At 42.4% G+C, this 144,179-nt stretch overlaps 1 protein-coding gene across 5 annotated transcripts; it reads right to left on the bottom strand.

The window, feature by feature from the left end:
• Nucleotides 1-5,429: 5,429 nt before the first annotated feature.
• On the bottom strand, nucleotides 5,430-111,275 carry SFSWAP (splicing factor SWAP). 5 transcript variants are annotated; one of them, XM_054997074.1, is made up of 19 exons: nucleotides 110,910-111,275; nucleotides 102,843-103,012; nucleotides 102,141-102,275; nucleotides 99,982-100,070; nucleotides 96,841-97,063; nucleotides 94,847-94,965; nucleotides 93,879-94,014; nucleotides 77,178-77,421; nucleotides 74,319-74,450; nucleotides 73,847-73,940; nucleotides 60,082-60,250; nucleotides 54,846-55,079; nucleotides 49,134-49,324; nucleotides 30,729-31,000; nucleotides 26,581-26,736; nucleotides 24,788-24,907; nucleotides 12,992-13,159; nucleotides 11,152-11,224; nucleotides 5,430-5,812 (listed from the first exon to the last, which is right to left on the bottom strand). In XM_054997074.1, the coding sequence occupies exons 1-19, from the start codon at nucleotides 111,203-111,205 to the stop codon at nucleotides 5,747-5,749; spliced, it is 3,087 nt and encodes a 1,028-aa protein (XP_054853049.1). In that variant the 5' UTR covers nucleotides 111,206-111,275; the 3' UTR covers nucleotides 5,430-5,746. The 5 variants fall into 5 exon arrangements, with proteins under 5 accessions (XP_054853049.1, XP_054853048.1, XP_054853052.1 ...); XM_054997073.1 differs by having other exon boundaries at nucleotides 60,082-60,253; XM_054997077.1 differs by lacking the exon at nucleotides 110,910-111,275 and adding an exon at nucleotides 103,369-107,897 and having other exon boundaries at nucleotides 60,082-60,253; nucleotides 102,890-103,012.
• Between the last annotated feature and the right edge of the window lie 32,904 nt (nucleotides 111,276-144,179).

Here is a 144,179-nt window from a genome sequence, read left to right on the forward strand (position 1 = left end):
CTTTTTAGGCTTATACAAGACATTCTGCTGTTGGGATAGATCAAGATGGTTAGCTGTGGTTAGTCAGATGAAGAAGTGAGCTGTGACTCACCAAAGCTCACACCCTACCACAAATGTTGTTAGTCTTATAGGTGCTACTGGACTCTTGCTCTTTTCCACTGCTGTTGGGAATGATGCCGTAGGACTTGTTCTACAGGGTGGTGGATGACGTTATCAGTAAACGCCTGGGTTTTATGCAGATGTTTTAATGGTTTCATGCTATGTTGACCTTTACAGAATTATTGTAAGTCACTGAGATCTCTGCTCCAGCACAGTGGCTAAGAAAATGAGTTGTGATATTGGAGGCCGCTTGTTCAAATGGAAGAAAATCACTAGTACCATCAGCTGGCCCACCTTATAGGGTTGTTGCAGATACACTCGTTTATCAGAGCCTGCCCACTGGGTTTCATTTATCATGCATCTGGTTTGAGCAGCCAGTGGCACAGAATATTTTTGCAATATTGATACCAGGAATGCAAATTCCTTCTTTGGAAGACTGAAGAAACATTACCTTCTAGAAGTGATGCTTGTCCTCTTTAAGCACAGAATATGGCCATTTATACGTTGCCATTGGCTTTTATTAACCTCATCTTTGTTGCTGTTGATGATTCTTTTATAGCATTTTTATGACCTTTTAATGGTATGTGCTATTTTTATGCCATTTTGGTTCTATTTTTAGAGTGTGGCAAATAGCAGGCAAAATTAAATGACTTGGGTCTGCTTCCCAGTTCACCATCAGAGAGAAAAAAGGCAGGGTAGTGAAAAAAAATTATTATAGATGTGTTGAGTAGACATGGGCACGATCCAAATAAAAATTCTGATTAAGCCGTTCGTGGATCTGGGCTGCCGCCGAACGCAAACGCCAAAATCGGGTTGTTGTTTTTTTGAAATCGTAATTCAGATCAGGCCCATCTCTAGTGTTGAGAACCTTAAATTCAGAAGGGAGTTTCTAGCCAGCATTTAATCCCAGATGAATCCAAACCATACAGCCATTTTAGTTCTCATTTGGTTCAGTGTGTATTCATTGTCAATGGTTTGCCTCATTTTTGTGAAGGTCAATGATTTTTTTAAGGTCATTTATATGTACGTTTTAAAATTATGCATCATTTATATGCAAGTGAGGCAAAAATAAGCTTGAAAAATATGTTAATTGGGAGGGTAAAAAAAAACACTTCAGCACAAGGAAAAAGCAACTGGCCCAGAAATAAAAGACTCATCAGTTTACATCTTACAAAGGAGAAAACACCAAAATAGGGCTATCCTAATCTAGTGGTTGTTAAGCAACAGGGTTGGAAACCTTAGGTAGGTCATGGAGCCTACTGAATTATGAGCCCCTCTAGAACTTCGATTGTTTTCAGCTGCCTTTTGGAAGGCTAAGCTGCAAGAGAGCAAAAGTCTCTCCTACCCCTTTTGCCTAGATGTTGAGAAGCAAGATTTAGACTCAAGGTGTTATGACGACCCTCTTTTTCAGTTAGATGTTTCCTTTAACCCTCGTCTTACATCCACTGGGTAGATTGCTGCCACCAGGAAATATATTCCAAAATAATTTAAATTTCTCCTTTAAATTTCTCCGTGCCCAAGCGTCAGGTTCCTTCGTAGGTCTATGTGGCCCTGAGGATAAGAATGGGATATATAGGAATGACAGATATCCTGGGATTAAAAACCCCCCAAAATAAACTTATCTTTACAAGAAGTGTATTGGTTTCACTCTAGTGCTTAAGCTTGATGGTTTTAAAGATAGTTCTCAGTGCTTAAATTTTCCTCACATAGGTTCAGTCACACAGATCTTCATAAACTTTCCCTCTCAGGTGCGCACACAGTTTGTCTGCTTCAGATAAATTAATCTCTCACTCAAATACACATAGACTTCCCCAGGCGCGCACACAATTTGCTTGTCAAAACCAGAAAGCAAGATGTTCTCTCACAGACATACACAGTTCAGGCTTCCACCCAGGTTGCCTATTTGAACTAGAATGAGACTCCCCTCAGGCTTCCACACAGGTTGCCTATTTGAACTAGAATGAGAATCCCCTCAGGCTTCCACACAGGTTGCCTATTTGAACTAGAATGAGAATCCTCTTCAGGCTTCCACACAGGTTACTTATTTGAACTAGAATGAGACTCCCCTCAGGCTTCCACACAGGTTGCCTATTTGAACTAGAATGAGAATCCGCTCAGGCTTCCACACAGGTGCCTATTTGAACTAGAATGAGAATCCCCTCAGGCTTCCACACAGGTTGCCTATTTGAACTAGAATGAGAATCCTCTTCAGGCTTCCACACAGGTTACTTATTTGAACTAGAATGAGAATCCCCTCAGGCTTCCACATAGGTTGCCTATTTGAACTAGAATGAGAATCCTCTCAGGCTTCCACACAGGTTGCCTATTTGAACTAGAATGAGAATCCGCTCAGGCTTCCACACAGGTTGCCTATTTGAACTAGAATGAGAATCCCCTCAGGCTTCCACATAGGTTGCCTATTTGAACTAGAATGAGAATCCTCTCAGGCTTCCACACAGGTTGCCTATTTGAACTAGAATGAGAATCCGCTCAGGCTTCCACACAGGTTGCCTATTTGAACTAGAATGAGAATCCCCTCAGGCTTCCACACAGGTTGCCTATTTGAACTAGAATGAAAATCCCCTCAGGCTTCCACACAGGTTGCCTGCTCTGCCCAGACTGAATCTTTTCTCTCCACTCAGTAACTAAAAACAAGTCACTCCACCCACACTCTCAGTCATCAACCAATCATCTCACTCACCTTCCCCTTTCACCCCCTTTTCATCTGTACCACACCAAGCATTTAAACACACACACACACACACACACACACACACAATCATTACACACAAGGTCACTCAGCAACTGAGATGATTCCTCTACAGGCCTAATCTTGCTACAGGGTACACCTCCTGCTGCTGGGGTGGCATTTCCTGACGTGAATCTCTCACTCTACTGCCTAGGGTCTGATTGTTATTCTGATTCCCTTTGATCTTTCACATGATGCTGACATCACAGTTCCGTGTTTGTAGTTGCAACTCTTTGGATTCCACTTAGTGTCTGGAAAGGTTGGAGAGCACTATTTGAATCAAGTCTTTAGCCATTCCAAATAATCTCTAAACCTAAACTGGCTCTCCTAAACCTGGAGAGCCAGTTTGGTGTAGTGGTTAAGAGCATGGGACTCTAATCTGGAGAACTGGGTTTGATTCCCGACTTCTCCACTTGAAGCCAGCTGGGTGGCCTTGGGTCAGTCACAGCTCTCTGGAGCTCTCAGTCCCATCCACCTCACAGGGCGTTTTGTTGTTGTGGGGATATTATTAACATACTTTGTAAACCGCTCTGAGTGGGCGTTAAGTTGTCCTGAAGGGCGATATATAAATCGAATGTTATTATTTTTTAATCTGATGAATATATATAGTTGGGAATCCTTGGAGCAATAGCCAGTTCTTAAGTGTAGAGATACAAAAGGTTGTCTGCTCTGAGGATTAATGGTCCCTTAGTGGGGTGGGATAATGGGGAGTGTAATTCCTTTTGATAATCAGACTAATTGGGAAAACACCAATTGTTCTATCAGATGAAAAAAACAGTAGGATAAATACTTGACCTTTTAATTAGGTTTTCCAAGGATCGTCCTTTTGATAAATCATCTTCAGTCTGAAGAACTGGTCAGCTGACTTATTCTGTGGTAAGCAACCAAAGGGTTACATCACATCGTGTTATTTGTATGGCCAGATTATTCAACTTTAAACTGCAGCAAGAGGCCATTGATCAACATTTTATCTTTCAGGTTTTGGCTGTTTCAAAAGAATTTTTCAGTTCCATTTTGAACAATGTCTGAAGTTACTTCAAGTGAATTTCAGCCTGTATGATAGATGAATTTGTAATTACAGGACATAGACAAGATTTAGCAATATAATTACTATTTGCCACTAGTCATTTATAAAAGGTACGATAGCATCTTTGCTATCTTTCAAGGCTGGTTTTTTATCTGAAGCATTGAAAAAGTTAAATGAGGACAGTCTGGGATCTCTGGAGAACAGTAACAATTCTGCATTTTGGTAAATGATACCGAGAACACATGCTGCCCGTGGGTGCTGCCCTTGAAAGCAATTCACAAGCTGCCTCTAGTGGAGAATGTGGCTGCCAGTCTTGTGTGGGGTTGAGTGGCATTCTCATGTTCTGCACCAATCCTGCCAGTTGTCAGTTTGCTTCCGAGTCCAATCGCTAAAGGCCTTCAAAACCTAGGAACTATATACCGGTAGAATGGGAACATGAATTATCTATGCTCTGTCTACTACGTATATACCCTGCCATTCTTTCCAAAGATCTCAGGACAAGGAACGGGTTCTCCCATTCTGTTCTAACAACCGTGTGAAGTAGGTTAGGCCGAGAGAAGGACCAGCCCAAATTCATCCAGCGAGCTTCACAGCAGTATGGGGATTTGAACCCAGGTCTTTGAGATCCTAGCCCAACTCTCTAACCACTATCTTATTTCTGCCCATGCGCCAGCAAAGTTCTGGCTAGCACATCTGGATGGTTCCAGTATTCTGATAAGTAAAATGAGCGTTGGCAAGGATTGGGTCTTTCTTGGCAGCTCCATCCTTCAGAATTACTTTCCCATCCTTCAGAATTACTCCAGAATTACTTTCAGAATTACTTTCCCGAGGTGGCCCACAAACCCTCTCCCACATTTTGTCTTGCCAAAAGTGATGCAATAGGTTCCTCTTCTGTTGGACCTTGGTTTACTTTGTGGCTTTTTAAAAATTGAGGTGTACTGTGGTGCTTTTAGTTTCAAGTGGTAGCCATTTTGATATGCAGCGGAAGAGCAAGGTTCAGTTCCAGTAGCACCTTAAAGACAAACTGGATTTCCAGGGCAGGAGCTTGAAGAGCCAATGCTCCCTTCATCAGATATCAGTATCTGAAGAATGGAGCTTTGACTCTCGAGAGCTCATAACCCTGGAAATCTAGTTGGTCTTCAAGGTGCTAAAGGACCCAAATCTTGCTCATCTGTGGTGTATTTTTTATGGTGTTCTTATCGGACCATTGAAAACTGCTTTGAACTTGGGAAAAGCTGTATGTTTTTTTAAAAAAATAAAGTGAATAAATAAGAATGCATCAAAGGAAAAGAAAATCAAAATTAAAAGCAAGTGAAGTGGTATGCTCTGACACACTGCTGGGTTTATATTAGCGCTTGAGTCCATTTGCAGAGAAAGGTGGGACGAAAATGTTTTAAATAAATACAATGAAAGGCTGCTCATAGGTGGGCCACTGAAAGCCTCCCCCCCCCCATTGTGCTTCAAAACAGCAACGGGTGTCCCAAGCCAAAAGCTCCAAAGAAGACCATTTTAAACAGTAAAAAAGCGAGGGGAAAAAACTGCCTCTCAAAAGCATTTAGCTAGTAAAAAGGGTTCCTCTGCATTTTTATTGAATTACATTCACAGAAACATTGTATTTACAAATATACAGACCCCGTTCATTGCAAAATGTTACTGAAGAACCGGTCCAAATGTTAATTTACAACACCGCCCCCTCTCAAAGTCTGATTATCAACGAGATGTTCCACATGGAAAATTCATCCAAGGGGACCCCTCTTCTGTACATAGCGAAGATTTTTTAGCTCCTTGTAAATCCATCGTCAGAGTAAAGGGAAGTTGAGAGCCATCTGAACAAAGCTTCTGGCTGAAGACCGTCTTCTGGAGGCTTGGTCTCAGGAGGCACTGGTTGGGATGTTTTTGGAAGCGGCAAGCATGGCCCTCACTTTGGCCATGAGATCCTGCAATTGACACAGGGAAAGAGTGAGAACTGGTTGAACTCCCTCTAATGACGATCTATCTAGATACAAACTGCTTACACGATACGCACCAGAGCTAGCACAACCACCCACCCACAGCAGCAAGGAGCATCGAGTGCCTGTATCCCTTTGGCAAATACCGTCAGACGTGGAATGAATGTGTGTTTTGACTGCGATGGCTTCTTTTGGTTGTTCTGGAGGCTCCCCCACTCCCACATGGGTTTTGTAAGTTTTGTCCTGTTGCCATCTAAGAGATTCACCCAGTGAAATAGCGGATTTGAATCCGAATCTTCCCTGGGCTTTGTCAGATACACTGAGTGCCATGCAACACTGACTCTAGTTTATCGGTGGACTTTGTTATTAGTCAGCTGGGCTGGAGTCCGATGGAGGGGGTGATATGTACATCTCCAAAACAAATACACAGTGCAAGACATGCATTGGTATGTAGAAGACTCTCGCCCTGTTTTCGTGTTTACTGGGCAGTGAAATAATCTTCAGCAAGTAACTAAAAAGTTATGACAGATGCTGCATGTGGCGGTGTGTGTATGCAGTTGCTCCACTAGAATGATCTGTGCCCCCACCCCTTTTTGAAGGGGGAGAAGATTATATACATGGCATGTCTGTGCCATTCACCCGCCACACAAAGCTTGCTGTCTCCTAGCCCATATTGGCATGGGGGGCTTTGTCTTGGAGAAAGGAGTTAGACTAGATGTTCTTTCAGCCACTAATAAGCCTTATAATGGGGCCAATGTGTATCACATGCATAATTATCAGTGTATCAGATATTCCAGTTTTCTGATCTCCAAATCTTAATTTGGAGATACAGAACATGCTACAACTCCCCTTCCCCACGTTGGTCTAGCCACTTGACTTGCATTCAGGGAATTGTGATTTAACATCAGATTTTGATGTGCAACAGCAAATCCTAGTCTGGAGGCAAATGCTGGTTAGTGCTAATTATTTATTATTTAGATAATGTATTTATTATTTAGATAATGTATATGACGCCTCTTCAGGGACTGCTGAAGGTGGCTCACAAATAAAGAGACAAAACACGACACCAGAATTATCAATAATAAAGCAAGCCATAAAAACAAACTAGGGACGTAAAACAACATTCATCAACCTAAAATGATATTTATAAAAAGACTTCTCAGGTTAGAAGCAGACAATGAAAATTAAATCCTGCCTTCAAGTCATAGCTGGCTTATGGTGACCCCTGGTGGGGTTTTCATGGCAAGAGACAAACAGAGGGGGTTTGCCACTGCCTGCCTCTGCAACCCTGGTCTTCGTTGGCGGTCTCCCATCCAATTACTAACCAAGGCTGACCCTGCTTAGCTTCTGAGATCTGATGAGATCGGGCTCACCTGGGCTGTCCAAGTCAGAAGCAGACTATAAACACAGCAAAAAGAGACAGAACCCTCCCATTAAAAAAACCTGCAAGTGGGCGGGGGAAGGAAACGAGCCCCCACAGACCCATTTCCTACTCTCCCAATCATGATTTGGGTTTGGGAAACTGAGCGTTCGAACTGAGCCACGTTCATTAACACAAAGACAAAATGCAAGAGGCAGGAGTCGGGTAAATCCTGCAGACTCTGACTACCCCTGCAAATCCTGAGGCAGACGAGCAAAAAGTAAAAGCTCCACTGTGACATGCCCTGGCTCCACGAAAAACATTTTTAAACCGACTTGAATTACTTAACAAAAAAGGACAAAAGGCACTAAGCTGAAATCCCACTTGCATCTCTGCCTACCCTTATCGCAGAGCCAAATACCATCTTTTACATAGGAGCCCAATGGCTTTCAATATAGCCCCGTGCTCACTGTGGGCTTGTGCAGTCTGAATTCATTACTCACGATTATGATTTTATTATTTCGAGAGAGCAGCAGCTGGCTTCACTTCAACGCAGGAAAAAAGGAGCTGTGGGATAAAGAGAAGCTGGTTCTCTCCCCCTTTAAAAAGAAATGTGAGATCTTCAGGCCAATCTGCTTTTGAGAGATTACCTAGAGATATTGATAAGAATACGCGAGTTTTCTTGCTGCCAACTCAGACAAAATTCCATTTAGCAAGATTCTGGTTCTTGGGAGTGGCCAGCCAGGTGCCTTTGGACAGGACACAGGCAGAATCTGGAGGGGGCGGCCTCCCACTGTTTAGACCTTATACCTGTTATTCAGAGATACTCTGCTTCTGCACATGGAGGTTCTATTTAGTTGTCCCAGTTAGCAGATGCTACCCTAATCCTTTTTCAAAAGGTGTCTTAATGAGCAGTCTCCACCTCTCCCTGTATTAAGTTCTTGTGAATTATATGTTGAACAAAGAAGCACCCCTTTTATTAATCCTGAACTTACTGCCAGAAAACAATGGCTTAGGATGAGGCACAGTGACTTATGTTTGAAAGGAATGGGAGTGTGTGTGATGTAGCTCGGATTGGCCACTGCCCACTTGCCTTTACATGTTGGAGCAATGCGCAGACTGCCCTCAACACTGGCAAAACACATGATGGATATATGAAGTGGCCTACTACCGGGTCAAATCATTAGCCAAGAAGCTCAAAGCTTCCGAGTACAGCTCTTTGCATGATGGCGTCTTTCCCAGCCCCGCCCCCCAAGAGTCTGGAGATGCCAGGGACTGAACCTGGGGCCTTTTGCATGCAAAGCATGCAAGATACAGCTTTTTAAAGGCAGTGGGATAACTGGGCTCCTTTCTCCCATGCCTGAAAGTGAGTACGGGGCATGAGGAGCCGATTGGGACCACCTCAGCCCCACTAGCTGTATCCCACTCTCCGAGAGTCCGTGCAGGCGTTTTACTCAGGGCCATTCCTCCTTATGCTGCACCTTTAGGGTCAGGTCACCTCTCAGTTCTTTTTGTTATTAACTCCACAAAGCTCCACTGAGGGAATTTTATCTAGTCACTAGCAAACCATGAAGACTAGAAGCCAGTTCGGCATAATGGTTAAGAGCGTGGGACTCTAATCTGGAGAACCGGGTTTGATTCCCCACTCCTCCGCTTGAAGCTAGCTGGGGGATCCTTGGGTCAGTCACAGCTCTCTCAGACCCACCCACCTCACAGGGTGTTTTGTTGTTGTGGGGATAATAATGACATATTTTATAAACTGCTCTGAGAGGGTGTTAAATCATCCTGAAGGGCGGTATATAAACTGAATGTTGTTATTATTATTTAGAAGAAAAGCAGCCAGTTGAATAATTTCATTGGGGGGGGGAGGACCCAAAGGGCCAACCTCCAAAACATGGGTTGAATCCTGACAGCTTTTCTGTTTAAGCTTCCTTGATTTTCCTTCTTACTACAGCTTCCATCCCACAAGGTTTTTATTCACTTTAGTCTCACTTTTTGGTAGTCAAAAGGGACCATTTCCTGCTTTTTTAGCAGGGCAGAAGCTGCTAGACCCAACCCACCAATGCCTCAGATGGAACATCAGAGAAATTCAGATCTTTGTTTAGAAACCATCCAGTTGAATCAGAATTAAAATGTGCAGGAAGCAAGACAAGGAGATGCACGGTTGAAAAGCGTGAAACTGAACAGTGCTATCACAGAATTTTAGATTTTTTTTAACTGCGCTGCATGAAAGAAATTGAAAACAGACAGGCTTGTAAGTGCACTCTGCTTAGCGTGCCAAAGGTTAGACAGAAACTGTTGAAGCCGTTGCACTGCAATTGTGACCTGCAACTCTTAACAGACATTTCTATTGTGGCCACTGAAGTTAACAAAATAAACAAACCTGATTTTATTCCCCCTCCCCAACTGTGTAGTAATTCTTTTTGCTGTTAGAATGAACAGTACATTATAATTATCTTTAAAATGCTTGTCAGCTTCTGTTAGATAAGATTCTGGTGCCAAAATCCTTGTGGCACTGTTCGCAAGGAGGACCAGTGCCTGGCTCCCACGACATTAAGAGGTCTCTAATTAGCCCTGGGTGGAAGGGGACAGATGAGAGCCCCATCCAACCAACTGCCCTTTCAGAGCCACCGATGGAATTCCCACTGAAGCAAAGCAATACCCGGCTGTTCTGTGCTTCTTGCACATCTGGCTGGGGAAAGTGCCACATGGTTTGAGAATAATGCTTTGGGGCTGAAGGGGTAAGGCTCTGAGCTTATGTACACCCTGCTTTTCTCACCAATGAGGACCCAAAGCAAGTTACAACAGTGTTCTCCCCCTCCTCCATTTTATTCTCACAACAGCAACCCTAGACGGTAGGTTAGGCAGACAGAGAAAGTGACTGGCCCAAGATCAACCAGCAAGCTTCTGTGGAAGAGTGGAGATTTGAACCTGGGTCTCCTAAATGTTTTCATTTTGAAACTCTTTTTAAAATCAAAACGCATGAATGATAGGGTGTGTGTGAGAAAGGAGACCTTGAATAGTGCAAGGACATCCAGGCAGGTACAACCCAGTCTGGGATGCCTGACAGCAAGAGCTGGGCTTGTTGCTGTATGCAGCCCTAAGTGCAGTACTTAAAACTGAATGAAAAAGAGTCCAGTAGCACCTTTAAGACTAACCAATTTTAGCATAAGCTTTCGAGAATCACGTTCTCTTCGTCAGATGCATGGAGGGCAGAAGGAAACTGGCCAAATATAGAGGAGGAGACGGGGGGGGGGAGGGGGGAAGGAGGAGAGGGGGGATGTAAACAACTCCTTTGATATGGAGATGCAGACAGCTCCTTTTGGTGTGGGGATCAGTTTGCTTGTGTAAAGGTTCAAAGGAGTTTGCCGTGTTAGCCTGTAGTAGCAAAATCAAAAAGAGTTCAGCAGCACTCAAATTGGTTAGTCTTAAAGGTGCTACTGGACTCTTTTTGATTTTGCTACTACAGACTAACACGGCAAACTCCTCTGGATCTAAAACTGAATGGAAGTGAACAATTTGTATGGGAGAGAAAATGGGTGTATCTGAGGATGCCATAGTTTGTTTAGTTTCGTTTAACCACAGCTTTGTATTGTGTCTGAAATGAGCCTGAATTTCATGGTAAAGGGGAACAGAAGTCAATGAAGTAACTCGGAAGATGCCATGCGGTCTGAGGGAGAAGAGAACTGCAGGGCTTCTTTACTTCTTGCGGCCCTGGAAAGACTTCTGGCAGCAAGGAAGTCTGCCTGACCTCCAGGAAGAAACCACAGCACTGATGCAGGCAAACAAAAAAGCTCTTCTCTCGTAAACGGGACAGATTTAACTCTGGAAGGGCAATGATTACAGACCATCTGCAGGGCCTCTTAGAGCCATACCAACACTGAAGTTGCAAGTAAAACACAGTATGATCACAAAACAGTTCATTCCTTCCTCATGAGGCCTGCGGTAACAACACTTTAAACTGTACCTGAGTTATTTTACTCTGTACTGATGACACAATTGCTGAAGAGATCTGGCCATCTTTTTCCAATGATACTCCCCTATAAATTCAAAAAGGAGACACACATCAGCATTCCATTACCAGTATTTAAATATGTACAGAATTAGCAGAGAGCGGTAGCTAGAGAACAAACAGTGAACCACGCGGCCTCCGGTCCAAATCTCACCCCTGCCTTAAAAAAGTAACTTGCAGTGCTTCACTCCGACACAGGGCGAATAAGCTGGTCTAAGTTTGTTGTAAGGATTACCGTGCAGTAGTTCGAGCACTTTGAAAAAGCAATTACACAAAATACTGAAAGTAAAAGGAATGATTTTAAAGCATCTAGATGGGAAGGACACCATTCAGAGCTGGGCTGAGCGAATCGTCCACTGCCAGTATGTTCTCACCAGCGGATATTTTCTTTATCCTTCCACTGTTATCTTCATCTGCCTTTCTGCTGGGAGCATGGGGGTAGCACACACAATTCTACTCCCTTCTTTTATTCTTGCAACAATGGTTAAGGCTGAAAACTAATGACCAGTCCAAGACTACTGTAGGCCTTTCCCGCTCAAAGTCCAACCCTATCCACTACACTCTGTTGGCGTGGTCAAGTTTACAGCGGGATGCATCAAAAGCTACGATTAAGGTTTGTATTTGAGCGGTGGCAGTTTTGTGTTAAAATTACTGCTGAAAGATCCATAGGACTACCATTCATCCTGTAGGATGCTTGAGAGAGAATAGCTCACTGGAGTGTATTTTTTCAGTGCCGTCTCATTCAAAGCAGCTACTGCTAAATTGCCATAGCTGTAGTTAATAGCACAGAAGCAAAGCCTTTGACTGCTGAAATTAATTCAGGTGGAAGCCATGACTGTTTGGAAAGAATGGGTGCAGAGACAAACAGAAAAAGAAAGGGCTGACAGATGACCATTTGCTATATTTAAGGTAACAGCATCTCGGTAAGCCCGGCATACATAAACGGCAGACAGGAATACTTTCCTGGCTTTGGTCCAGTTCTATCACTTCACAGCTCTCCCTTCTGATCTACTGCATATGGAAATCTGGCCCACATTGTAGTGCCATGCAACAAACTGCTATTTATACACACACCCCAATTTCTGATTATTAGACTGAGAAGTCTGGTAAAGTTCTCCTTGCCACTCTGGTGCAATGATACAAATGACCAGGGGAGGAGAAGTGGGGGAAATCCCATCACTTTGCCAACAGTAGTTGAGTAAGATCTGGGCTTAGGGGTATTTAGCCTGGGCATGGCCAGAAGCGTGAGCCACAGGGCAATCAGAAAGAGCTTTTGGCCCTTAGTCTGTAACATGCAACCCGCTGGATCAGAACCAGTCTTCTCTGCGTTCATTTTCTTTGTTAAAATTGCACTGTTTATCGTTGGTTGTTAAATTGTTTAAACGTATTTCAGTTATTTTTCTAGAGGAGTTAGCCGTGTTAGTCTGTAGTAGCAAAATCAAAAAGAGTCCAGTAGCACCTTTAAGACTAACCAATTTTATTTTATTGTAGCATAAGCTTTCGAGAATCAAGTTCTCTTCATCTGTAAGCCACTTGGGGTCCCTCGGGGTTGAAATACAGCATAAATACACCCAAATAAACAAATTAACGATGCCGTTCCAGTAATAAAACAGGTACACGTCCCTCTTCAGAGAGAGTAAGGCATTTAAGCATCTGTTCTGCTGGCAGGCCCAGAAGGCTTCCTTGCATATAACCTCCCATTTGGCATTATCTGCAACACAGCCTTCATCTTCAACCGAGCCAATGGCTTGCAGACAGACAAAAGCCAATAGACAACCTTAAAAGAGCCCATTACCTGGACCGTTCCTGGCTGGATCCTCTGCTCTCCACAGGAGAGACGCTGGCTGAATGAGCGGCATTCTTAAGTGCAGACTGCTTGCCCGGAGAGATGGAAGGAGAATGAGATCTTGCTTTGGACTTGGTGTGGGAGTGAGACCTCCTTTTCTTCTTTTCATGAGGACTTCTGAGAACAGAAAAACAAAAGGGCTTTACTTCATCTAAAAGCTACATGGCCAGCTGCAGGAGGGAAAGAAAGGAAGCTGTTAAAAAGAAGTCTTTGCAGTTCTGATGAAAAGCAACACCTCTGCTGCATCAATAGCGCAGAAGTCCGATTCTCTCTAAAACCCCCCAAATTTACCAACTGCCAGAGAAGACAGATTGTAGGAGCTCACCTTGAAAAGCTGCTGATTCTGGTTTACCTTTTTCTTACCTTCTGATGTTCCAAAAGAAATAGGAAGAGATCAAATGATAGATAACAAAGCTTAGGGCAGGTGATGGCTCCAAGCACGCTCAACACTTATCTGTAAAATGGCCCCTTAAAGCCAAATACGAACTCAATCTACCACACCATGAGAAACGTCAACAGTAACGAGGAGGAACAAATACCAGGGCCAAATGACACTTTAAACAGGAATTACTTGATTGGACTTCTCATCCTTTTCTTCTTCAAAACAGGTATTGTGGGGGGAGGGGGGGAGCCCTTTGCTTTGTGTACATGGGCCAAAGCATAATCCCTAACACTACCGGCCTAAATTAAATCTGGCCTCCAGCAACTGCTTTGAAGCTTTCAAAAAAAGTCTGGAAATCAAATTATGGGTCTTCTACATAATGTGTAGTTTGGCCCTAAGACACCAATACCAATTTCCTTTAGCTGCAGCACTGAGCACGAGATTATTCTGAATAGGTAACATGCCTGGCAGACAGAACTGTCAATTGCTATAGTAAGAGGAAGACATTTTATGGGAACATAAAATCCTTTTTATTGTAGATATAACAAGGGAACAACACAAATATTCTGTGATCTATCACTGTTGCTATCCCTGTAGCTTGCAGCTTCCCTAATAATGCTTCTTTCCAAGGAATGACCCGTTCTTGTGGGACCACATGCTCTTGCTCTGCTGTCCCACTTGCATCAATGGCTGTGCAAAGCAAAGCTGCAGAGATTTATGGATCTCCTCTCCACTAAAAGAAAGGGGCCCAAGCGGATATACAATAAAAATAACAGTAAAGATGCATATATTTTGAACTAGGCTTCAAAAACTTTCTTCATAGTAGCTGCCTTCCATGACTGCCATTAGTTAATTTATAATGCTTATTTATTGTGAACGATGGATATCTATTAATGTATATATTGACTTATAGCACTTGAATACTTTGCACTTTAATAATTTATAAATTTATATACAGTCTCCTCACATTAGTATTGTTGCATTAGTTTCTTTCTTGTGTAGTTTCCCAGGTGTGGTGTTCCATTCTTTTTTCCATTGGTTAATTGAGGGCTTAAGAAAACCCGAAGGACTGTGCATGATAGGCATAGACATGGCTGTCCTCCTATCTATTTTTTATATAGAATACAACTCTCTTCTACAGAGGTCACTGAGGTGTCTCAGTTTCACTGTTGCCCTCCATAGATCACTTGCATTCCTTATTAGTTGCACATAAAATTGGGGATAGCCCTTTGACCCTGCGAGGGGAGTCATACAAATCTAAATGCTAACTTTGGTTCTGATTTGGCCTCCACAGCCAAACCAGTGAATTTGTTTTTATTTGGATTAATATACTGCTTTTAAAATTTAGATTAATATATATTGCTTTTACACAGCAATAAAACATATGTGCACTCTCCCACAGTTCCAAGGGATAGTTACTTGAAAAACTTAATTAAGAGTTTGAAACTGCCAAGCTTATCAGATACTGCTTTGGCAAAGGCCATCCTATTATTAAGTTTATGAAGCAACAGAAATGGGAAAAAAACCCTTTCGAAAAATAAAGCACTGGAAAATTTCCACCCTTCATCTCTGCTGCTAAGAGTTCAGGAACAGGGCCCTACATCCATTCCCTTGGCCCTAACAGCCAGCTCTCCGATCAGTTGTACTTTAACTGGAATTTAAAGTTCCAATGTCCCACTTTTCCTTTTGCAAAGATGGGGCATCCATCCAGCGCTTAATATAAAACTATCGCTGAGTGCCATCCGAAGCACTGCGGATCACTATGCGACTAACTTGACCACTGGGCATGTGATCAAAATCCTGCCGTGCCAGCTCCTTATGCAGCCGGCGGGTCACGGACAGCTACCGTCACAAGCAGGAGTTAGCGTACTGACTTAAGAAGTCGTACTTATGGAGGGGTAGGGGGCAGGAAGAAGAGAAGGCTTTATCTTGAACATGGTCAGCAACTGTAGAGCCTTCTGGTGGCTTTCCAACAGTGACCAGTTTAACTGAATCAGAACTGCAACGATTTAGGCCACTGTGTGCTGGAATGCAGGCGGGGAGTCTGCCTCAAGCTTCTCTAAGAGTCCGGAGTATAAACAAGCCGACCGGGGAGCGAGCAGGGAGCTTAGTCCAGGGAGCCGAATTCAAAGGTCAGAGCCAAGAGAGCAGTCAGAGCAGAGCTGGGTCGCAGTAGAACCGGGCAGGTCTGTGCGCAGGTGCGTCTGCAATGAGGGGAAGGGCGTCCCGGCTTAAGAGCAATCACCTCCAGGGCAGTGCTGCATCCTGTTAAGCCTCAAGGTCACTACGCCGCCGTTTGAGTGCCTGAAGCCTTGCACTTCTTCTCCTTTCCTGTACAGCAAGACGCTGCCGCACCCTACACTGCCTTTCAGGTTCAGGGGAGCTGGGTGGGGATGTTGCCCTGGTCTCAGCTGCTGGTGCAGGTAAGGGAACAGCCTCTGTCTCTGAGTCTGCCCTGGATTCCTCAGCCTGCTCTGGCAAGGGATCCTGCTGGTCCTCCATGTGGCTGACTCTGGAGGGGCTTGGCATACTCTCTCCCCGTCATCCTCCCTGAGGTCTTCATCCTCTGAGGACTCAGAGCCCACGACACACTGTGAGCAATCTGACAAATCACTTGGCAACCTCCAAGCCCCTTTAGATGAGGGCTACCAAATCAGCCTTAGCAGTAACTCAACATGGTCACGTCTCTCTTTTGCCTGCTGTTCTGTGCCTTCTGCTTAAGGCAGAAAATAACCTTAAATACTGACCTCCGCTGCAACAGCCAACGTGTCTTGCTCTAACCTTTAAAAGCTACACATATGGCACATCTGAGTAGCTGAGCATAAAAATTGAGCCATATGCTGAAGTATATTTGTGGCTGACACAGAAGTTGTGCCCCTGTTAAACCCCCAGAAAATTCATACCTAATGGTGGGAGTGAGATTTATGCAAGTTTTTTTCTTCGACGGCTCTACTAACTGGTCACTTTTTCCTCCACTAAGCTGATAGTAGAGGACAGAGGAACTTCTAAGGGGAAAACTATTACGTTACATGGCAAATGACTCTCCATCCATTTTGGAAGAAACTTTACACGTTTTATAAAACTATAAGCTACACACAAATATCTCCATCCTGTAAAAAAGGCCGAAAAGAAAATGCTGTCAGAAGTAAAAAAAAAAAAAAAAGGCAGTCATGTATTCATGAACCAAGAAGCAAAATGTACCAGGGAAGCCAGATGGCTACTGGAAAGTAACAACTGGCCATCAGATCCAGTTGTGAACTCTGAGATCAGAGGACGGTATTCAGACTATGCAAAGACAGGTGCCAGAGGCCTGGCTAGCCCAAGCAGAGTAGTCAAAGTCCAGTCCAGAGTCAGAGCATGAGTCCAAAAACCAAAGTCTGAGAGCCAAGTCAGGGGGTCCGTAGGTCAGTACTGTTAAAGTCAGGTCCAGATGCGGGCAGAGACAGGGCACGGTCCAAAGGCTACAGGAGCAAGGCAAGGTTCAAGGGAGTGGTCGCAGCAGTAGCAGGAATTCAACTCGTTGCTTCCATGCCTAGCCATTCCTCTAGACTGGCTTTTATAGCCAGGTGTGGTTTGCGGCCAGCTGCTTGGGCTCTATCCTGGTGCTACTCATCGTCACTATCCACAAGCAGCTGGCATCGTCCCAGGAGGCGGGCACTGCGCCTTCTCTCCTGCAGCTCCACTCTCTGCCTTCGTCTGTGGTGTTCTTTGGGTGTGGGAGAACCTGGTGTGTGTGTGTGGGGGGGGGGGCATCCCCTGTGGTGTAGGGGCTGAAGCGTGCTGGTGGCTCTGCCTCAGCTGCTGGCTGTGGACTCTGATCAGCCAGCAGCTGTTCTTCCTGATCACTGGCATCGGCTGAGTCAGGGCTGGTTACATGAAACTCCTCTCCTCCTGAGGAGTCCTCACGTTCACTGAGCCCAGACTGGCCCATGACACGAAGCATCAAAAGCTGGATATAGACAATTGACTTGACAATCATAATCAAACTTATCTTTGCCCCTAATTTAAAATGTAAATACTCTACACCACAGGAGTCTTCATTGTACTATGTGATAGTGAATGTCAACTGAGGTCGCCAACATAATTTAGGTTCTATATTGCAATATGGTAAGATACTATCAAAAGAAGTCTATTTTGGGAATGGTGAACTGTGTGATGCCTAGGACATTAAAAAGAAAGGTTCAGAATATTTGTAGCAGTGCAAGTCCCACAGAGTGAGATATATAGATGGAAATAGCTAAATTGATTTAATAAAAGGTTATTGAAATTATTTTAACAGCCTGAGTATGTCATTTCAAAGGTTATTTTTATCACCTGGTTCAATGAAAAAGTTCCATTTTCAAATGTTTGAAGCCATAGTACCCTCTTTTTAAAACTATGTTTTCTATAACAATATGGATTAAAAACTAGTTAAATGACAGATTCAGGAGGGCAGCTGTGAGATCTGGGTCCAATAGCACCTTAAAGACCAACCAGATTTTGAGGTATGAGCTTTCGAGAGTCAAAGTTCCCTTTTCAGATATGAGGAGTGGAAAAAGGAAGGAGTCTTTATAATCCAGGTAAAGGGTGGGAGAAGTATTGTAAATCTGAGCGTCAGAAAGCTAGCTAAATCGGATGAGTGGGCAACTATATGGCAAATCAAGTTCAATGAAGCTAAATTTAAGGTGATGCACACTGGAACAAAAAAACCTATATTTACATATATGCTGATGTAGTCTGAACTGGTGCAAAAGAGAGAGAGAGAGAGAGAGAGAGAGAGAGAGAGAGAGAGAGAGATCTCTCTCTCTCTCTCTCTCTCTCTCTCTCTCTCTCTCTCTCTCTCTCTCTCTCTCTGGCTTGTACTGGACTGGTCAAAGGAAAATGTGGCAGAGGTGGAAAAGGCACGCCCCACACAGGGGATTATTAGGAAAAGGAATGAACACAAAGTGGCCAATATATATCTATAGTGCAACCTCATTTGGAACACTGTGTACAGTTCTGGTTGTGACATCTCAAAAAAGATATTGCAGAGCTGGAAGAAAATGCAAAAGAGGACAACCAAGATACTGGAGCTTTTGGAGCATCTTTCCTACAAGGAAAGGCTAAAAAGTCTGTGGCTTTTCAGTTTAGAAAAATATACAACTAAGGAGATAATGGCAGAGATGTAAAGTTTCCAGAAATGTTGAGGCTACTGGAGCGGGGCGGGGCGAGTCATTAAATTTGGGCATTCACACCTCTAGGTAAGGCTCTCATAAAATTATGCATGCGATAGTGAACAGACAGAGTGTTTCTTTCCTCTCCCACAATGCTAGAACTCAGGGCACCCAACGAAGCTGATGAGCAACAGACTCAGTATGAACAAAAGCACTTCTTTACTCAGTAAGTAATTAAACTGTGGACAAAAGACCGTAAGCAGAGCCTGCTGGATCCGACCAGCGGTCAATCTAGTCCAGCGTACTCTTTCAAACAGTGGCCAACCAGTTGTCCTGGAGGGCCAAACACAGAGGACACAGAGACCGAGGGGACTCCCTTGCTGCTGCCTCCCAGCACTGGAATTCAGAGGTTTGCGGTCCTTCTAGATGGAGGCTCCCTTCAGTCACCATGGCTAGTAGCTGTTGATGTCTGCCCCCATTTTAAAGCTATCTATGCTTGTCGCCATCACTGCCTCCACTTCACTGCTGTGGATTCCAATGAGAGAGACACAAGCATAGCAGATAAATTTATGAGGGGCAGGTCTATCAACAGCTACCAAGCAGGATGTCTGAAGGAAGCCTCTATATTCAGAGGCAGTAAACCTCTGAATACTGGCACTGGGAGAGCTACAAGTTCTCAGTCTTTATTCCCTGCTGGCCCTCCAGACCCTCCCCTCCCCGTGTGAAACAGGATACAGGACCAGATGGACCACTGGTGTGAGCTAGCAAGGCTCTTCTTATGTGCTTATTATTTAAGGAAGTGAACCAGGTTCCAGAGAAACCAATATGCCTACTCAAAACACAGCTGATTTGTGCCCTCAAAACAAAATATCAGAAAATAGCTTTCAAGAATCACATTCAGCATATGGAGACAGAAAGCCACAGGGGCATCACAATAAACAAGAGCGCTATGAATACAAGCTAGTCTTATGTAAGAAAATAAGCCCACAACTCACAGACAAATGTTGAGATGGAAGATTAACTACTTCTACGATGAATTCAATTTCAATAGTATAAGCTTACTGCAAATGCTTTCTACTATACATAGTAAAGTTGTTCTTTGTGTGTGCGCGTGCGCATGCAGATTACGATGACAAACGTGAGTGCTAGCAAGAACATTTTTGTGCTCAATAGGAGAGGGAAGCCAGTCCTGGGCTTATGAATATTCGACTTTCCTCTCTCAACATAGAAAGTAAAGCACAAAGCAGTCTGGACTGATGCGGTCTCCTTGACACTGTCCCCTGATCCCTACTGGATTCAAAGAGTACAGGATCTGTGGCTGACAGGATATCCTGAGAACTGATTGACATATGCTGCACCAACTCAAACATAAAACCTTGTGAATCCACATGGTGAAAAATACCAGACATAGCCACTGGTGGAATGAAGATATGAAGAATTGAATTTTAAGATCTGATACACAGTTGTGAGAGGCTACAGCTTGGATTCAAAATGTTTTCCACTACACCAGTGAGAGGTATGGCGGTGATGGTGTTTGCCAACCTCTCCACTGTGTCTGGTTCACTTACCCTTAGGGTTAGCATTTCTGATCGCAGGGCAGACTGTGTGGGAGGAGACAGAATCAAGAAGTTCATTTCCACAAGTACAGGGTACAATTCAAGCTTGTATTAGGCAGTGAATGAGTGTAAAGAAACTGCTAATTCGTTTGACAAGTTGTCAGTAACAGATCTGAAAGTCTACAAAATCCAACAAAGACTGCATTCACTGATGGCTAATTGGCAGCTGGTCGGTAAAGCCATTTTCACCGATTCTCCAGAAGCCAAATTACAAAATCATCATGTAGGAACAGCTGAGATTCATTGAATATATGAAAAAAATTAACTAAATGAACAGCATCATGGACAGCCAGCATAGTGTAGTGGTTAGAGTTTGAACTTGGTTATGGAAGCTCACTGGGGAAGCTCACATGCACTCAGCCTGTCCTACCTCACAGGGCTGTTGTGAGGCAAAAATGGAGAAGGATAGTAAGCCACTTTGGTTCCCCACTGGGAGAAAAATGGGGTATAAACAAAGTAAACAAACAAAAGTCATGTAATGTTTTAATGCTGGCAATGGTATCAAGCTCTTCAACACTGAAAACCAGTATTTTTAAGAACTCTTATAAACAAGAACAAACGGGCTTCTACCAACAGTAAAAGGCTTTCACCCAGCAGAAATACTGTCTTTAAAAGAATCTAAAACTCCAGTAGAAAGGCTCTCCGAAACCTTAACGGCCACCAAATCCCAGCTTCTTCACTGAACCAGAACCAAAGCCAACTACAGCCATGTGCTTAAAATGCATATCCTCCACTGAATGGCATAAAATGCCAGTAAGAATCTCTACTCCATGTGGACTCAAGACTCATGCAAAACATGTACCTCAGTCCTTTGCTTCAGCTTATATGGGGAAAGTAAGCCAGTAACTTCAGCAGTTGAAGGCCTCCATAGACGGAGACAGCCACCTGCAAAGCTGATAATGTGGCACTCACCAAGTCTCACATTTAAGGCTATTAAACACCCTGAAGCATGCTTTCCACTGATCACACGTGTTGGAATGTGCTGTTCAACTGTTCTGAATTATTCCAGGAACCGCAGTTCCCCACCAGCTCCATAGCGTGTACTAGCTTGCCTCCATATTTGTCTCTCATGGACAACAAAGAAGACTAAAGGGTAGAACTATTTTTACTTTCAAAGATCACAGAGCACATCAAGCAGTCAGAATACAGCATAGTTAGCAAAACTATAAAAAAGAAAAGAACGGTTAAGCTGTTGGATTGCTAGCAGCAGATGTCAACAATGGAAATAAAAATTAACAGTTTGGAAAGTAGCAGTGTGCAACTTTGGGAAAACTCTTCCTTTCTGTCCCCCCGCCCCCCCCCCACACCGAAAGAGGTTCACTTTAAAATATGCCCACCTATTCCTACAGATCCATTTCACAAGCTGTTGAACTGGGTAACAAGTTTGTAAGCATGAGACAAATATGAACAAAATCACCTCCTCCCCATTTTAAATTAAGCATGTTAATTAGGTTTTTTTTCCTTCTGTTAAACTCGGCAGACCCTTCCGCCCACTGAGAGGCTGCTGTGATTTCATTTCTACAGTACATTTATTTCCTGCTATACAGAAGGAGATGTCATTCCTAAACAAAAGGCACAGTTGCCAATCTAAGAGGATGCGTTTGAGGAGAAGAAAAAACCATTTTCTATTTACATAATGGCCCTAACTGCCCCAAACCATGCCTGCTTTTTTTTGGTGGGAGATTTCGAAGCTAATTTGGTATCATTCCACAGAATATACACAATAGTAACGTTTGAGGGGGCATTTTTAAATAGGGATTAGAACTGTAACAGAAAGGAACCGCTCAGGAGGGCAAATCGATAATGGAACAGGAATGTAATCCACTGCAAAAAGTAGTGCATGCATTAATGGCTTTTACTGCATTTTACCTTCTTTATTGTTTACAGTATACCTTGCCCTAGATAGTCTGTCGTTCACACTGTTCTCTAATTCTGTAATCCTAGTCCTGTTGTATTGTCCACCGGTTGTTTTATGCTGTTTGTTTTATATCCTGTAATTGGCCTTGAGTCTCGGAAAGAAAGGCGGACTACAGACAAAGTAAATAAAATATAAAATAACATTTCCTGCAGTGGGTTTCTGTGAAAAAAGCGACTCGCGAGATGTGCACAGTGCATTTTACGCACACATGCAAATGCCTCTGTAGCATCACAGTGACCAACTGCAAAAGGCGTATGAGAAAAAGCTGATTTCCTAAGCGAGAAAATAGGTTTTCCTTTGTTTTTAAAGACAAGCAAACATTTCCTGCTCAAACAGAAAATTTTCAAGCAGGGAGCTCCTCAGAAACTTAACTAGGGACTGAAAAATCAATTGAGATGAACACACTTGTCTCAAACACAGCTTGAACAATATTTACCAATACCAATCTTCCTTTGCAGTGTACCAACACAGGAAACAATGGAGGGCATTCAAATGTGTTTGGGTCCATAAGGCGATAAGTATTCGGGTCTGGTAGCACCTTAAAGACCAACAAGATTTCCAGGGTATGAGCTTTCGAGAGAGTCAGGGCTCCCTTCGTCAGATACAAGAAGTGGAAAAAGGAAGGGATCCTTATAATCCAGGTAAGAGGATTTCTGCATTCTGCACCAGGATGGGTCCTATGTCACTGGGGAATCTCAGGTGACTGCATACGCAGCTGCATTCAGTTTGTAATGGGAGCCAGAAGGAGAGGGTATGCAGGACTACAGGGACTCACAGCATGCTTTAAAGGACTGGGAGTGAGGGTGGGTGACAAATGGCAATATGACTCCAGGGATAATATTTGCTGGGAAAGCTCTTGCTGCCTTCTGCTCTCCTTCATCAGGAGACCGATCTGGTAATTTGAGATTAGCTGGTCTCCAGTTCAGCAACTTGCTGTACAAAATACCTCCCTCCTGAAGGTTCAAACCTCACACCTGATGTCATATGCACACCTCTGCAAGAGTAGGATCCATACCCCATTAAGTGTGCTCCTTGGCCTTGTTTAGGGCTTTTAATTCTTACATGTACTTAATTTAAACTGATCTCTGCAGCTGGTTTTTAGAGAGCTTTTTTTTTTTTTGCATTAATCTATGATAGGTGCCGTTTCCCACATATCAGCGGATACCTGAATCATCTCCTGATGATTCTTGGATTGTTGCCAATGTGGTAAGCTGTTGTGACACGTGTCTCTTTTCAAGGCATTAAGTGTCAGGGTCTGTTTGTATGTTGCCTGACAGGAAGCAACCTGACTAACGCCATGTTTAATTCTTTAGTTGTTTAGTCTTCTTTTCCCTCTAGGCCCCACCTGTGAGAAGCCGTTTCCATGGGAGAAGACACTGTCTTATCTTTTCTGCAAGCCGAGTCAACCTTGAATGGTGTTCCCACAGAGAACTCTCCTGCTATGCGAACTCGGGGGGGGGGGGGAGGCTGGGCTCTGAGAGTGTGAAATGTAACAACTTCTGTTCTGTATCTCATTCCTAACAATGCCTTGTTCAGCTAGGATCTCAAATCCTGGAATATGGACGTCTGGGCCTGAATGCTGTCTTTCAAACTAAAACCTTTTGAAATCAAGAAACCTTGTCTTCTTGCAGAAGGGAGTGAGGCAGACTCTCGTGTCTGGAATGCCACAGCCTGACATTAAGCTATTATGGGTGCTGTTTCGTATGCACAGGGAGGTGCTTTACTGACATTTTAGTCTATGTTTTGCACAGAACGTTCTATGTAAACTGCTTCGAGCCTACTTTTTTTAAAATTAGGAAAGCGACATAGAAGTAATTTTTAACAAATAAATAATACACCCAGAGCCATGCATCCAAAGTGTAGCAAAATGCCCACTTTAACGAAATCGAAGTACCTTGATCATAGTACAATAATTACTCTATCACCTCCTTTAATCAGAGAACGCAACTCAAACCTTCCGGAAGGGCTGGAAGAAAAACTAGGCAGTTGCGTAACTTGTTTCAGTCAAGCTGATGTAGAAGTTCCCAGTAGATTGCACCCAGTGTCTTTTAACAATGTAAATATTTAAATGTAATTCTCTATGAAGAATAACGTTTTTGGAATTGCACAGGGGGAGCTGCATTGGTATGCTACAGGAAAACAAAAGCAAGCCTTATGGCATAAAGGCTAATGAGCTTTATTAAGCTGCAATAAATCTGTTAGTCTTCAAAGTTCCGTAAGATTCCCCCTAACATTCAGGCGCATTCAAGAGGAGCATAGGAGATACAACACTATGGAGGTAATTGCAATTTATGTCTGATACACAGGAAAAAGGACTCCAGAAGCCCAGACTGGTGCTTATCCCACCTGCCTGGAATTTTCTTGAGATGAACTACAGAACTTACTGCCTGGATCCCACTAAACTAAATGGAATGCAAGCTCGGTTCGGCCTCTATGCAGAAATCTGGGGAATGCCCCAAGTCTGCTGACTACACAGAGGTCATGTGGAAGCACAGATTGTACTTCCACTTGGGCTTCTACCCAATTTGTACAACCGTAATATGTTGCTAAGGGTCTAAACTTGGCCTTAGTGTAACATTGCAACCCCCCCACTCCCCAGTAAAGATGCTGTATTTTCTAAATTTCCATATTTGGCTCTAAACAAAGCCAAATGAACCTCTCAAAATACAGAAGCATTTCTAACACATCACCCCATACCTGGAGCGTCTTCTGCTCATTCCTGGACTGTTGCTAACACGGTAAGCTGTTGGGACACCCTTTTCTTCTCTACGCCGCTCAGGAGTGTGGGCCCTTCTCCGAGGAGATCTTGAGCGCGATCTGAATTAAGAGAAGGGGAAAAGTTTTAGTATTCTTGAGCTTGGAACCAATTGGCATTTTTTTTTCAGTACATGATTTCAGAAGGTGCTTGTGGTCTCCAAGCCTCATTTAAATGTGTGTCCCAATACATCACAAACACTTTTTCTCCCTTAACAAGACACAGGGATTTTTTTTTTGAGATGTTGTCAGCTTCCTGAGGGTTTCTGCTTTTCATCATAGACACACATACACATACACTCAAGTTCCCGATTCTCTTGATTCCAAAGCAACGTGCATTAGATTCTTATGATTATCTCATGCATTGAATGCAGGTTTAGAAGACAATCTACATGCTGAGCAAACTGGCAAGTTCACATGCATACAAATCTTTTTGGCATTGAAGCTAGGGAGTTGAAATCCTGAAGATCTGTTCGGTATTCCCTGTCTAAAGAGCATCAAGCCTCTAGAGAAAGGGGAAGGTTTCTTGAATCCAGGCTGCTGATGGTGGAACTCATCTTTCAAAGAGGCTCAATTTGGTAAGACAGATAGCACAACAAAAAACTGATATTTATAGATAGGAGGAAGCAGAGAAGAGGAGAAGGAAAGGGAATAATCTGAGCTGAACTGCTGGAAAACTTTGGTTCCATCAGGGAGCTGACAACACCCCAAAGTCTGTGCACCAGGCTGGAGGAAGTGAGGATTTAGCTTGCCCTTTTCACATGACCAGAATTCTTCAGCCCTATAGAGAGAGTGCAAGTGAAAACTGTGCCCAGTTAAAGATCAGAGATAATCAGAAGGGCTGCAAGGGTTGGAACAACATCATGTGCTCTTCAGCATGGAACATATTCACTGGGGTAGGGGTGGGGGCAGAGAGAAGAGAATCTGGAAGGGGGAGAGGATTACGAATGAGTCTATCAGAAAAACTAGCTCCGTCTGTCTAATAACCTGTTCATTTTGGTTGCACTTTCAATTTTAGCCGTTGTTAGGTTCGCTGCTACCAGATGGTTTATATCCTACTTTCCATGCTTGTGACAGAGGCCATTTCTCACATTCCTTTAAAAAGACAAATCTGGAGCTGTGATGCTGTCGACACTTCAGAGCTTGAGGTAAACACACTCTGATTACAGACGGAAGCCTCCTAGCTCTGGAACCACGCTCCTCTTTTTTTTTTACCTTGTTCTCTTTAAGAACAAAGGGATTTGAACTACGTAAGAACGGATCAGACCAGGGGTTCACATAGCCCAGTACTGTGTGGCACACAATGGCCTACCAGTTACTCTGGAGGGCCAACAATAGGGCACAGAGGCAGTTTTGATCCTACAGTTTGGTATTATGTTATGGTGGCCCTTTAGAGATGAGTGCAACTCCATAGCACAATGCAGCATCCTTCAAGAGATGTAAGAAGTGGCCCCCTCCCCCCACCCAGGACAGCAGTCTGAAAGCAGTGGTTTTTTTGCAGACCACTGTGCGTATACCATGCCCCCCCCCCAAACTGAACTTGGAAAAAAAATGAGCTATTTTGAAATGGAGGGGAGGGGGGAACGCTCTCATATACAAAAATGCTGAAACACACTGCACTGCAGAGAAAATTGCAGCTTCCCTTAGAAATCTGATCTTTCCCAGAAGGATGGGGGAAAAAAATAACAGTAATAAAAAAATAAACAGTTGATAGAAGTTGGAGGTCAGTCAGACACCTTGCTGCTTTACCAGGATCTCCCTCAAATGAGCTCCGGCAGTCATATCTTTGCGTTGTCGAAGCTGCCTGAGAACTCTCGCGCTCTGCTGCGGCTCCCATTGATGGGCTGCTCAGCCACGGCTCCATGCTCAATGTCCCTGTGGATTCTGGGAGTCTGTGATATGGAGGCACACACTTCACATTCAGAACAAAATGGGCTTACTTGGGGGAGGTTAACCAGGATTCCGAGACAGGTCAGTTCCCTTAACCACAGCTCTTAATGGAGGCATGCTTAAAACCGTTTCCACTTAAAAGAGCCCAGACCGTCAGGAAGAGAACCAGCATCAGTGTGAAATATTTATGAGTATTATGCATATATTTTTATAGAGCAGCTTCAGCTGTGTTATCTTTTTCTGCCATCTTCAAAGGGGAAGGGCTGTTGCCATTAGTTTTCCAATGATAAAAGGCTTACTTTTTCTTAACACAATAAAGCTTGCGGGTTTTATTACAGCAGCCTATCGCATGAGATATTCATAGGGCCTCTGACTCCATTAAGTGAAGTTAATACCAACCATCTTGCTCAAACAGGCTCTGTTAAAAGTCCCATTATACTGAAAGACTTGGTGCGTTATGCTACATCTTTAGCAGCTGAATCTGCACAAGGAGATGTCGCTTCTGGGGAAAAGAAAAGATTCTGAAGCATGGGCAAACACCCGTTTTTGCCAACCAAACATGAGGAAACCATTTCGAGCCCATCTTCACTGATAATTTGGAATGGAGTCACTGGTGCACTAAGTTTACCTATGCCAATCAGCAAATCTTAAGAAGCTAATCCTTTAATGATGCCTCTCTCTGCTAATTACTACACACAGTTTGTTAGCTGGGTAAACAGAGTAGGTGGCTTAGCAAGTAATCTATTACTGAAGTGCATACAGAAAAGCGATTAATGTGAATGAAGTTTCCAGCTAAACTGAAAAGCAAACCCGCAGCCTGCAATTCTCTTCTGTCCCTTCCCATACTGATTATGGAGTGGCCCAATTCATAAAAATCCATATAATACTTCTCTCAAGGTGGCCTTAATGTAATGGGACTTTCTGAACAGGTGGCCTGAAGATTTCAGTTGCAAGATCTTGCAGCAAAATCATTAAATCGCTCACTGTGTAATGACTTATTTTAGGAACTGCATCCTTGATTCTCTTCAACTTGCACCACTCCTCCGCCCAACAATTCACTCCAGAGAAAATAAAGAGAACGCACACACCCCAATTACCATGGTCCTTATTTGCATCTACCGATACTCAACTGTGAAATTTGAAACTTCTCAACTAGAACATCACACATTAAACCCTCCACTTCTGACACTTCATGTCTACTAAATCACTGCGCAGTGGAGAGTTCTCTTTACGTCATGTTTATCATTGGGCTTTGCAGCCTATTGGGGGATATATAAGAATCAGGTGCTGAATGTAGAACAAGAGAGGCCTGGTTTTTCTCCCCCTCCCAAACATGCATATTTACGCAACTCCTCTAAATGGGGCACAAGAGAAGAAAGAAGGGATGAATCTAGGAAGATGGTAAAGGAAATGGGCAGGAGACAGCAGGTTCTTTTTGGTCATGGATATAATGATCAGACTGTGAAATGCATTATGTATCTATACTTTCAAATTTTAACATGCACAGGCCAGGCTATGATAAAGCAGATCTGCAAATCAGATGCTATTTCACGAAGTGAACATCGCTGTAGGAAGATGGCAAAAGGCTCCCATTTTTCAGAATTCCTTCTACAGGGCCCAGATACTTTGTGACTGTTGGGATTTTTGGAATTTCAGATAAAGCCTGTTCAAAGGGCATAAAGCTAACAGGTCTGAGGCACTGTACTCGGCTAAAAGCTCTCCAAAGCTATCCATGTGAATAGGCACAATTAAAAGAAAATGACCCCATTGGGATAAACTCAGGGCCCACACATTAGCAAAGCCCTATTGAGATTAGCAGGAATACACCAGATTTTGCCAGGTAATGGAATTCATAAGAAATTCCCTTCCTTCCCATATCAACACATCCCACTTTGAGATGAGCTTTTATTCTAGTATTGCTTTCAATGAATTTGCTACCTTCTCAGACATCTATTAAACTTTCTGAAGGCAAACCAGTCCTGTTACTTAAGCAAAATCAAGGTAGAGTTCTTAATTTTTCTGCTTGGTCTTATGTTTAGAGAAAGGCAGGCCACCACGTCTCTAACTGCTTGTTAGGCGTCCTGAAAGACAGAAGCCGTATTCAAGATACAGCTCTGCCTATTTCAATTGACTCTCTGCATCAGGTTAACACTAGCCACTTACGAAATCTGAAGAGCTTCACATGAACAACCAATCTTGTGAAATAGTCCTCTACTAATTTGTTATTACAGGGGGGGGGGGACGTACAGAGGGAGGCTTGCTTAAAGCAAATCAATTAATAACATTTGAATGTGCTCGATCCCAATCCTACATTATAGCTCATGGAAATTAAGTATTTTCACCTGTTCAGGTAAATGGGAATTTCAGTACTGGTTGCTAACATTTTTGTGCTATAGCACAGGGTGAAACATTTGGGCTTATGGCAACAGCCAGCACCACATAAATGGCATCTTGCCCGAACTGAGCATTCGTACATACAGTAGACAGGCAAACTTACTGGAAATTTTAAAACCATGAAAGAAGATCTCCCTCCCCCGCTTTCTTTCAGAAAAATCTAGAAATTTTGGGAATGATTGAAATATATGACCTAATTTCCTATCAACCCTAAACTTATTTTAACTCTTTAACATCATATAAAGCATCATTTATAACTAAGTTAGCATACAGAATAGTACTATTTGGCATATTTATGGAATTTAAAAGTATAAATGCCTCAGTTTTCAGCAAAAATTTGCAAACGTACCTAGCACCAGAGTGAGAGAGAGAGATACACACAAAAGGCTGTTCACTATGACGACTCCTTAAGAGCATGTACTTTACATTTAGCATCTTAGAGGCAGAAAAAATAGAACATACGTTTTATAGCAAACAAAACAAAGTATGATTTGGACAGAAACAGTCTCATACAGTCACAGTAGAACTTGCAGCATGTTTGGATATAAAATGTATCATCTTACGTATTGTAGCATATTAATTGTGGACAAAATACGTCACATTTGAACAAACATTTGAAAATATGTTGTGTAAGTGTCCAGTATATATAAGAATTATAACTTTCTAATGCTATAGACTGTTTTACATGAGAAATTTCATACTACACATTTTAGTTAGAAAATCTTTAATTCACTCCAAAAAAAAGTTTTTCTCGAGTTTTTTCCCCCTGTACTTCCCAACATTTCAGAAATCCTAGGCAAAGAAACAGGGTTTTTTCTTTTTCAATTTTTTCCCCAAGACTCTGCCCCCCCCTGGTTTTTTTATCTCTAATGTACACATACAGGACTAACTCAGCTGAAGCAAGCCTTTCACACCATTTGGAAGGGGGAAGATTCTGTGTATCAAGCAAATCACACAAAACATGGCTCTGCTTGATTTCCAGGCTGAAACAAAATAAGCATCTGTAGGGTGTTGGGCTTGGCAGAATTGTAGTCTGTCTTCCAACTTGCACATTCAGAAATTTACCCCCTGGCGATAAGCGGCAGTGTTTGGTGGACTGGGCACCTGATGGAACCATAAGGCACAGGCAAATTAGGAACAGGGAAGAGATGCTGAGGCAGACATGGCTCTTAACAGCTTGCCTTGGAGTTCTTGTCTCGAATGGTGACGTTGAGGGTATTTCCGCATGTTATTTTGGAAGCATCTCTACAGGATCAAAGCAGTATGGTTGGCATAGGCATAATGTTTAATATTATAGTGTAAGTCTGAGGGGGGGGGAACTAGACTACTCTAGTGATATTATCTCGCTGGGGTTGCTTTGGTAGCATTTAATTGAAAAATGGCATGTTTTGCTTCTGACGGAGTGCGAGGGATTTGCTGGTCTTTGTGTGGCGCTGTGGAGAGCTGTATCCAGTTTCAGCAAAACAAACACACACGTTCGCTTCGAACATAACAATTTTAGCCTTGTGAGTCTGCAGTGTAAACCTGCTAAAAGGAAAAAAGGAAGGAGAGCACAAAAGAATATTTAAGGAGAGTTTCATCAGTTCAGTGCGGCACTCACCTGGAATGCCGGACAGTTCTATACGCAGTGGGGAGCGAGTGCTTGGCTTTCGAATGTGATCTAGACCTGGACTTCGAGGACGAATGATACTTGGGAGGGGGCGACCGGGATCTTGACCGGGACCTTTTCTTGTGCTTCTTTTTCTTCTTTTCCTTTTCCTCCTCTCTGGGAAGATCTCTGCTTTTGCTTGAAGGTCTTTCAGATGCCTTCATTTCCAAAGTGGGTAGAGTCCTGACGCTGCTCAACAGAGCACATGGCATGCTACTGACAGTCTGGAAGTTAAAATGTCAGGTGTTAACAAATGCTACTCAGGAAGTAAGGGTTAAAATCCTAGCAGCCTTCATGGACTCACTGGGCAGACATGGGCATGTTTCTCATTGGAAAAATGGGTACAATTCTCTGTCTAGCACATTTGTATCACTCCTTTTCTTCGAAGAACCTAGGGTAGCATCCATGGTCTTCTCTTCCTCATTTTCTTCTCATAACAAACCTGTGAAGTAAGTTAGGTGTAGAGAATGTGACTGGCTCTAGGTCAAGCAGTGAGCTTCACTGCAAAATGGGGATTTGAACCCAGCCTACTACTACTGCTACTCCAGCCACTACAATCCACTGACTCCTCCTCCTATGACTGCTTGGAGAACGAATAGTACGGAGCACAACATTTTGAATATGTAAAAGTGATTAACAGCGGTAATACTGAGAGGTAGTTAATTTGCCCCATGAATCTGACATGCCTAGTCTCGCCAGTAGTAGTAATCTGACCATTTCATCCAAATCAACACTGAAAACAGAAGACTGAGAGCCAGCCAGAGAGCACTTATGCAAAAGTTAGATACTAAACAACAGGGAAGGTATACATTCTGCCATTTGTATGAAAGCTAAACATCCACTGGGTGCTGGGGCTACTACTGACAGCACTCATATAACACAACTAGACAGTTAGCCAGAACTTTGCTCTTTGTAGTTGTTTTAACCAAGTTATACCAAAACTCTGGTATAAGGAGGGGAAAACTATGAGCTGATTTTTTTTTGTACTTGCCTGATGGGCTGGTGGAAAGTTTTTCCCATACATCCATTAGCATTTAGACTAATCAGTTTGCCATTTTTCTTACTGAGCCACAACAGCTTTTTGAACAGAAATGTATTTTCTAGTAAAACCATTTGCTTTCAGAAGCCACCAGTCAGTCTGGAGACCATGGCTAATTTTTTAGCTTTCAGCAAGAGCTGACCCAAAGGAAAAGGAATCTTCTCCTCTATTTCACCTGTGGGTTGTGATGAGACACTTCACATCCAGCAAGACAGTGGATTGCTTTACCATGTTCATAAGCAGTGCATAAATATTCAGTAGTAATTCCATCATAGAAGGTTTTTTGTCTTCAGAAGTCTATGTCAAATTTTTTCAATTTTTTTTCCAGACACCAGCATTCATAATTTGATGAGGAACAGAAGCATAAAAAGGAACTTGGGGCAGTGTAAAATTCGGTACATTTTTGCTTGGAAAAAAAGATCGCTGATAAAAATGTTAATATTAAACATTTGCCCCGTTTCACTACTTTGTTGAAGATCACCCTCATGCTGCTGATAATGGGCCTGTTCGAAAGATGATCTCTAGATACGGTACCATTTGGTGTACAGAGAATGCAACAAGATTAGTTAGACATGGTACTACTATGATTAAGGCCATCACAAAAAATCAACAAAGTGGAAAAGGCTGTATTGATATAAACAACAATCATATATATTTGGCATGCAAGAGGCTTGCTTCTCCTAAACAACTGCTTCATGATTCATCCTGAGAATAAAAAAAAATAAGGAGTCAGTTCATTTGAAGCTAAATGACTAGTCTAAGGGCCATTTCACACATTATTTGGAAGGCTGCTTTGATTTCCCACAGTTTACATTCCACAGGGAACTGCAGCCAATCAGGGCTCCCTGCCATGTCTATATGATAAAATGTGTTTGTCACATTCACATTTTCAGCAGTACACTTAAAATTGTAAACATAAAGTGGCTGTCAAACACAGCATGCACCAAGAAATTTGGCATTTTGGACCTTGGTGCATTCAAACACCACCTCTGTTTTGAAATTCTTACTCTCTACTGCTATTTTAAGGCTGACGCTGAAAGGTTTACAGTGACCCAACCAAAGAACTATTAGAAGGAAGTCTGTTATAAAATGATATAGTCTGCTTTGTCCCTCCTTTTTGATTGATTATATCAACGCAATGCATGACGGCAACTGAATAATGAGGAACTCATTTCCTATATTTCTCTCGGAAAGCTAATTGACAATGTCTTTTTATTGCCGTATCTATCTGTCTGTCTATCTATCAAAAACCAACAGTAGAAAAGCTGCCCTATGGTAATTTTGTTTCAAGGGTCATAAAGACGTAACAGCATTACTTATATGAATTAAACGTAGCCACTTGCATCTCAGAAGCACGGGAGTACAAAAGGCAAGCATGTATACTAAGAGTGAAGGATTAAAATAAAAGTACTGGAAAGATTTAAATGAAAATAACATGCTGGAAAGGCAAACAGAATTGAGAGATGCCAGCAGGAAAGAGTAACGGAACTGAGACAGCAGCTTCAGTACAGAGTAATTCTGTTAAATCCAACTACTGTTTCAGCAGAAGAAAACTGAAAGAATGTTAAATGTTAAATTTGACTTTGTATACATACTAACACTAGTACTACTTACAGGCTGCAGATCTATCAAGCCTTAAGACTAGCAGGATGCCATCATAACGTCTGACTTTTTCCTGTACCACTAGGACTAGCACCATACTCAATGAAGTCTCTGGAAACTTGGCTCTTACATACAGAGATACAAGTATAGGCAATACTGCCCCCCCCCAAACAAACAAATGCCATGAAGATTAAAGATGCATAGAAGCATTTCTGCAACATGCCAGAACTGCCAACTTCTTCTGATTGGAAAAAACCCTACAGTTGTCAACATCAGAACGGCAGAATAGATATGTGACTTTCATTTTTCAGCTGTGTCCTGGAACTATTTTAGACTAAACGAAACTTCCACCCACATCAGTGCTTTTCCTTAGCCGAAGCTCTATAAGATCCCCAAGGTACAGAATCAGCAAGATGGAATTCTATAAGCTGTAAGAGTTCCAAGTAGTTGCCAGAGGCATGGAGCACATCTCACTGAGTTCAGCCACATCACTGAGTTAACAAAAGGTAGAAGTTCCAATCCCAAAGAAGGGGGTAAATTACAAAATGCACACAAAAGAACATCTCATCTCTACATTTGACACGTACATGTACATTTAATGGGCTCTTCACATGCCCTTCTCCGTGTTTATAAAGTTTTGAAGGTTTGTCTTTAATACTATACTTATGACAAAGAATCACTGAGTGATTTAAAAATAAATCAACAAAACTTTGAGTACTCAACATGACACGTTATGTATGAGTCAAGGTAGAACAAACTCGCTTTTAATGGTCTGACCATGCATTACCATGAGAGCAAAAACGTAAGATTAAAAGTCTAAGAACCTGATTTGCGTACATTACAATGAAATATTACCATTAAGCAGGGTTTGCCACAGAGCTCCTTTATTTATTGCAAGAAAAAAATGTTTTCTGCTTTCATGAGTTCCCTCTGCAAAAAAGTGCTTTGGAAATAAGGAAGAAAAACCTGGACAAAGAGAAACAGCTTTGAATAAAATGAGCTACTAGAAATGTTAAAGGGCAGAAGAAATGGGAGTCAGAGATGAAGTGATGGAGATATTCTATATACAAAGGGAACAGAAAAATTGATCCTTATGTTGAGCAGCATTTTCTGGTGTTTCACAGCTAAATTGCAAGAAAAACCAGAACAAATCAAACTGGGTCTCCTAATGCTATGAGGTCTGGGAAGCAGAGCAGCACTTATTAAAATGTCAAACTATTTGTTCAAATGTAAATAATAGAATCACACAGGGCAGAAATAAGGATAAAGACTTCCAGAAATTAAGGATGGAGGTAAAGGAAACCTTCCATCTTTGAAAAATCAGCTGGCTTGAACAGCTATAACAGGTTAAGGTAGACGTGCCACAGATTACCAAGCATCTTCTAGAAAAAGTTAAGAATTTTAGTACAATTACCTTTTTATTATTTCTTTTTCAGATAATAGCAGAGAAGTTAGACCTTGCTGATGCTGAAGTTACAAGATCAGAGAGGGATCTAGTCTTAAGTGTACTGTGTGGAACTTTTAAAAATGAAATGTAAGTTATATTCCACCTTTATTTTCCAAAAGAAAAATCTAAGATGGCTAATGAAGAAATACTAACTGGAAGTGGAATCTTTCCCTCCCCAATTACCTGAAAAAAATAAAGTTGCACAGTATCAATACAAATAACAGTCACCTACAAATCAAAGCCGACCTGACAGAGCACGCTTTCCCTATTTTTAATCGGTTTCGTAATTATTGCCAAAATATATTGGCCTTTTTCAGGAGACACAAACACAGAGTGAGTGAAAGAGTACAATTTTGGCTCTTTTCTGGTATACATTTTTGCAAATTTATAGGTGACGCATTTATGTGGGATATACTGAATCACAGCGTGTGTTATTTTTTCTATTTGACGCTAGAGATGGGCATGACCCAGGAAAAAAACGAACTGTGCGGTTCGTCACATTTCACGAACCATGAACTTTCACGAACCTGCCCCGGTACACGAACTGGTCCGTTTGGTTCGTGAAATTGTCACTTCTGGGTCAGCACAAGGGTCAGAAATGGGTTCTGACGAACCACCGGTTCGTGAACCACAAACCGGCCCAGTTTGTGCCGAACTTTGGTTCACGCTCATCTCTATTTGATACCTATGTGTCATGTTTTTAGGGCACACAGACTTTTTGGAAGTAGGGGGGATTTATTAAAGGTATCTGTTTTCACATAGATATTTTGTTTCTTTTTCTCAACTTTGTGGGTTACCTAATCATTCCGCGCTTTTTCATAAGGCATTCAAGGTGTCATGAGGCGTTATTTCACAACAGCGTTACTGTGCTTTATTTAATTATTTTGTTGATCTTGGTTGTGTTTTATGAATTTACAACCTATTAAAAGTTATGTACTAGACAACAACAGGCAAGAAATACATTACTAACAATAGAAAATCTCTTCAAGACTTCACAAACGACAGTGTTGAAAATAATTTCTGGTGGGTAGCCATGTTAGTCTGTAGTAGAAGAGCAAGATTCGGGTCCAGTAGCACTTTAAAGACCAACCAGATTTCCAGGGTATGTGCTTTCGAGAGTCCAAGCTTCCTTCGCTAAGCAGAACAGAGCAAGAAGCTGATAATACAAACTGGTTTTCCAATGTTCAAGGCCCTTTGCACTGTTTGAGCACACAAAAGCTGCAAGTTTTAAAACTGGGAAACTGGGAAAGAAAGCTTTGACAGCCTTGGAATGCATGAAAAAAGCCAAACCTGTCAGTGAAGATGTCCTGAACTCCTAAAGCCGGATGCTTTTCTTGGGCCTAAGTACTGCCACAATCTGTTGAAGTTCTTGAAAAAACACACACCCATGATTCTACTGGCAGGATGAGAACTCCATGTGGGTTATGTCATGACCTACAGTAGATCCTAACCACAGCAGAATCATCTTTGTATATTTAAATACAGAATATAAGAAAACAGGCAAAGGTGAGTTTCTAAGTTGAGGCAAAGGTGAGTTTCTAAGGATGAAATGATTGAAGACTATTGCCTTATTAGATGGTTAAGGAATTACCTCTTGAGAGATCTTTCCTTTTAAGAAGTATTACATAGGGCAGTAACTGCTTGGGAATAAGAGTCTAAAAATGTTCCTGTTGTCATCTTGCAGGCGGTTTTAGCTTCTGGCATAAAAATATCGTTTCACTGCAATTGGAGAGGATGCTGGAATGGCCTATTGACAAAAATGCAACTACAGCACAAAACAAAAACCTGTTTTGTTTTGAAAACAGTCTTGGGCAAAAAGTTCTTAAAATGTCAGAAAGCAGAGCACAAAAAACATTTTTTTATCAGCCACGTCAGGGGAATCAATACTTTGTCTGAAGGCGTAAAAATATTCAAGCACAGTTCAAAAACAAATAATGCTGGCTTTTCTTCAAGCAGCATCTGAGCACATTAAAACCTGAAAACAAGCGTACTATCTTTCGCATGATCCCACACATCTATGCACTGTATTTCTTTGACACATCTGGTAATCCAGAGTTGAAAGGGGGTATAAAGCTAAAGGCAACACAACAGGCAGAAGCCATATGGAGTGAAAGAAGAGCTCTAACACTCTTTTTTGTAGTATAGATGTAACATCTGGAGAAAAGAAGGATTTTTACTCTACAGGTAATTAGCAATCTAGGTTTCTATCGCTTTCACAAGGTAATTCTATTTGTTGACAAGAACAGTTATCTTATTTATTCTGTGCAGAACACATTAAAACATGTTCGTGTAGAAGCTATGCAGAAGAATATACTTAAAATCAAGGTGGATGAATCCCACATATATGGAGGCTGTTTTACAACATGTTAGTTGGAAAGTGACGGTCTAGAGCTTGTGGAGTGAAATTCATGCAGAGAGGGTAGCCTGTGCAGAACTGGCCTCTTTTGCTCATTACTGCAAGTCTGCATTTTGTAAGGCTCATGGCAGTTCTTTTCCTGACAGCCTCTGTACACTAACCGGTCGCAAGTTTAAAGTTACTGCCACATGCCAAGATGTGTTTGCATCATTGCTATCCTCTCTCACACCCTCTCATTCCTTGTTACTTTGACATATGGTGAAGGAGGAGTTGTAAAAACGAAAAGCAGAGTTTGTGCTATTATACATTAGTTTGTTTTCTATCACTGCAGTATCAATAACAGCCAGTTTGGTTGTACAGAAGCTGTCGTCGCTGGCCAACTGTGGGGACCTCTCTGGAATGCGTTTTGGTAGGGTAGTATGTACCAACCATTCCCGCATCTTAGCTCCCTGCTTTTGGCATGAAATACACTTTCAGACAACAGAAGCATATTACAGGCTGCTTACCTGCTTACAGAGCCAATCGTTTGGTCTAATTCTTTTCTGTAGTCAAGCTGACAATGGCCTAAGCTTACCATTTGCTTCAGGCAGCAAACAAGACGATTCATGTATTTTGACAGGATAGCAAAAGAATCACCTTCACCACTGCGCCCCCCCCTCCCCCAAATCTTCACCTTCCAGTGCTGGGTAGAAAATAGAGATGTGATTGGGCTACAGATATGTAGAATTCATGATTTCTGCAGGTAGCACATGCAGGGATAACTGCGCCCGTGCATGAACATTTTTTGCTTTAAGTCCATATTAAAAAAATGCTTTTGGTGAAAGGAAGAAAGCATTTTTTGTAACCCTGTATACTCTCTGTGTTAAGTAACACTTTACTTATATTATTTACTTCATTTATACCCCACCTTTTGCCTTGATGAGCACCCAAAGTGTCTTTTATCTTCTTCTTTTCTCCATTTTATCCTTACAAGAATCCTGTGAAGTAGATTAGGTTGAGTGTGTGTGACTTGCTCCAGGTTACCCAGCAGACAAGCTTCCATGGCAGTCAGGATTTGAACCTAAATTCCCAGATCCCGGTCCAGTTCTCTAACCACTACCCTAGCTCATACCTATGCAATAACAGTTTTAAAAAACCCTGAAACAATGCCTACAGAGAAACTGGCATATCACCTGGCCTATAAAATTAGTGGTGAAACTGACAAATATACCAATAAAAGATGTCATGGCATGAGCTGAAAGTCAGGAAACTGCACAATTATTGGCAAAGTAAAAAAAGAAAAACAGGAAGTGAAATGAAAGTGATGATGGTTTAGAGATGTTAATGAAAGGCTTACACAAAAGACTGCATAAAATTCAGCAAGCTATTATTGAATTCTCTGATCGTTTTTGGAAAGTTCCACAGCTGTCCTATATTTCCAAACTCAAAGACCCCTGAGTAAATGTGTTCTAACCTGTACGAGAACAGAAAATTTGGGAACAGATCAAGAATTGAGTTCTCAGAGACATTTATTTCATCAATCCTCTTTCTCTGAATATCAATTGTTCTTCCTGTATGAAGAATAAAGGCTTTGCTCCAATTCTTATTACAAGCAAAATCCATTTATTGAGTTCTAGTTATTGACATTCCTTGTTGATATACGTGAATGAAAATTGCAAGCTGAAGTCTCTGCCGTGGATATGAGCTTACCAACAGTCATAAACGTGTAGCAAATCAGGTTTATTATGACAGGTTGTTACTGTATTAGGAAATGCCAAGGAAAAAGTTGACAACATACAACCCACAGCAGCTCAGATGTTATAAAACAACAACTTCGCCACTGCTATTAAGAAGGTTTAGGTTAACATCTGTTGGGAGTCTGAGGTTCACCTGATCAGACTGCCCTCAATGTAGGCCATGATCAACTCCAAGCAGAGCCCCACAAAAGACAAAAAAGGGTTAGAGACACACACACACACCTTGCATCAAAAAAGGCACCTTTTAAAAAAGACTGATACACACAAAAGCTGTCACACACGGGGCAGTTTGCATATGGCCTTCTGGTTCTCAATGTGCCAAGTACCTGGATAAGACTGGCATGTGTGACAGATTACCTGTATGCCGAATAGTCATGACAGTGCTCTCAGGTCATTTGTTTTCATCTGCTTTAAATGTCATTCCTGATAGCGCTGGTTCATACCCATAAAACTCTAACAGTAGCCAGACTTTGATTTTCCATCTTTGCTAAGATAAAACCTCAGGCTTTATCTCAATTTTCAGAGCCGTTCTCACCTTCGAGAACAAGGTGGACCCGACTCCCTTCATAATCACAAGCCTTCATCAAGATGCAGCTTTGCCTCCTTGTAACTTCTCAGCTGAGCCAGATACATCATGTATCGTTCGGCAAAAAGAACAGTAAAGATCAAAACCGTAGGCTCCGCTGAATTGGCTGATCAAGGAATAAGTTCTCAAACTACTTTAAAGCAAAGAGAAGTCAAGGGTTTGTGTTTTTTTTTTTTTGAAATTCGTTGGTGGCTAATAATATACAATTTACCATGTCATTCACAGCAACCAATTTAATTACAACTATTGTTGTTCAGGAGCAATTAACGATATTCATTGTCTTAACTTTAAATTTGCATTTCCACACTCTCATTAATAACCATGAACAGTTCTATTAAAAAAAACCCACAAAAGCTATTAGAAAAAGATTTAAAACAAAGACGTCTCATTTACATACATTGCACTTATTTTTAGCACAGGCATAGAACGTTTCTGAAGCCCTGATGCACAGGAACTAAAAAGGGGTCGAATGTTTAAGGTATTTGTGGAATACTGACTTGGGATGTCCTTTAGCGTCATATGTAAGGCCAGCTCCAGCTCAACTCATACGGAACTGTGTGTTGTAATATTGTACCATACCCCTCTGTCTACAGCTCAGGACTATTCTCAAGAGTTTTGTCCCTCACCAAGAAAACATTCATGCCTCCCTGAGGAGGAGCTTCTTCAGGTAATTTAGATTTTTGGCCTCTGAAATGCAACTGCTTTACTTATCCTTAAGCAGACCACTATTATTGCTGAATGTTTCCCCAGGATTCCACCAACAATCAGTAAGATCTGCCCAAAAGACACGAGATCACGCCCCTCCAAAGATGTGAACAGATTTCCACAATAATGAAGTTTCAAAAACAATGAAGTCACAATGCACCCCCTTCTCAGAGAGCAAATTTTCAGGACTTTCTGCCACCCCAGAATATATTCTTTTTGGTCACGTCCCAGGAATTAAAACAAAGCAAAATCAAGATAAAGCAAAAACGAAGAGCAGAGAAACCTACGGAACAAGAGGTTAAGAACAGAATATACCATATTCTCTCCCACCAATTTCATTATTCAACGGAAGACAATTTCTAAGAATTCCTGTGTGTTAACACTAAGCAACTTTAAGCCAGAAAAAAGATAGGTCAAAGAGTTGTCCACAGAGATCCCATGCAAGTTCCTCAAATCCCAGGGAAACAAAAATGGGGTGCTTTGTTGCTTCAACCCTACCTAGCAGTGTCAATGAAGAAAAAATGGTATATCCTGATCTTGGGATGCACAGACAGTGGATTTCCGGGCAACAAAGGGCCTATATGATAAACCTATATGATAAACACTGCCACTGCCAGTATCAATTATATTCTGAATATGCCTTCCCCATTCTTTGTAACATAACCACTTGTGAAGCACAGCCAGTATGGTGTAGCAGTGTGTGTCAGACTAGGATCTGGGAGACCTAGATTCAATTCCTTGCTTGGCTGTGCAAGCACTCTTGGGGCCCTTGAATCAGTCACTTTCTCTCATTGTAACCTACCTAACAGGGTTGCTGTGAGGATAAAAGGGAGGAGGTAAGGAGAATGATGTAAGCCACTCTAGATTCTTATTAGGGAGAGAGGATATAAATCAAGAAGATACAATAAAAATATCTGACAACTTTTAACAGTTGTACAGAAAAAATGTCAGCAGGTACAGCTTGTTACACATGGATGAGAAAAGCTGAACCGCTCCAAAATTCATCTATAAACGGCAAAGAAGCCCTTAACCTTTCTATGCACCTGGTAATCCCCCGCCCCCTCCCCATTAATAACAGCTGAAGTAAGTAGTATAAGACCAACCAAGATAACCCACTAGAAGTTGACTAATATTCAAAGGAAATCTTGGAACTATTCAACACCCAGTGAAAACACAATTCCTAAGTTTTCTGTAAGTAAGGGAAGTCATAATATTTTAATCAACTTTGATCCATAATACTGATGGTCTGAGGTTACACATTTGTTTGATGCCACATGGGAATGATGCACTTTTAAACTCAAGGGCAGTTCAGAGATTATCCCAAGGGATAATCATAGTTTCCTTCCAGTTCTTTTCACTATAGAAATAAGTAAACTACCAAGCCGCGAGATTTCTGGGTTCTTCAACAGTCTTTATCTCTAAGTCAAGGAAGACGCTGCTGATACTTTTAGATCTTACAGCAGCGTTCAACATGGTCGATCATAATCTTCTGACCCACCACCTTGCCGATGTGGGGATTCGTGGAACAGCCCTGCAACAGCTGAACTCCTTCCTTCGCAATCGGGGACAGAGGGCGGCACTCGGGGAACAGATGTCCACTCACCATTCTTTGGTATGTGGCATCCCTCAGGGGGTGATTCTTTCCCCGATGTTATTTAACATCTATATGCGCCCCCTCGCCCAGTTAACCCGCAGCTTTGGGCTGGGTTGTCACCAGTAGGCGGATGACACTCAGCTCTATCTGCTGATGGACTGCCAGTCTGATCTCGCGCTGGATTCCTTGGACAAGGGTCTTGAGGCTGTGACGGTATGGTTATGTTAGTCGCCTGAAACTGAATCCCCTGAAGACGGAGGTTCTGTGTCTGGGTCGTGGGGTGATCAAGCTGGGGACCGGGCTCCCAGCCCTCGACGGGGTACAACTGAAACCTTCACTGACAGTGAGGAGCCTGGGTGTGACCTTGGATGCCACACTTTCAATGGAGGCCGAGGTCACGACCGTTGCAAGGTCTGTCTTTTTTCAACAGGCCAGGCAACCGGCGCCCTATCTTTCGCCCCGGGGCTTGGCCACAGTAATCCATGCAACAGTCACCTCCAGGTTAGACTACTGCAACTCACTCTATGCTGGGCTGCCCTTGGGCCTGACCCAGAAGTTACAGCTGGTCCAGAATGGGGCGGCACACGTCCTTACCGGAAAGCCAATCCAAGCGCACATTCATCCTGTGCTGTGCCAGCTGCACTGGCTCCCAGTGGAGTTCCAGATCCGGTTCAAGGTGTTAACCCTGGTGTTTAAAGCCCTTCACGGACTGGGACCTGCATACCTATAGGGCCGCCTCTTCCATTACGTCCCCTGCAGGGTGTTGTACTCTGCAGACAAGCAACTCCTGGTGTTCCCTGGCCCAAAAGACATCCGTCTGGCCTCAACCAGGGCAAGGGCTTTTTCTGCCCTGGCCCCGGCCTGGTGGAATGCTCTCCCGCTGAAGATCCGGGCCCTGTGGGCCCTGTTACAGTTCCACAAAGCCTGTAAATGGAGATGTTCCGCCGGGCCTTTGGCTGAGTGCCAGCAGGTGTCCTCCTTCTTCCATCTAAGACCACCACTTTTTCTGGGGCTGCCCTCGGCCATCTGCTATGCCCGTATATGGACTCCCAATATTTGTTTAAATAGCCTGCTCCTGGACTATTTTAATGACTTTTTAAAAAATATTATTGATTTTATGTTTTTGTGACTTTTAATATATTTTTAAATGTTGTTAGCCTCCCCATCTGTGGGGAGGGTGGGGTATAAATCAAATCAAATCAAATCAAATCAAATCATATCAATAAATAATAAGATTCCCATGTTCAAACATTCACAAGATCCCCCAGTTTGCTCATTCATTTCTGCATGTGAACAGCAGAATAGAGTATGTGTGTAATCCTGAGATCTGCTATACGCTCCCTGAGAAGGAAGAAAATAGCATCAGGACATGTCTGTAAACCTGACTACCATTATAGGACAGGAACTGTCCCAGACAAATAGGAAATGGGATTCTAAAAATATGCAGAACCTTCTACTACCACTCCATTATGTTTGCTAATTAATTTAAGACAAAAAAGCAAAAGCGGCCTACAGATTGTGTTTGAGAAGCATAACTTGAGGCAGCTCATTAATAATTTCTGCCCTACAGAGGAGAAAGCGAGTTTGATTTGAAGGGAGTTCAAGAATGGAGAGAAAGGTTTTTCAAAGGTTTTTCCTTTTGTCACAGCCTGTTCAGAGCAAAATTAAAAGCTTCATTCATAAAAGGCACCCTTGCATGGGCAGCTATTGTGATGGGTCTATACAAATTCAAGGAACATGGAAACTTATCAGAAGAGAAAGAACATTCAGTAGCCTAAAGTGAATGTTCTCTTGCCTACATCCCTCTAAATCTGAGATAAAAAAATACTAGTAATTTTTTAATGAACCTGCTCCAAGGGGGTGTTAGCTGCTTTGTTGAAAGGTGAGATATAAATAATGCATATAAATGCTTGGTATCTGAATCAAACTTTAGAATATGGGAGCTACTGGTATACTGTACTTATCTGGATATTTATAGTCTGCTTTTTTCCTTAATGGGGATCCAAAGCAGCTTATAATAGCATTCACACATCCTCCATTTCATCCCTCACAACAGCAACACATGAGAAAGGACAGGCTTCGAGAGTGACTGGCCCAAGGCCACCGTGTGAGCTTCCATGGCAGAGTAAGGATTCAAACCGGGGTCTCCCAGATCCCAGTCTGGCACTCTTAACAACCAACACTCCTGCTGACTCCTGCAGGAGTGTTGAACTTCCTACGGAAAGGTGGCTTGAACTTCCTCCTTGAACTTCCTATGGAAAGGTGGCTAATAAACATTTTAAGCAATAATAAGTAAATAAGACTGTAAACATAAAAGTAATACTGTAAATACGGCTATTTCCATACAGGAGAGGCGAGCTGAGTGAGAGCAAACTGCCTAAAAATGGCAGAGGTGCGATTCAAACCAGGGGCTTCCCAATTCGAATCTCAGACTCTTACTACTAACGCCACATTAGTTCACTGATGTGACTGAAAATGTAACTCCCCCATCAAAGAGTTCATATCCTGAATATACTGCTGCCCCTTAATGAGAAACACAAGTCTGCAATGCACAATTTCCAGTAATAAACAACATAAGCATTACGTTTCTGCTAAAGGTGATGTTTGCTTCTCTCTTATGGCAAGAATTTATGACAGTCTGGGACTGAGCTTCCAAGCTGAAGGCATCTGGGAAGGCTTGAAATCTCCAGCATCAGTAGAACTGGTGGAAGAAGGTGACAGGCGCTGTGACCTACAGCAGTATCTGACGGGGGGCAGGGGGAAAGGAGGTTACGAGATACAACAGAACTAGCAGCTACAGAGAACAGAAATGTTTCGATAATACTATGTCTGTAAACAGTATTTCATGAAACTGAGTAAGTGACAAATACCTACAGTGAATACACGGTGGCTATTTCAAAAGATGTCAACTAAAAATATGATTGTACAATAATAATTTGGGTATGTTTTTAAGAAGATTGTTCTTTCAGGTTTGTTTTTAAGAAAACTGTTCTATTGATTTAAGGTAGCAAAATAAGAACTTGGTAAAACAGAACACACACTGTGACACGGGCATTTTAAACCACTCTCTCCTTGTGCCTGGAGTACCTATTTAAAAAGATTTCATTTGTAGTTTTACGGCAACAGAAAAAAAGACCAAAATTGGTCCGCCACCAGGGTATGTCAAACGCTTCACTAGTATCGATCAGTACAAAATTGTTTCAAGTTGGTCCACTAGTCATAAGACAGCTGGTTGGGGTGTCTGCTGGAAAAAAATAATTGTTTAATGATCCAGCTTTAATCAGCGTGATAGTTCTGATATTTGTGTTCAGTAATAAAAGATAATTACCCTTAATTTCCTTGGGTTACACTGATCCACAAGTTGCTCAGTGTGAAATGGTAAACCGCTAATTGTTTTATAACCCACAATTTTCAAGTTCCTGGTCAATATATAGACATCCAGAATACAGAATATAACCCCGCGCCACTAAAATAACTGGATTCCAGGAGATTTCAGCTTTAAATGAGAAATTTCTATGAGTATCTGCAAACTACCCAGAACAACAATTTAGCGTACCACCAGTACGGTACAAGATTTTATGAGTACCTGCCTAAACACCAAGAATAATTAGTACTTAAGTGTGTAAGGGGGTACATATCAACAAAAGCTCTGTTCTCAACTGACTCTGCCTAGAGTCCTGACTTGCTTCCTTGTCAATATGAAGCAAGGGTCCCCAGCCTTTTTGAGCTTGGGAAAAACCTTCAGAATTGTGACACAAGATGGTGGGTGCCACCACCAAGTGGCTGCTGCCAACCAGTGGCTGCGAAGCCAATCATAAAATGCCAGGGAGCGAGATCATGCCTATCCCTAACAGTAACCCTTCAACGTTTCAGGCAGAAGCTCTCTTTAACAGGGTATCTTTTGAAATGAACAGTGTTTAAAAATATTTTCTTGCCATACACACAGCTTGCCTTCAGTCACGCAGTGAAGATCCTTGTGTTGTGGTGGCAGCTTTTAGAAAATCTGCACAGACAGTAAGATCTCCAATGCCAGTCAGAAATACTGCTGGGCAAAAAGCCCCACCTGGCCCTGGCTACTTTCTAAAAACAATGGGCAGGAGCCAGGAAAGATGTCAACGGGTGCTATGGCGCCAACAGGCACTATGCTGGGGACCCCCGGTATAAAGCATAAATGACTATCATTTGCAAAACTAGAGGTTTCAAGATCTGGCAACCTGGTTTTCATTCTTCCCTCTCACACGATTTGCCGTATTCTGTTCTCACTCAAGAGCCTGTTACAGCCAAGACAGCTTTGAAAAAATACTGAAATTAATCCAAATGCTGTGATCAGATTTACAGAAATCCAATTAACTGGGAAAATATGGATTAATCAGAATTAAATCTTTTCAAAGCGTTTTTGAGGATGAAAAATGTTAAGGAAGGAAATAAATTCTGGGTTAGACGACCACTGTTGATAGGGAATAGCAGCCTTGGGTGAGGGAATGCAACTTGCGCGAAGCGAGGCTTTTGCTTCAATGCTGGAAATGTTTTCCAGTGTTTCTCTCAGGGATGATGCTTGCGTTACCTAAGCAGTTTAGTCATCACTTCAGGATGACTGGGCCTCACACCAAACTCAGCGCTTGCATCCGCACATGGCAGGGTGGAGCAGCTGCCAAGGCCCGTTGGTTCTGCAGGAGCCAACTGCTGCAGTGCTGACCCCTTACCCACGCATCTCCTCTGATGCCTGCACTCACACCCTTCCACTACCTGCTTGTGCATGCTTTGTCACCTCTGCCCCCAGATGCATGTGCTGCTAGATGTATGTGCTGCCTAGCACTGCTGGAGAAGGGCATGCAGGTGGTGCACAAAGCATCAGCATTCCTGGTGCTGTGGCGCTCCTAGCTGCACCCACCACCCAGAGCTACTGGGGAAAGGGCATGTAGGCAGTGTGGGCAACTGTGACTGGAGGTGGTGGGAGAGCTTACAGGTGGGCAAAAGAAGGATGCACAGGTGTGTGGGATGGCAAGAAGGGGAGCCTAAGTAGTGGACATGGGAGACCTGAGCAGTCTCTGCACAGAGTCCTCCCAAAACCTGGCCCTGGCCACACTGACATTATCTGAAATGCAAAATCACATGGCACAGATGGAAGATGCTTTTCCTTGCTGTGCAAATTTTGTACCTCCGCAAGAGACTGGAGAGTAACACATAATTTGCCCATTCCAGCAACACAAGAATTGCCCTTGCATTTGTGCTTGCAGAAGCCAGAAGCGTATGTTTCTTTTTTTAAAAAAAAGTGAAAACAGAGCAGCTGTTCACTGTTACGACACCTTCCAGGATTGTAGCTAAAGTTGTGTACTCCTGATGTTTCTTTTATTAAAAAAAAGTTCAGTTTTCTCATCAGAGCATTCGCTTCTTTTTCAAACAGTGGCACTGCAGTGGTCAACACAGGTTCCAGCCCAACCGAAAGACAAGATCAGTCCGAAGACCGAGCATGGGACAGAACAGCTTATGAATTAGCTTTACTAGTATGCTGCATGCTGCCCTGTTTTTATCAACCAGCCCAGCTCCTTGACTCTCCAGGCATTAATGATTTCAGAATCAAGGTTCTGAGGCAGCTCCTGGCAACCTTGCGGGCTTAAGAGCTCTGCCTCAGTCTAAAATACTGGGGGTACTGGCTGTAAAAACAAACTCAGCAGATAGAAGTAAAAGTTAATAAAACAAAGATGGATGATCACATTGGCTTTGAATGCACAGCTACTATTGAAAGCAAGTGATGTGTGACTGGCAGAGCAAATGCACCCCCGAGTTTCTCCAACAGCCCTTTTCACTTCATGTGCCTGGGGCTTACTGTGCGCTTACCCTTACTCAGAAATACTAGCATAACCCCCACCTTTATTCAGCATTATGCGCCAAATGCCTTGCCTTAGATAAAAGCACTTCGAAATGTATTTAAGTGAAACCTGGAGGGACAATTAAGGGGGTGGAGAGAAATTCCCTTTATTTATAGCTCTTGAGAGGAAGAGTCACATACAAGATTCACTTAACACAACAACGGTGAACACCTTCTGGTACCTTTGGAATTTTCTTTTAAAAGTGGTTAATTATTTTCACTTAGCGCTGCATTTCTTCCTCAAGAAACTTCTTTTCAACTGAAACATGAACATTTTGAATTAAATGTGTTTTTCTATTGTCCCATCAACAGTCTTATGTAGTGGTTAGAGCACTGGACTTTGACTAGGAGACCTGGGTTCAAATCCTCACAAATCTACAGGAAGACCCTACATCAGCCTCCTTCTCTTGGCCTAAAGTACATATACCGATATAAACTCTTTGAGGGAAGCGTGGGATGCAAGTGTGAAAAAGAGTAGATTAAAACCAAACTTACCCATGGCAAAATGAGTCAGTTATACAAAACGCACACTGAAAATACCCCAGATATGGAAGTAAAGTTTTATACAGAATACAAACATTTGTGATCCTCTAGGCAAAAACCCCAATATGAATGCGCAAGTGATGGCTAACCTGAAAGCCTCAAGATCCAAGCAAAGGCTTATACACTAACCTTTCTCACCCATGTTTCCCCTTTGGCACTGAAAACACACACGAGTGCATGCACTGCCAGAGCTTGATGGACAGATTTCAGAAATACTGAAGCAGCTCAGGAACACTGACAGCTAGCACATTATTAAATTCAGATTCTACCCTGTCCTCTCCCCCCGAAAACAGCTCTCATTCAAATCCAGAATGGAGTATAATTAAAATGGATAAGATATGCAAAAGGAAGTAAAGAGCAATATACAGAATATAAGTCAAATTGATTGATTTATTATGAATGTATGTAATGATTATAGAAGTACTAGAAAATATGTATAAGGTGGGGCAAATTGTTTGTCCCATATTGAAGAGAGTAGAAAGAGCAAGATAAAGTATAGGTTATTAAAATGAATATTATTAGCATTATTGAAGAAGATAGGTTAAGAGAGTCCTATTCATTTGTAAGGGAAAGGAATCAGAAATAGCACAATTATGATAGATAAGCCGAGAAGTATTTGAAAGTATATTATAATAAATATATTAAAGTTGATATGAGTAAAGGGAAAATAGATGAGGGGTTGGAAAACTGTTGGAAGTCAATAAAAGGGGGGGGGGAATGGGAGGGGGTTAGAATTGGAAACTTAAGGGAATGTGATTGTAAATGATGTGATATGTTTCTAATCCAATAAAAATTTTTATATAAAAAAAAATCCAGAATGGAGTAAGATAGTCTTTGCACCAGCACTTCTCTAAGGTTCACACGGCATGAACTTTCTCACCTCTAGATTAAAGACATTCTCCTCAATTTTCTCCACCTCTGCTTCAGCCAGGGGATTCTTCAAGTTCTGCAAGAACAGGGCAGCTTTCCTCTTCCGTTCTGCCTGAAGTTGCTTCTCTTTTGATTCTTTGGAGGCCTGGGCTAGCTTTTCCCTTGCTGCAGCTGCCAGCCTGTCTTCTAGTTTCTGTTTGGCTGGGAAAACAAAAGGGGATCTGACTGGTGAGTTTGTAAAGGAAATCAAGCTTTTCTGCCAAGCTCAAGAATCTCAACGCTTCTTTTTTTGGGAAACCACACAGAAGTTGAGAATTGTTGTCTGAAGATAAGAGCACCATGTTCTTCAGACAGGACGAAAACGTAGTGAACTAGGAAGCTGACAGCTGGCTCTCCTTTTCCGAACATTACTTGCTAGACAGATGAGTAATCATTTACTTGAGTATCCCCTAGAGACTGCCTTGAGCTTATATCTGATAAATTCTATTTATCAACAAGTTTGTTGTAGACTTGTTTTAGACAGGAAAAGCAAAGTAGTATCAGACACATTTAGAAATGTGAAGGCTAGGAAAATATCTGGAAAACGCCATTTTTTCCTGAGGACCCTTTTTAATCTTTCTGATGAAAAAATTGTGAAACTCCTATGAAATAGTTCTGCTTCTGCAATGCTTTTTACAAGGCTTAACTCATTTAAAATGTATGCCATGAACATTTATATGTAAGACATTCCAAAGCATTAGATAATGTTCATTCTTATGCACACTATAGACACACAGGGACTCTTGATCAAGGATAGATTTATGGTTTAAACATGAGTAACTTTGGCAACACTATGCTATTATGTGTTTGATCATACATTATGCAACATTTTCAATACTGTGAAATGTAACCTTTATCTAAATACACTAATTCTATTGTCTATATTATGAGTTTTGGTCCAAATAATACTGCTTACTACAAAATCATTTTTCTAATCAACTTTTATTTTTTTCTTCATTATGAGTGTGTGTCAAGAGAGCAGAGGATGACCTGTGCATGCAAAAACTCCCCTCTTTGTTTTATGAAACAGAAATCCTTTATGCTTACACGGCACTTTCCCATTGCATTTGCTGACATATTTCTCAGTTGCTGGAAGCTGAGAGTTAACAATAGGCAAGGGCAGGGCAGTTGAAACTGTAAGTATGTCACTTAAAATAATGAAAAAAACTCTACCACAGTACAATAACTAAATTGATGAGCAGCAGAATCACTTCATAGAATTTGATCCCACAAAACATGGCAGCAGCCACTATTTTTGACGGTTTTCCAAGGGGCTTAGACAATCTCATGCGGGACATGTTTATCCACAGCCATTAGACAATGTTGAAATGGAACTTCCATTGTGAGATGTGGTTTGCCTCTGAATATCAGTTGCTGGAAGGCAACAACACCAGGAAAGCTGCTGTTTTCATGTTATGTTTATGGGCATCCTGTCCCCCCATGAAAAAGAATGCTGGACCTTTGGTCTGAGCCAAACCCAAGAAGAGATCACTGGTGCCATTCTCAAACCAATTTTCTTAAATCCCACAAACCTCAGCAGGATTGATTTTATTCAGGTTGCAAGAAAGATAGCTTAAACAGCACTGTCTGTGAATATGAATAAATGATATGAACATGATAAACGTCCTGAATGTGTATTTGGGGCGCGTTACAGTTCACCATGGATAAAAACTATTCTGCAAAAATTCCCTAAAAGACAGCAAATGTGTCCCTCCTCCTTTCCACTCCCCCAATAAAAAAAAGCACTTGAACCAGAAAGAAAAGAGTTGGTTACACAAATGAAGCAGAACACTTAAGAAAACCATCTGATTGTGCCAACATTATTACTATTCATTTTTAGTAGATGAGAGGAGAAGATGCTAAATACAAAAGCTGAGCGGAGAAACAGAAAACATTTCAAATTGTAGCAACCCACCAAACTGTATAGGTACTTGAGACCTCAAGTGAATTTTGTGGATTTTAAAATAATTTGTGCCTATACATTTTTTAAAAAGTATTTTGTGCATTTTGATTTTATAATATTTAGTTGCAATCAGGTATGCACGCTTCAATTTTCCCACTTCTATTTTGATTAATTTCTTCTGGGTTTAAAACACATTTAAAATGTAATTAATATGAGAATTTTAAACAAGTAGTCTCTGTGCAGTTCAAATTACATCAAGACTTAACTTTTTACTGGTTTGTCTTTTTTAAAAATGGAATTTTTATCATCAAGATTAATAAATATATTTAAAAATTATACATCAACTTTCAGAATGAAAGAAAGAGTAATTCCCCCTGGAATGTGATGTTCAGCAACTTTCCTTTACCTGCAGACATGGAATAATACATTCACAGTTAACTATGAGTCTCAGGAACCTGACACTCCAAATGATACTTCCTGTAGGAGATTTTTAATAAATAATTCCATTTGGAAACAGCTTCATGATTTTTTATTAATATTCACATCTTTTGCATCTTGCAGAGCAGCCGGTTCGAAGGAACCAAAACACATCCTCTGCAGTACCATTATGAATTCATCAAATTAAATTTTTATATTTTATTGAAATAGGCACGAGCATGTAGATTAAGTATCGCTCACATCAAGGTTTTCAGAAACCCACAGACAATAGAGAACTAATGTCATTACCTGGTTGCCACACTTGTTCAATCTCCAACACACCAATTACCAAAGGTCTGGGGAAGATTGTATTACTAACTAGCCAGCAAACTTTTAAAAGTGCTGCTTACTCAAACAGAGAGTTAGTGTGGTATAAGGTGCATGCCCTGCCTCTTTCTGTCTATACTGTAAAGCATTGAGGATGAACACGGATAGCGCCCTGTTGACAACTAACCTAAAACTCATTACAGATTGCCAGGAAAGAAGTGTGTGCCAAGCAGGCAGGCTGTAAGTCATTTAATGCTTCAATATCAGCAGTTAAGAGTATCTAAGAGAATGCTTCATTCCCTACCCCCACAATGGCTGTAGCTTAACTGGACAAAACAGCAGAAAAAACAGAGATTTTCACACAAAGCTGTATATGTTGCATGCATGGTCTTTTCTTGCACTTAGATAGTAAATGCCTCATACATGAAGTTTCAAATGGTCTAGAAGGGCCACAGAATTATCTGATGGGAAATGGTATAAGGAAATCCTAGCTGTCGCAAGCTAGTTTGGGGGAGGGGGTTGAGGGGTTGGAGCACAGTCAGAAGAATCCCAGGGCTATGAACATGAACACTTTAGGGCAGCATTCCTCAGTGTGGGGATTTGTGGAGGTCCACAAGATCTTTTGACAGCACGCAAGCCATTTGGTTCCATTTGGCTAGTAGGAAAATGGAACTCTCTTAGTTTCTAGGAATGGGGCCAGGGAATCTCCACCTCAAGGAAAAAGGATGGGAAAAGCTTCTCTCTCTTTCTAAAAGTAGGTCACATAGTTGCTATCGAATGCAGTCACATACCTTCCAGATTACACAAATACAGTAGCCAGAACACAGGACAGACTGGTTACTGAAAAACAACAGCTTTGTTTGAGCAGCAGGACGCGCAGTTCTAATGTAAAATAGTAAAGAGTTTAGTAGCACCTTTAAGACTAACCAACTTTATTGTAGCATAAGCTTTCGAGAACCACAGCTCTCTTTGTTTGAGAGCTGTGGTTCTCGAAAGCTTATGCTACAATAAAGTTGGTTAGTCTTAAAGGTGCTACTAAACTCTTTACTATTTTTTAACTACAGACTAACAAAGGTAACTAGTTCTAATGTAGTAATCAGAGTTACTTTTGGCATAAAGCTGAGGTGGGTTTAACACTATTTTCCAACATAAAGAACTTCAGCACAGAAAGAGACAAATGTCACTCTGCATGCATAGACACATAGCCAATGGAGATTTTCAATTACTGGAAGTTCGGGTTGTGTGTGATGTTGGTCTTTTTATATTTCTATGAGCAGCTCTGGAAGTTTTTCCAGGCATCCTCCCACCTCTGTTCAGGACACCTCTATTTAAAAGTTATTAACAAGTAAGGAAGTTGATCACTAGCTCTGGTGCAACGTTCTTTCCAATTAAAGCCGGAGTGACTAGAATTTGGGGTCTTGGTCTTTTTGAGCTGTATAATGAGCTGCTCTGAGATCTGGTCTCGTAGTCTAAGTGCAAACAATAATATTTTAGATTTGCTCTTAAAGTGACAAGTCTCACTAGCTTTTTTGAGGATGCAAACAGGACAGAAGTGTCCCAGGGACATATGCAGCTTGTACCATGCTCTTTAAAAAGGAGCTATTCACCATGTTTGGGGTGCTGTCAAGAAATGGCGGGGGGCCTGAGGTTCTACGGAAATTTTTTATTCAACATGGGGGCCCTGAGGTTTGAAAACTGCTTTCTATAATGAACAGTCCCCTCATTCCCCCGTCCCAGTCTTACTGGGATTTGGCCTCGTCACTGCATCTAGCTCTCGCCCCAGACAAAGATTGAATAAGCAGAACGAGGCTCAGATGAACATTTTTCAGCAAGAAATTGTGATTCAATCTTATTTTTAATAAGCCAGTAGCACCAGCCCCACTTCCAACCTTCACATACTTCACATTTCCAATTGCATCCTTTCCTCATGATTCGCTTCCTTTCACTCTGGCTGATGATGAAAGTGGGCAGATCGCTGCAATCAACTAATGCAAGTTTGTGCATCCGCAGCTTCATTGTGCTCTCTGCTAACCTGGAATGCACCACGTCTCTGCTTCACAGATAAGCCTCCCAAAGTTTGGATCAAACCAGCACTGCCTCATGTAATTTCAAGACTTCGCAGGAATTTTAAAGTCAGCATCTTTCAAGTATGAACGGACTACTAGATTAAGGTAGATGCCCTTAGGATGTGCTGCCAAAGTGGTAATGAATTTTCTCACCACTAAAGTTCTAAGAACTGAAGCGGCAATTAAATCTCCATTTGTTAATTATAATAAGGCCACAACACACTTGTGTCTGATTGTGGAAGAGGCGCTCCTAGACCCATTTTTGAAAGTGCTTAGTTGGCATAAACATTGGCCTCAACAATAAGACAACTGCTTTGATGATCAGCATCTCTGTAATTCAATATTTTGGGGGGAAATATTCCAATGAGAAGTCTTCACGGCCCAATTCAGCCCTAATCTTTATAGTGCAGCCTTGGGATTTATTCTTGGGGTATCTATAAATGTAACATGAAAGGGAATGAGGCTCTTATTCCATACTGCCCTTGGTAAGTCAGTGGTGCCTCCACACCCAGCACCCGTGAGGAGGACAAATCTGTGCATTGTGGATAATTATTCCCTTTCAAAGAGACAGCTCCTTTTTTTCCGGACTACATTTCCAGTTTCATATGTTCATGAGCATCATTAAAGTGCTCTTTATCACTTCTGGATAAATGACACAGTGCACTTTAACGATGGTTATGAACACACGAAACTGCATCGTATCAGATAATCGGTTCATCTTGTTAAGAAATGGCTACTCTAACTGGAAATTGTTCTCAAGGATCCCGGGCAGAAATAAACAACTTCTCCCAGAGATCCTTTAAGTGGAGATGCCAGGGACTGGAACTGGGATCTTCCACAAGCAAAGCAGCTGCTGTACCACTGAGCCATGCTTCTAAATAAACCCACATTTCAAAACTATAGGCTAGTAAGCTGTCAGCAGAACAGGACCTGATCCAGACACATTATCTCCCCAGAAGTACATTTTTACCTTGCTTGGCTTCCAGCTCTTCCTGCGTAAGCTGAGGCTTCTTCTCTTCAGCGGCGTTACCAGAAGCTGCATACACTGTGCTGCTGCTGGACATGCTGTTGGCATTTTCTTGGCCTTCCTTGCCTTCTTCCCCTTCCTCATCACTGTCATCATCAAGTTTCACTCGATTTTTCTCCAAGGGAAGCAGGTCGTTTTCTTTGGCTCTGATTGCAAAGCTTATTGGTGCAAACGATGCTGTTAAAAAGATAACGGGTAAAGTCATGATATTGTTATCAGTGCCGATCTTTACTGATTACTGCAGGGCTAAAGAAATGGGTAATGGGAAGAGGCTGGTGTAATCGGGAATTATCACTGAGACCCTTCTGTCTTTTAAGGCAATCAATGGCCTTGAAACTCAGAAATTGGTAAGGGGGAAAAAAGAGATTTATGCAAAAAACTGGGAAATGTGCTTTGCTTCGTCCATTCCATAGGGAAATAAAAATAGTGATTCTTTACACCACCCCAGCAATTCTCGTCTCTTCATCCTCTGCAGCATGCATTCTTTTAAAAGGGAACAGTTTCTAGTAAACTGGTCTTTTGTTAAACAGGAAGGAGCAACACTTACCCTAGCACTAAGACAAGTCTCTCCACTAAGTTTTAATGGTTATTTAAAAAGAGTGGAAGACAAATGACTCCCTAAAGTGCCTCACAGCACATCCCATATATTCTGTTACGCTCCAGAAACCCTCAAATATAATTTAGAAGATTGGAGGTGGGGGAAATCCTCATGCTTTCATGATTAAGGGGGCCGAATCCCAATCAGATTCGTGGCCCATCAACAGCTTCTAGCCCTGGTGAGTGAAGGAAACCTCCGTATCTGGAGGCAGTAAACCCTCTAGGATGCAGTGCTAGGGGGCCATGTCAGGAGAAGGCCTCGGCTGCTGTGCCCCGTTTGTTGGCCTTCCAGGGCCACTAGTTTGACCACTGTGAAACAGGAGACTGAACTACTGGTTTGATCCAGCAGGACTCATCTCATCTCCTTATGAAGATCTGCAGCTGGTAACTACTACGGCCTTGCAAGAGTCACAAAGGTGACAAGAGGGTTGGCATCCCATGAAGGGAGCCCACTAATGGAATCCCCGGCACCTGCTGCTTCTCATCCTCATCCACTGTCCCCTTCTGGAATAGTGACCATGTTAAGAAGAAGATGCAGCAGTAGCTACTACCTGATGTACTTGTTGGCTCTCCCCTGCTCTAGGCGGAGATAGCAATCAGGTAGAGAAAAGGCAAGCAATAGCTGCTCCTGCACTTGCTTGCCCACCTGCTCAGTCAAGGGCAGAAGAGCAAAAAAAATCGCTCCTCCTTGGTTGCTCATCTGCTCTCTTCGAAGATAGCAAGACCAATGGCCCGTGAGAGAGCAGAAAATGGCTCTTCCTGGAAAAATGGGGATGAGAAGTGCCCACTGAAGATCCCCCCCCCCACACACACACACCACACACAAGCCTGGAACTGGCTTTGCAAAGTGAGGGCAGGGACTCTCAAAAAGTGGATAGTATTTTATGAAGATTATATATAAATAAGTACAAATGGACATTTTTAGCAGCCCTGCGACTCACACTAATTTAAGAAGCAAAGGCAGTGCCACGCCAATGCAAGGCAAAAGGTGCAGTATATATATCGGAACACAACAATATTTTAGATAATTATTCTAAGAGCTCAGATTGTACAATTTACCGATAATCAGAAAAGGTATTAGTCAACTGCTGTACTGCATGCTTGGCTTCATCTCTTGCCCCTATTGTAAACAGCCACTTCAAGTGACACACCCTACAATTCTTCCTCCTGTTCTGGCTACAGACAAGTTAAGAATTAAGCTAGTTTTTGCAAGATAACATCACTTGCCTACTTTACACATATAAGTATGTATGCTTTGAGCCTTGGCCATATTTAGCTTGCCTGCCTCCAGGCTCGGGAGAAAGAATTATGAACTGACAAAATGTGTTTAGAATGGAAACTTTACAGAAATGGTAAGCTTCGAGGACATTGCTAACTCTCCTATCTATCATTTCTATAGCACTTCTAATGTGCAGCTACTTTAAGATCTTTGCTTTGTTCATCGTTGCAAAAACTCATGAAATCAGAAAAATGGAGAAGCTGAGGCAGAAAATGGTAGATTTGCAAGTCAGGAAAGCTCATGGTGTACTGCTGAAGTTTAAGTTTAAGTGGTCCGGAAGACTATCTTGATGGAAGAAAACCTGGAAACCACAAGCAAGCAGCCACTGGCTCTCTGAAGAAAGAACAGGGTAAAAGCAGAGGAGATTTTTGTGGGCATTATAGTACAGTGACAGTGCACCACAGGCCTTTGAAATGACTACAAAGGACTACACATCTCGGTAGAGAAAATAGTATGCAATGCCAAGCACCAAAAAAGTTAGCAGTTCACCTGAGGGTCAAAGGACACAACAGTTTAGTAATGAGTTAGGCTTGGGTTGCCCCAGCTGCAGGGAACTTCATTTTTAAAGCCTGCATGGGGCTGTAGAATTTAAGGGTGGACGGGCTGTTGCCTTCCCCTCATGCCATTTACCCAAACTTAAAAGACCTGAATGGGTCATTATTTCCATAATTCTGGAGCTGCACATGCCTGGAATACTCCACACCCAGCTCCAAATGTATATAAATAACGCCCCACTGGGTAGCTGGGCTTTCACATGACTTGTCAAACTCATGAATCACACTCCAGACCCTAAATTGGGGCCAAAGCTTCCAAACATAGACAACCCATGAGACAGAATTATATTCTCTTTCATGTTCTATCGGTTCAGCGCCTTCATTTCTATGGTGCAGGAGCAACTCTAGGCACAACAATGGCCATACCAGTGGTTTGCCAATTCATGCATTACAAGGAAACATGGTTTGCAAAACTAGGATTTCACTCTAGGCTTATGATTCTGGCTTGCTGCCTGTTTACAAACCATGGCTTGTTCATTCAGATAGCATGATAAATCACTGAAAAAGCTTCCTTAACCATGGCTTGATGTGATGTCTGAACTGAGCCAGTGGCTGTACTGGAATCTGAATTCAGTCTTCCCAGATCAACTTGCCAGATAAAATCCACTCTTCTGTGATAATACAATCTCCATAGTTACTTAATCTCAAACCATGAATAAATCTGTTTTCCTGCTATAGCTACAAACCAAATAATGCAATGTTTTCTCTTCACAGCTGAGTTCTCTTTTCAAATGCGGCTTCCTCACTCTGAGCTCCAGCTTCCTCACCCTTTCCCCTAAATCTGATCACTTGCTCACCAAGATGACTTGCCAGGCTCACACAACAATGCTTGAAGACTTCTTTTAATCTACAGGAAAATTAATTACTTGGAGGGGGATTAATTACATCTCAGAATAACAGACTTTAATACATAGCCCATGCGTTCTCTCTATGTGCAATGTTTCAAAGCTGTCTTGCCACTGGCAGCTGAACTTTCGTTCCAACACCCTGTCAAAACTGATAAACACCGACTCCGATAGTCCTGATTCTTTTAAAAGGCCGACCAATTTTACACAGCAATGGTCTGGCAACAGCCCTTTTTTCTAAATTAAAAGTAAATGCAAAGGGTGGCCCACACAAATTTCTTCCAGCCTTGGTCTTGCCTGCTGTGAAGAGTTCTGAAACACACAGCTTTTTGAACAAAGAATACGTAAATTTCACCAGAGAAGTATTCAGCTACTAATCAGAATAGTTTAAAAACTGAGTTCTCATTTTAAAATACCCGGCAGCTGCTCTCCAGAGTCTCTGTCAGAGGACAGCTCCCCGCCCCTCTCAATCTTTGTAATAGCAGATACAGGGATTGAACCCGGGGCTTACTTCATCCAAAGCATAGGCTCTGATTGAGTTACGAGCCTTTCCTGAATAGCCACACTGTGCTTGGGGCAATCTTTGCACTTCAGATTACATGAACACCAAGACAACTTATTTACAAAGCTAAACTGAACAGCAAGAACTCCTGTATCGGAAAGGAGCAGATCAAATATGAAGATCTTTTAACCTGGATACAAAGATTCCGTGGTATACTACAAGTGTTCTGAAAAGTTCTGGTGGAGTTACTCCCCACCCCCCAAGCCTCCCAGAACGCACTGACTGGGAAATGAATATTGCAGGGACTTCCTTGTGAAGCAAGGGTTAGGGTAACATATCCACATTCATCATGTACGTAACAGTAACACACAAGACGTCTGCTTCTCGTCTCGCCCAAAATTTGTAAAGAAATATTAAGGAGGGGGAGGGGGCAAATAGAGAAAGGGGAGCATGAGCTCTTTTCCAGACTCTCTTGTGTCTAAAATTCTAAATTATTTACCTGACCACTCGGCTAAAAGGTTACTGTGGCATTAACATGCAAGTTCACAACATTTAACAAGACACCAAAGATTGCACGCTACATCCAAGAGCCACCCATAAGCCGTAATACCAGCAAATCACCCTATCAAACAAACAGCTTCCTAAAAAGGAAAGCAATTTGTGCCCAGCTTCAGTTGCAGCGAAGGGGGTGCTAATCCATTCTTTTCCGAGTTAGTGCTGCGGTTCTATTTTTAATAGTTTATTTTATTACACGTATATTCTGCCTGTCTTCCAATCGTGAAACTTAAGGCACATCTCATGTTCCCAGGCAGCCTCCCATCCAGGCACTGTCCAGATCCAGATCTGCGTAGCTTCAGCCAGGTTATGGTATTTTGGGATTTCAAACCGTATCCCGGGTGACCCGTGCTACCTTACAGGGAATAATTCCTACTGAACTAAGTGGGACTAATTTGAAACACACATACACACACCCCTGACCAAATGAAACAGGTCTGTATTTTTACCTGTGCTCCATTGGTAAAAGGAGGAAGAGGCATGAATCTCATCATGGAATATGCATTTCTGACCTCCTATATATTCTTATGTCTATCTGACCACAGGTGGACAATGGAAACTGGGGAAGGAGTGAAACTGGTAGCTAATTGTTTTTCTTTTCTTTAGAGAACTCCAATATATTTTTCAAAGACTCCCGAACTATTCTGTAGTGTATTTTAGACACTGGAATTTGAAAACCAAAGAGGGAACAATCGAAATCTGACCCACTGATGTCTAAAAAATGGATTGCTTCAGAGGCTTACTGCCTATTTTCTGATGAGTCCAAGTCTCTCAAAGATGAGTTAGTTACAGATTTTTAAAAATTGAAACAAAACAAAGAAATACTCCTATGATAGTAGCAATATACCTTTGATAAGTTTGCCATCATTGATAACTTTGCTGGCAGTTGGGTCGTTTTTACTATTTCCTTGACCAGCGGATTCTGCGTCTTCGGATAGAGAGTCAGCAGGAAACAGATCTTCTCCTGGGGCAGCACTGGCAGGATCGGTTGGAACATCCTCTGACAAAGGTATTACCTGCTTAAAGACAACAATGCAAAAACACACATTATTTCCCCACTGAAACAAGAATGTATGCCTCACAATTGAGACAGCTGACCTATAAAACTGTAAAGTGACTCCTTTCAAACAGAACAGTACATGCTGCTTATAACTAATGATTAGCACCCTGATCTCCTACAATTTCAAACTGGAAAAGGTCCAGGAAACTACAAGTGATTTGGGGCCAACTTGCAAGTAGAAAAAGGCCCTGCACTCAGAATTCCAGTTGTTTCAAATTCCAGGTTTCCTTCTGAGAGACCCAAACTCCCCCCCCCCAAACCTCATCCCCTTATCTTGTTGCAGCTGCTCTTTTGCAACAGAAAAGCAGACAGACAAGCTAGCAAGGCAACAGGCCAGCTGGCAGACACCACCTCCCTCTCAGCTTCCCAGCTTCCCCCTCCTTCTCAGTGACTCTCTCCCAAGTGCTGCAGCCACCATTTCAGCAATATCTGTCTGGGATGCACCCTGGGACAGCAGCAGCCCATTTGTCAGTTGGCCACTGCAGACCCCATGAACAAAATGGGGGCAGAGAAGACTGTGCACTGAAGGTGGCCATTCTAAGCTGCCAAACACTACATCCAGAAACCAGGAAATGTGAAGTTCTCCAGTTTGCAAAAATAACATGGTTTGAGTGGACAATCACACAAAATCCAGAAAAACAAGTCTTCCTTTTACAATGAAAGAAAAAGTGCGACCACTCAAGTTTCCATGTACTCTATCCTGAAAAGCTCCTCTTGGGGCAATTTTCACTACTTGTATCATTTTAAAGCACCTTTATAAGAGCTACTTTACTCATTCAGATCAAGCGCCTAGGACTGTAGTCACTCCAAAAGAGTGGCAGAAGAAATATAACTGGATGTTCCTCCAGATCAAGAACTTCCTGGAAAACTAGCATTTCAAAAAGACCCGATACACAGAATCATGCTCCACAATGTGCTAGCTTTCTGTGCATTAGTGTTTCAGGGGTGGGGTAGGAGGGATCCAATATGCAGTTCCCCACTTGTATTTTAAAGCGGTAACACTGAAGGAGGACTACTGTGTACTTTTCCAGAATATGCACATCAGTTATACAACCAGAAGAACAATTAATTCCTATTGTGGGATAAGATAATGCAGAGATTTCAAAGAGTGTTTACACTCGATTTGAATTAAACCCTCCACGTTGAGTATCTGATCATGCGCCAAAGATTCCAGTGGAGTCCAAGAGCAAAACTGTTCCCTATACCAGACATGGTGTGCCTTCATGCGTGAAACTGCTTCTACTGACTCAGACCAATGGCCCCATCAAGGTAAGTATTGTCCACTCAGACTGGCAGCAGCTTTCCAGAATGTCAGATACAGGTAATTAGCATCACCTACTAAATAAAAATAATAACACTTGAGTGCCATCAAGTTGCAACCAACTTATGGCAACCTCTCGTGGGGTTTTCAAGTCAAGAGAAGAGCAGAGGTGGTTTGCCGCTGCCTTCCTTTGCACAGCAACACTGGTCTTCCTTTGGTAGTCTCCCATCCATATACTAACCATGGCCAACTTGGCTTAACATGGGAGCTTCATTGGAATGTGTAGGCCACTGTGATAATCTGAGCATCAGGCTCCTGTGTCCAGATATGAAGAAATATCGGTAGGTCCCCTCATCTAGTTGTGTGGCAGGAAACTGGAAATGCAACTTCAGCTGACCTCCTTTTGTCCCAGAGGGCAGAAAGTCCCTTGTCTGTGTAGCTGGAACTCTATTTCTTGGTAACCTTCACTCTTGCAATCAATGGCAGTACGAGCTAAAGCTAGTCTGACCTATTCAGGCTGCTATATCACCGACTACCTGGTCACTTTCGCTGGAGATGACAGGTATTGAACACGAGCCCTTCTGCGTGCCAAGCAGATGCTGTCACTGAGCCATGCCCCCCCTGGCCCCATCGTCAGAGCAGGCAATATGGAGTTAGATGGACCTGCAGGCTGAGCTGGCACAAGGCAGCTTCATATGTTCATTCTTTCTGCAACATTCTTTAAATTTACAAACAACAATCTTTGTATCCAGTGAGATAGGTCACTATCATTTGCCCAAAGTGACAAAGCGGGTCCAAAGGAAGACACAACATTTGAAGCCGTATCTGACCACCTCTGGTCCTTTTACACACTACATCACCTCTGGTCCCTCTTCACAATACACATAATAATGCAGTATTGATAATAACAGTCTAGCTTATTGACTTGTCATGAAACTTTCATTTTATCCACCTCTTATTAATGGGCCCAGAGATCTTTAAGAAAACAGTTCTGAAGAAAATAGTTACAATGATTCAAGTGCATTTGACACTGCTATTTCGTGCCCATTACACTGTTCCAGAGAGTCATTAAAAAGCACTGCACTAACAGCTTCGAAATAAGAATGTACAAAGTAATTCTAATATAAGAAATGGCTTAGTATAAAGTTGTTGCTTTTTTAAAAAAATGCTGAAATCTTTAAGGAACAATCTTAAAGTTCAGTTTCACTTATCTGCTACAGCTAATGACACTAATAAAATTTAAGAGTGTTCATCGCAAGCACTTTTAAGCATCAGTAACTCCCAGTATTAAAAAGAGAGAGAGAGATGAAAACATTGGGCATTTACTAAACTTTTGGTAATAAGAATTTATCCTCCAAAGAGAAAGGGGACACTTGAGTTAACTGGCTTAATTTATTCATGGAGGACAGATGTGTGTCAGAGTTTGTTTAGGGAATAAGAGGTGTAAATTAAGATTCAAAGTGTGATCTATGATAGGCAGAGACAATGGAAGTAATCAAACTGACACGAACAGCCACTAGGAAGTTGCTTCAGAATGAGTTGGACTACCAAGGTCAAAGCTGTGGACTCCAACTAGTTGGCATCATCAGCAATCTGAGGTCCCAAATGGAGAATTTTTTTACCCGTGGCAGGAAAGACCTTCCATGTGCCAAACACATGCTACTGAGCCAAAACCCTTCCTAAGAAGTCACCCTTGGAAGGTCGTGTATTTAGATTTCCTAACCCACAGACTTCCGCATCAGAGGAACGCTGGGGCATCAGGGTCTTAAGAAGGAGGAAGCCTCTCCCTAAACGATCTCTGGAAATGGCTACCAATACAACCTATCTCACACAGATGTCCACCATGTTTGCCCCCATCCTTGGCTCCAGGGAATATTTCTTTGCCTCAAAAACGGAGCACTCTTATCTAGAAATGCCCTCCAACTTCAAGTGATCCTGTTGTTGCTATCCGGCCGGCCCCAGCAGCAGCAAGTCCCACAATTTCCTAGAGCATTTTTCACTGCTGTTTTAAGTTATTTATTTATTAAAACAATTCTATTTTGCCTTTCCATGCGGTTCAAGGCAGCTTACGATAGTAGTTAAAATACATTTCCAATTAAAGACAAAATAAAATAACTCCAAATTCCCCCCCCCTCCAAAAGATGCCTGCCATTCCCACCCCCTCGAAAGTCCTGGCGAATAAGCATGCCTTGCAGTGCCACCTGAAGACCCCCATGGAAGAGGCTCCCCTCGCCTCCTCAGGGAGCCCATTCCACAGAGCGGGAGATGTGATGGGAAATGCCCGGGCTCTGGCAGATGCCAGATGGGCCACCCTAAGTGGTGGCACAGCCAACAAACGGCTGCCTGATGACTGTAGCTGGTGGACCAGGACATATGGAAGGAGAAGGTCTTTCAAATATGCAGGTCCCAGGTTGGGAAGGACTTTAAAAGTAAATTTAATTGAGAGCTGATCTCCCACACGGGTTCCATAGGGTAGGGGCCACCACAGAGAAGGCCCGTGTACGGGCTGCAGTTGATTTTGCCCATGTGCAGGCTGGCACCTGCAAGAGAACCTGTTCGGATGAGCGAAGCTGCTATGGAGGGACATAGGGAGGGAGGCGCTCCCATAGGTATGTTGGGCCAAGGCCATGAAAAGCTTTGTATGTAATAACCAGTATCTTGAATTGAGTATGGTAGCTGATAGGTAGCAATGGAGTGACTGCAGGATGGGAGTGATGTTCATGCTCCTGCTCGCTCCTGTTAACAGTCGAGCTGCAGTATTTTGCACCAATTGGAGCCTCCTAGTTAACTTAGATGGAAGACCAATATATAGTGCATTACTATAGTCAAGTTTTGATGTTACCATGGCATGGATCCAGGTGGCCAGGTCGGCCGTGTTGAGATAAGAAGCCATCTTCCAGGCTAGAGTGAGATTGTAGAAAGTATCTGTTGCAGCTGCCTTAACTTGTTTTTTCTAGTAGTAGTAGGGCTGGATCCAGTATAACCCCTAGGCCCTTAAACGAGTCAGCGAGGGTCAAACAAACTCCATCGAAAGTGGGGAGTACAATCATTCAGGATATCGGCCTTCCCAACAAGCATCACTTCAGTCTTATCTGGGTTTAATTTCAATTTGATATTTTTCAGCTATTTCACCACGGCTGTCAGGCAGCGATCTAAGATTTCTACTGCATCCTGTGGGGACCTGGATAGCGAGATATAGAGTTGGGTGTCGTCCACATATTGATGACACCCAACTCCATAGCTGTGAATGATTCTCCTAAAGGTTTTATGTAGAGGTTGAATGCGCCCTGTGGAACCCCACAAGGTAGTTCCCATTCTGGAGATAGCAAATCTCTAACAGCAACCCTTTGAGTCCGTTCCATGAGAAATGATTTAAACCAGTCCAGGACACATCTTGTGATTCCCACTTGTTTCTAGATGCCTCAACAGGATGGCCTGGTCTACTGTGTCAAGGCTGCAGACAGATCCAGGAGGAGCAATAAGCAGGCATGGCCTTTGTCTATATTCAGACAGACTTAACACTCTATCAGTCAGGGCTGAGGATACTCCACAGCCTTACTCCCTAATACTGGCTTCAATTATGGTCAGGGATACTAAACCACTGGAGAAGGAACAAGTTTAAGGAACTCTGTTTCATTCTGTGCCTGCTACTCCAGGTGTGCGCATCATAAAAAGCACACAGTTGAAAACACTTTGGATCAAAAGACCTCCAGCTCTGTGGACTAAGTGGAGCCTAGGAGCGTGCTGTATACGTGCACGATTACATAAGTATGGAATGTACATAGAAACTAGGACAGTGAAAAGGGGTGGAAACGATGATTTTTAACTGCTCTGCAAGAAATGCTATTTTTTAAAGTAATGCTTTTTAATTTGTTTTTAAACTATAGTGACTTTTTTTTTAAAAAAAGAATGTGAATTACTTCTGCTGTGGAAAGCTGAAAACCACTGGCAGTGATGAAGTTTGTCAGAGTGCTGCTTGCAACCAATCACTAAGCTCCCGTGACAGCGATAGCCTTTTCTATTGCAGAAGCTACCATAGGCATTGTAGCCATGAAACTGCCATGAGGATGAAGGGAAATATTTCAAGCTAGGAAAACATCAACATGCAAAGCAAACCGGCACACCTCTGATGTCCTAGCTGACTAGTTATGTCAAAGTTGTCACACTACTGCCTCCTGTACCAGCAGCAGTAAGCATCCTCCAGGCCACCCCTTGACCAGGAATATACCAGTTAAACACCTGTGTTTTCCAAAGCAGAATCCTCGAAACACACATACTGGTAGACTGGTAGTACATAACCATGCTGGGAATTAATGTAAAGGTAGCCCCCTGTGCAAGCACTGAGTCATTACTGACCCATGGGGGGACGTTGCATCACGTTTTCTTGGCAGACTTTTTACGGGGTGGTTTGCCATTGCCTTCCTCAGTCATCTACACTTTATCCCCAGGAACCTGGGTACTCATTTTACCGACCTTGGAGGGATGGAAGGCTGAGTCACCCTTGAGCTGGCTACCTGAACCCAGCTTCCTCCAAGATCGAACTCCGGTCGTGAGCAGGGCTTGGGATGCAGTACTGAAGCTTACCACTCTGCACTTACAGTGCTGGGCATTACAGGGTTAGAATATCGAACCAGGATGTGGGGAACCAAGGTTGAAATTCCTACATAGAGGTAAAACTCATGGGCTGACCGTAGGCCATTCACTCTCTTAGTCGAGCTGACTTCAAAGGGTTGCTATGAAGGCAAAATACAGAACAAGAGAACACTATATGCAACCAGGAGTTCTTTGAAGGAAAGGCGTGATAAAAATACAACAGACAGAGGTCAGGCACTGGAAAGTCAGAAACAGACATGATGTTCTGGAAAGGTTTTGCTAAAGAGGGAAGAATATTAAAAAATGATGGATAGACTGGGAAGCACAAATGGATCAAAATAATTCCTCAAAACTCAATATGCGACTGGCATAACCCATCTAACAAAACAAGATGAATGGGTGAAGCTGGCCATCTGGATAAATACTGGTGCTCATAAACTAAGCTGTGTGTGTGTGTTATGTGCCATCAAGTTGCCTCTGACCTGGTCAAAGATGTTACTCTTGGAGCACGGAGGTAGAAAAGATGGTGGTGACTGGACGGACGCACATATGAGAACGCTGAACACCTTGCAAGTTTATTTTATCTTATTTAACTTTTCTGAACTTAATAATTTACTGGTGCTTACCTAGTTGCCTAAGTGTCGGAGTTCTCGCTGCCTACTTTACAACCACACAAGGTGTGTCTTTCAATATGTCCCTATAAAGGTCTCTTACCATCTTGGAGTTCCAGACGGTTGGCTAGCAGACACCCGAGGGATGTGCTCAAAGGCCCAAGGCAACCTTTGGATCTCAATCAGGTGGAAGCGCTAAACTCCCTTAATCAGTTCCAAAGAGTTATGCTCTCATTTGAAAGTTCTACCTTCCCATCTTTGATTTTAGCTCAGAAACCCAGCTTAAGACTTAAGGGGATTTTTCCAACAAGAGTTTTCATCAGTACAGAGACTATTCCTCTTCTTCCTAAATTTTGTCAGCCTACAGTAAGTAATCCAGTAGGTAGTTTCTCAGAAGAAGGTACAGAGGAGGCACAACAGGACTTGATTGATTTGGAAGAGGTGCCTAAATTGATCGGTGTGGATGAGGGACTGGATAGTTTATCGCCTGAAGTAGAGGCTCCCCAACTTGGAAATTTAATAGAGACAAACCTCATAAGCTCCTCTGAAAGTCCTCCTCAAGGGGCCCAACTGAGGATTACGAACAGGCCAGAAGCCTTAAGAACGGAACTGTTGGAAACAAAAGCTTCCCCATTGATACAAGGGGCGCTGACACTACTCAATGCATTAAACAAACCATGGGGACAGGCTTATTCATTGCTGAGAAAAAAACTGGAGAGACCTGTAGACTCCACTGACATTAGATCCCAGAACTGAGGCTCCCTGGCCCAGAGGAAGAATAATCTAATGAGAGATCCGTAGGGAATCCTTGCCTTCCTGTGCACCATGTTCTGGAACCTTCCTGTGGTGCCTGCACTGAACAGCACAGACCAAGTGACTACTAGACAGTCCATTCAGCAGACGTGGGACCTTACTCGCTATCTGGAACACCAACTGCACGCACTTGTGGCCACTTAATTACCGGGCCAACAGCCGCTTACTGTGCTACCTGAGGACCATGGAAGGAACAACCCCAACTGCCATGCCAACTTTGCGCCACAGCCTGGCCCATTTCTGAGCCAACCACACTCAAGAGGGAAACCTCCTAATACAACCAGTAATAGAAGAGCTGAAGCTCAAGGAGATCAGAAAGGGTTACAATGAAACACCCTGTGAAACATACATAGAATGTCAATTTCAGTCTTCTATTTCACATAAGCGATTTCCAATTCATACATAGGATAAGTCACTCAGTCCCGTTCCCAACATTGTGCATAGATCCTTAGTTAGTCCTGCTGTTTAACTCCTTTCATTTTTTTTCTTTTCCAGAACGCTCAGAGTCGCTGTCATGGAGTATCTGCAAGCCGCTCGTTCTCCTCCAAGGGTAGAAATGAAAGCGGCGCTTCAAGCTGCTGGCTACAAGCTCTGCCGGCTCATTTATTATAGGCTCGTTTCGAGTCCTGTCTTCTTCTGGCCAATTTCTAATTTCCTCCGCCAATTATTCCTTTCATCAAGGATACCAAGTAATCATTTCGGATTGGGTAATCATTTCTGAGCCAGCCTGCAAGGGCTGCTGGGCTCTATTGCCGACATCATGGCTTCTCTGGGCTACCCACTTCCACCTCCAGTGCCTGATTGTCCACCTACTCCTAACAGCCACTTCCTGAGGAAGATGGATGGCTTCTGGCTGCTCAAAGAGCTGTAGACCTGGCTTTGGCGCTCAGCCAAGGACTTTAACAGGCTGTGCAAGAGGGTGCCAGCTTTGGCTGTTATGCTGCACCTAGAAACCAGGGGCTGCTGCCCCCTGCCCTTCACCATTCTTTGTCTCATCACCTCAGCCACTGATGGCATACTTGCCCTTCGAAGGTTTTTTAAAGCCTCTGAATCCACAGTCCCTCCCCCCCTCCCCCCACGTTCCCTTGCTTCATGGTGCTGCACTGCTCTCATTTATGAAGCCGTGCCTCTGGGTGAGCATATTCTCATCTACTCATTCCTTTCCTTCCTTCTTCTCCTTCTTGGTTTCCTATAGTTTTGTTATTCCTTCCTTCCCAGAGGGGACTCCACCTCAGTGATGAGCAATAAAGCCCTGGCTGCAGGGCAGCAAACATCTGGCAACCTCCACCTCTGACAATCCAACTCCTTAATTTCTTCTCCCCAGAGCCTAAGTTCCTGCATTCTCTTTTAAAGGGACTGTGCTAGTTAGCAGTTATGGTTAGGCCTCACATTGGTGAGACTGGGTAATTCTGAGGGAAGCATATACCATGTTCTTTTAGGCCAAGAGCTCCGGCACAAAACAGATAGGGCCACCATCTTAACAGTCATCACTGCCTGCTTGTACTTCTCCTCCCATGCTGTGGCAGGCGGGCCAGTGAAGCTGTGTGGGTTACACTGACACTAGCAAGAAAGGGAGGAGGGAAGGAGATGGAGTTTCCCAAGTATGGTCCCATCTTCAGTTCTCTCCCCTTTCCTCTCTCCCCTCTCCCCTTTCTCTTCCCCATTGACAGGTTGTGTTAGTCTCAGTTTGTCTGTATTAATATATATTTGAGAGCCAGTTTGGTGTAGTGGTTAAGAGCGCAGGACTCTAATCTGGAGAACCAGGTTTGATTCCCCACTCCTCCACTTGAAGCCAGCTGGGTGACCTTGGGTTAGCCACAGCTTCTAGGAGTTCTCTCAGCCCCACCCACCTCACAGGGTGATTACTGTCGTGGGTATAATAATGACATACTTTGTAAACCACTCTGAGTGGGTGTTAAGTTGTCCTGAAGGGCGGCATATAAATCAAGTATTATTATATATTATTATTTACTTTCAGATATTACTTATTAGATTGTATTTATTGCAGCATTTCTATTCTTGTATTAACAAATAAAAGGATTAATTTTTTTAAAAAAAATTAAAAGATGAACGGTACTTCGAAAGACTTCCACCCGGTCCCTCTAGCTATAATATTGCTTTGCTGTGACAGGAGGCCCGAGAAGCATATCAAGGGAAGTACGCTGCCTCTGACTAAAGCAGTGGTTTACCAATGTGGCATGGCCAAGGCTTTCAGGAAGCCAGGAGATCCTACAAATAACAGAGTGGAGTAAGGTGAAATCTCCAGTTCCAACTATTGCCTGACTTAAGGAGAAATGCATTTGCAACTGGCAAACAGCAATTTCCACTTCTGAAGGTTGTTGATCACAACCACTGGGGCTGTAAGAAACGCTTGAAGCGAATGGAGCACGTGGAATCAGTAGCAATACGCTTCGCTAACAAAACAGGAACTCCTCTCTTAATCTGATCCACCAAGAGTTTTTGTGAATGGTTCAGAACCTTAAATGTTTTGAGAGCTCTAGACAGAAACCATTGTTATAAGAAACATGACTGCTTTTAAAGTCACTTCAAACTAGATTAGTGGGCAAATGAAGTGACTGCAAACTATTTCATTACCATGAAGTGTTGCTTAGAAAAGACTTCTGAAGACTTAACAGATGCAGAAATTGAAACAGAACCTTTTAAAAAAAATTAATGTGCCTTTCTAAAAAAAGGCTGATTGATTGCCTCTGAGTAGCCCATTTTAATCAATTTTAAACAGAGTGGAAGAATTTGCAATTGTGAGAAGTGCACACATTATAGGTTTCAGATTCCAGGTGTTTAAACAAAATGAATCCAAAAGCACAGAATCTTTTGAAACTGTTCAACAATGCAGGGCTAACTGATTAAGCAGAAGAGAAGACTTATTCTGGTTGACAGCTAATATATAGTTGGTTGCCCTTAAACTGAGAGGAAAAGGGAGGTGTACATATTTTAAATAAATAAATAAGAGGGGATTTATTTTGAACTAAGCAAGCATTAAAGGGCCAACATTACCGGCTCCACCAATCAGTCTTATGAAAGCGGAGACACAGGCAAAAGGATCTTGAATACAGAGTGAACACAACTGAGGCTTTTACAGAGTTCTCTCAATGGCAGCTGCACACTCCCTTGGCATTAGCCAAACGCCGGCAAATGGAAATTAGCTGCTGAGGGGCGTGAGAGGGAAAGTCTTCCGCAGCTTTGGCTCCTACTTTTGCATGGGAGAAAGCTGTGCAGTTTTATTCTAGCACAACCGAAAGGAAATAGCTCCTGAAGTATAGCTCCCCCCACCCCCGTCATGCTCAATGACACCCCCCCCCCCCCGGCGAAGATTTTTATTTCTATAACTTTCATGGAGAGGGAGGGTCAACTGACTGACCCCTACCATTCTCCTCAGTTTAGAACATTTTTTTATTATTTGTCCAAGATTAAAGACAACCCACAGATATTCTAGTATTTAACATTAAATGCAGGAGTCATTTCATACAGAGTTATCGCATGTTATGATTTGGTAGTTTTGGATAACACTTGGGCTGTTTGAACATACACCTTCTCCTCCATAGCACAACAGTGTCCTAAATAATACACTGGTACATACTTAACCATGCACAGACTTCACAAAGCAGGATTTCCCCCCTTCCCCTTTCTGCTGCAACCCAGCTCTCTCCTCAGTTTTGTTCCTGGAGGTCAGCAGACCCTCAAGAACAGTTTAGAGGCCAAAGTGGGCATATGCAAGGGTGAGGGTTAGAAATCACACGCACACTTGACACCATTCTGTCGGAGGAAATGCATTATGACACTATAAACGAACCCTCAAAGAGAGCAAACTGATATAGTTTCTGCAAAAGTTTCACAGGAGAGGACTCAGGATCCAGACACCTCGTGCTACCTCTGAGGGATAGCTTCTGAAATCCTCTTCAATTTTCAAGTCGTATTTGCTATGTGGTATTAGAGACTGCTCTTGGGGAAAAACAAATCCAAAGCAGCCTTGATAATAATCCCTCAGAAATTTACACTAGTTTCTAACAGGTATCCTCAAATACACTTTTTCACCTCACCAGGAACAAGTGACCCTGCCGAGAAAGATTGCTCAGCAGCTCAAACCCAAACCACGGCCCCAAACTCTCAAATGCACTCTGGTGCCTACAGCCACACCACTTGAACATGCCCCATCTCGGAAGCTAAGTAGGGTCAGGCTTGGTTAGTACTTGGATGAAAGACTGCCTGGGAATACTGGGCGCTGTAGGCTGCTTCCTCTAGTGACATTCGAGCAAAAGGTTCAATACCTCTTAGAGGATTCTGATCCTAAACGTATTTATTTTGTTGCTCAATTTCTAGAGGCTGCCGAGAAGTGTCGAAGGGAGCTGTTTTAAGATATGGGCTTTATTTAAACTTTTCAGTTTTATTATTCAAGACTTTGGTCTAAGAACAGGAAGATGAAAAGAAAATGCACTCTGGTTTAGACATAGTAAGGTTATCTTCTCCTAACTTCAGTAGAAGAAAAGACCCAAGAGGGCCTGGGGATCAGGGAGTCTCTGGCACTGTTTCTTACCCCCAAGAGACTTCCCTCAGGTCTTCCCCACGTGGAAAGAAGAAGGGAGGTTCTGGCATGCACTGAAAATGGTTGATTGTGGTGAAAGGCTTCTAGCTGCAACCCTAAAGGAGCCCTGCCAGTCAGAGTAGACATCACTGACCTAGACAGATCAACGGTCTGTCTCAGTATGATGCAGCTTTATGCATGCAAACAGCCATCTCTGTTTCACTCTGTAAGAGTCCCTGGCAGGTTGCATTGTGGCAACTCCCGATCACTCCAGGCAGCAAGCGATTAACAAGCCCATTCTAAAGCCTCCCTTGAACTTACAGAACTTTACTGGCTTCATTGTTTTCTGGACCCCTGGCCATCAGATGGGCCCGAGAATACAACTAGCCAACATATAAGGGCCAATTAAAAACAAAATTAAGTGGTTCAAGAGTAAATGATTCAGTTAGGATCTATCCATTCAGTCTTTCAACTTGATACACGAGGGATGGTTTCACAGAACAAGCTAATTAGGGGAACAGTTTAAAATTGGAAGATCAATTTGGTTCATTAGTCCCCCTCCTCCACTATTAATTTCAAAGCAACCTGATCCCCATCATGGAAAGTACCTTAGACAAACTGTTCCCAAGCAACAATGTTGAGACTTTACTCTCTTTTGCATAAACATAAATTAGCATTATAAACCACTCAGAGCAGCATGAACAGAAAACACCATCTTCACCCATGTGCGGGATTCAAAAAAGTGATTAGTATGCCATATGGGTATGCCACTTCCCAAGGCTGCCTAGAGAAGCTAAGCAGGGTCGGCCTGGGTTAGTAATTGGATGGGGGACATTCAACGAAGACCAGGGTTGCAGAGGTGGGCAATGGCAAACCACCTGTTAGTCCTGGCCCTGAAAACCCCACCAGGGGCCACCATAAGTCAGCTATGACTTGATGGCACTCTACCACCATGGTATGTGACAGCATGGAATAATAAGTCATCTGTACATAGAGAAGTTAGTATTACAGTACTTTTGCTACAAAACAGGCACCATTTTATAAGTGAACAACTGCAACCACTCTACATTCCTGTATCTTGTGCAGTGGGAGAGATGTCTTAAATCTCTCCATTTTCATATAGCAGAGCTGAGCCTTTTGAACACCTAAACTCATATAGCCCTCAACTAGCTTGTAGGCAATCATCCACCCCTCCCAAGAATCCTAATGGTCTAAAGCTCTACACAGTATTGAATTTTCCTTCAGGTGCTTGTGTGCTATGAGTCTATATTTTCAGACAACAGCTGGAACCAACCAGAAAACCCTAAAAGACGCATAACATAATAGGCTTGCCTTATTTTAACTTTTCATAATGGAGATCTCACATGTAGCAATATTCAGGAAAAATGCAGACATTGTCTAACTGGTCGCCTCCACTGACTTTTCAACATCACTACTAACAAGGCCATTCAATGCCTCGAGTACTGATAAAATATGCCAATGGATTAGGAGAGTCTCTACATTTGTCATGTTAGACCAACTAACAATAATTCTGTGTAACACATGAGAGACACAAGCTGGTGGACCACACCTCTTGGGGTCTGGGTGCATGAACCTGCATGCTGAAATGCACGAATGCCCTTTACAAGAGAATTGGTTTTGTTGTTGACTGTCCTAGCCTCAAGTCCCCCTGCACACAGTATAGAACGGGGAAGCAAGATGTACATTGTTGCTTCTTGTTTTTACAAAACAAACCTTTGAGCTGTCGCTGGCCTCTTTCTGGAGGAAGAATCTTTTCTTAAATTCATAGTAAGCATTGTACTGGTGCCATGGCTGCAGGAATTCAAACCTGTTAGAAAGGAACAAACATTAACTTGTTAAAAAAGAAAAAGAAAAAGCACAACCGAACACAGCAAACACCAACCACCATTTAATATTCCACCACCACAGGCACAGCAATGCTGTTTGATATTCTGAAATATAACAACTTACAACTAAATGCCCAGAAGATATATACATTCAGAAGGCACAAGCTTCAAGATTCTTAGGCAATAATGCTTTATCATTAACTTCAAGTAGTCTTTTGAATTTTAATATAAGGAATTACAACACATTACTTGAACGGCTCTCTGTAAAATGAACTGTCAATACAAGAGAGAGAGGCAAGCTGCTCTTTTTCACCACATCATAAAACAAAATGATTAAGAAAAAAGCCCCTTGCACTCACCTTGGATCATTCTTGGCACGAACACTGGTCTCAAATTTAATCCCGTTCCGTGCAACGTACTCAGCTAGCTTGTCAATTACAGGTTGGATGTCCGGGGGTGGGGGGATGATGGCAACCATGGGAGGAATTGTGCTGAAAACATTGGAAATTTATTATTTACACAGATAGAGGAAATTAAGTGCAGCCACATTAAGCCTGTGGAGGAGTTCACATCAGAGATCTCCATTTGATGAGCTACTGGGGGCTGAAAAGTGAATGTATTTGCACTGCATTAGAAAAACCAGGTATCTGCACCCATGAAACGAAGTTATGCATACCTGCATAAGATCACTTGATTTGGACAATTTATTTTGGCCACCAGGGTGCAAAGCTTTGCAGGACGTCTTTCCGCCCCTTGCTGGAACACCTTCGCAGGGCATTCCTGTTCCTGAGCTTTCATCAGACAATACCCACACCCGAAGCTTTGTTACCAAGCACTCAAGGGGAAAGGGAGTTGCTGGTTAACTAAATGTGCTGGATACTCAAAATTATTTGCTATTTCCTAGAGGAATCTGCACCAACCAAACCCCATTTCATTGGGAGCACTACAGTGAGAGCCCCACACACCTGGCCAAATTCTTCTCCTCAAGCCATCCTACGTGGCAGGCAGGCAAGTGGGCCAGCTGTCTGGGAGGTCCCTCTGGCAGCTGGCTCCTGATAGCTTGAGATGGGTTCAGGAGGAAGGAGGCGCACCCAAGGTTGATGTCAGCTGGCAATGCTGATTGTCAGCAATGGCCAGAGGCACCAAGCTGGCTGATTCAACAGGCAGGAGTAGAACGCCTACGCACCGAAAGGGTATGGTGGTCGAGGGGGAAAGGCTTGTCCTTTTGGTGATGCTATTGCCTGAGAGATAATCATCTACTGGATAACAAAGTGTTTACTGTATATACTTTGAAACTTTTCTATGAAGCCATGAGGGTCAGCAACTTGCATCAAGTTCTACACTTGTGTATGCTTTTCACAGCATTCAAGCTGATGTGCCATATGTATGCAATTCTGACTACTTTGGGATGTCATTTTACACTGTACTCCATTCATATAACAAATCTGCAGGCTTCATTAACATCCACTCTTGAGAAATTAAATTTCAATTTAAGCAGAAAATGCCCGCATAGAAATTTCAGAATTTGGAATGGCAACATTTGAATATCAACATTTTGAATATCAACAGAGAATCTGCATATAAAACACTTAAGAATTAACTGAATATCTGAGAGTTATACTTTTGCAAATGAAACCTTTCACTGACTAACAGGATATTCATGACATGGTATCTTTATATTTCCCCACCACCACCTATGTTTTTTGTTTAAGTTTACTATGAGGTACCACTGACTGGTACTTCGCTATTGTCTCTGGGAGTGCAATAATGGCACAGCCAACAGATTTTAATCCAAGTTGTTGAAAGCCCAAGCAAAAACAACCTCCATCTTGCATGATGCATTGTTAATGCCGCACAGCTCACTCTTTTGCTAAATTACACACCACCCAAACAGGGATCAATAACAACCAAGAAAACATTAGTATTTGGAACAGACTTCAGACCGCAGTTACATAGCCAGGAATTTATTACGTGACTAAAGCTATGCTGATATAAACAAACAGTGCCAAGTGTCTTAGTAGTCATGGTAGACAAAAATGGGCGCATCTGGGGCATTTTTAGAAATTTTTTTTTGAAGGGAGAGAGAACATGCTTTTAGTAACATCATATGTGAACCATACATTATAAAGTTCTTTATTCGTGGGAGGCACAATAGCTTAAGCACCTTTGCATTTGAACTGCCATTTTAATTAACCATTTTAATTGAAAAAAGCATGCATCAGATTGTGGTAAGCTAAAATCTTTCCATATCCAGGCCTGTATTAATAAAACCACTCATGACCCTGTCAAAAAATGAGACAACTACAGCTTATTAGAAAAGCGGAAGATTAAAGATTGATTCAGGCTTCGTAGAGCCCCTAGACAGAGCCACAGGAATGGGTGGAGACACCGGCAGGTTCATTGCTGTGAAGCATTCTTGTGTGGGCCCCTTATGTATGAATTAGCACCTTCACTTGGAGACTGTGCAAATAATGGCAGCCTTGTATGTAATCATGTTGCTCAACCCAAGAGCTGCTGCACTCATGGAAGTCACAGTGGTCATGTCCAGCTCACACATGAAACTGCCAATTCATACCAATGGGGGAAATGCACAAGTGCAGCCCAAGTGCCAAGGAATTAAGCAGAAGCTGCCAGGAAGTGTGAACTAGTCCTAGGAGAATACAGCAACACCGTCGGAGTACCTTGTAACAAAAGGACACAGCCGTGTGTGTGTGTGTTGTTTTTCAACACATTTTTCAAAATTCAAGAGAATTATCAAGACTCTAAATACCAAAGAAGGATCCAAAAAGGCACCTAGTGGGTATTTAAATCTTTGATCAGCAGGCCTTCAAAGCAACACTGCAGTTTCCCAACCTCCTCCCCTCCACAAAACACAGATTCACAAATACAGTGCTGGAAGGGTCAACTAGTCCTATTGTGTGCACAATGCAAGAAATTCACAACAACCCTCACCCAGTGACCTCTACTCAATGCTCAGAGGAAGGTAAAAAAAAAAAAAACTCCAGGACCCCTGGCCCCAAAGAGCCAATTGGTATTACTCTGGGCATGTAAGAAAGGATCCAACAGGGGAAAGGGTGCTATTATTTGGGAAACACAAAGGCCTATGAGATGTGCACAACTAGTAATGTGGTATGCTGGATCCTGGCTACCTTTTGAGGGTTGATGTCCAAAGGCAACTACAAACTAGCTGGAAATAAAGTGGATATAAAACATGGTACCTTGTGGAAGTTGTGGCAGGCATGACTCCACTACTGTCATCAGCTGCCTCTGACAGAGGTGGGGGCGTTGTGCCAGGAGGTGGAGGCGCTGTTATTGTTGCGACTCCTGTCGTGCTCGATACAGTCACCCCTGCGGGCAGCGCACTGTAGTAAGTGGCAACATCGATTCCAGGGGGTGGAGGGGCAAGGCAGTACGTTCCATCCGGCAGCATGTAGTAACTGTAATACATAGCTGCCATGGTGGCTATAAAAAGAAGTTTCATGATCAATGCTTTAGGCAGTTTGGAAGGGGGAGAAAAGAACCACACAGAGAAACAAAAGAATTGTCTCTTTGTACTGTCGCAACCGCAAGTAGAGTGTTGCTTTCATTCAAATTTCAAACTTGCTAATGTGTTCTCTGCTTTTCTTGTACACAAAATAAAGAACAGCACTCCTGTCAACGCATTTGGGTTAAATGAGGCAGACACATCCCTGGCCAAATGGAAATAGCGCTGGTGGTGAATAAGGAAGCAAAAGCAGAAAAGGAAATCCCCAATGCACCATTTTTCTTCAGAAGTTAATTCACTTTAGTGCGCCTTTTAGGTAAATTAAAACTATGCTTGCCTCGTTATGACTGGAAAAGTTCCGTCACTTTATGGAGCTGCTTTCTTTTTAACCAGAGGAAGCAGCACTGAAGGGCTTCCAAGTTAGCACACTCTTCAATAGGACTGCAACAGGCTATTGACAGGAATTTACAAAATTTAAAACTCTGTACTCAAGCAGTGCAAATTACGCAGGCTCCAGTTATACAAATCTAAGCAAATCTATGTACTTTATTTACTTTAAATAATGCTGCTATTGTTACTATTTTGCATAAATTTGTTTCAGCCCCAGGGAAAAGTGGTTTAAACAGCCCATAATGTACTGTGATGGCTGAATACAACAACTGTCTTTCAGAGATGCTTGTCTGCCAATACAGATATTTTCATCATGGAGCCCTGCATAAGCTTCTGGGAAGCCCAGGAATTTACTGGATGTCTTTCCTGTATTTTGGCTCAAAAGAAGTCTCCAGGATTCCCATATGCACCATCTGAAAATGACGTGATAAAACTTCTATTCCCCCCACACCCACCCAAAAGAAAATACAGAGTTTATGTTCCCCCTCCTGCAAGTTATATACTGGCATCTCAAAGACTAAATGGAACTACAAACTCAAAAGATTCAACAGGATTGCAAGTGTCAAAAGTCAACCTGGGAGGAAAACAATGTTCTCACTGTCAAAATTCGATGTGAATGAATTCTAAAAATGTTCATGTTTCCAAGTGTTTCATTTTTGATCACTAACATGCATCACAAAATAGCTCAGCTGTTTGCAGAACCACCTTGGTGCCATGCTTTGGGAAACGTCTACATAATTCATGTGTTCTACAAGAACAACAAAAATTATGCAGGGGCTTTATCCTCCAGAGGCAAAAAAATGCCTAAAGTTCACAGTTGTTGAAGTACTATTGTATCAATTATACATGTATGAATCCCTCATTTATGAAGCTCCAGCAGAATGTGCCACTGGAAATAGAGGCAGAGCTGCTTCTGGAATTTGGCTGCTCTAATTTCAATCTGTGACACACAGCCTCTCCAAAACATGGTGGGGAAAAATGTGTGTAATGAAGCTACCTTAAACCCAGCTGTAAGGCAAGACAATCATAGGAAGAAGGGAAAGGGGTCCAAGGAAACAAGAAAGCCACGAGGAGGGAAAAGTTAACTGAGGCTAAAAGAGAACCCATCTATGAATAAAAAGTATGGAACAAATGTGCCTGCATTGCACTAGTGAACACAGCTTGTGTATATTTTGACATCTTTATGAAAATCATTTGCAGAAAGGTCTATACAACAATGGTGTGTGTGCATGCGCATGAGACACTAGGAAGCGCAGGTGGTCTATAAAATATGGCAGTTAATTTAATGTTGACTACCAACAGAGGAAACTGCCAGTATATTTTGCCACGGCAGTAGCATATTTTACGTCAAAGTTGCTGATAACACAGGAAGTCAGTATACCTTTTACAAACTAACAGCAAACTGCATGTTCATGCTGGGAATGCAGCAATGTCACAGGGAGGGGGAGTGTTACTACAATGTTCTTTGTCTACTAATCCACTTTGCTGGGTAATGGATAGAAAAGGGACAAACTTACTTAGCCTCTAGGGATCCAGGCCATTCAAATCAAGCACATGCAAACCCCCCAAAGACTCTGAGAAGGAGCTTTCAACACAATGAACAACTTTTTGTGCCAGCTTTGTTAACTGCATACGATACTTGCAAAATTTGCCACATGCACAAATATTAGATTCACCAGGAAGAGGGCTCCTACTGTAACTCTAGAATCTTTTCCGAAGGCAGACTCCCCATTAAGGCTCCATCCTCTGTACTTCCAAGCTCATTGTTTCTCCAGTATTAATCATGCCTTCTTTTATCAAACTCAAATTATGTAGATGCATTCCAAACCAGATAAAGATTGATCTGAGTGCTGGTTCATGAGTATGTTTCAACAAAATGTGCATTTGTTTTAGAAAAAAAAAGGAAAGAGTTTGAACTAAGCTGCCCCATCTCAATCATCAGAAACTTAGAGCCAAACTACAAGTGACGTCTTACACAGGTTGGACACTAGTCGGCTTCCCTCAAGTTTTGATGGGAAATGTAGGCATCCTGGTCTTGCAGCTGTAATGGAGAGCCAAGCTGTAAAACCAGGGCACCTACATTTCCCACCAAAACTTGAGGGAAGCTGACAAGTGTCCAACCTGTGTAAGGCGTCACTTGTAGTTTGGCTCTCAGATGGAAAAAGATTGGCTTTCAGTTGCAGGAGAAGGTCAGCATTTGAGCAGTCAGGCATGCCCCTTAAAAGGAGCTGACTTCCAGAGAAACCAAAAAGCACTCTGGAAAGAAAACGTAAAAACAGTGGCAAAATCCCTTTGCTCCAAAAAAGTATGCACAAAGCAGATTTCTAGAAATCTTCCAAAAGTTCAAAGCTCAGCCTGCCCAGGAAAGCTCCCTGGGTGTTATCAATGAATCTTAAAAGTAGATTATTTCTGTATGGATGCCATTTCAGTTTTACAGCCACACACTTTTCTTGACAATGAAGCAACTGATTAGATGTTCCAGCCCATCTCAACTGTAAATTATGCTCTTTTTTTAATGTGCCAATGAGGTACAGAAGTAAGTGTCAGATAAAGAACTGGGTTCCAGTCCTCCTCACCCGCAATGCTCATTATGGGAACAATCCTAAGCAGGTCTACCAGAAATAAGTCCCATTTTATTGAGTAAGGCTTACTCCCAGGAAAGTATTCTTAGGACTGCAGCCTGAGTGAGCCTGAAGCAGTCATCCATCTCTCGGCCTAAATTAACTTGTAAAACTATGTAGAAAGCATAGCACTTAACTATGTCGAAAGCGTGGCACTCCCTTGAAAAAGTCTGAACTCCCAATTTGCCACAGAAACGCTCTGGGTAACCTTGGATCAAGTCATTCTCTCAGCCTAGCCTAGCTCATGCCCTGATCTGGACAGCCCAGGTGAGGCTGATCTCATTAGATCTCAGAAGCTAAGCTGGGCCAGCCTTGGTTAGTAATTGGATGGGAGACCTCCAGCGAGACCAGGGTTGCAGAGGCAGGCAATGGCAAACCACCTCTGTTAGTCTCTTGCCATGAAAACCCCACCAGAGGTCGCTGTAAGTCAGCTATGACTTGAAGGCACTCTCCAACCACCAACCTAGCTCACAGTTGTTGCAAGGATAAAACGGAGGAAAGAAGATTGCTGTTATAAACTACTTTCGGTCCACACTAGAGAGAAAAGCGGGGTGTAAGTATTCAAATAAAGGTAATGCAGATTTTAATCCCCTACAAAAACAATCTTCAGCTTGCTAGTGCAATGTTATTATGAACATTCAGGGCATCACTGATTCTGAAATACTATTAAACCCATCTTGGAGATCTCTCTGGGATATCTGAAGCTGTGTTATTATTATTATTATTTTTTAAAAAACAGAATTCTGAAGAGGAATTTATAGTGTCCCAAATCCTGTTGACAAAATACTGTTAAAAAAATAAGCTATCATCAATAATGGATAAATGGACTCAGAAGATAATGAAGAACGTGTTAATGAACAGGCCAATGTATTTTGAATGGTTAAGGGAAGGAAAAATACACATTTTAATTTATACTATAATAAAATATTAACAAAAATATATAACTTCAATTTCCCAGGCTGATTTTAATAACGTGTTAATTATGAAGCCTAAGATAATGAAAGGTAGACATTTCGAAGGAAAAAATTACATAGTAGGAAATCAGGAATAAACTCAGAATAATCTGCCTCCAATCTCTAGACAGAGACTTCAGTGATACATTTAACAGACTGGGAGATTTCCAAGCATCTGATTATAACTGGGGGGGAGGGGAGGGAGAAAATCACCTGCAGCAGTTTGAGGTCTGTTTTCAGCGCTGTGCTACAAAATTTGACAGTATGCAGAAATCTGAAACATTTTCAAGTTCCAACTTTTAAGCAATCTGTCTTTGGGTCTATACTATCTTGCTCAGGTTGAGTACAGAATACATTTTCATGCGCAGCATATACAGGCTTCAAGTTTTCTAATTCTTCTTTCATGTTGTCTAAAACCTCAAACAACTGTCTTGTGGAAAAAGTTGGCCCAGCCAACTAATTAGCCACTCCAGTTGCCGATCCGGCAGGATATAATGGAAGAAAAGTAGTGAGACGGAGAGTGCACAGATACGCCTAAGGAATAACACTGACAGACAAAAACCAGTTTGCTGTGCCACCTAAACCAGCCCTGGAAGTCTTTATGAAATTCTACACTAATTTATCCTAATTTATTATTATTTTGATTTGCTCCCTGTGTATTCATTTACATTATGAGCCCTCGGGGGGCAATAGTTTACATACCCTTTCTAGGGAATTGCTGTAGCAAGCCCCAGATCCCACGGGATCGGACAAACTTCCCAAAAAGGAATTATTAGCTTTTTGCTTTTATTTTCTATCTAATAACCAAGTCAGAATGTTCAGAAAGTGAAAGGAAAACACTGAACCCAATTTAAGATCAATTTATTCCAGTTAGCAAAGAGCAACACAACCTCTGATGCCAGCCCATGAATAATAGAGTATTAATAACTAAAAATTCTGCACCAAGAAAAACTATTCTACAACCTGGATAAACTATACAAATTGGACACATTTAGCCAATCTCATTTTGAATAATTTACTCTTTACAGTTGTCACACATACACACAAACACACACACCCAAGCAGGAAATCTTATTCTGCCACCCATCTGACTTCTGATATTTCAGCAGACATTTTTCTTCTAAGTATTCCTGTAGATTCACAATGTTTACACATCCTTGGCTATGATTAATAATGTTTCTGAGAGAGAGAAATCATCTGGTAATCCCCGTATGCCTCAAAATTGCTCAATGTGCCCATATTTTATTCTTAAAATTCTAAGATAAAAATAATCTACTCTAAACAGTAATTTTCTTTGCATTATAAAATGCTGAAGTTCCAAACCCTTTCTGGCATTAAAATGAGCCAAATGCCCTGCAAGGTCACATTTACATTTATGTTTTTGCCCTTATGTTATTTTTAGAGCTGTTTTAATTGCTACTTCAAAAATATAACAAAATCCAGGTTCTGAACTGCGCTCCACAAGAGTCTTTTATAGTTGTCCTTGAGATTGTTTTTATCTTCCTGAAGTGTTTTAACGTGAGGAGATGCTACGAGAGGTTAAAAGTGCGAAAAATTATAGATTGCAATTTCATTCTCTTCTGCTAGCGAGCACCATTTTTCAGGAAGTTACTTTTTCAAACAATTTGATTCCCCTCATGCAGAAGAGAGGGCTTGAAGGAGGGGAATCTCCTCACCTCCCGTCTTACTTTATCTAATCACCCAGGGTCTCTACCTTCCCCCCAAATGCTATGCTGTCAGGGTCTGCCCTGGTTCCTACTCATGAAAGGACACTATCAGAAGAGGGAAAAACAAGAGCCTTTAGTGGTTCTTGTTAAAACTCAGGTTCCTTGCCTCCGGGGATCTTCAGGAGAAGACCACCCTGTCATCTGTCACAACTGGTTCCCACCCACGAGCCAAACGTCCAGGTGGATCAGGAGGCCGTTTTGGCACCAGTCCTCACAGTATCAAAGGAGGTGGAAGGCCAGGGCTGAAACCTGAATGAGACAGAAGAGCACGCACCTAGGGGACCAAAGCCTTTCCTCTTCTAGTTGTGCAGCCTCTTGAATCTTGTGAAACTAACAGTAACTACAACCGTGTAACTGGAAAATTTACAAACAATGCATAGGGTTATCATATAAGTGTCTAGTAACAATCCTATCAGTAACTCATAGAAACATATGTAATCCACTGTTCACACAATTAATGCAGCTGGTCGTACCCAAAATAAATATCATGTACTGGCAAAATTCACATCAAATATAAATTCTTATATCCAGTCCAATTGATAGGATTGTTACCAGACACTTTTATGATGACTAGTTACCCTATCCACCTCCTGCTCCTACATCAAATGAAACAAACAGCAGAGAGATTGCCAAGCACAGGCTGGATGCAGCTGGCAGCAATGCCAGGCTTCTTCCTAGTTGTTTCCAGATGGCCTTGCCAGCAGCCTTAATAATAATTCCAATTTCTGCAAGTCTGCAAATCCCCCTCAATCAGCTTCTTAAGAGCAGCAGACTCGAGGTGAAGCAGACGGTCCTCATGGTATCTCCTCAACATTTGTTAAAGGTTTTTTGAGGAGGAGCTCAGCACATAAGCATCTGCCATCTTTGCCAAAGCTTTGCCCCCACTCCAGTATCAAGGGTTGGCTCCAGCATGGCCTGATCTTGGCTGCCTGCCAATCCCATACTTTCATCTCCAGTGGACAAGGCAAAGAATGGGACATAAGCAAACCCACATTTAAAGAACTCCAGGCTAAACAGTTTAGTGTATACTGTTTGAGTGTTGACTGAAGTGAGTCATAAGGAACATATCATTCCGCTTCCGGCTCATCTACATAGGCTCTCAATTTCTGGGTACAATTCAAAGTGCTGGTGCTGACATTTGAAGCTCTGTATGGTTTGGGACTAACATACCAGATGGAACGCATAAAGGACCCACCCAACCACTGCAGTCATCCTCAGAGGCCCTGCTTCAGGCGTCCCCGTTTTCTGAGATTAGGTGGGTGGCAACCCAGGAGAAGACCTTCTCAGCTGCAGAACCAAACTTCTGGAACTCTCTCCCCAGGAAGATGTGCCTTGCCCGCCCCCTCCCGGCTGCTGTCTTCTGCCAATGGGTGAAGGCTTGTTTTGTTTTGCTTGGCATTCGCTCAGCGATCCAAGTTTTAATTGTTATTACCTTTTGTATTTATTTTAAGCTCTTGTTTTAAATTGTTTTAATGATGCACTTGTGTGCTTGTTTTGGTGGTTTTAATCTGAATATTTTGTTAGCGGAAACATCTTATTAAATGAAATACTTATCTACGCTGAAATGCTTTACTGCAAAAAATACAGCATTTTGTCAAGCAAAGCTTCACAGCGTTAACAGCGGAAGGCTATCATATGTTGTGCCATGCTAACAAACATACATCTGCCAAGCTCTGATAAAACATACATTTTGGAAGTAAATTAATTTTCAGAAGAAAAAATCCTATGGGCAGAGGAGGGATATTTTTTAAAATAGTAAGAACAACTGAAAACTGAATGACCCACATGTTACTGGGTAACAATGTACTCAGACATCTGGTACCCAACTGCAATTCTGAGCTGTGATTTGAGATGAAGAGCAACAAAAGTGTTGTTCTCCCTTTTAAAGAAGGGGAAAGAAAAGTGCTAAATATTTTAATGTCTGTCAAGAGAGTTCCCAGTGTGAGCAGTTTTGAGTAAAGCTTGTATTCCTTCCATGTTCCAAACTGCTGCTTTCAAACTATAGCATGGTGGACTGGCAGATATGTTTACAATGCCACTGCTTCAGTGAACATTTTCTTTTGGGCAGTGTTTTTGCTGCATCCTGCAGCGAGCATGTAGTCGCACCATTACGACTCTGCTTTAGAACAGAATTCCTAAAAACCTGCAGGACAAAACTCATGTCCAGTAGCACCTGAAATACCAAAAACGTTTCCCCAGCATACATACTTTCATGAGTCAATGCTCACTTCATCAGCTACTCACAGAAAGGAGGATCCATTTGCCCTTATGTCCAGGTCAGAAGGTGGAAGGGGTGTTACAAAAAAGGGCCAACTGGAGTTAGGATGCAGAGGTACAATGCAAAATGTAATCAGCTTGATCACAGCTGGGAGATGTGGGGGAAATGAAAGGTGGGAAATGAAGAAAAGCTGCAAAGCACTGTATACCCTGGCATTCCATCAAATATGAGAATCAGCCACTATTTTCACTGGATGGCCAACATGCAAATTTATAAATAAGATGCCATCCTCAAGAACAGGAGATGTTTCCACAAGGCTGTTTATATGTTCTGTTTAATCCTGTGTAAATGAATTACTACTGGCAAAAGAGGAAAAGGAAGAAGCACGGAAGGTTCGGCCACAGAGAATCTGAGATGTGAACACTCTTGAAGACAAGCAATAAACAGACATTTGCCAAGTGACAGTTTTATCACTTGACAACAACTATGTCAAGTGGCATAAAGTGTATTGGCATCTAGTTAGCAAAAAAAAGTCAATTTCTGGCTGGGGTTAATGGGATGCTCACGAGTGCTACAACCTAAAACTGGGATGCTGCGGAGAAGGCAATAACCAACAAGAGTTCAAGGAAACATAAAATTAAAGGGCAGGCCTGGCTATGGTGACTGCCCACTCAATTTCCTATGGTAGTCAAGCTGTTTAAAGAAAAGAACGCTGTCAGCCTGCAACTAGTAGCATTGTGTAGTCACAGCATGTTCGCTGGCCCTATCCTATTCAATAAAGGCCAAAAAAAAATGGAACGAGTTTAAGGGGAATAATGTATGGTCCATTGTTGTGCAGAAGAAGTGAAAGTACCACAGTAATGGAATCATCGCTGACCTTAGGAGAGATGGAAAGAGGCCTCTTTACAAGTTGAAGAATGCCACTCTTTATGATTCTACACCAAGGGGGTTACAAATGCAGGTAATATTCATATAACTGTGAACCATTTACATAAAGAGTATGCAATATAGTAAGGTGTCTCAGTGAAATGTTTTAGATTGGCAGGTACTGGGTTATTTGACCAGCTATTCCCGATTTATACACAATAAAAGAATGGTGTCAATCAAACAGCCTACATACTCTTGTGTTGGAAAAGGCTGAACACAACCATTGGTCCAAGGACCGACAGCAATCTACAAGGTGCCTTCTGACAATGTACAGCACCTGCTATTAGGTATGAAGCAGAGTTCTCCGGGTGGGTGAAAACTTCATCTTTAATTTTTTAAAAATTTAATTCAGATGTATTTGTTTAGGATGTTTGCATACTTTGCCTTTCTCCTGACAGTCAGGAGGACCCAAGGCAGATTATAAAATACTTTAATATTAGTTTAATTAACACATACAGTTATAAAACTGTTACAGCCTATGTAAGCTACTATCCATAAGCTCAGTTGAATAATTCTGTCACAATCTTGTTGGAAGGCCCCCAGGTTAGGTGCCACAGCCTGTAATAGGAGACTGGTCCAGAATGGTAGGCCAGCCACAGAAAAGGCCCAGGCCATCACAGACCATATCCTTGACAGCAAGGGGATTTTAGGAGACCCTGTTGTAGCAATACTTACCAAAAAAACCCCTTAGTTTAAAAGAATGTATTTCTCTTTTCAGACTCAGTTCATGGCAAGTGCACTTTTCTAGGTAACAAAAGAAAGAGGGAAAAGCCACTTGATTTCCTAAGCAACCATTATAAATGATTTTACAGACCATATATTATACATATTCTTGTGGCAAATTATGAACATTTTCATCTCTTGAAAAAACATCATTACTGCATTTTCTCTGCAAAGGGCCAGGAACAAACTATATTGCCTATGTTCTTTGTCTTCAATGAAGTGCCCCCTCTTTTCTGTAAGTAAATATAATGGTAAACAAAAAAAAATCAAGGCTACATAATCAAAGGCTTTGGATTATATCCTCAAGTAATATTAAAGGATTTATTTACAAGTCAAAAATATTGTAATTCTTATCGAGCACCAATCAGCACGCGCACACAAACACTCTTACTTGAGCAGGACAAAACGGGCAACTTTATTTAAATCAATCCAATCTGTCTGCTCTTCTCCTCCATCCAGTGGAGAAAATGCTGTGCACGAGAAATGCTAAAATTTCAAGAAACTGGTTTATGTCTGATGGAACACACAGATCACTCCAATCTATGCTCAGCTTTTTCTTGGGAAACTACTGGCTATGGGTGGAGCCAAACGAGGCCTGGCAGAGGGCATGTGAACAGTATGCTTGATCATCTAGGTTGCATGCGCCATTGAAGTAGGCCAATTAACTTGGATTACCATATATGGAACAGGCCACCCTCAGGATATAAAAGGGGTGGTGGCTTTGATTTCTGTGAGGAACCTGAGGTAACTTTTGTGTTAAGAACTTGTCCCTCCCTTTATTGCAATAAAGACTTTCTGTACTCCTTCCATTCCACCTGCCTTCTCCTTAATTGGGCCAGGAGTGGGTGGGTTTGGTGTAGTGGTCAAGAGCGCAGGACTCTAATCTGGAGAGCCGGGTTTGATTCCCCACTCCTCCACTTGAAGCCAGCTGGGTGACCATTGGTCAGTCACAGCTCTCTCAGAGCTCTCTCAGCTTCACCCACCTCACAGGGTGTTTTGTTGTGGGGATAATGATGATATACTTTGTAAACCGCTCCGAGTGGGCATTAAGTTGTCCTGAAGGGTGGTATATAAATTGAATGTTGTTGTTGTTATTTTGGGCTAACATGTTCATGAGCACATTAGAAAGCATGCCCAGATTTTTTTTTAAAAGTCTGAATTTAAAAAACAAAGGTAAACCACAGGCACTTAATTATTAACAATGCCACTCTAATCAGCATTTTACCCTTCTAAACCCTTCTAATTTAATGGGCTTAGAAGTCTGTAACTCTACTCAGAACTGCAGTGACAAATGTCTTTCATACTCTCCACTTGCAAAATAGACAACTTCCAAAGTTTTCTGTGCTCAGCACGCCTGCATAGTGAAACCAGAACAAAGCACTGCAAGAAAGGGCTCTGATATCCTAGTACTACAATCCTAATACCAGGGTTCACAGTATTTGACTACACACACAGTGACATTAATCAATTAAAAATGCACAAGATCCTATTTGCATGTTTAATTTTTCATCCAATGCTGACTGGATCAGATTAGATTAATTTTTGCTGAGAGAGCTGCAGCCTGAATTATGCAATAGAGCCCAGAGAGGGTTCAGGCAGAGGAATTAAGCTATTTAGGAAAGATCTGGGTCCAATTTATCTCATTTTGTGTAATGTAGATTTTCTGAAAAAAACAGATTGATACGTCATCAGAAGAGCTTGTATATATTTTAAGCAAAACTGGCAGCAATTGAAGAATTCAGCAATTTGAGAATTTAAGCAAACATTCTTTTAAAGCAAGTTTCTGCTCCTTATGGTTATGGCAAAATTCCTGGAAGTACAGGGGATGTGAAAAGTGACTATGCAAAAACTAGAAAAGGAACAGTAAACAGAGTTTCAGTGCCAAGATACCTCAATATCTCAATCAATAATTGCCTTCCAGTACATCTCATCATTCCCTGATTCCCAAAATTCCAAAACAGTCTAAAAAACAGAAATTCATGAATACTATACACACACATGAACACACAAATATTAGTAAGTTAATAAGGTCTACAAGCCCTTCCTCACAGAGTGGCACAATGGAATAATGATCTATATGTTATATGGTGAGATCGTGTTTTCCCATGCTGTCTTTAAACTACCAATGCTGTTTTATTAGGTCGTCAGGGATTTTATAAATGCTGTAGAATAGCATCATAACTAAGAAAATTAGGTTTAGGCAAAATTACAGACGAACCACTTATTAAAGGCAACTATTTGAAGATTAGCATTACGACCTTCATTTATCTGGCCTTTAACTCACATAAATATTTAATATGCAATAATATTTAATATGCAAACTTTTCAGTTTCAGTCTGATAATATAGAAAGGGTAGAAATAACATTGTCTTAGTAGCTGAATATACTCCTTTGAGAAAACTATAAATGCAACTCCTCCCCCCTCCACAATCATTCGTACGATCTTGTATCAAATAATTCCTCATTGGAAAAGAGTGCAAAGGAAAAGGGGGAAAAACATTTTTAGCTTGAAAGAAAAATTGTTGACTTGTTTTACCTTTGCAGTGCTGTTGAAGCTCATACTCAAAATATGAAGCTCAACAATGGAAACAGCCACAGATAGGTAGTTGTGCCAATCGTTTATATTAAGAGCTCTGGTTGCTTTCTGCATAGCAACCTATGTGGAAGAATTTTGAACCCCCACAGATTCGAACTGGTTTCGTTAACCGAATGGTTTCATTTTTTAAAAAAAAAATCTATGTATGAACTGAACAGATTGATGAAAAAGCCTTTCATGCCTTTGGAGTGAACTCCAAATTCCCACTGGGATTATAATTGTCAAACAGCCGTCAAAGCAGCATCTTTCACCTATTTTCCCCACCTAATCTCTACCTGCTACACTATGCCAAGAGGCCAACATATATCATGGAAAGGACAATGTTTGCTGTATGTAGCAACTGAAGCTATATTTCATGAGGCACTACTGGCTGCCAGACAGGAGCACCTGGCCAAATGATCTGCCAACTCCCCCTTTGCAGTCACACCACTATATGCAGATTAAAAAATGCCTATTGCCACCATAAGAAATTCTTCCCCATGCGCCCTATAATCAATAATGCTGATCCTGTTCTCCCTGAAACCAATGAGCATTTGAATGTTAGTTGCAAGTAGCAGAGATTTTGTAAATGGTCTAGAGATGCTGCCTTATGGATTATGCTCAGTGCTTTAAAAAAAGACAAGCAGGATATTTTTTTTTTGCTCAAACTGAATTTTTCCATTTGTCTTGAAACTTCAGCTGCAAGCATTTTCTCAATTGATTTATCAATTTCCCAAGGTTATCTTGTCTCACTGTAGGCTTCTGCAGGCTTGTCTGGAAATATTATCTACTGAAATGCTATGCTGTTACTTCCCAAAGCAAGACCCAATGAATATGAAAATATGCACAAGAATATCACCTGATAAATGTAGAACAGTCACTTTTTTCCCTTGAAAAACTGATTTATAGCATCATCATTAAATATGTAAGATTTTGAAGGTTTGGGGGGGAGACGAGAAAGATGCAGAAAAACTGTGTCTTCAAAATTGTTCTAAAACAGCTTGAATGGTTTTAATTCCCCACAACTGGCCAAATTCCTTTTTAAAAATCTAGCTATGAGAAATTACTGAGATACAGCATTAAGCGCACTTAATTCTGTGATTGGAACTCGAGCAGAGTTATGTGCAAACCTTAGTGCTGTGCACACAGAAAACTGGTATTTAACATAAAGCTCAATATCCCATCAGTATCCATTTTTAATTTTTTTTTAACAAATGCAAGTTTTAGCCCAAATATCTATAAATGTAGGCAGGAGCCAGAAACGCACATTAGGCCTCCTCCTAAAACCACCAAGTATGATCCGTGCTCCATTTTCATTAAAATCCAGCCACCATCTGGAGATCTCCAGAATTACAACTAATCTCCAAGCCAGAGATCAATTCCCTGAAGAAAATGGCTGCTTTGGAGGGTCGACTCTGTGGCATTATATACTCACATACCCCTCCCCAAACCCTGCCCTCTCCAGGCTCCACCATCAAAATCTTCAAAAATTGCCTAACCTGGAGTTGGCAACCCTACACTGCCTTCAAGCAATTTGAATAATTTCTACAGGATGCTTACATTTGGCTTCTGTGTAGCACTTTAAAGACATCTCTGGATAGGACTGTTTTCCTTAGTGATAATAACATGTACAACTGTCAATGCAAATATTTTTCAACCACTGGTTACTAGTTCTTACAAAATCGAGCAAGATTTTGGAGTAAAAAGGAATCTGGGCACCAGTCCTCTTAATTAAGTAGATTCCATCACTTTTTAAATTTTTACTTCATTTATGCCCCCCTCTTCTCTCCAATGGAGGCCTAAAGCAGTTTATATCCTTCTCCTCACATCCATTTTATCCCCTCACAACAAACGCTGCAAGGTAAGTTAGGCTGAAAGTGTGTGACTGGCCCAAAGTCACCCCACGAGCTTCCATGGCAGAGTGGCCTATTGAACCTGGGTCACCCAGATCCTAGTCCAACACATTAGCCACTGCACCACAACGGCTCTGTGGTGCCGTTTTAAGTTAACTTACAGTTCGTCAAATTTATTTGTGAAACTATTTCTGTAAGGACTGCACAACCAGGAGAAGGAGCGTACATGCTGAGTGTGCAATCTTCAAATGACTTGTTCGGAAATTGTCCTATTGACTTTACTGGGAGAACTCCAGCTCTACAGTGCCCAAGCACTTCTGGACAATTGCAGCCTTTGTGATAAACCATTTTTTAACTTTTGTGATCACATTGGGGGAGCCATTTGTGCAAAACAGTATTGTGATGTACATTAGAAAATCATTTGATTGAGCTATACCAGCTTATAGGAAACAACAAGCCAAAACATGAAGAACTGGAAACTATTTCTGCGAGCCATGGACTGAATACCACTCACCTAAGCAAATCTATTCAAAGAACAGTTTGCACACTACATTTCTCACTGAAAGATGTGAAGGTTCAGAAAGAACAAGAAAATTTGGGAAATTAATTAATGAAGTGCTTGTACTCACTCAAGACGTATAACATAAAAAAATTATTTAAAACTATATATTTTCAAGGATAAGTTTGTTGCATAAACATGAATAATTATGGCAACAATTAATATGCCTTCTTTATAGTGTAAACATTTTTATTTAAGACCGTCTAAAGCATTAGATAATGATCATTCCTATTTGTACTGTAGACATGTACAACGTATTTTCAAGGATAGGTTTGTTGCATAAACGTGAATAATTTTGGCAACAATTAATATACCATGTTTGATAAATTCAAAGTTCAATGTTTTTGATGTTATGAATTTAAATCTGGTATGACAATACGCCAGTAGTTCTACTCTGACTTTATGAGGCTGCTTTTATTGAAATAATAACATATTTTCTTGCATTTACTACAAAACACATTTTCTAATTTAACTCCCCCCCCCACCTCTCAAGAAGCAAAAATTAAGATATATGTGGTAAAGAAGCACAAAGTGCAGCAGTATGTGTTCTCCCTTGGTAAATTTTCAATTACGGCATAAATTCTATAGAATTGCCAAATAGTACTATACGCCAACTGCATTATAAATGATGCCGTTTATGCTGTTAAAGCAAAATACAGTAAGTTTAGGTGCACGTATTGCTGCCCCCGCCCCCATGTAGATTTTTTTCCCAAGGGCTTCAAAATTTCTGGAAATTTAATATCCCTAGTCTCACCTCTTTTCTATGGGTAATGGGACCACAAATAGATCTTGGACTCCCACTATCTTGACCTTCCACTAACAGGTGCAAAAGATAGTGATTGAAGTGTAACACTACACATTTATTCAATTAAGAAGATCTCATGTTCGTATAAACTCAGGACAGAGAGTACGCAGAAAAAAAACTATGCCATGTTGGATGCATTCATTGCTCTCTATCCTGCAGATTAAGGTTGCTTTATGCAGTATTGATTCTCACCTCTGTACCAATATACATGCAGTGACATTATCACCGAGGGATGGAGTCAGGCTGAACCAGGGTTATTCAATACAATGCACACTACAGTTAATGTGTATGAAGGAATGCCCCAACCCTCAAACCCCCCAGGACCATTTCCTAACCTCTGGTTAAGTGATAGGGAAGGACACTAGAAAGCAGTTTTCTATAGGGAATCATCAAATTGCAAGGCTTCCACCTGTCGATGGTTTGGGGACATGACTGAGAAAACATTTATCTTAGAATGTAGAGGGCCTCTTAAGTTCAGCCCACAAAAACCATGGTCCAGATACCAAAACCATTTTGAAAAATGCTGCCGTTTGCAAGACAAACACTTGGAACAGTCTGAGCTAGTAATACTTTAATGCAGTTAACCACTCTAAAATAACAAGCTCCTTTTCCCATCAAATGTTATATGGATTCTGTATTTTGCTGATCACATCATTAACTGCAGTTGTGTTCACTTTCTGCAAGTACATTTTATTACACATCGAACACCTCGGTAACTCTGAACCGTTTGGAAAGATATTTGGTATTTCCAAAGAGAGTATTAAGGGGGGGGGGAGTACCTGGAGGTTTGATCTTACTAGCGCTGGCCACCCAAGCCCCGGATCAAAACAGAAAGAACCTTTTGAAATGCAACTTTGGTCAAGGAGAGGAGAATATAATTCCACTTTCTTTCTCCAACTCTAACTAGTCACACTGAGCACTGATTAAACATATAAAGGAAAGCTGTCAAGCTAACAAATACAGCAAACCCGAAAAGTGGACTGCTTACAAAATACTATTTAGTGACTTTTACCACCACCTCTCCTAGCTCCCGTTAATAAAGTAGCTTTGAACATACTTAATGTGCTTATCACAAGGTACTTACAATCTGAAGGATATTCTATTTGCGATGCCTGAACAGCTGTTCCCTCCGCTGACTGCGCAGCAGCCAAGTTATTTTCAGTCTGAGCCTTCCGAACAAGCACAGCCAGCGGGTGATCAGGATCTACCACCTTTAATGGCTAAAGGAGGGAAATATTAGATTTTCAGAACTGATTTCTTTCAAACCTTTGAGTTCATAACATCAAATTATTTATAATCTCTGCAATCAAAAAGGAGGCAGGGCAGCTTAACTTTATATGTTTGGCACTGGCTTTAGAGAGGAGAAGTCCGTGAATTAGAAAAAAAAATCTGCAAATTATGCTCTCTTTCCACATTAACACAGAATTTGAAACAAATTATAAATTGGCATTTTAATCCACACAGCCCACCCCTATGAGGCATGTCAGATTTATTTAACAAACAGAAAGGCCACAAACCGAGCCCCTGACTGAACAGAGATTTGTATTGAGCCAGTGTGGTGCAGTGATGAGAGTGTCATCCTGGGACCAGGAAGATCCAGGTTCAAATCCTCTCCAGGCCATGATGGTCAACTCTGTGGCCATGGCAGATTCTCTCAACTGAACCTACCTTAGAAGATTACTCTGAGAACTAAGTACAAGAGGGTAGAACCACTTACACTGCCCTGAGCGCCTTAGAGGAAGAATAAAATTGTAACAGATGTATCCTACAAATAGCCTGATTGTAGGATTAATTCCTTTTCTAGTATGTTCAATCACCTATATTTCAACGAAGCATCAAAGATGAAACTGCACCGTCTTTAAGTTTATTGGTGCTCGAGTTTCTAAAGCCATTTGTGATACAACATTAACATACATCATTCAGAAGACAATTTTTAAAAATTCCACCGGTGCGCACACATTTACAACTGCTCAGTATCTCAGCAACTAAGATGATCTGCCTAGAACACTGAAGACTCACAATGGACGCAGGTAGTTTTGTGAGACTAAATACCTTCATAAGCTCTTCAAGTCGGTTGTGCTTCTTAGATGCAAAGAGGCTTGGATGCAGGTAGTTATCTCCATCATCATCGTCATCGTCATCATCGACTTCAGCAGCAGCATTTCGCATTCCTGTTTCAGAATGACAGATTACATTTTAACTTTTCAGAGTGTCTGGGATGGGAGTTGAAACAGAAGACGAGTGGCACTGTAGAAACTAACAAAATTTATTCCAGCATAATCTTTTGTGAGTCAGAGCTCACTTCCTCAGATGAATGATGTATATATCCATAGAGGCTTGAAATCAAAGCATTCAGAGGAGATGAGGAGCACTTCCATCCACTGATCGATGGGCAAAGTAGGAGGAACAGTCTACTATCCGTTGGGAGTGGTCCTTACCCACTTTGAATAGACCGGTTTCCCTTTGATTAGTTATTGTTTGAAACTGGCCTCCCTTTGTACCATCTCCCTACTCTCACCTTGCTGTTGCTTGTAACTTTAAATATAAAAATATCTGTTATGGCTATACACTTTATACACCTGAGGGAGTGAGCGCCAACCCATGAAAGATTATGCTGGAATAAATGTTAAGTTTTTAAAAATGCCACTAGACTTCGGTTTACTTTTGTTGTGACACACTACCCTCCTGGGATGGGAATTCCTTCCTGATTTCTTTGAACTTTAAACAAATTGTTACTATTTATTATTATTATGTATGTCATTCATAGTCCGCCTTTCTCTCTGAGACTCAGGGAGGATTACATAGCGTGAGATTAGCACAGCCGATATAGAGGACATTTCAATAAACAATGCCATAGGGTGAATAAATGCAAGTTTACAAAGGCATAGCATTAGCAAGAATCCAAATCAGACTTGAAGAAATGCTGAAACAGAACAGAAGCAATTCTAGGGCTGACATTAGACAACATGAAGCACAGGCAGCTCATAGGAGCACATATTTAAAATCACAGGTAGTACGTAAGGCAATACAGTGGTGAAGTCTATGGTCCCTAACTCATTAGTGAAGCATCTGAGACCTCCTCCCTACAATACAAAAGCCCCACCCATCTCACAGGATGATTGTTGTGAGGATAACAATAACGCACTTTGTAAACCGCTCTGACTAGATGTTAAGTTGTCCTGAAGGGTGGTATATAAATCAAACGTTTTTATTGTTATTAATCTAAAGATAGTCTTGTGAGGTTTTTCCCCCAATCAAGATGGGGTGAAAAGGGGAGACAACTAAAAGCAGTGGGTTACCTTGCAAATTTTATCCCTGCTTCGTATTATTCCTGTGCCCCAAGCTGCAGTGGAGGTTAGAGCAGCACAAAACAAACCTGAAAGAGGTGTGGTAGTAATGCTGTCCTCCCAGACAGAATATTGAGCAACCGGTGAGGTCTACTAGCATCTCTGCTTAGTATCAGGGAACTACGGAGCTACTGCAATTACATGAAGATGGGTAACATTAATACCCTAATGAATGGTGGGTGAGTACCCAACTGATGCTTCCAACAGGCCTCTGCTTATTGCTTCCCTAACTCCTCCCCACAACAACCCTAATGACTAGTATAAAATAACGTATAATATTCATTTTATATGCTTAGATTAAGAAAATTACAGAACTTTGTATTAGATTGTTTTAAGAACATGAACAATATACATAAGCCGGTGTTCCCTGCCAAGAATGCTATTCTACAGAATACTGTCTCAAAACCAGACTTCTTGTTCCTGAAAGTAGTAAAGAAGATTGCAATTATAACTTGAGGTAATTTCAAACAGATTTAGAAAAGAACTTTGCTGAATGTCAAACGTTAGGTTACGCACTGGGAGTTCATCGTTATAGCATATTTGAACTCCTCACCATCAGCTGCCAGCACGCTACATGGCCTTTGGTGACTATTCACAAATTTGGAACAGGAATTAAAGAATGGCTCTCTTAACTGTCAGATTCTGGAGACAGAAACATACAAGATGGCACAGGCCGCACACTAAGAAATAATTACTCACTTTCTTCCTCCTTTTTCTTTTCCGATGGTGCTGCATATCGTCCCTCCTTCATAGCTTTCTGAATAAATTTGTAGTAAGGGTTGAGGTAGTGGTCAAACCGCAGAAAGTCAAACTGAGAGTTCCGAGCTTGCTTTGCTTTCAACATTATCTCAAACTGGGCTCCCTGCTTGCAGACGAAATTGGCAGTCCGTTCGATAATCGCATGCATTTTGGCTGTTGGAGGCTAGGGCAAAGAGCAAAAATACTGATGTCTTTCAGACCATTCTGTTATGTCTTCTCCAACTGTTGCACATTCCCTCTGAACTAGGAAGAAAAGCATCTGCACTCATGAGGATCTCTCAGACAAAAAAAGGAACCACTATGAAGTCTGTAACATGCACAAATATCCAGTAAAACACACAGGACAATATACACCTTCAAAGCAACTTATTGAGACTCACGGGCTCTGGATAGGCAACAAGATTTCAAGTATTCATCTAGAGGTGGTGATTCTCCAAGCTGCACAAGCACTTTCAGGTCATAGTCCATAGTTGGTGGGTGACAAATTGTGCAGGCCCAATTTAGAAAATATTTCTAAGCTCATGACTGCAGACCTAGCTTTGAAAACCTATTAAGCTACAAACACCACAGGCTCAAGGAGATTAAGTAGTCTAAATTCATCGCATTTTTCAAAGCCGTTTGCAGATTTAAAAGGTTCAGGCATGTTTTTTCCATAATGATGCAGGGCTACAGGTCTTTTCCAATAAAGGAACAGCTATTATCTAGGAGCACCTGATAAGGCCACTGCATTTATTCACTTCTGTTGAGCAGAATTTATGAAGAAAATCCATTTCACAGCAGACCTTCTTTTGTGAATGCCATGCACAGAGGCAAACAACTGGAAAACATACTGCATACACAACACTTGGTCCTCTTTAAAACAATGCGAAAGAACTCAGCCATACTCCTGCCTGCCACAGCTGACTATGACTAACTTGGCTTTCTCAAAACCAAGCTGTCTCAAGTATCGTCATTTAGCAACTTTATACAGAAATATGCAGCTCACAGCTTTTGTTTAATTTTCCACTTCACCAGCTTCATTTTCCTTAATTGCACCAAATGCATTTTCATAATTATTTTTTGAACTCAGAAAATCTAAAAGACCCACTGCTACCAAAATAAGCTAGCAAAGTGCATAATTTCCTACATGAAATAGACAGATTTGGTATCAACATATTCACAGGTTGCTTATGTAACAGCTCAGCATCTCGCCAATTGTCTGGTTATTTAAAAAAGCAACAAGGGAACAATATTTAAGTAAAATAAGATTATGACTCCATGCACTACGAACAAAGAAATCTCACTCAAGGACATGTGTGGCAGTTGAAAATATCTTAAACACATTTTTGTGATGTATCACCCCTTTCATGACAAGATTAAGAGAAAAAACACTGCAGTAAATAATCTTAATATTGACAGAAAGACATTACAGGAGGCCTTACATGGCTAGCTATGACTGCTGGTACTACTGACGTGTCAGGTGAAGAATGAGTTTTTAAAATGCTTTCAGTTATAACTATGAATATGGTAACAGCGCAGAGATGAATCCCACAAGTTCAAAACCAAGGAAGACAAGGGAGAAGGCTGCAACTAGCTTTCTGCAGCATCACTTCACTGTTAAAGGCTAAAATGAACTGGAGGCTTGAGCAGTGAATGCAAATTCTCCTGCAAAAATAAGTATACCTTCGTAACTATAAGGCATTAGGGCATCCTAATCAAAAAAGGACAAACGAACACTTTTGAAATAACATTATTTACACTACAAAGAATCTGCAACACAATTTCTGTAAAACAAACTGGAATTTGAAATGCCTGTAATTTAGTACTTTGAGGATTTTTACATCATTTCAGGTATCCAAGGAACACTCCAAACCAGAGATTCTTAAACTGAGAGAACAATGAAAATACAACTTTTTCAGAATTAAAAATGAAGGGAAACTTCATCATTAAACCCCAAAGGGTTTACTTTCAGAGCATGTAACAGTAAGAACACCCTTAGCAAATCCAGCAATCAATGACAAAATCACTTACGGACTGAAGTCAGCTTGGCCTGCAGACGACTGTACTATTTCTGAGGGAGCAGGTTCAGAGCTTAAGGACAGTACTAAATCTTGACCTGCAGTTGGAAGCTAACATCTCAGTTGCACCTCACGTAGCACCTTTAATCAGCTTTGACTGATACATCAACTCAGCTAAAAAAATCTGGTCATAACCACCCATATTCTTATAATAATACCTGGTTAAACTAGTACGGGCCGTGTACAGGGTTACCTCTGAAAACTGTTCTGATACTTTAATTAGCCAAAAATGCAGAGACCAGCTACTGCTGGTCACTGCATCACCTGTGTGCTGAAAGATCTGCACTCTCTGCTTACCTGTTTCTAGACACAATTCTAACCTCAAGGCTCTAAACGGCTTGGGGCCAGGGTATCCGAAGGACTACCTTCTCCCATACTGTCCAGCCAGTTAAGATTCTGAGCCCAGATCTCTTTCCTTCTGTCTGCCAACGCCAAGTAACAACCAGAAACAGGCTCTCCCTCCCCGATGAGGCTTGCCCGATGTCTCCTTTATTACTTGCTTGGTCTCTCTATTAGAATGCTTGAGTGAGTGCACTCAGTTATAGTAGCCTTCCTTTGTGTCTGCAGTGGTGAATCCTCCATCATAACCTTTTTAATGGTATAACTGACACTTGTAGTGGTCTTTATTACTTTAAGTCAATCAGGGAGCTAAGTTTGTGCTCCCATCAGGAGACTGGAAGAAAGCTGTGAATAAGAAACATTATAAGCAGCTTCCTCTATGTCTGGCAGTTTGAGCTCAGTAGTATGTACAGAAATTTCTTGTGGCATTCTAGCAATTCTCTTGCAGCATACTGGAGCACCCCAGAATGCCTTGTGGAAACTGGCTATTAATGTAATGTTTGGTCTAAGCAGCATGAATTCTGACCAAAAAAATGCATAAGCAGTTTCAATGGTTTTTGAGCCTAAAGTTTAGAACTCTGCCAAGATTTAGTTGAATAGCTCACCTTTCAGGAAAACTAAACTCCGGACAGTAGTTTTTAAAAATGCCATTGAAATAACATATCGAATCTCAAAAAACACATACCAGTTCTACATCAGAAGGTACAGTCAGTCCCAAGGGGGCAATAAAAGGTTCTTCATTTTCCTCCAAGCTTTCAATCTTGGTTGTAGCAACTGCAAATTAGAAGATGAAATAGTGTAATACAGAAAAAGCTTTGGAATCTTAATAGAAACACAACAAAAATCTCTACTTTTGTTGTCAGCCAAACTTACTTCCAAGCTATTTTATATAGATAAATATCATTTTAATAGTTTCATTTTATATTGTTATCCTTCTTCTACAACCACCCCCTTTTCTCCCACAATAATGCTTCTGGATGTATGACAGCCGATCCAAAAGCATGTATTGACTTAATCAAAACAGAAAAGTCCAAACTGTTTGGGAACTATGGCAGGGGTCTATAAATGCAATAGATAACTTACTGCATGAATTGGTTCTGAGGGTGGGCTTCACTAATTAAGCACTCAATCTGACCAACTTTAAAAACTTTAAAGGAAATCCCTAAAGGGAAATCTCTATCCATCCTGTTGATGCAAGTTACAACTGCACCTAAATCTGCACAGCATTGCAGCTTAAATGGCAAAATTCTGTTCTGCAATGACACAGACAGGCTGCAAAGCAGTGCATCCGCTCTTTGTCCCAAATTCTGCACAGACTGGAAAAGATAAATCTCTTCATCTGTTTAATAACTACCTGCACTTTCCCAATATTTTCAAGCATTTCCTGCCAAATTGCTGTTCAAACCCCTTCTGTTCCACGAAAGCATGTTCTGGTAGACACTTCTAGACAAATACGTTCACTATGGGGAGCCTGCTTTAATGCTCTGCCTGAGGAACATCTGTTTCTCTCCAGTGATGCTGAAAATTCTGCAAATGCACTGCAAGGTTTGCCATAAGGCTGTGCCTTGTCACTACTAAATGTTATTGCTCTGCCATGGAAGCTTGCCTGGTGTCCTTGGGCTAGTCACATACTCTCAGCCTAACCCACCTCACAGGGTTGTTGTGAGGAAAACAGTGGAGGAGAAGAGAGTGATGTAAGCCACTTTGGGTCACCAGTAAGGAGAAAGGTGGGATACAAATTAAAAAAAAATCCAATTTTTAAAGAGAATTTGCAAAATATTTTTTGCCTAAAAAGCCCATGCAATGAATATTGTTTAGTATAAAGTTTCTACAGTAAGAAAAAGGCCAGCATATTTTCCAAAATGCTTAGGAGAATTACCTAGAGAGTTAGATGCATTCCAGGACAACTTTGCTAATTACATATTTTGACTTCTGTAAACCAGTAATTTTCAAACTGTATGTCATAACACAATGAGCTGCTATGAGAGACTCATAGCATGCTGCAGGAAATCAAAGGCTCCTGTGAGCCCCAAAACACTCACCCACAGGAAGAAGTTACTGCTGTGCCTAACTGCTCTAGGCTTCTTGCCAGCCCATGCCAGGGTGGCTAATTCTACGGTCTCTTTGCATTTTGAGTGACTGAATGAGCCATACGCAAAGGAGAGAGCAAAAATTACCTTCCCTCACAGGAGGTTGTGCTTTGATTTTATGAAACACTATGTTGTATGGTGGCCTTGCTGCCTTCCAAGTGTGAAGGCACACACTACCAGGGTGATTCTGCTATCACACATGCTAAAATAAAAACCCTTTTGAATACAGTGAAAGTTGATTCCATTTACCTGGGCCTTTGGCATATTCTCATCTTGACTAATCTTCTCAGCTATACATATTTGTGTGTTTGGCACACTTGTGCATTTATTTATGCTTCTTTTAAGTATTGTATCTTGGACACTAATGGCAGAAAAGCACAGCAGAAATGCTCTAAAGCCTGTTAAAAAGTCATGCATCAGTTCACCCAGGTACACGACTCAAGAGGGCACCTTGCTCTGAGAAGGTGCTGCCATGTCTTCTCTTTGACCTGGCCCTGATATGCAAAACTAAAGGTGTTGGGAAGAAGTTTATCCTTCTTTCTGCAACTTCTGTTCCTCCTCACTTCTCCTTTTACAACATCACATCAAACAACCTCAGCATGATTCTGCAAGGAGGTAGACTGCATTTCATAAATAATGTTGGAAGACATTCCCCCTCCTCCAATCTCCCGTTACAAGTCACATTCTGAGCCAAGAAGTGCTATTTCTGAACAAAGAATAGTCTGTTGCCCTCTTAATCCACGGAATCTATTACCTTTTGCTTTTGAAGGCTGTTCCTCTTCCTCAGTGGGTTCAGAAGGATCATAATAATCACTACTATAAGTGAATCCCACTGCGTTATAGGTACCATCTTCTGCCAATGCTTCACTCAACCTCTTATATTCTTCCTCTTGGAACAAAAACGTAAAATCCAATTAAAACATGAACTCATTTGTTATAGTCTGAGCTTTTTTTTTTAAAAAAATAGAATGTATGTTAACGGTTTATTCCTAACATCCAAATACAAACATTAAAGCAAGTTCACCACATGGTCATCTGTAGACAATGAGACTTCTGCCAATAAGTTACTGAAAACCCAAAAGGAAGGGGGCAGAAGGCATGTTTTTTGCTGATCATTTTTCTCCTGCCGAGATAAGTGTCTTAAGAGTTAATCAATCTGACATCAAGCACAGAAAAAGACATGAACTTTCATTCATACAATACTGTTAAGGAAGAACAGTTAAAAGTGTCTCAATTCTCAGCCTGCCCTCAAAACGGGCAATTTCTGTGTGGCTCTATATATAAACTATCCTGAGGTCCTCTCAGATACGCAAAGACGCCTGTTTTTCGAATCCACTGGGTACTGTCAAAATAATATCAGAAAGAGTGAGTATAAAATGAGTGGGAACAAGTTTAATTTTTTAAAAAGTTACTTTAAATATGTTCTCTAACTCTGGAAGTTATCCTTGAGCAATACCTTGCCTTGCCTCCTCCTCAAGCAAGTCCGTATGCAAGGCTAAATACCTCTCTTCATCACAGAGGGCTTCTATTCTAGCCTCCTCTTCAGACAACTGGTAATCTCTGTTCCATGTAGAATACTCAGCATCATATTCAGAAAGGTCATGCAGGTGACCACGCCCATCATACCTGCAACATGAAAAGGATGGTCAATGGAAGAACTTTGGACTTGGGTTTCTGCCAATATAGACATACTTACCACATAAAAATTGGAAAAGAAAGATTTAAATCAGTTAACTTCAGACTAATTTAATCTGACTAATCACTTCTTGCCCACTACAAAGTTCTTTTATTTAAAAAAAAAGTCTCAGCTCCCCACTAAAGGACTAGTATGATTAAAGGCAAAATAACTTAATTTAAAGATGAATCAATTCCTTTATAGTTCTTACCGTTTATGGTTCAACCATTCAATACTCCCTTGCTAATTTTTTTTTTCTGGAAAGTCAAAATAGCTTACATTTACACAAACCCAAATACATAAATACCTATCCGTAAGAACCAAACGGTGTCAATTTCCTCGCTTCTTTCTGCTAGCCTCGAACTCTCAGGAGAAATCTTCACCAAAGAAACTTGCGTCCATTGGAGGTAAAATCATGGCTAGGCTCGGCCCCTAGCCATTTGGCTGAGGAAAGAAGTCCTGGGTTATGTGATAGAGAGACACACATACATAGGAACAGTAATACAATTGTGCAATTTAAGGAGGTTCATTGTAGAAGTTAACAACAAAAATGCTCAGAGGCATACTATACCCTTCAACCAGGTATAAATTATTTAGTTCTGGCTTCCAAGCAGCCACGCCGCTAGTCACCTGGAGCAAGTAAAAATTGCCTTCAGGTAACCAAGCATGGATATTTTTGTAAACTGCAGAAGTGCCTCATATGTCTGGGTCAGCAAGAAGTCTAGTGGTATCTATGGACTCATCTGCAGGGCTACACTGAACAATTAAGCTAGTCCAATATTTTCCTTGGGATCAGGCAAAAGTGAGCTGATGGAAAAGCCATAGTAAATCCCACCAGTCTTGGATGGATCTTGCATACAAAATTTGGCAGAGAGGGCTAGCTCAAAAACAATGCAAGCAGCCCACCAGCCTTAGTAATTAAAAAGAATTTCTCCAAAGGAGTTTTTGCCTTGAATCGTTCAATTCCAAGATTACTTCTGCAGAAATTGAACAATTATTCTGGGTTGCGGACGATAACAACACGGATTTCCAAAGATGGTGAATAATGGAGAGATAGAAAAGGCTTTCAAATACTTCTGCCATATTTTTAGCTGCCTGAACATTTTCCTCCACTAATTTAGTTAGCAAATTAAACCAGTCCAATATTGTAGTCAAGAACATAATGGTCAAACCTCCTTAATTTACAAATGTAGATTAATTGGTTTAAAGATCCATGTGCATATGTACAGTTTGCTCCCACCATTTTCCACAGCTAATTCATTCCAAACTATGGCTGCAAGGAAATCCAAATGACATCTCTTACTAGCTTTTATTCTGCACTACACCTTCAGAAAAGGAGGAGATAAGAAAAAAATGTACATATAAACTACCCACTTTTTTTTAATGGATACTTCAGAATCAAGCAAGGCCCTCAAGTTTAAACTGCCATTCAATCTGTGTAACCAAGTTCTTGAAACCAATCTTCTGTATACCACTTCAATACAAATACTAGAAAGTGGGAAAACTTGTCTGGTCAAGCAGAAAAATCAAGGCATGCATTATTTCCATACCACTTTCTAATGTACAAAGAACCTCTACAGATGTCTTTACTCATTTTGAGGTCCAACTGCAAGGAACTTCCTCAGCCTAGCCTATTTTGTAATATCAATGCTGCAATATTTATCCAAAGTGGGGTCTTCTCCACTTTGGAGCCTGAAATTATTGCTAACTGGCAAGACTATTGTGGAAGAGAAATGGAAAGAGCAAACATCTACAATATGCCGCATGCTCCTTTTCAAACCAAAGCCCTCAGAATCACCTCAGTTCATGGAGAACTTTACTTAGACCGAAACCACATTGATTTCAGTATCACTTCGCACAGACTCCCTATCCAACCAGACACTGAACTATAGTTATACCCAAAGATTATCCAATCCTATGGGGAAAAAATTCAGCCTGATGCAACCAGAAAGCTATCTACATGATTTTGTTTGAACTATGATACCCTCCAAACCACAAACTATTGTAGGAGTTCCATTTAATGACCAGTAGTCAGGATTTAAAGTTTCTAAGAAATTCTACAATTCATCATAAAGGCAAGCAGGCCACAAATTACTTTGGGAGCAACAGCAGTCACTTAACTAAATGACAAGTACACCTAGCCTTCACTATGTCAGACACATTATTAAACACCAATGTAGTTAACATATCAAAAATGTTGGGCTTGGATGCAGGAATCACAGGATCAACTTCTCAACATCCACAAAACTAACTGTGCCTTAAAGCTGCGGCGATGTTCCAGCTGACCCTACTGCCCAGTGCTGCTGTTAAAATTCATGTCACTCTGACAACTCTGAAGGAAAAACTCTGTGAACATGTGATATAAGCATGGGAAGAGAACAAAGCTCAAAAATTTGCATGTGAAACACTACCAACAGTTAAAGCTGCACATCCTGTCATTACTGGTCTATGTATGACATGCCTTGTTGAAAGTTAAAGTAGACATGACTGTCATTCCACATATGTCACAGACAAGCAGCACCAAAGGCTATCAAATACCACAGAACCAGACAGGATTAACTAACTTGCAAATCCATACACAATCTGCAGAAAAATTCAATGTATCATTACGTTCCTCATTAGGCGTACAAAAAAAAGTCAGCCTCCTTTTTATTAAGAGAAGCCATTATGAAGTTTGGTTTGAAAAGGAGATCACCCCACAGCAGGGTGGGCCCAGTAACACAGTAACCCTCTGCCAGGGAGGAAGAAAGGATGGGAGATGCCAGGGGCTCTTTCATCAACCTTGTCAGAAGCCTGGGATCCTGCACCAATTTTTAAAAGTTCTATTTGCTTTGCCCCTGTGCTTTTATCAACAGCTAATATGCAAAAACCGAGCAGGGAACGTTTTTTGCATCACTTATTTCTCTCTGCCACCATGGAAGGAAAAGCTTCACTGTAACAGGCTGCCATAGAAAGGCAAGACCACTGTCAATTTAAAAAAGACAGCAATTATAAAACATGCTGGCTTAAAACTGGCAAAGCTCGTGTGCCTTTTACAGCAGCTAGAGTCTGCTATTCTTCAGGCGAAGCATCCTTTCCTTTGTGGAGGGGGGGGGGTGATGATGGGAAAAGTGTACCCTGTTTAACTGCTGCATCTTAAGCTACAGATAAAGGTATAAGAGTACATGTGTCTCTTTATAGCACCCCACTTGAATTTCAGGAGGGGACGGTTTTCACATTTCCCCCCCTCTGTTGCCACTGAAGGAAAAACTTAATTACTGAATTTTCTTCTTCATTCAAACTGCTGCAAGAGGCACAAGAGCCAGTCTGTTTGTTTTAAAGTCATAAGGGCAATTTAATTGCCAACTTTATTCTATATTTCATATATGTATAAATATATGTACGCACTCAAAAGTGTGTAAAGTTATTTATCTAAAAGATGTATATGTTGCCTTTCCACACAAATAGCCTCACAAATGAGGTGAACATCAAAACATTACAACACTTAAGCATCAAACATTACATCATTGAGCATCAAATAAAGTGTATGTAAAATATTTAAACAATTCAATAAAATATATTAATACACAAACACACACAACACTACAACCAGGTAGGAGGGTCAATAACAGTGAAGGAATGCCAAACAAAACCAAATCTCCCAGGGGAAGGCGTTCCATAGTTTTGTCCCCACAACCAAGAAGGCTGTTTCTTGAGTCGTCTCGTCACCATCTATCTTCAGATGGCAGAGGCACACAAAGCAGGGCTTCCAAAGGGGACTGGAGAACATAGGTAGGTTCACATGGGAATAAGCCATATGCCGGACTCAAGCTTTAACAGTCAATACTAGCCCCTTAAATTGGAACCAAAAGCAAATTGGAAGCCAGTGTAGACGGAACAAGACTGGGGTGATATGGCCCCTACAATGCACTCCAATCAACATTCTGGCCACAACATTCTGTACCACTGTACCTCCTGCACACTTTTCAAGGGAAGCTCCACACAGAGCGCAGTGCAGTAATCTAATTTAGATGTTACCTGGGCATGCACCACAGTAACAACTTTCCTGTCCAGCAATGGCTGAAGCTGGGGAAAAGTACCCCAGCCACCACTGCCACCTGTTTAGCCAACTTGAGGCCCAGGTTCAGCAATACCACAAGCAATGGACCTGCTCCTTTAGGATGAGGGCAACCCCGTCCAGAATGGGAGAAATCCCCATTCTCAGGTCATATTTCCCCCCATCACCAGTAACACTTCCGTTTTGTCAGGATTCAGTTTCAGTTTGTTAGCCCTCATCCATCTCAAGACTGCCTCCAGAGACCTGTTCAGTTTCTAGAACCTCCCAGAGAAGCTGAAAGCACAAGACAGAGCCAAGTGTCATCTGCATATTGATGGCTACCCAGCCCAACTTCAGATATATATATTGTATTTACATATATTTTACAATTATATGGATATATATTCCTACTTATGTATAAAATATATGTATATTCACACTTATATAAATATGTATACACATTCATGGGCACCTATGTTTAAAAATAGATACACATGCATATATTTTTAGTTATTCACACAACAAATTATTATATGAGTAATATACAGTACTATGTTGGTTCAAATCTCACTACTGCCATGAACTCACAGGTGGCTTTGAGTGAGCCATTCCTCTCAGCCCCAAGTCCCCAGCTGCCTTGTGGGGATAACAATAACACTGACTTTGTTCACCACTGAATGGGCACTAATCTGTCCCAATAACAGTATACGAATGAACTATTATTATATATACATACATGTACATTTTAATTTTTAATAATTGTTCAAAAACACATCTGAATATATTTTCTTTCTTTGTGATATCGTAAGAAAAATCTTTATTATATACACGTGTGTTTATTTTATATACATAATACGCTTATATATACACACTTGCATATATTTTACTTTTTTTATACCATAAAGACAACTTTTATCCTACGTGTTTGTCATCCACACACACATGACAGTCCACCATTCTTCATGAACACATGTCCATGTTTGTAAGAAACAGCCAACACACATCCACTTTAAAAATAAAACCAAGGACCAGCACACGGTTAAACAGGGACTTTCGATCCCACAGCAGCTGTATACGTCAAACGTAACCTAACAATTTCTCAACATAGGAACGAGATAAAATCACGTCTACGTTGACCATGAATTCCTCATATTGTGTGTACAGGCACAGTCAATTTTGAATGCGTACACATATTTGACATCCTCTCTCATTTTAACTTTGTTTTAGGTGGGTAGCCATATTGGTCTGCAGTAGAACAGCAGGATCTGAGTCCAGTGGCACCTTACAGACCAACAAAATTGTCAGAGTATGAGCTTCCCAGAGTCAAAGCTCTCTTCGTCAGATACAAGGAGGAGTGAAGATCTCTGAAACGTTTAATCCCAGTCAGAAGGTAGGCGGGATGAAGGAAAACCAGGAAGGAAAGGTACAATGCAGCTGAGTACAGCAGAAATTAGAATCAGTGGTGAGAACCATCTCAGGTTCATTCACTTGTTCATCTTCCAAAGTCTGATATGCTAACAAGTGTCAGCAATACCTTTCCACTCTCTACACTGGACAAACAGGCCAGCCCCTACCCAAAAGAATAAATGGACATAAATCTGATTGATATTAAGAATCACAACACTCAAAAATCCATGAGAGAACATTTTAATCTTCCAGGCATTCCACCGCTGACCTAAAAGTGGATCCACAGGATCCAACTCATTATGGCCCTTTTTGTTCTACCTGCTGACCTTCCTGATTTGTTTGTTTTCTGCCATTTAGACACTATATGCTTTTGTACCATTTATATATAAGCAATGCAAAATAAACCATTAAAAATCACAACACTCCAAAAACAGTGGGAAAATATTTTAATCTTCCAGAACATTCCATTCCTGACCAAAAAGGGGTTGTCCTCAAATAAAGAAGCTTCAAGAGCAGATCACAACATGAGATTGCTGAACTTGAGTTCATTTACAAGTTCAGAACAATGGGGCTGACTACAGACATAAGATTCTAATTTCTGTACTAATCAAGCTACACTCTACCTTTACCTCCTGAATAGTTATAGCTGGGTAGCTGTGTTGGTCTGCAGTAGAACAGCAGGAGCTGAGTCCAGTGGCACCTTAGAGACCAACACAATTTTCAGGGTGTAAGCTTTTGAGAGTCAGAGCTCCCTTCTTCAGATAAGCTCTGACTCAAAAACTGACATTCTGAAAAGCTTGTTGGTCTCTAAGGTGCCCGTAGACTCAAACCCTGCTCTTTTTCGAGGTGCTGTTGTTGCTAGGTCCCAAAACCTATGGTGCTACTAACGTGCAGGGTGCCAAATATCAAGAAACATCCATAACATCAAAAAAAAAAAAAAACCTCCTATGAAGTGGGATAAAATCCTGAAAAACCACATGATGCAGGCTTTGAATCCAATGGCACCTTTAGAGACCTGCAAGCTTTTCAGGTTGTCAGCTTTTGAAAGTCAGGGCTCCCTTCTTCAGACACCAATGCAGTGGCTGGAAGGGAGCGTTGATTCTCAAAAGCTTATGCATCAACAGCGCAATCCTAAAAGGAGCTACTCTAGCCAAAAAACCCTGAAATCAATGGCCTTAGACTGGAATTAACTCTGTTTAGGATTGCACTCTGTCCTGACCTGGATAGCCCAGGTAAGCCTGATCTCCTTAGATCTCAGAAGCTAAACAGGGTTAGCCTTGATCAGTAATTGGATGAGAGACCTCCAACGAAGACCAGGATTGCAGAGGCAGACAGTGGCAAAGGACCTGTTAGTCTCTTGCCATGAAAACCTGGTCAGGGGTCGCTATAAGTTAGCTATTACTTGAGGGCACCCTCCATCACCACCACAATTGCACCATAAAAATCTTGTTGATTTCTCTTACTATATTTCAATAGTTCTTGCAACTTACATTTTAAACTGTTTCTTACCCCTCTTTCTTTCTGTATCTCTATTTGGTTGAAAAATAAAAATATTTTTAAAAAATCTTGTTGGCTTCTATGCTGCCACTTGACTTAAAACCAATTTTTTCAAAAAAAATCACAGAATGTTTAAAAAACAACTAAAAAAAAGAACAAGAGTCCAGTAGCACCTATAACATTAACAAAACTTGCGGTAGGGTATGAGCTTTTGTGAGTCACAGCTCATTTTTTTTCAGGTACCTGAAGGTATCTGGAGGAGTGAAGATCCCTGAAACTTTTAATCTCAGTCAGGAGGTAGGTGGGGTAAAGGAACGCTGGCCACCTGAAGAAGTGAGCTGTGAATCACAAAAGCTCCTACCCTTCCACAAATTTTGTTAGTTTGATAGGTGTCACCGGACTTTCGCTCTTTTTTTTACTGTTTCACACAAACACGGCTACCCATCTTGATCTACAACTTTAAAAAGTCAGCTAATAACTAACAAATTTTGTTAGTTTGATAGGTGTTGCTGGACACATTAAATACATACAATAAATTCAACACCCACACAAAAAAATCACATCCCGGCTCCCTTCTTTGCTTCACCCCACCTGCCTCCTGAATGGGATATAAAGGCTCGGGGATCTCCACTCCTCCCTGTATCTGACGAAGGGAGCTTTGGCTCTTGGAAAGCGCATTCCCTGGATATCTTGCCGGCCCCTCAGGTGACCCTGGACCCCCAACCCTCCGGCTTGCAGGGCCGCCTTTCCTTCCAGGCTTCTTCCGCCCCCCCTCCCCGCCTCCCCTTCCCACCTCTCGGCTCCTGCCTGGCAGAGGGGCGCGCGACGCAACGGTTGTTCCCCCCTGCCTCCCCCCCCCCCGTCAAGAGCAGCGCGCGAGGCAGGCGGGGGTTTTCCGTGGCACCGACCTATCGATCATGATGGAGGCGTCGCCCATCCAAGGGATGAGGTGGCGGCCTTGCTCTTGCTGCAGCGCCTTCTCGTCGTCGCGGAACAGCTTGCAGGCGTAGCCGAAGACCAGCAGCTCCACGCGGCCTCCGCTGCTGCCGCCGCCTTCGCCGCTGACACCCCCAGCCGTGGCGGAGGAGGACGAGGAGGCCGCCGCGGGCAGCGCTCCCCCGCCAGCCGCTCCCGGCAGCATCATCCGCGGCGGCGTCGCCGGCCTGGCCTCCGCCGCCGCCGCGCTCGTCCGACCCACGTACATGGCCGCCAGGCGCGCGAAGCCGCCTCAGAGTCGCCCGGCCGCTCCTCACCGCTTCGCTCCCCTCAGCTTCGCCATGGCCCAGGACACAAAATGGCGGACGGCCTACTTCCGGTCGCGGAAGGGGGAAAGATGGCCGCGCTTCCGCTCAGCAGATTCGGCACGGACGGGCGGAGGAGGAGGAAGAAGGACGGGCGGAGATGCTGGTCGAAGGAGGAGATGCGTGGGGAGAAGAGTGCGGGAATCGCCCGGGGTTTTATTAGCGGGCGAGGGTGAAAGAAAAAAGGGAGCACCGGAGAGAAGAGTGGCGAAAGTGTCGGAGAGAATAGTAAGGAAAAGAGAGTGGCCCAAGGGCTCCTTTCCCAGTATGTTTCAAATAGGGTTGCTAGCCTCCAGGTAGTGGCTGGAGATCTCCTGGAATTACAACTGTTCTCTAGGCCACAGAGATCAGTTCACCTGGAGAAAGTGGCTACTTTTGGCGGTGGACTCTATGGAATTATGCCATGCCAAGGGCCTTTCCCTCCCCAAACCCCACTTTCTCCAGGTTTCTCCCTCCAGATCTCCGGGAATTTCCCAACTTAGAGCTGGCAACCGTAGTTTCAAAGCCTCAGAGGATGTCATAGGTAGGGTTTCAGGTGGATAGCCGTGTGGTCTGTAGTAGAAGAGCAAGGTTAGGGTCCAGTTGGACCTTATAGACCGACTAGATTAATTCCAGGGTGTGAGCTTTCGGGAGGCAAAGCTCCCTTCTGGAGGAACCTCAGAGCGGGTAGGTTTACCAACCTCCATGTATTTATTTATTTATAGTCCCCCTTTCTCACTGAGACTCAAGGCAGATTACACAGGGCGAGTATAGTACAGGCGATATCAAGGACATTTCCATAAACATTGCCATTGGGTAAATAAATACAAATTTACAAAGACATAGCATTAGCAAGAATCCAATACAGGGTTGAATAAATGCTGAAACAGGACAAACATTTGACAACACAGAACTACCCAGTAGGATCATACTTGAAGCATAGGAGCACATACTTAAGGCAACAGATAGTATGTACGGCAACATGGTGATGAAGTACACGGTTCCTAATTCATTAGTGAGGCATCTGAGACCTCCTCCCTGTAATACAGTCATCCTATATGAATGAAAAAGCCTTTTTGAAGTTATTTGCAACGGACACAAAAATAACATTTGAAAATTGTGCAAATTTAATGGAAATGTTTGGAATAAGTAGGGTTGCCAACCTCCAGGTGGGGCTTGGAAAGCTCCTGGATTTACAACTGATCTCCAGGCAATGGAGAACATTTCTTTGGGAGAGCATAGCTGCTTTGGAGGGTGGAGTCTATGGCTTTATTTCCCTCTGAGGTCCCATTCCTCCCCAAAACTGGTCCTTTCCAGGCTCCAGCCCCCCAAAATGACCAGGAATTTCCTGACTTGCAGCTAGCAACCCTAATATAATGCCCCAGAGAAACTGATCTCTCTCATCTGAGAGGTCACCAGACCCTACCTGGAGTCTGGCAAGCCTAGTATAGGTCAGATTAATAATAATATGGCTATATTAATAGCATTATTAATTATTAATATATATTGATGATGATGATTATAATAATAATATGGGTGGGGCGTCCAACAGGAAGACTATGTATTTTTCAACTACTTCATGCAGAAATGCAATAGAAACATTTTTGTATCCCATAGGGAGATTATGTAGTTTACAGCCACTTTATGTAGGAATGTGATAGAAGCAGTGTTTCTTGCTCTTGTTGATAATATTAATTAATGTCGTTCATGGCCATGAGGGATTTGAACCTGGGTCTCTTTGGCCTTAGTGCAACGTGCTGTTTACTAGATAACAATGCTTTTTTGTGATTAAAAAGCTAACGAATGGGCAGCAGTGTAAACGAGCTGTTTTCCCTGGCACTATGCTTTGCACCCAGCCCATTAAGGAATTCTGAAAGCTTTTGACTCCGAATGCATCTCTTTTCTTCCACCTTTCCATCTCTCACCTTCTGTGTTCACTGCACTGCTTGATTTTATTGAGTTTCAAGGCTGCCAGACAATACCTGATTTTTGAGAGAGGCTTTGTTTGGCTTGGAGATTGTGTTAAAAGGGGACTCAGATGGCTGTGATCCACTCAGCTGCATGGATGAGACAACAAAGGGAGTGAGATATGCAAAGCTACGCAAATTTAATTGACTTGCTTCCTACCTCGCTCTAAATGCCAGGTGCCAAGGGTTTGCAAAGGCAAGTGTGACATTTATTAAAAGGGCCAGCGAAAGACGATCATTCACCCTCCCCAAAAGAATACCAGCGCAAAAAAAAAAGTCAGTGTGGCCCCAAGGGAAGACAGATGCTATCACAAGGGCAATCAATATGATTACGGGTTTGAAGCACCTTTCCTATGCATGGGGTGGAGAAAGCATAATGCTAAAATTCAGGGACACTCGACAAAGCTGATAGGCAATAGGTATAGGACAGACAAAATGAAGTACTTTACTCAACTAGTGCAATTCACTGCCAGTGGAGGTAGTGATCACTGCAAGTATAGACAGCTTTAATAGGTTAGGGTTGATTTATGAAGGATAGGCCCATCCGTGGTTACTAGCCATGACAAGTCAAACGAACCTCCAAGAACAGAGGCAGCAAATCTCAGAATACCAGTGCTGCCAAACAACATCAGTGGAAGGTCTTGTGCTCTGTGCCCTCTTTGTTGACCTCCAGGGCAACTGGTTGACTGCTGCATGAAACAGTATGCAGGACTAGATAGTCTAATCCAGCAAAGCTCTTCTTATACTGTTGTATTGTCGAAGGCTTTCATGGCCGGAGAATGATGGTTGTGGATTTTCCGGGCTGTATAGCCGTGGTCTTGGCGTTGTAGTTCCTGACGTTTCTCCAGCAGCTGTGGCTGGCATCTTCAGAGGTGTAGCACCAAAAGACAGAGATCTCTTAGTGTCATACTGAGACACAGAGAGATCTCTGTCTTTTGGTGCTACACCTCTGAAGATGCCAGCCACAGCTGCTGGAGAAACATCAGGAACTACAACACCAAGACCACGGCTGTACAGCCCGGAAAATCCACAACCATCTCTTCTTATACTGATCCCTCTTCTCTTCCTTTTCCTTTCTTCCACTATCCTTCCCTTGTGGACCTTTCCTTTTAGGGTTTGAGTAGGGTTGCCAGCTCTGGGTTGTGAAATTCCTGGAGATTTTGAGGGCGGAGCCTAGGAAAGGCAGGGTTGGGCTGTCAGGAGGGCTGTCAGCGGGGTATAATGCCACAAAGTCCACCTTTCAAAGCAGCCATTTTTCCAGGGGAGCTGATCTCTCTGACCTGGAGATCAAGTCATAGTTCTGGGAGATCTCCAGCAACCATCTGGAGGTTGGCAACCATATTTGACAGCCTGTGTCTCTTTACAGATGTGAACTTTTCTGTTGTTTCAAATGGGATGTAAGGCTGAACTTTTAGAACTTTTGGCTCATCTGGTTCAGTATTTTTAACACTGGCTTTAAAAGGCCATTGTATGGCTATCTTGTTGTTAACCGCCTTGGAGTTCAAGGCAGCTCTATAAATGTCTTAAATAAGTAAATGAAAACTCGTACAGTTAATTGGCATGTAGTGCAGTCCTATGTAGAATTACTCCATTCTAAGTCTATTGATTTCAACAGGATTGCATCGTTAGATTTCTGTAGTTGGCTGTATACACATCCGCACAGTGCAGCCACTAAGCAAGTGGGGGTGTGGCAGGTGCCCGGAGGAGAGGCCTCTGGGGTTACCACGAGTTTTGTTATTTATATATTGACTTCCTAGTCCAACACTCTAACCAGTACACCATAGTGTCATTATAGAAGAAAAGTGGGGTATGAATGTAATAATAAATACAACTGTTCTGTAATTACTGATCTGATGAAAGATTACATACAAGCCCAAAGGTGCCCTGTCTGTAATTGGAATATATTTTCTGCACATTTTGAATGCAATTTTAAGATTTTATGATATCTTGTTTAAAATTTGCGAAGGCTGCAGTGTTTGTGTGTGTGTGTGTGTGTGTGTGTGTGTAAGTGAGTGAGTGAGTGAGTGAGAGAGACACTGATGTTTCACTGGCTGGATGGGGCCACCCAGCCTTAGATTTCATTTTAAAACTCTGGCTAAACCTGCTTTCAGAAAACCTCTCACGTTGATGGATATCATCAGGGTTTTTTTTCTGGGAAAAGAGGTGGTGGAACTCTCAAGAGGGAAATGAGGAAGAAACACGTGGGATTCTTTGAAACCGTATTATTTTCGAGCACTATTGCCAAGTATTTTCAAGAGGTGCCGGAACTCCGTTCCCCCGCATCCCCCCTGAAAAAAAGCTCTGGATATCATGAAGGCCTCCCTCTAAATTCACAGCATTTTACTGTTGCTAAAGGACTTCTTTATTTAAGGATTGTGGGATTAGGTGATTTGCAAACATTGGCAGAGAGCTGCGGAGGTGATGTCTCTTTGCATTTAAGGATGTCTGCCAGAGCATGTGTTTACTTAGGAATAAATCTGATTATGTCCTAGTTATTCATCACATGACTGCAGTCATGCTTTGGAAAACAGGCCATTTGGAGGGAGGAACAATGATTTAACCTCCGAGGTACCCGGCATCTCTGCCTCTTCGTTCCCAAGCAATGTTTCTGGAGATGTTATTGCAAGGTTGGTTTGCTTAGAAGTGGAGAACACACAAAGCTTACAGTATTGTTGGAATGTCAAAATAGGACCTGGGAGACTCAGGTTCGAATCCCCACGAGTCTGCCCCGATCACTTGCTAGGTGATCCTGGACCAGTGACTCTCTCTCAGCTTAACCTGCTTCAGGTTTCACAGGGTTGTTGTGAGGACAACATGGAGAACTATGTAGAGTGCACTGAGCTCATTGGAAAAAGAGCGGGATAAAGAAAACCAAGGAACAAGCGAACATGTAGACAACGCTAGTCCATCCGCCTCACACAAAACTAACAGCCATCGCCTTTTTAGTACTATGAATGTTCATTCAGTGTCTCTGCCTCACTGTAAAAGCCATCTGTCTTTGAGATCAGAATTTAATATAGCACTCTGCTAAGTGTTCTAAGCAGGGCTTTTTTTCTGGGAAAAGAGGTGGTGGAACTCAGTGGGTTGCCCTCAGAGAAAATGGCCACATGGCTGGTGGCCCCGCCCCCTGATCTCCTGACAGAGGGGAGTTGAGATTGCCCTCCGTGCTGCCTAGCAGCGCGGAGGGCAATCTCAACTCCCCTCTGTCTGGAGATCAGGGGGCGGGGCCACCAGCCATGTGACCATTTTCAAGAGGTTCCGGAACTCTGTTCCCCCGCGTTCCCCCTGAAAAAAAGCCCTGGTTCTAAGAACGCTTTCATCAGGGTAATTACCACTGCATAAATCTGAGCAGGATTCGAAGTAGACTTGCTTAGGATGGATTCTCCCCCAGGATCACGGACAGGTCACGTAATTAAGGTAAAATGATGTGTGCGGGGGAGGTATGACAAATCTCATAAAGCTGTGCACAAACGTGCCACGGCTGAAATGACCTCTGCTATAACAGAGGTTTAAATTAAGACCAGGCATTCACACTTAAAAAAAAATACTGTGCTTATTTATAATCGCTGTCGGGCCAATTAATTTGCTCACTGGCTATTTATATGATTGGCTGCCAAAGTATAAACAGATGTAGAGGGAGGAGGAGGAGTACCCTCAGGCAGTGTGTATGTGTGTCAAATGCTGCTGAATGCATTGTACTGTGAAGTCTCCCAATGAACAGGTGCGACCTGCTCATGGACAGCCAAACATCTTGATAAAAAATTGGCTCCCTGTAAGCAGAACGTGAGCCAAACTGGTGGGTTTTCAAGCACATTCACATGGCAAATAAACTTGGTTCAGCAGTGATTCCCAGTTCTGTGGAATGGAAAGGTATCTCTTACAAGATCTTTTGAATCTCAGCAAATAAAATCCAGGATTCTTTAAGGGAAGCCACCACAAAGTTGTACAGAGTGTGTCGTTTCGATAATACCATTGATACCAAAAAAAGAAACTCCCCCCCCCCAAATTTTGAGATGTGCATCTGATTTGCTCACCAACCAAGTGATGCTCACAAGTTGAAAAAATGTACACATTTTACAGAAAGCATTCAGTGCAACAAAACAGAATGGTGGGCAGATACAGGATCATTTATTTGATTTGCTCAAGGCAGAAGCAAAATCAAAATGGGGCTTTTTGAGTGATTAGGAATAAGAAACGATGCCTCCAGAAAACAGGAGATTTTGAAGGATGTTTCAGGCACAGTGGGTTCAACTAGAATCCTTTTCCTTGGATTACCGTAGGCTATCTCCACCGTTCTCTGCTTGCAAGGTTTTCATTGGTGTCCCTGATGGCTATTATTGGAAACAGCATCCTGTAAGAGATGCTCCTTTCCTAATTTTTACGTTTGCAAACATTTTAATCTGAAAAAAACAAGAAGGAAAGAAGAGAGTAAGAAAGAAAAAAGGAAGGAAGAATGAAGAAAGTAGTGGCTGAACGATATAGAAAGAAGGAAAAGAAGAAAGGAAGGAAGGGCATGAAAAGGAAAGGAGAGAGAAAACAAAAGCAAGAAAGGAAAGGAGGGAGGAAGAAAAGGGAAGGAGAAAAGAAATAATGGAAGAGAAAGATAATGAGTTATGGGTGAAAAGGTCCAGTGAGAATCTGCTCACAATATCCGTTTTTTGTCTTCTGTTGTGATTTTTTTAATGATATTAATGGTACACAAGAGGAGTGCTTTTGTTTCCCTGTAAACACAAGCACAAAGCACTCATTTCATAATTAAATATTTTCAATTTGGGCTTTGTCTTTTGGTGCCAATGGTCTACCGTTGCTATGGAAATGCCTGAAACCTATGCCAAAATGCAGATTCCTCATGGAGAAATTGTCTTGTGTATCTGAATGCATATGATCAAAGGATTTTTTTAAAAAAAATTGCCAGTCTGCTCCCAAAATGGTTTTGTCTTACATGTTTTCTACATCCCACACAGTGCCTCTTGTTGGTGAGCCACAATCCAACGCTCAACCAAGCGCTCTGAACGGGCAACATGATAGGATCAACCTCTTGTGAGTTCACTTCAGAGCAATGCTGTGAAGGGCTTCTGTTCTGAGATCCGTAGTAAGCCACAAGTAAGCCTTTGACATGGTTGACACCTGATCTTGAAAAATTATTGAATTAAGGGAGGACTGGATCCAGCCTTGTTGGTGCCCCCTATTTCCCTACAAGCAAGTAAGTTTTTAACCCCTGCCTATCCAGTTTCAGTAGCAAGATTCTTGGCAGACTTCTCCCTTTATTATAGACCTGAGGAGAAGATAGCAAAGGACTCTTAGAAATCAGCTGATTTATACAAGCAGAGGTGGGGAGCAGTCCTTGGGCCCGGACGCTGTGCTGCCGACCAGTTGGAAAGTTCCTGGGAGGCGGGAATGGTCTTCAAGACTGCCAGCTGCTACCTTCAGTTTTGTTTCTAATTCCAATTTCAATAACCTTTATTGGCATAGTATACACATCGAAAAGAAAAGAAAATGGCAGTACAGCGCAATTTGCCAGTTTGTCAGCATGGGAGCAGAGTGAATTTCAGGTAATTGTGACTCAGACAGCTAATAATCAGAAACAATCCCCCCACCCCAGGAACCCAATAATAATAATAATAATAATAATAATAATAATAATAATAATAATAATAATAATTTTTAAAACCCTCAGGTGTCACAATTAGCCTTCTCACTTCAGTTTCTCCGCTTCCCCTCTCCCTTTTTTCTTTCCCAGTTTTTCTCTTTCTTTCGTCCTCAAAACGATTGCCAAAAACTCTTCTACCTACTCTTCTTCAGGTTCAAAGTGTTGGTTCTTACCTTTAAAGTCCTGAGCGGGTTGGGACCGGCATATCTTCGGGACCGCCTCTCCCTGTACGTTCCCCGGAGATCGCTTCGATCAGTGAATAAATATTTACTTGTGGTCCCCAAGCCCGCCTCGCCTCGCTTCAACCAGGGCCAGGGCCTTTTCAGTCCTGGCCCCAGCCTGGTGGAACGCTCTGTCAATGGAAACCTGGGCCCAGCGGGACATATTATCGTTCCGCCGGGCCTGTAAGACAGAGCTGTTCCGCCAGGCGTTCGGTGATTGAAGGGGGCGGTGCCATGTCAGCCTCCCACCTTTGGGGTGGGGGAGGGTTCTCTCCACCACTGCACTTTGTTAATTTGTTTTATTGTTTGTATATTGATTTTAGTTCTTGTTTTTATCGATTTTAACTGTTCACTGCCCAGAGCCCCTGGGGATGGGCGGTATATAAATTGAAATATAATAATAATAATAATACCTGCTCAGTAATTTCAGGAAGTCTGTCCGCTAATAGAAATTCCGCTATCTCAAAGGTCTGGAGAAGGGGACTGATCAATCATGAGCGCAGTTGAGTAAACAGCGGGCAGTGTAGAAGAATATGCTGAATAGAGTCAGGTTCCCGGCAGTAGCACCTGCACAGTCTTGCCTCATAGGGAATGCCCTTATATCTGCCGGAAACCATGACTGAGGGGAATATGTTAAATCTAGCCAGCATAAAAGCTCTATGATGAGAGGAGATAACTAGAGATGGGCACGAACAGAAAAAAAAGAACATCCACGAACAGGGACTCACAAACAACTACGAACATGGCCCTGTTCATGAACATGTTCATGGTTGGCTGTTTGTGGGGGCCAGCAGACTCTCCTCCAGCCATCATCCAAGTCAAGAACCCTACTGCACCACTCCCAGAAACCTGACCTGAGCAGGCACCAGGAAAGGTACCAATAATAAATAATAGCTTGGTCCCAGAGCCTGGCAGCAGCCCTTGAACCTGAAGGGGTACATCCCTATCCCACCACACACAAAGAAAATTCAAGCTCCAATGCACTCTATCAAAATGCCAACAGCAACTGTCTCTCCACTGTCTGCAAAGTCAGAGCTGGGAGCCCCCCTCCCTCCTGATCTTTGCTCCCTTGTAACAAATTTGGAGCTCCACACTTGAAATGAAGACCTGCCTGTCAAGCTAAATTGGGCTTAGATTGGGGTTTCCAGGGCAACAGCAGGAGTTCAGACAATCCCTGCCTAAGTTGCCAAGGGAATTGATTGCAGGTGCCAGATTGTCTGGCTTGACGAACAGCAATGAACGAGGCTTGCTATGACTACCTGTTCGTTTAGAATGGGGCCTCATGAACAGCTTGTTCGCGAACAGCAGAGTGGGCTGTTCGTGGCTTTTTTTTGTTCATATTACTGTTCGTGCCCATCTCTAGAGATAACTAGAATTGTAAAATACTGGGCCATAGCATTTTGTGAGAAAAAAAGGCCTAAAGCCCAAGGGGAGCAAGTCCCCGCTGTCCCCAGTTTTGTTTCCAACATCTCATAGAGTTGTTGGTAGCTCAGTATTCTCTTTATATTCAAGCAGTTCTTTTTTCAGATAACCATAGGAGCCGCTGCTTCACTTCCTCCTGGCTGCTCTCACTGTCAGCTATATTTTCTCTTGCTCTTCCCGCCAAACAGGACAGCATACACCCTCAATGTTATTCCTCACAATAACTTTGAGAGGTAGGTTAGGGCCAAGAGAGGACGAAGTTACAGAGTGAACCCAGGTCTACCAGATCTAGGGTTGCCAACTCCACTTTGGGAAATTCCTGGAGATCTGCAGATGAAGCTTGAGGAGGGTGGGTTTGGGATAGGGAAGGAACCTTGGCAGGACATAATGCCACAGAGGTAACTCTCTCCAAAGCTGCTGTTTTCCTCCAGGGGAATTGATCTCTTGGTATGGGGGTTGATTGTGACTTCAGGAAATTTCCAGAACCCAACAGCTGGTTGGCAACCCAGATTTCATTCCATTTCCTTTTCAGCGTCTACAAGGACAGGTTGATTTTTCCACATAGGAATGAAAGGGTGCAGTTGACCCTTAAGAACATAATTCAAGAACATAAAAATTCCTGCTGTCTTAGACTATGGAGCAACCGAGAAGAAAAGAGAAGCACCCTTAGAAAATTTGGTTGGATTAATGTACTTTATTACAGCCTTGGAAATGTTTGGGGAGGAGGTCTGTTGACCCCGATGCAGTTTAGAAACAAGTGTTATCGATAACTGGTTCCTTGTCGGGTCTTTGGTCCTTCAAGTTGTGTCATCTCCTTGTTTCATCTGTCAAGACAAAGTAAAATGAAAATGGCAACTTAAATATCTACAATAGAAACAGTGGTTTTCTCCCTACTGAACTTCCAAGTACCTTCGCTAGAATAAGAAGAAATTTCTACAGCTGGCCGGACATTGTTGTTATCCTGTGAATTCCTTGTGAATTTAGTATAAAATTGTATGCATTTATTCATTGTCATACATGCACTGCACGACTTTAAAATTCAAAATTTAAAAACAATTCACATGTTATACTTTTGATAAGATTCTCTGGTGGTACATTGTTTTGTTCCCTTAGATGTGCTTATCCGCTTTGGTTGTTGCGGCTTAGACTATGGACCTGTCAGCTATGAATTTGTCTGTTCCTCTTCAAAGCTGTCAACATCAGTGACCATCAGTACATCTTGTGGCAGTGAGTTCCATAAGTTTTGACGGGAGGACTCAGCCTGCTTCTTGTCCCCTGTAAATCCAGCCACCAACAACCAATGTCTGACTTCTGCAACCTCATGGTCGGCTTTGTTGCTTGAACATGAAACTTCGGCAACTGCCTTTTAGGCACACAATGATTCATTTGACTTTAAGCTTTGCATTCATCAGATTCATTAAGAATAGCAGCTCCTGACCAATAAAACAAATCCCTTTCCTTCATTAATGAAAGCAAATTTGTGGCATATGTTGCATGCCTGATATACCTCTGGGGAGTTCAGCTGTGAGCAGTTACTCAACTGCCTAATTAAATGACCAAATAATATAACTGCCTGTTTGTAAATGTCATTTTGCCAGGCCATAAAATAGCAGAGACTCTCCGATTGTGTTATTTTTCATACCCTTTGAATGATTTACAAGATTAAATTAAAAATGGAAGGAAATGGGAATATTTACAGATCAGGACCCCGATGGTGCATTTGAGGTCTTTTGGACCTCTTGCAAGCACAGGGTTTTGTCCCCCACCCTTTAACAGCTTGCAGCTTCTTTAATAGATTTCAGCTTCTGAAATTTTACAGTATCAAACACAATGGGTAGGATCCTACAAGGGGAAGAGACTCAAAGAGGAAGATTTTCCCTCTCCTTCGCCTTGCCAAGGGGGAGGAGACCCCCCCAAACCATTGGGAACCCCCCCAAAGGCTAGTGCTGGAGGTGGGGGAGCTTCGTGAACAAAATGCCACACGGCACGGTCACTGCAGGGAGAAGAGGGAAATCAAGCAACACTACCCGCCTTCCTCTAGCATGAGTGGAAAACTCACTGTGCCCAACATTTTGCCATCAAAAATGAGCCCTGAGCAAAGGCCGTGGCTGAGAGCCAAGCTACAAGTAACGCCTGACACAGGTTGGACACTTGTCAGCTTCCTTCAAGTTCTGATGGGAAATGTAGGCATCCTGGTCTTGCAGCTGTAATGGAGAGCCAAGCTGTAAAACCAGGACGCCTGCATTTCCCATCAAAACTTGAGGTAAACTGACAAAGTGTCCAACCTGTATAAGGCATCCCTTGTAGCTTGGCTCTGAGTGGAAGAGCCTCTGCTTTGTATGTGGAAGGTATGAATGTATTTATAGGCTGCCTTTCTTACTGAGATCCAAAGCAGATTGCAACAGCACAAGTGAAAATACAGTATCATCAACAGCTAGGATGTTCACTGAGCAAAGTTCACGGGAACAGGTACAATAGGGAATGGTAGCAGAGAAATTTTAAAACCAGCCTGAAGCCAAGCACAGAGATGAAAATTATCTAAAACATTATCTTAACTAATTTCCACAGCATGTTTAGCAGCATGGAAACTGTCTAGCAGGCACACATCTAATAACAACATTCGATTTATATACCGCCCTTCAGGACAACTTAATGCCCACTCAGAGCAGTTTACAAAGTATGTCTTTATTATCCCCACAACAAAACACCCTGTGAGGTGGGTGGGGCTGAGAGAGCTCTGAGAGGGCTGTGACTAGCCCAAGGTCACCCAGCTGGCTTCAGGTGGAGGAGTGGGGAATCAAACCCGGCTCTCCAGATTAGCATCCCGCGCTCTTAACCACTACACCAAACTGGCTCTCTAGTGCTCAACAGAGTAGCGTATAGTCCTCATCGCTACCAAGGCATCTCTCTGAGCTATTTCTTATGACACAGCCCTATAATCTGGGTAGAAAGCTCTCCTGACTTCCATAGGACAGGGGCCACCACAGAGAAAGCCCATGTGTGGGCAGCTGTTGATTTTGCCCAACGGCAAGGCGGTATCTGCAGAAGGCCCTGACCAGATGAGTGAAGCTGCTGTGGTGGAACATAAGGGAAGAGGCAGTTGCACAGATACGAGGGGCTGAGATTCTGTCGCCAGCATCTCCAGTGAAAGTAAGACCTCTGAGACCCTAGAGAATCATTGCCAACCTGAATCAACAATACTGACTTTGATGGACTGATAATCTGATTCCGTAGAAGGCACCTTTATGTATGGATTCAGCATGTGTACATGCACTGAGAGTTGGCGTAGCATAGCGGTTAAGTAACTGGACTGTGATGCAGCACTTCGCTGGTTCAAATCTTGCTACTGCCCTGAGCTCAGCTAGTAGCCTTGGGTAAGAAAAGAAACTCGTCTCAGTCCCAGCTCCCCATCTGTATTGTGGGGATAACAACATTGACTTTGTTTACCACTCTGGGTGGTCACTAATCTCTCCAGAACAGCGATAGCCAAATGAACTGTTATCATTACTTGTTTGTAAGTTATCTGTTACCCTGACCTGGATAGCCCAGGTGAGCCTGATCTCATCAGATCTCAGAAGCTAAGCAGGGTTGGCCTTGGTTAGTCATTGGATGGGAGACCTCCGACGAAGACCAGGGTTGCAGAGCCAGGCAATGGCAAAGCATCTCTGTTAGTCTCTTGCCATGAAAACCCCACCAGGGGTCGCCATAAGTCAACTATGACTTTAGGGTATTCTTCACCACCAAGTTATCAGGTATCTGTACTTGTGTGCCAACCATCTCGGGAAATAGAATGAATTAATGATGGTCAGGACCGACCAGTGATGGACAGAAGGCCGCCACCACTTTGGGATAAAAACTGAGGGGGCTATGTGGCCTCCTGAGATTTTGGGAGGTCAGGGTCATTTAAATAAAACCTTTCCTACACCCCTTCCCTTCAGTGAAAGTATATGGTGGCTGGTATGGGTAGAAGAGAGGCTTCACTGCAGGGAGATAGGATTTGTTGAGTGACAAACAGTGGGACACTAAGATCTCTGAGGTAAGAGTTTACAAGAACAACGCAGAGGGTTTATTTGTGAAGCAGAAGTGTAGGAGAAGAACGCCAGGTGCCAGTTTTCAAACTCAGTCCAGATATAGCCTGGCTGAGGCACTTCTACACCAAATACAGCTTCAAGTTGGAATTTGTAATGTATGAGACTTTAAGCCTTCGGTCCTCACTGAATGACAGTTGTTCAGCCTTTCATTATCCACCCAGGGCCTTTCGCTTGACCCAGATTGTTTCTGACAGGTTCTCCACCAGCTTAGACCCTCTCTCACACAGGAGTTCTTCCTCTAATGTCAGACTAAACTGTTACAGATCTTCTTGTCACCGGGGACAGGAATAAAACAGTCGTGCAGTTCTCTTCCTGAGGCAAACCTGCACTGCTCTCTCGCCGAGGAAGGAGAAGAAAAAATCCCCTCTCCGCACTACGATCTGGTCTTTCATGTTAAAACCACTCTGTGTGCTGACAGCTGATTGGCTGTTCACCTTCAGGGGCCGGACATTCTCAGGTCCGTCACACTGCCCTAATCAACTGAGCAGCTACTTGTCTTATGCTGTGGTTTCCTTGGGGTCTTCCAGTTACCCCCAAGAGGAGCACTGAATGTGGAAGGGGAGGAGCTGTGGCTTGGTGGTAGAGCATCTGCTTTGCATGCAGAAGGTCCCCGGTTCAATCTCTGGCATCTCTCGTTAAAGGATGAAGTGGTAGGTGATGTGAAAGATCTCAGCTTGAGAACCTGGAGAGCCACACCGGCCAATACTGACCTTGATGGGCCAAGGGTCTGATGCAGTATAAGGCAGCTTCATATGGATCTGGTGCCCTTACCGGAGGCCATCTGGAGTTGCCGTTGAAGGTACTGCGGTTGCCGCTTCAGCACACAGCCAGCAAGCATATCATGGCTAAGCATGAGCCAGTGAAATCTTTGCCCAAGTCGACGTGTCTGTCACCAGCCCTTTCTGGTGAACTAAACAAATAAGTCACACCATGCTACTCAAAGGAGATTCCCCAGATTAAATTGGTGCAAATACTGCTCTCCATTTCTTTGGACTTCCCTCCTAAAGGAACCGCATTGCTTTTCCTTTAGCGCCCTGTCCTATTTTTTCCCCCTTCTCGCCTGTCCCTCGCTGCCAAACCGCAAGAGTATTGCAATTGTCGGGCAAAACAATTATGATTGCATTTAACAATCTCATTAAAGGATGGGGGAAATTGACAGTAGGAAATGAGTGTTCACTAAGCCGTGCAGCAGGGGTGTTTTCGGTTTCAGGCCATTCATTTTCCTCCCGGTATTTTGAGAATAATAAGTAAGGTCTGGTTTATATGAGACAAGAGAGGACGACAGAAACAAAAGTGGGAGCCATCAAAGCAGGAGACACGTCTCTTGGTCGGAGCCTGGTGCCTGGCGGGATTTTGACAAGTGAATAATCGTATTTCCCCCCACCAAGACTACAGGGTTCACAGTCTGAATTCCATTACAATGCTAATGGTGAAAACACATCTCCAAATGAGTGTTGGAAAGAAACTAATTGCAATAGATGCCTAATGAGCATTGCCTTCAGACTTGAGCATAAACCAAACAGAGGCGCTCCCGGTTCAAATTAACCAATCAGTGAAAAGGAATATCCCACCTGGGAGAAAAAACGCTTATGACTATAAAATCAATCCATACAATTTAAAGTGTCCAAGTGCTGAAATGCTAATTTGCCATGTACAATTCATCACAATTCATACAATCAGGGCTTTTTTTTCAGGTGGAACGTGGTGGAACGGAGTTCCGGCACCTCTTGAAAATGGTCACGTGGCCGGTGGCCCCGCCCCCTGATCTCCAGACAGAGGGGAGTTTAAATTGCCCTCTGCGCCGCTGAAGCGGCACGGAGGGCGATCTAAACTCCCCTCTGTCTGGAGATCAGGGGGCGGGGCCACCGGCCACGTGACCATTTTCGCCAAGGGCGATTTAAACTTTAAAAAACTCCCTCCTTGTTCAAGCTGACCCAAAGTGATGTCATTGTGCGGTCCTGAATTCCACCACTGAGTTCCATCACCTCTTTCCCCAGAAAAAAAGCCCTGCATCCAATCAACAATTCATCACAATTCATACATTCTAAAAATACTTACCTGGAGACTTTTCCTGGAGTCACCTCCTTGACAAACATAAGCTGAATGTTTGGGGAGTGTGGTGTTAATTAGGGAATGTATTAATAATGTCGTATGAATTGGGATGAATTGTTGATTGTATGAATTGGGATGAATTGTACGTGACAAATTAGCGTTGGAGCACTTGTTCGGACTTGAGCAAGCTGGCAGGCATAATTGAATGGTGGCAGAATGAGAGAAGAGCCCGTTAGGTGGGGATCTCCCTGAAATTCTATCAAAAGGTGAGAAAGGTAACGGACTCTGCTTCTCGAACCCCATCTATCGCATTTTGATCTTGTCCTTCCTCTGCGGAGTCCACCAAGGTGTATCTGGTGCTCCCTTCCTCCATTTTTTGCTTGCCTGCAAAGTTGAGAAATAAGGATCAGCCCAGTGAATTTCACGGATGGGCAGAGGGGTCTGAAACCACCCCTCTGAGTCCAGCAGCACCTTTTAAGACTAACCAGCTTTATTGTAGTGTAAGCTTTCGAGAACCACAGCTCTCTTCATCAGATGCTGAAAAAACCTGCTGAATAGAACAGATAAGTGCTTTGTGAAGAGGGCTCCAGAGAACCCCAGAGGCTCCTGGTAACTGTATCTGCTGGAAGGAAGTCAGCCAAGCTGGAAAACTTTCCAGAAAAACATAGCCTGTACACATTGCCCAATCTTCCCTGGCAAGCTGGGGAGGGTTTGGTGGGTTCCAGAGAAGGCAAATGATGGAAAGATACAGGCATGGAGCTCTTGCTATTAGCTTCTGAAGAGAAATAGTCTAAAAGAGTTCTACTTTATTGATTGGGGGTGGAGGGAGTTTTTGTGTGTGTGAATTGCAAACTGTCTTAAATGCCTTGATGGCAGAAAGGAGCTAGAATATTAATGACCCTTCATGTTTATAGAGTCGTCTTAGCATCCCAAGTACTTTATCTTCTTGCAAATCCAGACCCAACTCTTAAAAGAAGCAAATGTCTAGTTTGGACCTCAGTACTTAAATTTAAACAAGACAGGCTAGTATGATTTGAAGCTGCAGTAGTTAAAGTTCAGCATCATCTGAATCCTCATAATTTGGGACCTCTCCCTATTCTCCCTCACCATGTGGACAAGTACCCAGCTAAAAGTCCAGACCTGCCTGGCTTGTGCCTTTCCAGAGCTGCTCCGGATGGAAAAGAGCTTCTCTGTGTTCAGACAATTTATCCTCTCCCCTTGGGAAAGGATGCCCCCCCAGGGTTTCATTCAGCTCTTCCTGTCCCATAAGGGAAAAATTACTTTTTAGCCATTTGACTTTTAGTAGTCTCTGTCCCTTTAGGTGTGACAGTCTAGCAGAGTGTAAGGTGGTAACCATTGACTTACTTCAGCCAGAGCCAGTAACCTATATAAACACCCAAGCACCACACTCATTGCAGGATGGCTCTTTCCCCAGTCCCCTCCTTCCTGCCAGGGAGTTTGCCACTGGGTTTCAACACACAGACAGATCAGAGACTCACAGTGCAATCCTAAGCAGAGTTACACCAGTCTAAGCCCATTGATTTCAATGGCCTTAGTCTGGAGTAACTCTTCTTAGGATTGCACTGTTAGAGTGTCTCTACAACGAGACAGCTCGGTGTGTGTTTGTCATGTATGGGGAGACACAATGTTAGCTGGGAAGTGTAGTTTAAAAAGACGGAGCAGGTGGAGATCACTCCTCAGAGAGTTTGTTAATTTCATCTTGCCTCCCCAAAAGCTCTGTTAATTTCACCTCTCCATTCTAAACTGTGTGGGATGGCAACCAGAGAGCAGCAAGGAATGGAAATGGGCTGTCGCTGCCTTCCAGAGCTGGGCTTGTACCTGGAGAGGTTATAATGGGCTGAAGTTTCCCTTCTGGCATTTTACAGTCCCTTCACACAGCTCCAGTGTATAGCAAAGCCGTTCTACCCACGTACCCATTCTACTTTATGGGGACGATGCAGTACTACTTTCTTATACAAGGGTGGGGCTCAGACAACTGCTGAATAGATGCCTTAGCTTCTTCTCTACAAACAAATTACAGCTGAATTATGAGAAATCCAAAATATTAGTATTTGCCAAGTCCTGTAAAATCCAAAAATGGATATTTGATGGAAAAGAAATAGAGCAGGTAAAGCACTTTAAATATTTGGGTCTTCTCTTTATTTATAATATGTCCTGGCTAAGCCATTGTAAACCAGCAATTAATATAGCTACCATTAGTGCATCAGCCATCTCACGCTTCTTTTTCAATAGAGGCAATCAGTTTGTTCCAGCCGCGCTAAAAGTTTTTAAGGCCAAAGTGATCCCACAGCTACTGTATGGTACTCCAGCATGGCTAAGTGCCTTCGAGGCTGGTATTGAAAGAGGTCAATCCAAGTTCGTGCGAAAAATCATGGGTCTCCCATGCTGCATTCCATACGCAGTCCTTTGTTTCGAAACTGGCCTTAACATGGTAGAAACGAGAGCATGGCTTATGTCAATTAAATATTGGCTACGAGTGCGCTATAATGCTGCCCCTAGGAGCCTTTTACATCAAATGCTGTCAGAATTTACCATCTCCAACTGGACTGCCTCCATAGAGAAAAAAATAACTACAATGAGCTTATCTGTAGATTCATTATTTATGCTCCCTTTTCCAAATGCGTATCAATCAATTAAACGCAGAATTTTGGACACTGAAATGCAAAAGCTTGCCAGTTCTGCCCCCAAATCCTGCTCTCCTCTGAATTTTGAAATCCCTTTAATGACTGGCCAACTGGCTCCTTACTTCTCTGCCTCTAATGCCCCACAAATGTGCAGAGCGTTCGCACTCGCTAGGTGCAAGGCTATCCCTTCTGCAGTCACCTATGGCAGATACAATAAGATCACATATTCTGCAAGACTTTGTGCTTGTAACTCAAATTCTGTTGAGTCGGTTCCTTCCTCATCTCCTACTCCATTGTTCCCAGTATGCTGATATATGTTCCAATCTTTTAGACCCAATTTTATTTAATATGCCGGGCCTTTCAGAGGCCTCAATGGTGTGCCGTCTTCTGAATGATTCGTCATCCGAAATAACTGAAAAGGTAGCCCTATTTTTAAGTCTGGTAATCAAGGATCGATTGAAAAACGTCTAACCACTTTCACTCAAATTACCCTTGTTACTGTTATATTTGTTTACTACCTGTATCGATAACCTGAGATATGCCAATAAAGCCTTTGTTGTTGGTGTTGTTGTTGTATAGCAAAGCCTTTGCTCTGCTGCTGGCTCTGTCTTTTTAAACTACCCTTCCCGGCTACCTACCATTGCATCTTCTGACATGTGTTCTTCATGTGTCAGATGCCTTGTGTAGAGAGATTCTCAGTCACTGAAATATTAGAGTGAAATCTTAGGTGGCGGGCTTCTCTCCATGCCTTGCACCAGATTTCCCCCATAAAATGTATGTGTTTCGACATTACCAGTGCCTCAATACATCAGCATTCTACATTGCACGTATGTTAAAACTGGCATATATTGTAAGGGAAACTACTATTCTGGTTGTGTGTAAACGCCATGCAGTGTACATACACCATAACAGAGAAATCTGCAAAACCAACAGTGTCGATAAAATATAAATGGAAGTCAAAAGAAACAAGAAAGAAATCTGCAAAACCAACAGTGTTTATAAAATATAAATGGAAGTCAAAAGAAACAAAAGCAGGAAACATTTGCTCGTCCTTCTCAGGAGGATTCGCTGCAGAAAGGGTCATCCAGAACTGAACAGTTTGAAAACCATTGGTCTGAAGCTATGCTGGACCAGTACAGGAAGAGCGAACCTCCTGAACAGATTTTGTGCTATGGTTTAGAAGTCAACACACCAGTTGGAGTGGGGGGAAAGCAGGTCTTTATTAGTCCCATCAGAAGCCCACGGAGCAGAAACTACAGGTTGCACAGTGCTGGGGAAATCAATCGAAACATCAGAGGAGATAGCTGTGTAATCTGTCATCAGGAGTTTTGAGAGCGGTGTCTGCCGCCTGTACTCCAACCCTAACACAGTAAGAGACGGACAGCCTTTGCCAAATGTATTGTTTTCAATTTGGAAAAAGCTTCAGGCCATGTAACCTGAAATATCCTGTCTGTGTGGCATGGGGAAGTCTGCTCGGGTTTCTTTTCCCCTGAGGAGCTGAGTACTTTTTGTCCTTGTGTGTTTCATAGAGATACCAGATAAAAACCGTCTCTCCTTCCCCCACTTCTCCGAAGGGCATTTGCTTTGCCAGTCTAAGTAATCAAGTTACCAAGTTCATTTGATTTCTTTTTTCCCCTTCAAGGCTGTGTTTTTTTTCTTCTCAGGATAAACAGAAAAAGCAAACAGATATCCTCAGGTTTGTGATGGATGTCTGGTTTTCAGAGGTCGCAAAGAACTTCTGAAGTGACAGACTGGGACGGATCCTATTTGGGAGTGTTGCCAAACCTAGTTCTCATAAAACTTGGGGTGGAAGGTGGAAGCAGCGATTTTAAAAACTTCCCCGTTTTGTTTCTTTCAATATTTGTTTATGTTGAAATTATATTTGTTAGCGGTTTTCTTATTTGGTTTGTCAATTTGTTTGTATTTGTGTATGCACATCCTATGGCTTTTATACACAATTTAGATGGTATTTATATGTACAACGTGCCTCACTGAGGTGCATAATATTTATGAATAATGTCAATTTGTTGATGCATAAATATCATTGCATACTCTTTACAGGAAAGATTCATCATGAGAAAACGGGAAATAGCTGGAAAATAAAGAACCACAAATTCAATTTGCACAAGGGAAAAGTGTAATCAAAATGAGTATTGGGGTCAGAACTGTAAGGATGAGAAATTCAAAACAATCTCTATGCAGAAGTCTAACAGTGAAATCTTAAACAGAGTTACTCCCATCTAAGCCCATTGATTTCAATGGGCGTAGACTGGAGTAACTCTGCTTTGGATTTCACTGTAAATCTAGCAAAAATGTGTATCTCCTAGCTAATAAGACATATCTGGAATTTTTTAGGCATCATTGGTTGGTATGATTGATTCCACTGTACAGGTTAAATCTCTATTTGAGGTCCCTCCTTAGCTGTTCAAGGCCCACTATAGGTTTGAATACTGTCAATTGTGCAGTTGTTAGGGTGCACATAAACGGAATATGTGTCTACAGTTATCTATATACAATTCACAATGGGCTGGACCCAGTCAGTTTTTTCACTCAGTCTTTCTCAATTCTCTTACTACAGTCTTGGTCCCATGTGGCTTTTGGCCGTGCAATCCCATAGGCATAGCCTTTTGGGTGAACAAAGAAGTCCCCTTCCCTCTCTTTTTCACTGGGGAAAAGCTAGTTGGATCTGACCGCTTATGTCCTAATCAACATCTCTTTCAAGGGTAATCAATGTGATCTGAGATAGCGTAATCACGTCTCTCATTGACTATCTCGAGTCACTATGAATTTAGGTTGCATTTCAAGTCAACTTACAGCGGAACCACAAGTGACAAAGGGCACAGGTTGGACACTTGTCTGCTTCCCTCAAGTTTTGATGGGAAATGTAGGCAGCTTGGCGGAATGTTGGACAAGTGACAGTTGAAAAGTCCATTGGACAGCAGTCGGAGAGCCAAGCTGCGAGACCAGGATGCCTACATTTCCCATCAAAACTTGAGGGAAGCTGACCAGTGTCCAACCTGTGCCTTTTGTCACTTATAATTCGCCTATCTCAGGAACTGTCCATGGTGCTGATTAAAGTCAATTGTCATGATGAGAAGCTGTTTAACCAAATTCATTTAACCTGAGTACCACTTTGCATTCATGTATTAATTCACTTTAAAAATACCCCAGTTTTCAAAGAATCTCCCATGTGGCTAACATTTTAAAAAAATCATTAACCACCCATAAATTAACAATAAAACTAATTCAATAAGTAGCCTTCAAGCAGACAGCAGTAGTATGAATCAGATCAGAAACAACATTAAGCACAATCATGAATAACTTGGGACAATGACATAGTCTTAGCTTGGCCCTTTAAAGCCAACAAAAGGAGGGACCATGGCTCACTAGGAAGTGTTGGGCAATGGTCCTGGGAGAAAACATGGGAGAACCAGGCTTCTGTTGAGTAGTCAGAACAGCCCTTCAAATACATGACAGTTTTGTACTTTAATAGGATTTCTCAGTTTACAAATCTAACTGGAAAATCCACGCAGGGTAAAACTTAAAATTATGCAAACCAATGGCAAAATACGCACAAACATTTCCTTCTTGTCATTTTTGGGTCTAACTCCTCCTGTATGCGTTACATGAAAATATCAAACTGGCTACAAGAGAATCAGTCTTACTAACTCACTGTGCTGCAGAGTTGCTGTGAAGTGACCATAAAGTGTGCTTCTGAAATTCTCTTCCTCACTGAGTGAGTGAGGAGGGGGCTGTTGTCCCTGTTCTTATCAGCAATGGAACACAAAGCTTGGGAGAGAAGGACTGGAATTAAACCCCGTGCAGCCCAGCCAATAACTGGGGGGGGGGAGTAGTGGCTATTTAAACCATCTCCACTTCTCATCGCCATTGCATTTGGCAGCTGCTGCTCTACCCACCTGCTTTGTCATTGTAAAGTAGAATTAGCCGCTTGCTTTTCAGGGGCCAAGCGGGAATTTTTGGGATTTCCTTTAAATTGGCTGGAGAGAGGGGATGCTTTTTTCATTCGTTTCACATTATGAGTAGGGGTTGAATCATGATAGAAAGTCTTCATCTTTTGACTGGTTAGGCTTTAACTAAGTTGGCAGGAATAGTGTGGGCCACTAGCATAGAGGGAGGGCTAATTGGTGAGGACCCCAAGGCAGCTGAAGATAAAGGCATGTTTTTGCAAGCCAACCAATCGTTAGGTGTGTGGCCACAGAGGTTAAAGGAAGAGTCTTCCATAATTATGAGGAGCTTTAGCTACACTGTTAGTCACTTTAGGGCATGGTAATGGTGGGGATATGAGGTCTTGCAGTTTGGGGCACACTTTTCTATACAGACTAGAGATGAGCACAAACCAAAGTTTGTCATGAACTGGGCCAGTTTGTGGTTTGCAAACCAGTGGTTCGTCAAAGCCAATTTCTGACCAACAGCCATGAACTTTAGGTTTGTTTGTTTTTTGGTTTGTTGCTGCAGACAGCCTGGTGCCGATCAATTGGTTTCCTAGGCAACGATGGAGGGATGGGCTTTCTGCAGACCTTCTGCTGCCCCAGAAGTGATGTTTTCGTGAACCAAACAAACCAGATCGCAAACCGGGACAAGTTCATGAAAGTTTGTGGTTCGTGAAACATGACAAACCACGAACCACATGGTTCCAGATTTTCCCAGTTCATGCCCATCTCTAATAAAGCCTATATAAAAAGCAGTTTTCTATACAGACTATTTAAAAAAAAATCAGAAGCAACACTAGCCAGGGTAGAGGCCATTACAGAGAACACTAGAGGCCATTACAGAGAAGACCTTGTCTCTGGTTGCAACTCAGGGATACCAGGAGGAAGATCTCATTTACTTAACTGATGGACAGGTTTGCATTGAAGAAGGCAGTCCTTTAGCTAGCCTTGTTCTATGATTTCTAGGTCAAAACCAGCACTTGTCACCAGTCATTTATCCCTCCTCATTTTTAAACGTGTTTTCTGGCATACACTAACAGTGCAGCCCTATAGAGAACTGCTCTGGTATAAAGCCATTGATTTCAGTGACTGGAGTAACTGCTTAGGATTCCATGTTTAATTTCCTCTTGGCTGCTCTTCTCCAAGTTCTTAAATGTGCTTAAATTTTTCCTTTTGTTTTGGCTGAGTTACATGTATGGGCATGGAAATAACAGTTGCAATTATTCCTCATTTCCCCCATCTAGTCCCATTTGCCTTCCCTGCCTCTCTTCATTAAGAAACCTCTCCCCCCTGCCTCCTTCCTTGCCTTTTAGTGCTTTATGGAAATATGCTTCTCTTTTCTGCGCTGGTTCCCGTGTCACTTTTTTAAAGTGACGCAAAGCATAAAGAGACCAAATTGGTTAGACTGCGGGAAAAAATGGGTACTGATGAGCTGTAGACTCATGCATTTTATGCCCGCCAGTGTTTGTCAAACAGCTCATCTAGCCCAATCCAGCAGAATCTGCTTGCATTGAACTCGGGGACAAATGAAACTCCAAACTTCATGCAGAATTAGCATGAAAAGCCTTAAGTAGGTTTGGGGTTTTGGCACACTGAGATTGCTAAATTGTAAGCTGAGCATCAACAGAATATGTTAGGCAATGGGGGGGGGGGGGCGGGGGAGACAGAACAGTTTTCCTCATTCATTTTTTGGTTGTTGTTTGAGGAAAAATGAGATGGGCTTTGTTATTATTCTCTTACAAGTAGAAGAATGTGTGATTTCTGGATTTGTGGCAGTGTGGTGTAGTGGTTGAGGCCACTGAGAGATCCAGGTTTAAATAGCCATGAAGTTTACTTGCTGACCTGGGGCCAGTTACTCTTTCTCAGCTTAACCCATCTCAGGGTTGTCATGTGCCATCCTGAGCTCCCTTCAGTGAGATAAAAAATGGATACAGTGATTTAACCATGCATAATGCTGTAGCATAGTGGTTAAGTGGTTGGGCTGTGAATCAGCACTCTGCTGATTTGACGCCCACCACTGCCATGAGCTCAGCAGGTGACTTTTATCAGCATCATCATCCATTTGATTTCTAGCCTGCCCTCCCTGCAAACGGGCTCAGGGCAAGTTACAACTGAGTATAAATATAATTCAAATCACAATAAAATCATAACAATTATTAAATACAGAAAATTTGCAGTTTCCAAGATGGTGGTCTATATCATCCACCCCTGCCAATAGTGCACGGGGGCAAGGGGAAGGAGGGAATAACCATTCTGGTCAGGTTGACTAATGTGGGGGAGGGCCAAGATGACTATACAGCCCTCCCACAACAGGAGACCGGGAGGGAGGCTTACCAGATGGACACAAGACCGGCCTCAATCATATGCCACTCCTCTCAGCCCCAGCTCCCCAGCTATATTGTGGGGATAGTTCACTGCTCTGAATGGGGCTCTAATCTGTCTAGAATTGCTGTATATAAGCACAGTTATTACAAAAGCTGCTGTAGTGGTTGGACTGCAAATCAACACTCTGCTAGTTCAAATCCCACTATTGCCAAGAGCTCAGCAAGGAAGCCACTCCTCTCAACCCCAGCTCCCCAGCTGTATTGTGGGGATAATAATAACACTGGCTTTGTTCATCCCTCTGAATGTGGCACTAATCTATCTAGAAGAGTGATATATAAGCATACAATTATTATTTTAAGCTAGGGCAGAGCTGCTTTGACACTGCAAAAGCTCAAGGCATATAGCAAAATTATTGTTTCATGGGTAACTAGATTTCCATACTATGGAGTCCATTGATTGGGCTCCTGAAACATTCATCCAATGTCAGTAGTCAATCATTAAACCTAGGTCCATCTGAGAATGAGGTAGGAATTATCTTGGTCATTGTGTGTGCTCCATAAGCATCTTTCTGGCCCCTCTTCTGGTCCATTTTCCTGGAATCAGTTGATAAACGTTACTCCTCGACTGTTACATACATCAAAATACGACCAGCCAGGGGTTATTTCATAGAAAAAGAGCTGGAGGAACTTATTAGCATAACACATTAGCAAAACTTATTAGCATATGCCACGCCCCTAGACATCACTGGAAATGTGTCATTAGCAGGGCTTTTTTTCTGGGAAAAGAGGTGGTGGAACTCCGTGGGTTGCCCTAGGAGAAAATGGTCACATGGCTGGTGGCTCCGCCCCCCGATCTCCAGACAGAGGGGAGTTCAGATTTCCCTCCGCACCACTTGGTGGTGTGGAGGGCAATCTAAATTCCCCTCTGTCTGGAGATCAGGGGGCGGGGCCACCAGCCATGTGACCATTTTCAAGAGGTTCTGGAACTCCATTCCCCCACGTTCCCGTTGAATAAAAGCCCTGGTCATTAGCATAACTGATTTGCATGTCCCGTACCCCCTGACATCACCTATCCTGGCTGCTTTGGACCCAATCCTGGCCGTTCAGGGCCCAAAATGGGCCCAAAATGGCAAAAGGGGCAGAAAATGGCCGAAAAGGGGCCCAAAATGGTCAGGATTGGGCTGCTGCTGAACAGGAGTGTGATCCACCACCCATCAGAGGCCCAATCAGGGCCTTTTGGCCCCAATCCAGGACAAAACAGGCCCAGAATGGCTGAGAGTCAGGTGGGCAGGGCCACCTGACATGTGACCTCTTTGGGGAACTGCTGGAACTGCATTCTGGTGTGTCCCCCCTCAAAATGAGCCCTGCCACCAGCACCATCCACTACACGACCAGAAAAGATCATCCGGGGTAAGGGATGAGAGAAGTCCTTATTTGTCGCACCAGTTTCTCTTATCTTGTGCCATTTTCTCCCCATTAAAATTCACACGTCTTCCAATATCGTTTTTGTTTCCATTGTGTTACAAATGGCATATATCATAAAAACACGGCATAAATGCAATTTAAATGATGCAGAGAGGGCGCATACGGCATGGAAACAGTGTCTAAGAAACAAAGAAAAATTCTCAACAGGAATCAAACGCAGGAGAACTGAAATGGATGAGTGAACTGATGGAGACCCTGCTGCTAATGGAAGGCGTAGCAAGGACGCCTGGTTCGAAGACACAAAACTGGCTCACAGGTTCATGCAGGGAGAGACATTCCTTTGGGTGTAGATATGCGTGTTTGCTTCCCAATTCTTAGCTGGACCCTGATTCAAGGCCTCCACTTCCCACGTTGAATAAATGTTCCAGGAGCCCCAGCCTGGCGTTGCCAACTTCCAAATTAGGCCCAGAATTGCAGTTGATCAGACTACAGAGATCAGGTCCCCAGGATGAAATGGCAGCTTCGGAGAGCAAACTCTATGGCGTCACATCAGTGCTGAGTTCTCTGCCCTGCCCTAATTCCACCGTCCCCGGGCATCACCTCCAAGTCTCCAGGAATTTCTATAGCCAGAGTTGGCAACCCTATGCCCAGTTATTATTCCCCACTCTACCAAGGCCTAGGCGTTTATGGAACCATAATTTTGCTATATGATTGGAATGATTCATATTTCTAGCAAGATTCGGGTCCAGTAACACCTTAAAGAGAACATAAGAGAAGCCATGTTGGATCAGTCCAACACTCTGGGCCAAGCTACAAGTGACAAATGACACTTGAATGGCAAGTGTATTTCTCCCTGTTCACTTGCCCTCCACTCAATCCACTTGCCGTTCAAGTGTCATTCGTCACTTGTAGCTTGGCCCTCTGTGTCACACAGTGGCCAAAACCCAGGTGTCCTCAGGACACCTGGTCCAGGACACCTGATCCAAAGAGGTGCTACTGGACCCAAATCTTGCTCTTCTACTACAGACCAACATGGCTTCCAACCTGAAAATATTTTCAGCCATGTCCCTTCTTCCCAAAAGTGTTTGTGTGTGGGGGGGGGAGGGGCTTTTTTGACCAACAGTTTGGGTTGATGATTTGTCACGAGTTACATAAATCCCTGCTTCTATGGGGAAGGGGGAGCCCTCAGTGGTGTGGCTGTATTACTTTTCTACAAACTGAGGAAGGGCTGATGGTTTAGACAACATGTCTGGTTATTTTTTTTTGCTTTTTCTCATCTTGTGGAGGACAATTACAGTTAAATTTACAATTCCCCCCCTCCCCAGGACCTCAGTTTCTACACATCAAAGAATAATGTTTCTTTGCAGCTAGGAAGGCAACACTTTGCTACATGGACTTGTTCCCTAGTAACAAGGAAGTGGATTCAATTCCTTTTGTTAAAGCTTCTTAACTGATGGATGCTTTTATGGAAGCACGCATCACTCAATGCCCCCTCCCTCTCTTGCAGTCAAGACTGGTTATGGATTATCTATTGGAGGCAATAGATTCTGAATTTCTTTGCCATATGAAAGGGGGAAAGGTTTCACTTAGGTTTAATTAAAATATTCCTTGCAGACTTAAGAAAAGCTGCAGCTCGCCCTCTTGAGAATTGAGGAAGTTGTTTTCAGGCACTGTTCAGTTCACTTTACCATGAAAGCTGGGGATACATGGGTTCAAATCCTTGCTTGTTATGGACGTTATTTGATGACTTTGGGCCATCTTAGAAGAAGGGTGAGAGAAAGATGTAATTAAGAAGAGCAGCTGGCCCAAGATCACCCGGTGAACTTCATGGCAGGTGGGAATTTTAACCTGGGTCTTCCCAGGACTTTTTTCCAGCTGGAACGTGGTGGAACAGAGTTCTGGAACCTCTTGAAAATGGTCACATGGCTGGTGGCCCTGCCCCCTGATCTCCAGACAGAGGGGAGTTGAGATTGCCCTCTGCACCGGGCTATCTCAACTCCCCTCTGTCTGGAGATCAGGGGGCGGGGCCACCAGCCATGTGACCATTTTCTCCGAGGGCAACCCACTGAGTTCCAGCACCTCTTTTCCTAGAAAAAAAGCCCTGGGTCTTCCCAATCTAAGGCAGCCACTAGAAGACACTTTTCTCCTCTTTTGTGGAGAGAGTTATGATAATGTGCTATTTTGTAAGTGTAACCCTGAGGATTTGGCCTTCTGTTGGAGTGGGGGGGGGGGAGGGAGGACGATGACTATTTATCCCTGTAAGGGTGCTGTTGGAGGCATTTCTGAGAAAATTGAGATTTTTCTGAGGAGGAAGGGAGATGGAAGCTGTCTGAGGAAAAGAAGCGTCCTGTGCATTTCATAGAAACTTTGTTTGTTTTAAACTTAGAGTTAATTAGGAAATGTTAGCAAACCTAATCCTATATTATTCTCTGAAAGAGTACAATATATTTCTCGCAATCATGACGGCCATTTGCTGTTTGCCGTACAGAAACAACAGAGCAGTAGTAAAAAAAGAGGAGCGGATATCTTGTAGAAACGGCACTTGTACAGCAAAATAGGGCTTTGCACATAAACACCATTCAAAACATACATTACAGGGTGACTTTATGTAGGAGGAGACGGACGAGCAGGAATCTTTCTATCCAAACAGAGACAGCTTCCATTTATCACCCCAAAGAGATGAGCGACACCACCGTGTTGTGCAGCCAGCAACGGGGGGGTGATAAACAAGCCTTTTTCATTCAAACAAGAGATAACGGCGGGTGTTTCATATTGTAAAACGTGTTGCTCATTGCCTGTGCTCCCCAAACGGAAGGCAATAACTGGTAACCTAAAGATCGAGGGCCGTTTATATTAAATTTGGTGGAGCCAATGGTTTCGAGGCACTGACCTGCAAATGAACTCCACACGATCGCTCTGCTAAGCCTTGTCTTTTGTGTTTACTGTGTTGTCACTTAGAAACCAGCTTGTTCTCATTGCCAGGAGTCAAAGAGCTGTTTTTGGTGTGCCCACGCCTAGTGTAATTTTAATTCATTTTCTCCCCTTTGAGGAGCGGATCTTCATCCCATCTTGCAAATTGAACCTGAGATACTCTGAAGCTTTGAAATGGATTTGCTGGGTTGCACACAGAGGCGCTGCCGGGGAGGAGGCCGTGGCTCAGTGGCAGAACATCCCCTTTGTCAACAGAAGGTCTGAGGTTCGATCCCCACATCGGCAGCAAAAAGAATCTGAGATACGATGGCTAGGAAAATCCTTCCTGTCCTTTTCAGAGTGCCTAAATCAAATGATCTTGAGCAATGACAGATAGAATAATAAACTAATTTCTAAAGGAAAATATGCTAGACAGACATTTAGCGACTTTTAAGGTTATATTCGGATCACTGTCTGGCATCAGATAGGGAAGAATCTCCCCCTGAAAATTATTAAGCAAAGCACAAGTTAAAAGGGGAGGAAATCCAATGATACCTATAAACAGTAAACAGAGGACATAGGATGAATAAAAAACTCCATTCTTCCTTAGCTTTTGCAGAGCAGCTGCCAATCAAACGGGACTGTCACATTTTTATCCCACAGAGCTTAGAGTATTTGTACGTCTCTCCTTTTCTCCACCGTATCCTCACAACAACACTTTAAAGTAACTGAATATGAAAGAGAGTGATTGGCCAAATGTTATCCAATGAGGGATGATCTGGACCTAGGAGTCCCAGGTCCTAGCATTTACACAACACAGACTCTCAAGTAAGACCTCTTCATAAGCATTCAATTCAAGAAACATGAGTGTAAAAACTAGTTACATTGTCAAAGGCTTTCATGGCTGGAGAACGTTAGTTGTAGATTTTCTGGGCTGTATGGCCATGGTCTTGGCATTGTAGTTCCTGACATTTAAGAATGGATAGGACATGGTTTCCAGTCCTGAAGAACACCAAACTAACAAAATACTCTACATCTTACAATAGCCCTGCAGATAAGATTAGCATCTCAACTACCAACCCATATGCAAAAGAACCTCCTCAGGATACAGTGAAGCTTCCCCCCATTAGCATTCCACACCCTGGGAAACTCTTACAGGATGACTCAGCCCAAACCCACCTTCCTGAGCGGATATAAATTACCTGCTAACATCTTCTCCACACACTGACACTGAGGGATCTCTGCCTTTCGGTGCTATACCTCTGAAGATGCCAGTCACAGCTGCTGGTGAAACGTCAGGAACTACAATGCCAAGACTACACCCAAACAACCAGGAAAATCTACAACTGAAAACTAGTTATTTAGTTTGTATTTTTTGTACCTCCAAGAAGCAGAGGATGGCATACATTGGTCTGCTGTCCTTCATCTTACATTCACAACAACCCTGTGAGGTAGGTCAGGCTGAGAGAGAATGATTGGCTTGAGACCAGTGAGTTTTGTGTCACAATGGGGAGCTAAACCCAGTTCTCTCATATTCTAGTCCAACACTCTGGAAACTGCCCTGTGCTAGCCAGCATTATATGAGCTAATGAGAGGAAGTGTGGTGTACTGGTTAGAGTGTCAGAGTAGGATCTGGGAGACGCAAGTCTGAATCCCCACACTGCCATGGAAGGTAGTTTGAGGGACCTTGGACTAGTCACAGCCTACCCTGTGAGGTAGGTTAGGCCGAGAGGGTGTGACTGGCTGAAGGTCACCCAGCGAGCTTCCATAGCAGAAGTGGTTCTTCGCAATATTGGCTACCTGACTTTGAACTGGAGATGTTGGGGACTGAATTTGGAGCCTTCTACATGCACAGCAGATGCTGTACCATGCAGCCACAGTCACAGCCCTTCTCCGAAGAGATTTGGCCACATGAACGCTTATCCTGTGCTCCATCTCATTTGATACCTAGAGCCTTTAGTGAGAGACACCAAAGAATGATGCTGAGACCTTCTGTATGTGAAACAGGCATTCCAGTCAAAACAACAAACTGCCAGATTGATACCGAGTCATTCCATTGGTTTATTTGGTTCGGTCTTTCTACTCTGGTTGGGGACTACCCAACCTTTAAGGGCCTTTAAGGGTCTCAGGCAGATAAGTCTCCCTCAACCCCTGCTCCCTTAGTTTAGAATCCTAGTTATTGTGAAGAAAAGAAAAACTTCGTTGAAGACGTTTGACGTCATAATGAATGGAGTTCTCTAAAGACTTCTTCGGTCTGTACATGGTGCATGTGGGAAAGGAAGGGAACATGAACATCAGAACAGTTTTGTGTTCATCACAAACAAATGTGTGATGTCTCGGGCTTCGCAATGTATAGATGCCTCTATCGACTGTGAGGAAATCATTGATTTTCATTTCTTTGATATGGCGTCTATAAATGTGCCAGTTTAAGAGAGCCACAAGTTAAGAGAGCCAGTTTAGTGTAGTGGTTAAGAGCGCGGGACTCTAATCTGGAGAACCAGGTTTGATTCCCCACTCCTCTGCTTGAAGCCAGCTGGGTGACCTTGGGTCAGTCACAGCTCTTTCAGAGCTCTCTCAGCCCCACCCACCTCACAGGGTGATTATCATGAGGATAATAACAACATACTTTGTAAACTGCTCTGAGTGGGTGTTAAGTTGTCCTGAAGGGCAGTATATAAATCAAATGTTTATTATTATTATTATTATTAAAACTATCCGAAACACAATCAACAATAAGCAGAGGCCACATGTTATTATTTATTGGCCTTGCTAAGCTGATACAAGTTTCCACTGGAGACTTAAGTATCAACCAGATATCGGCGTAATATGTATGCTGTTCCAAGTAGCGCCATCTTTTCCAGTTCTGTAAGTGTTATGTCAGAAAACTGCAGTTTTTCCATATGAATTGCAAAGTTTTTTGAGATGGTTCCGTTTGCCCTGATGACAATGGGGACTACTGTTGCATTCTTCTTCCATAGTCGGGTGATTTCTATTGCCAGATCTCTATATTGAATCATTTTTTCTTGTTCTTTTTCTTCTACTCTGGCATCCCCAGGAATTGCAATGTCGATTATCCAGACTTTTCGTTTTTCCATGACTGTTATGTCTGATGTAGTGTTCAAGGTGCCGATCAGTTTGAACCCTGAAATCCCACAAGATCTTGTCTTGGTCATTTCCTAACACCTTTTCCACCTGACGTTCCCATGAATTCTTTGATACTGGCAAGTTATACTTTTTACACAACGACCAATGAATCTGATGATGATGATGATGATGATGATGAGGGCATCTGGTTACGGCCTTCAGGGAAAATGTCCTCTTTAGAGAACTGGCTGTTTAGGAAGCAACACAAGCCACGATTTCCAGTAGCTGAGGGCTTGAAGTTAACAGCCTTGTTCCTTTGTATTGAGACCGTGGTGAACTGATGACTGTTAAAACAACACATTTTGGCCATCAGTCAAAAGGGGATATAGAGGGCAGCTTTGCCCAGGGAAGTCCTCAAAACTTGCTCGATTTCTCTCTACCTTTCACTCTGATGCCAGACCAAGAGGCCGTGACTTATCCTGACTTTTTCTCCCCTGTGGATCTTAGAGAAAAATTTCTCTGAATTGGAAAGCTGACACCAGCATAAGGATATGTCGAGCAAGCTATTTTCCTGAAGTCCCTGCAAAAGAAGGCAGCTACACCTCTGCTGTTGGGCTGCCTGTTGCCTTTCATAGCAGAAGGAAATGATCTACGATCCTCAAAAACTCTTCTGTGGAAGTGTTTAGGCATGCCACTCAAATCAAGAAATTTAAGATAATCTATTTTTTTTTAAAAAACGGGTGAATTGATTAAATCGGCATATGCTCGCAAGGTCTCAGTCTGGAGAAAAGGCATATATTTTAAAGATGACACATGTATGCATTATAGCAGGTCTTGTCATGGAAGAGGCATTATCTCCTGTCTGCGAGACAAGCAGAAATGCCCCTTCTAATTCAGAGCCAGCCACTACTGATGCTTCGATCTCCTCAGGGCTTTTTTTCAGGGGGAACGCGGGGGAACGGAGTTCCAGAACCTCTTGAAAATGGTCACATGGCTGGTGGCCCCACCCCCTGATCTCCAGACAGAGGGGAGTTAAGATTGCCCTCCGCGCCACTGGAGCGGCGTGGAGGGCAATCTTAACTCCCCTCTGTCTGGAGATCAGGGGGCGGGGCCACCAGCCATGTGACTATTTTCGCCAAGGGCAACCCACTGAGTTC

The sequence above is a fragment of the Eublepharis macularius genome, chromosome 13, assembly GCF_028583425.1.
Source record: "Eublepharis macularius isolate TG4126 chromosome 13, MPM_Emac_v1.0, whole genome shotgun sequence".
In the NCBI taxonomy this organism is placed as follows: Eukaryota; Metazoa; Chordata; class Lepidosauria; order Squamata; family Eublepharidae; genus Eublepharis; species Eublepharis macularius.

Bases quoted from the DNA above. Each gene is read 5' to 3' on its own strand.
- SFSWAP (XM_054997073.1), bottom strand. From the start codon at position 111,205: ATGTACGTGGGTCGGACGAGCGCGGCGGCGGCGGAGGCCAGGCCGGCG. The intron at 97,064-99,981 runs GTATGTGTTTTT...TCTTTGCCCTAG, and splicing joins TACCTTCTGATGTAGAACTG to CCTCCAACAGCCAAAATGCA. The intron at 77,422-93,878 runs GTAAGTACCTTG...TTCTTTTTATAG, and splicing joins AATAGAATATCCTTCAGATT to CCACCATGGCAGCTATGTAT.